The sequence below is a fragment of the Brienomyrus brachyistius genome, chromosome 13, assembly GCF_023856365.1.
Source record: "Brienomyrus brachyistius isolate T26 chromosome 13, BBRACH_0.4, whole genome shotgun sequence".
NCBI lineage: Eukaryota > Metazoa > Chordata > Actinopteri > Osteoglossiformes > Mormyridae > Brienomyrus > Brienomyrus brachyistius.
The window spans coordinates 5,143,000-5,287,178 of NC_064545.1; the positions used below are offsets into that span (position 1 = coordinate 5,143,000).

At 44.7% G+C, this 144,179-nt stretch overlaps 2 protein-coding genes across 8 annotated transcripts; both read right to left on the bottom strand.

The window, feature by feature from the left end:
- Nucleotides 1–8,943: 8,943 nt before the first annotated feature.
- LOC125705919 (potassium/sodium hyperpolarization-activated cyclic nucleotide-gated channel 3-like) lies at nucleotides 8,944–52,180 on the bottom strand. The gene is made up of 8 exons (XM_048972269.1): nucleotides 51,193–52,180; nucleotides 38,786–39,209; nucleotides 30,322–30,483; nucleotides 28,492–28,710; nucleotides 18,039–18,185; nucleotides 17,062–17,302; nucleotides 12,038–12,202; nucleotides 8,944–10,522 (listed from the first exon to the last, which is right to left on the bottom strand). The coding sequence occupies exons 1-8, from the start codon at nucleotides 51,840–51,842 to the stop codon at nucleotides 9,006–9,008; spliced, it is 3,525 nt and encodes a 1,174-aa protein (XP_048828226.1). The 5' UTR covers nucleotides 51,843–52,180; the 3' UTR covers nucleotides 8,944–9,005.
- Nucleotides 52,181–56,591: 4,411 nt separating this feature from the next.
- Nucleotides 56,592–88,870, bottom strand: nptnb (neuroplastin b). Of its 7 annotated transcripts, none has more exons than XM_048972289.1 (9): nucleotides 88,830–88,870; nucleotides 87,473–87,553; nucleotides 71,195–71,542; nucleotides 66,839–67,013; nucleotides 66,168–66,262; nucleotides 63,246–63,379; nucleotides 62,407–62,680; nucleotides 57,724–57,804; nucleotides 56,592–57,627 (listed from the first exon to the last, which is right to left on the bottom strand). In XM_048972289.1, the coding sequence occupies exons 2-9, from the start codon at nucleotides 87,477–87,479 to the stop codon at nucleotides 57,602–57,604; spliced, it is 1,140 nt and encodes a 379-aa protein (XP_048828246.1). In that variant the 5' UTR covers nucleotides 87,480–87,553; nucleotides 88,830–88,870; the 3' UTR covers nucleotides 56,592–57,601. The 7 variants fall into 7 exon arrangements, 6 of the variants coding, with proteins under 6 accessions (XP_048828246.1, XP_048828243.1, XP_048828241.1 ...); XM_048972286.1 differs by having other exon boundaries at nucleotides 87,505–87,553; nucleotides 88,830–88,864; XM_048972284.1 differs by lacking the exon at nucleotides 88,830–88,870 and adding an exon at nucleotides 88,596–88,788 and having other exon boundaries at nucleotides 87,505–87,553.
- Nucleotides 88,871–144,179: the final 55,309 nt, after the last annotated feature.

Below are 144,179 nucleotides of genomic sequence, written 5' to 3' on the forward strand. Positions count from 1 at the left end.
TCCTCTTGCCCTATGGCACCCTGGGGTAGCAATTGGAAGACAGATTCTTCTTCAACATTTCAACGGCAGTAAATGACAATTTTTTTGAAAAATCAAATCAACCTGTATTTGATTGGATGACTCAATTTTCTGTGCATTTTCATTAAAATCAAAGAAGTACAAAAAAGTGCTTAAACTGAATTGGTAGCACATTCAGACTAGGGCTCCTTCAAGGGTACCGAGTTCAGGCGTGTTGAAAAGTCTCTTCTCTAAATGTGCCTCATTCTCCAGTTCTATTCACATGTGGTTTCAGGATGAGAAAACATTTAGAATAATAAAAAAAAGCCTTATTATGCTTGGAGGATCCTGAGTTATAAGTACAGATACAACTGCCAATTAGGCAAATTTTTGGTCAACTCGTGTCTGTGAGTAGCTGAGTGATCGGTTTGCTGATTGGTCTGAAGGTAATTACCCTGTTTGCACACTGATTGACTACATGTATCCTTTGAAAAGCCAGGAGATGGGCCCTCTTGTAATGAGACCTGCTACTGGTATGAGAAGCTGGCTTCAGTGGAGAGAGCTTCTTTCTGCTGCAATGAGTGATTACTGTAGGATAACCAGGGTCTCTAGCCCTGATTGCTCATTGTTCATTAGGCTTTATGTCTCTCTCCATCTCTTATTTCCCTGGGCAGCTTATTTCCTTCTGTAAATTGGACTTTATATGCTTTATTATAAGCTTTTTTACATTGAGTAATCATATTGTCTGAGCTTATTTGTATTTAATTTATTTACCGCTTAATTTAGCATCTGATAGACAGATATCGAGATGAAGAACTAAAGATACTGTATGTGGCTACAAAATTTATTTGAATAAATTATTACTATTATTCACAAAGAAATTATTTTGGAAGATGACTTTGACGTTACTTTGTGCTCTTCGGAGCTCTGTGGCCATGCCCCGAACACGAAACTGTGCGCCGGGAGCTTCATGGAATGGGTCTCTGTAGTTAAGCAGCTGCATGCAAGCCTCACATCATAAAGTTATCTGCCTGACTGCATTAAGCCAACTGTAAAGCTTGGTGGAGGAGGGATAATAGTATGCAATTGTTTTTCAGGGGATGGGCTGGGTCCCTTAGTTCCAGTGAAGTGAACTAAGCCGTATTTTGGACCATGCTATGCTTCCAGCTTTGTGGGAACAGTTTGGGGAAGGCCCTTTTCTGTCATGGCATGACTGTGCCCCAGTGCACAAAGCCAGGTCCATAAAGACATGGTTGGGTGAGTTTGGTGTGGAAGAACTTGATTGACCTACACAGAGCCCTGACCTCAACCCCATCAAACACCTTTAGGATGAACCTAAATGGAGATTGTGAGCCAGGCCTTCACGTCCAACATCAGCGCCTGACCTCACAAATGCTCTTCTGGATTAATGGGCAAAAATTCCCACAGACACACTCCACAATCCTGTGGAAAGGCTTCCCAGAAGAGTGGCAGCAGTTATAGCTGCAAAGGGGGGGACCAACTCCATATTAATGCCTATGGATTTACAATGGTGACATAAAAATTCCTGTAGGTGCAATGGTCAGGTCTCCCAATACTTTTGTCCATATGGTATATCAGCATTGGCATCTTCAGAAAGGCTGTTAACCCTGACTACTCCAGGGGGCGCTGGACACTGTCTGAACCTGCGCTTTTACGCCAATGACTGCTCTTATCGGTATATAGATGTGTCTCTGTGTCTCTCAAAGGGAGCATGATGGGGTGTGTAAAAGAGACCCAATTTCCCAATGGTGATGAACAAAGTACCTCCATTCTATTCTTAATGACAATGTTAACGACAAGCCATCATTTCCGTAATGATCCGTACGGCAGAGCCACTGCTGCTGTGACTGTGATGAATTGCAGTGAGATCCTTGTCGGTTCTGTCACACTAGTTACTGTGCTGCCGCATTGACACGCTACTTTAGTGCTTCTTGGGGAGAAAAATCCTTGTATTCATCCAGCCAGGCTACATGCTTCTACAGTACCTACTGGGTGCGTAGAGGCTTAGCCAAAAGACTGGGGCCCTAAGTCTGAATGCTGGAGGAAGGAGCATTTTGCTGCGTTACATTAGTCATTGTTAACAGCATTGCTGTTTCTACTGCAACAATCAGTGAAATATAACAGATGAAAAAACCCTCCTGTCCTTGAACTGAAGGAAGAAGAGATCAGTCGTGGAGTTGTGAACACATTGAAGTAAAATTAAATTGTATGGTTTATAGGGGTGGTAGGGGTGGTAGAGATTTACCATTATTATCTGTATGCTTTATGCTTGTCCAAAAATGGTAGCACTTTACTTAAAGCAGTCACATATAATGCATTATTGATACCTTCATAATGCATTACAACGCATTCATAACGTTATAAAAACAGCTATAACTATTTATAAAAAGGCATAACACATTATAGTCATGTTTACTGTGCATTGTGAATGCTTTACTATAGATACTTTTATAACACATTATAAAGGTCAGCATAGGCATTAATGATGCTTTGTACTGCATTATGAAAGTATTTACAATGAATTATGCTTCATAGAGTATTCATAATACATAATAAGCATATTGTAGTATGCCCCTTTATAAATGTAGTAATGTGTATAATGCTTTATGAATGCATTATTGTGTATTATGAAGGTGTCCATAACGCATTATTGTTACTGAAAAAATCCCTAGAATGGATGTGTGGGGTAGAGCGGAGTGCTCTTCGCTATCTTTAAAAAATCTGTTGTTTTGATTATTTATGTCAAGTTCACTAATGGACTGAAGGAGGCAACTTCCTTCGGGTGTTCATGGGAAAAAAAACGAGAAGTATCTCAAACCACACTGTGCCAAGACCAGCAACCCGAAGCAGAGATTAGCACAGCCTGCCACTTAACATTTTGGAACACCCTGATGAATTCCTGATTGCTAAGGGAGACTCTCCAGTCAAAGAGAATTGCGTAAAATCAGTGATTCTAGCCCCTTCTTTCTCTTGGCACCATCCAGCTTCAGCGCCGATCTGTTTACTTTCACCATCAGTTGTTAAGCAGCTTGATGCCTCTAGAGAAATCCTCATGCTTCAGAGCTGATTTCAACACAGACTGGCAAAAGATCTTCACCAAGACAATAACAGACAGGATCAAGTAAAAAAAAAACAGCTATTGGCCTTCCATTTGTAAGCTAAAGTAGCATATTGTACGAATGCTATAGCTTCTTTGAGCTGAAATAGTGCTTTCTGGTCAATTATGAGTTTTATCCTAATTTCCAGGCTATTGACACAAATGCTGGTTTCTCTTCCCTCCGTAATTCCCCTCCTTTTGTTACAGGTCTGCCTCTGCACATTCCTTTCCTGAGCCTGTCTCACAAAGAGCAAGTTCTGTATAATTAGAATAGAAATGCTCTGACAAAGGGCTTCGTCTTCAATGAGTCCACACACCGGGAAGGGGAAGGTTACCTCAAGGGGGTTTTGTAATGAAGCAGATGGCTGAATGCTCACAGGTGCAGTTTCTGACAGTTCTTCCTGCAACGCGCTGTCCATAAATGCAGAAGAACCTTAGTGGCCCTTCTCCCTCCCCTCCTCTCTCTCCTGCTCTCCATCGCACTCTCCCTCCATCTCATCTCTCTCGGTACCCTCCCTCCCTGTCTCTCGGTAGTCATCTATACCGTTCGTTGCTGACAATCTTTAAGGCACAAATAATGCGGTAACAATCCAACAGCCAATGTTCATTATACTTTATTTCATACCTTTATGATATTGACCAGTGCATGTGCTTATCAACAACCCAACTTTTGCTCATCTTTATTCTCTCGCATATATATATCATCATAAATATTTGTTTTTAATAACACTTCATCACGGTGGCCAACAAACAGCCAATCATGATACACCTTTGATGTCCCCTTATTGCTTTTTCCCAGAGTTCCAAGTTTAACACAGGAAGAAAGAAAAAAATTAATTATATATATATATATATATATATATATATATATATATATATATATATATATATATATATATATATATATAGATAGATAGATAGATAGATAGATAGATAGATAGATAGATAGATAGATAGATAGATATTCATGAATCAATAGCAAATCGGTCAAAAAAACTCCTTCATAAACAAGTCTGTTCAGTCGCTCTGATTACAAAACCTTCTATTAGAAATAGGTATTTTACATAATGTCCAGTATGTCTGAAATGTCATATGATTAACATTAAGAGTTGTTTTCTTTTAAAAAAATAAATATAAAATGACAATAGTGATTCCTGTAAATACACACATTTGGTACATTTGGTGAGAATTGCTTATCATATTTATAACGATAAGTTTCTAAAACAAATACTGGAAGAATGAGTACAGACAGTTCTGAGGTGACATGGGTGTAAAATTTCAGAATATGAAATGCACACTTTTCAGTGTTTTTTTTTGTGGGGGGGGGTTGTTTACGGAAGTTTGCAAAATCTCCACAGTCGGCAAATCCTTTTGGGTGACATAGAAAGCCACATTTCAATGGCAGACCCAAGCGAATCCTTAATTAAAAGGGTCTGAATCCAGATCTATGTCCACTTCAAATGAATGAAGTTAAATTCAATTATTTTAAAGTAGCACTTCTGGCCGTCCCAGGCCCTGTGGTTACAGATACGATATCCCAACATCGTTCACATATGCACATGAGTGGAAATCCTGCCAAAATTCACTTAAAATGTGCTTGTGTGGTATTGTGAAATAAATCAGGAGGTGTGAATGGATAACTTATATCCATGTTTTCCCCTTATTTTGTGGTTGAGTTCCAATGATGGCCTGCATGATTTTTGATCAATGCTGCATCCCTTCTGTTGATCCCTTATAACAGTAACCTACTGGCCAATAACACAGATTCAATGGTAAATACTGCAGAAAGCGTAGATTCCTAAACTGCCCGAAAGTGGAATTCATTACAGAAAATTGATGGGTTGGGTTTTACAGGCAGACAGCTGCTGCACTTGATGTTCAGTATACATCATGATGTATCATACCTAAATCTAACGGTGGGCCAAATCACCATGGCTGGCTGGCAAGCAGATTTGAGGTAGTGAGCAAAACAGCCGAAAGCTACTTGAGCATAGCTGGAGTAAATTGTACATTTTCAAAGTCTGCTACCAAATAGAAATTAATTCAAATTCTAACACGCATTACCCCGGCATCTAACACCTGTGTGAACTCTACCGTTCTGAGGTTCTGTCATTCTGCCCGAGTGCCCAGCTGGCGAGTTCATTCCGCTAGAATATATGAAATACTTGATAATTCACCACTAATGTCTGTTGGCAAAACTAATATTTTACATCTATGACCATCGATCGTATAAATGACAGGAAGGCGTCCTGTCTGGCATGAGACTTCAGGACCACACCTGTTTGCTATTTCAAATGGCCTTGTCATTGCCTCAAATTGGCAAATCAATAATCTATCCTTAGGGAAACTTCAGTCGGAGCCTCCAAATAATCACCGAGCAGGAGAGAGGAGCCCAACTTGTCTCAGGTGCGCTCAAGTCATGCCACTTCTAGTCTCCTGCTTCGACGGCAACCCTCCAACCTGGGCGACTGCATTGCTCCTTTGATATGTCGCTCTCTCGCTACATGGTGATTTGAATCTCACTGTCACGCGATACATTCTGCTCAGCCAGGTCTGCGATTAAATAAGGCGGCTGTTCTCATTTCTCATGTTCTTTTGGAGAACAGATTTCTATCAAGAATGCATCAGGTGGCATTTTTTTTTTCGCCGGCTCTGCTACCCGAGAGACAGTCGCAGAAAAATAGAAAACATTTCCAGCACAGACGTAAACAGCAGTGTTCCTAATCGTGACATAGCAACAACATTGCCTTGTCTGAAGTCTGAATGGCAATGTCTGTAATACTATATCCATGGAAACCATACAGGCCATTCTAAAAGCCAGAGCTTCTGAAGAGGACGAGGGTCAACTGAAACGTGGCTGGTTTCCTTGAATTATACGCAAGTCAAATCTAATGGGTACAGGGCGCTCTGCATGCCATTCCTCGTGATGGGGGGTGAGGAATGACAACCCTTGCTCCGGGCCGCCTCTGATTTATTGATTAACGTGTCAGTCAGAAAACAGAAATCGTAAATCATGGCTCGGCTTCTTAAGACTATTTTAGGTGGACATTATTCACCTGCGGTCACGCGAGAGTTGAAAAGGCAGAAAGAGGTCCTGTCTGTTCACCTGAAAACACCACTGCAGTGCGATGCCATGACTAATTGATCTTTGCAAAACAGCACCATAGCAACGGCCGAACATTCTCATAAAGGTCTTCTTTCCAAAGTTTTGGCATTTCCTTTGCTAAGATTACATATGGACAGATGGCGCTCTACCTGCTATTTACTAAGAAAGCGTGTTAACTCTCCCTGTATGAGAATGCTTTCACTTTTAAAATTAAGAACGAGAGGTGTCTACAAACAAGTCTGCCCCAGTGTTTGTATGTTTGGAAAAATGCCATCTACTTACCAGCCTGACATAAAACAATTTAAAAATTAAGACATTTTAAAATGTTTTTAATAAGAATGCGTACCTGTTGTGTAAAATTTGCCATTGTTAAAATGTTTCAACATTGTTTTAAGATTTACTTAAAATATTTAATCTACTCTTTGCTTAATATATTTTAATAATCAATGTTTAAGTAATGTAATACCTATTTTATTAAGTTCAGTGAAGGACAATACCATCCATGCTGTGTATAAAGTTCTATAATGTTTGTATATCTGAATGCATCTGTAATTTCCCCGTTAATGTTTTTGCCTGGGAATGGTTTCCATAACTGCACTTTTTCCATCAAGGTCTGCACACTTCCGCTCAATCCTGAGGGGTTAGAGGGCTCTCTCCACATTCCGTTTGAACCACATCATCCGGTGAAACGATATTCACCACGATCCGATATGACATTTTGCTAACTGAGTGCCCCTTTCAGCCCCATAGCAGCTTTCTCATATAATGCTTGAAACTGGTCTGATAACTTTTGAGTGTTGGTTCCAGACAGTTATAGTGTTTCCACCAGGATTTACACCCTCCCTATTATGCTAAACCTCAATCCTGTCTTCTTATTGCTACTGAATCCCATTGTTTCCTTAATCCCTGACACAGAACTTGATGATGATTGGCGCCTGCATCCTTTGTTGTAATATTACGACCATCGATTCTGTCACTGGAATGGAGGGTGAAAAAAAAACTTAGCTTGACAGCATCCAGTAAATGATATCTGCTATATTTGAAGAGTAAATGTCCTAAATAGTGCTGTCAAAGTCAATAATCATAATTCCTAATTGTCATCAATTGTTCCTTTGGTGTTCAGTCTATCCACAGAAATCGGGGGGCGGGGCTCATACTAAATCTGGAAATGAATGTGCAGCTTGGCGAAATGTTAAAGGAAATGTTTAATCAAACACATACATGTGTAAATCCAGCTTTGGCTTTTTGGAACAGTGAACCACCACCTAGATGCCTGACTGTTAGATCATGCTGGAAGATCAAAGCTGGGGTGGTCAGCTGTCCACCATCATCCAGAGGCCGTTTGGATGACCCCACCAACTAAGAACCAGAGCTCTTCCTTGGCATGGGTCCCTCCAACTACCACTGAACTCAAACCACGGGCTCAGACAGTTTCTTCTCTAAGGGGCAAATGTGCATCTTAATTGCCGGTGCTGGTGACTCCTTTCTTTACCCGCTGAGGGTGTAGAAGGACACGGGGACATTAATGTATGCACACAAAATCAAAACATTTCTGTTTTTGATCAATCAAGGCATCCCTTGAGTTGGCCTGGAAGCTGAGAGATGGATACACACACAGGGGGGCAGATTATCTTATCTGCAGGCGCTTGGCTGACATCAGCATGGACACTCCGGTGTTGCCGATTTAACTAACCATTTCACTTTTCCCAAGGCGGGGTGAGACCCTGATGTTTGCCGGGGCCCTAGGCTATAGCCTAGGATGGCTGATGCATTAATCTGGCCCTGCACACACACACACACACAGACACACACACACATGTGTATATCGGGTATATCTATCCTTATGGGGCCTGCTCATTCATTTCTATGGGAAAAATGCTAAAGAACTATGATGACCTTAACTCCCACCCTGCCCTAACCATAACCATAAGTAACCAAGCAAAATACAATTTTTTTAGTTTTTTCATAGCAGTCACTGATTTTTATAAAATAGAGTTTTCCCTTATGGGGACCAGGAATAAAACGGATATTTATCACATTACAGGGACATAGTGTCCCCATAAGGATAGGTATATATGCTCATACACACACACACACACACACACACACACACACACAGAATATACTGATACAAGCAGCCAAACCATCGCTGTGTGACCCTGGAAGACGAAGGGAAAAAAATCTGATCTAGAAGATACTCAATTTGGCTTACGTCCCCCAAAAGTTTCGGCAATCAGAACGACAGAATTCAAGTTTTCAACACGAGCAAATAGCAAATAAGTGAACCGCAAATCACCGGAGAATCACAACTGTCGTAGCATGTGATCCTGTGTGACATGGTGAAGCACATAAGCTCATAAAGGTCGTACCTCTGTAACCAAAAAACAGTTCTTCTTACTGCCGTAGGACAAAGTGCATAGGCTCCTGCACGGAATACTGTCCCGTTGCCGTGGTTAGCCACCTGGCACAGCCCCTGTCAGTTCATTTGGCATAGGTAAAAACAAACGAAATCATGGCCCTTGTCTGAATGTATAGTATCTCACACCCTCCTAGAACATTTTAAATATCAGGCGACATATATATTTCAGGGTAAAAAAAAAAACAGGAAATGGCAAAGCAAAAAGAAAAAAAAAGTAATCTAAGTACTAAGTCACCCAGTTAATCTTTGAATTCACAGTTATTTTAGGAAACTCAAAACACAGTGCAGAGTATGGAAGGGAGGAATAAACATCGCTCAGAGATTATTTTTCTAGTCTAGGGTCCACAGGAGGGTGTGATCCAACCTCACAAATTGGAGGGCAGTTTGGAGCGGATGGGCTCGAGTTCGGATGTGTGTCCCCGTCGTGGCGGCAGGGCGGGGGATGTCCCTGGGGAATGAGTCTGAGGTATAGGTCCGGGGGACGTCTGTCTGACGAGCGGCACGTTCCCCGAGATGGAGCTGCAGGGCCTGCTGGACAGCACTGGGGAGGAAAAGGGAGTAAAGCAAGGGTCTGACTCCTGGGAGGGCAGCCTGGGGGAGCGGTTCGCGGCCCGGCCCACCTCCTGGGGCAGGGAAGGGTGTGAGGTCGATACCATTTTTGCTTCTGGGGAGAAGAAGCTCAGCAGCGACTCCGACTCCGGTTCCGTGCCGGCTCGGGGCAAACTGGACAGCGGTGGTGGGCAGGAGATTTGTGGCAGGAGAAGAGAGCTATGGGACCCAGTGGCACTTGAGGGGTCGCTGTAGTGAAACGTCCTTCCGGTCACAGGGCTTTGGACTGTGGGGCTGGGGGCCAGCGGGGTGTAGCAGGGGGAGGCATTGCCGGAGCCATACTGGGCTAGGGAGGCTAGCGCCGATCGCTCCTGGTGAAGTTGGGGAAGGCAGCCGGACTGCAGGCCAGCCAGGCTCTCCTGCACCAGTGACAGTGGCGACCCCCCAGGGGGCAGCGTGTGCTGACTCCGGCAGGATGACAGAGAGTCGGAGGAAGGGGTGTGGAACAGATTCAGGCTGCTAGAAGTCCTACCTGTGAGGTGCTGCTGGGATCCTGCCTGTGTGGGTGTAGAGGCGGGGGCCTGCGTCTGGCACATGCTGGGGCTGGCGGAGCTGGAGGCCAGGGGGCTGATGTGGGGTGTGAGGGCCGCGGCGGTGGCCCCTGGAGTCCCCCCCGCTTCCCCCTTGTGGGGGAGGCTCACAGTGGGTGGCGTGCTACAGGAGGCCTTCAGCTTTTGCCGTGGCTGTGTGTGCAGCTGCAAGCTACTGGAGGACAGGGAGTCGGAGGTAGGGAGGGAGCCGAAGTGGAACGAGGCCAGGCCACTGGGGCACGGGTGCGGACTGCTGCTGGGGGCCTGCTGGCTGGGACCGGCTCGCACCGGTGTGGAGGTCATGTGATGGGCCCGGAAGGCGGCCAGCAGAGGGCTGTCCACACCGGGGTGTGGCTTGGAGGGGGTGTCACAGGGGGAGTCTCCTGGGGAGGCTGCTGACACCGGGAAGTGGAACTTCTTGAGGCGGCCAGGGGGGTCCTTGAGCGAGCCCAGCAAAGGGTTGCGGAGGAGAGCACCGGGCAAGTGGGGGTGGTGCGTCAGAGCTATGGCGACGGAGGTGGTGGCGGCTGCTGCCTGAAGGGGCGCCTGGATGAGCGGCGCCCATATGACGGGGGTGGGTGAGGGCGGGACGGGGGGCGGGGCAGCCTGCAGCAGGTGGGCAGTGTGGGCCATGTCCCGGTCGTGCTGCACGATCTGCTGAATGATCTCGTTCTCCTGGTAGTTCAGAACTCCTGAGCTGAGGTCATGCTGCACTTTGTGTTGCAAGATGGAGTTTTTCTTCCCTAAAAAGACAACATCGACATATAATCGAGCCTCAGCCTTAAAATCCACAGCAAACATCCCTTCCGATTGATTAATTCTCAGTGGTGGAACAATAAAACCCCAAATACCAGTCGGACAAGAGGACAGGAATGGTCTACTGATTGACTGCTTTGTCTGGTACAGTATCTGATAAACCAGACACCTTTGGTCTAAAACCGCATAAGTTCAACTGCAGAGAACAGTGTTTATATCAATTGTATTATAATTGTACAGCATGTGCATGTCTCCATTCGGAAAAGTATGAACCGGCCTTCAGTTAAATCACTAGGCTCCCCCACTTCTAAGGCCATAAGCCAAGCAATCACCAGCACACAATGTACAGTGGGCAGGGCTGCAAACAGATGATTATGGCCAATTAAGCAGAACATATCCATGTGCTGAGGACCCACAGCGAGGCCCTGGGTTAATTCACCACTGCCGATCAGTGCCACGCGGCACTGAAACCAGCATTAACTACTAACGCGGTTCAAGAGGAATGATAAAGCAGGACAGGAGAGTTTGGAGGGGTGGAACTATTGGTTTTTTGTGACTTGCTCCCTGGGAACAGAGGGGGGGACGGTGAAGTGGGACACAGGCAGCACCTCAGGGGACAACAGGGACAGACTCGAGTTCGGACTGGAAATGGACCCTCCCCACCCATGCGTGTTAGGGTTTTGTTTTAGGCATGCTTGGGGGCGGACTGGGGAGCTATGTGAGATTATACAGGATACGTAAGTGTACCCACAGCTGCGGAGTCACTGAAAGCTGGAACACGACAGAACTGGCAGGGAGGGTTAAGCTCTGTAGTGTATAATAATACGTTCGGCTGTAAAATTGACATATTTAGCTGACAGAGTGCAATTATCCTTTTATACTGCTGGATATTTATTTAGGCAGTGCACAGCCTCACTGAGAGCAGGAAAGCCTTGCAATGTTCCATTTGAAAGTGGCAGACTTTAATCGCTGTGCTGCCGGTCGGCCCTACAGAGGCCGTCTCTTCCTTAGCAGGACCCTCGCAATCCCCCAGCCTCACACTAATGCTCATGCCTGCATGAAAGGCGCTGTCCTCTTTCACAGAGAATGAGACATGAGAAGACTCTCTCTCCCTCCCTCCAGGCCCAAAATGGGCCTCCACTGGTACCCTCAGGGGGTGACAGATGTTTGGAGCTTCCTGTGGGCGGAGCCACACATCTGGCCTGGAATCTCTCGCCTGACAGCCAGCTCCGGTGAGCAGTTGCTCCGCCGATTGATGCGCAGATGCATTACCTACCTCTTCCGGTCCCTATTAGCACGCGCCTCCCAATAACGCATTTACATATTTCCACTCACTGTCAGACGGACGTACCTCCCAGTATGATTAGTACCCCCAGGACGTGCTCTGATTCCTCCTGAAGATGCCCTTTGTTTACGCAATCGAAGGAGAGATGCAATCTCTGTGGCAGAAGCGGGTTTCCCGTGCGAGCCGCCGGACTGGCCAGCCTAGCAGCCAGACTCACCAATGCGGTCGAGGCGGTCCAACGCCACGGTCTCGAAGGCACGCCGCATCATGGGGTACTCCTCCAGAACTTCGTTGAAGTTGTCAACGGAGAGCGAGTAGAGCCGGCAATAGGTGTCCGCCCGCACGCTGGCCGTCCTCCTGCCCCGGGTCAGCAGGCAGATCTCTGCGGGGGAACATGACATCACCGCCACTCGCATCAGCTCTTAACCAGCATAAGTGTTACACCCTAACAGCTGATCTCAATATATTGATGTTCCAGGCACTTGATGTTTCCCTAACAGACTGAAATCTAATGTTAATAAAATACCAGGTACAACCACATGCAGCTTTCTCTGAACAATATTTGATATCTTTCAGTTGATATTGCAGCTTCAGCCCTCAGGACGGCAAAGAAAACAGCATGGGGCTAGCTGAGCTTCTCCGTTACCATGATAACTGATCTCCATCCAGGGGCTATGAAGTAACGCAGTTCATGAGACCCAGCTGACCCTTGTTAGAGGAATTGCCTTGTAAGGCTTTTATACGGAAGCTTTGGGGGAATGAATAAATAAATGAATGAATGAATGAATGAATATGTACATAATGCGTATATGAAGGGGCAGCATGGTGGTGCAATGGTTAGCACTGTTCCCTCACTTCTGGGACCCGGGTTCGAGTCTCCGCCTGGGTCACATGTGTGTGGAGTTTGCATGTTCTCCCCATGTCGTCGTGTGGTTTCCTCCGGGTACTCCGGTTTCCCCCCACAGTCCAAAGACATGCTGAGGCTAATCGGAGTTGCTAAATTGCCCATAGAGGTGCATGTGTGAGTGAATGGTGTGTGCCCTGCGATGGGCTGGCCCCTCATCCTAGGTTGTTCCCTGCCTCGTGCCCATTGCTTCCGGGATAGGCTCCGGACCCCCCGCGACCCAGTAGGACAAGCGGTTTGGAAAATGGATGGATGGATGTGTATATGAATGAACATTCGTTCAGACAGATAGACCGACACACAGACAGGCCGACAGATAGACAGTGCCCATCCAGGCATTGAAAACTAGGATGTCATGCTCTTGGTGACGTGCTGTATGAAGGCCTTGGATGTGCACTTGCTGCTACTGATCCCCAAATTAGCGCAGCTGCTGTGCGCAGTACATTTTAGGTGAGGAAAAGTAACCGTGAAAGAGGACAGAAACGGTACATTGCAGGTCTTTTCTGAATAAGGCTGTCTGCTGAGAGAAACGAGAGTGGGGATCAGGCTGAGGTTGTAAGAAAGGACAGGCTGTGGAGCCTGACAGACCCTACAGAATGCTGAATTTTACAGTGATGAATCTTCCCTGCCTGCCTTTTGTTTGCTGAATGATATGAAACATTCTCTTCATTAATCATTTTTTTAAATCCTTACAGTCTGTTATTCAGTTTCCCAAAGCCCTTGAACACGCTGGTCTGCATTCAGCCGCATGGCAGGCGGGCCGGCTCTTCCTGTGTTACGCCATCAGATTCAGAGCGTTTGTTTACAGAATGACATTACATGTGTGACATCCTAAAAATGGCATTTAGCGATTTAACAGCGTCCCGAAAATACCTGGATTTAGTCCGTCGCTACACCTGCTGCATCGCTAAGTAGCTTTAAAAAGAGTGGGATTTGAATGCGACGTGAGGACCATTCTGATTTTTTTTCTCCCTTGCATTTCCCCAGAAGCCCCCGCTACAATGCAGCCATGGAGGAAGGCACATGCGGCCCAGTGACTGTCGGCATACCGACAGAAGGGGAGATTCTAAGCTCAGCCCAGAAGCCAGTCAATGAGCTGGAATTCAAGATTTCAAATTATGAAATTCTGTGCGTCTCTTCCTTTCAAAATACATTAGTTCCGTGTCCATGGCGGCTCTGCATTTGGTTTTTCATGACAACAAAACCACATTATACGTATAACGAACAAAGCGTGGATAAAAAAAGATTTGGGGCTTTCCTAAAAACATTTGCCGCTTAAAGCCTCACTAGCCAGATGCTGGTGCTACACTATGGAGAGTGTGAGACGGGGAATGAGGGGAAATGCAGCCCAGGAATGGGGCTTCACAGGCATGTGTGAGGTGACGTGAGGAGCTCCTGCATCTCTTGGAACAGAGGTCTATGCAGAGCCATCTTATTTTGTCTTCCCCTTTATCTGGATCCACCGGTGCACCCCCCCCCCCTCCATTTCCTTACAGACTACACTATTCTAGTGCAGGGAGGGCCCAAGCCACTCAAGCGGTCAGTCCGAGGTAGGGGGGAGAGGTGCTCAGATGCTCTTACCGGCTTCAACAAATCCCTGTCTGCGGGTTAGCTGGGAATTTAGGACACGTGAGCCCTTTAGGGGGCGCTATGTGACACAAACTAAAGGTGAAACATCACCACCCGCATCCATATTAAATCCCAGGTACTCAGGCGGCGCGGCTGACCAGATTTTGTACCTGACGTACTGAAATTATACTGATATCACAATGAAATGAGACTCAAATGTTCATTTTAAGAACAGCCTTTGTGAGGATGTGTTTCCCTTAATCCAAGCTCAGTGGATACATGTCCGCAGCCTAATCGCAGCCTGTCATCACTGCTTATGCCTTTATATCTTTGGCTCAATGCTGGGAACTGGGAGGTGAGAGAAGGAGAAAGACTGACGTGAGATGAACACAGCTACCAACTCAAAGATCATGGGTTCCAATCCCAGGTTGCACACATAAACTGTAACACTCACCTGCACTGTAGGTTGCTTTGGATAAAACGATCAGGTAAGTATAATGTAATGTTGGTAGCAGCATAATCAGAGCTTAAGCTGGAAGAGGGACTCTGACCATTGACAGCTAGATACTGGATGTCATAAAATTCCCTGGTGCCTCAAGGTCTTTACTGCTTTCTGACAGTTTATCGTCAGTTGTTGCTTCACTCACAGTGTATTAATTTCCCTTGTAGTAGAATTTTGTCTATTAAAGCATCTTCTATTAAATGGGCGTCACATGTACGTCTGAAACCAGGGCAAAATGCATTAAAATCTCACAATGACCTCTGTCCGAATCCTCATATTTCTTCTGCCGGTAGCTAATCTGCATTAAAATGATGCATAAAAGGTCAGATTTGTAGGTCTGTAATGACTCATCTAAAGGAATCCTGCACGAAATCACAAACTGACGTCACAATCTGCGCCCACATGGTCGTCTCACACGTCTGATGCCCACTGGCGTTTTGCTAGCGTCACTCATGAAGCAAACGAGCGCATGTTCAACTTCAGGTGCTTCACCAGCCGCGTGGGGCGTGACTGAACATAGAATTCTGGGCTTTATGACCCCCCACCCTGCTACACTGTGCTCTGGGTGCAACAAAAAAAGGTGAGACGAATGCAGCATAAAAGATGGCAAGTGTTTTATGAGATACGGAGTTAAAAAAAAAAAAAACATGGATCAACTCACATTTCCTCAGTAAATATACTGCTGTGTATGTGTTTAAAAAAATAGGTGATGCTCAGTGGAGTTGAAACTATGTTTTCAGTCTGGGGTTCAGTATCTGTCACTTCTAACTGGCAGCCCTGCTGGCTGGACCCCAGGCGCCACCTACAGGTCCGGCAGGTCACTGCACTCTGCCGTCACAGTGCCAGGTGATCTGCGGTAAGTGAAGAAATCGCTGGCGTTGCCAGGGAGTGTCTGAAAAGGGCAAACCCTGTATCAGAGGGGGAGAGCAGGCTGAGAGCTGCACAGAAGTCAAATGGATTGGGGGGACGCTGGGGAGCAAATAGACATTTAATAATGGAACGAGATCAGCCTAATGAGGAGCTGAGGCTCCAAGAGACTCAAACATGTGGAATAAATGGATATTATAGGATTTGGGCTGGTAGTGCCTGGTGCAGTTGTTTTTGAAAGAGGCTGCCCTTGGGTCGCCTTCTTCCCTGTCATACTTTACCTATACGAGCAGCGAGCAGCATATGAGCCATGGCCAAAACGGGATCATACTGAGCGCCAGGGGGATTACCCCCCTCTCGCAGCACATGTTGACAGCTTTCTGGGCCTTACTGCACTTGCGGCTCTGAGCTGGGCCGGGACTCAGGCCGCCCACATGCCCTGCTTTCCGGCAGCAGAGATGCAGAGCCCCTCGCCGGCAGGCTGAGCAGCGGAGCGCGAAGACGCTCTCATGAGGCGAATTAACCACCTAATCGGCCACACTTTCCTTTAAAATTCCTTTTAAATGACACCCTCGACATTTCTTTGCTGGGTGGGTGCAGCTTCTCCATATGGCCAGCAAACATTTGATTCGGCGTGACGTTCACTTCACAAACCGCCAAGTCTTCCCGGAAAATACCACAGACCCAGTACTGGCGGAGTCTGACAGTTACAGAAAGCGACGTGAAGGCTTCTAAAGTGAAATTCCCCGTGTCCTTCTGAAGAGATTCCCTTCAGCATTGCAGTAAGACCAGCAATGGTAACTTAGCAACATGAAACCAGAGCCTTTTCTTTACATACATCTCTTTGTACAACAGCATCTGCTAAACAAATAAATACAAATGTAAATGCCTTGGATGCTTAAAACATAAATCCACAATTATTACAGTAAGCTATTATGTTGGGCATGAGGAATCACATTTTGTGAATGGGATTCTTGCTTTCCGAGCCCAGTGACACAATCTGCTAAGAGACCTAAATCACATCCAGCATCCAATCTTGTCCCACGGGCAAGAGACACAAAAAAAAATTGTAGCACTGTCCTGTTCTGTTGAGTAGCATTGATTAATTTCGGCGACTCAGTGTGCAAGATAGTTTGCTTTCCCCCATTCTGGCCTGTGGGTGCTTCTTGAAAGCAGGTGCTCCAATCGTGTCACAAAGGAGCCATGTAATTAAACTCGGGCAGGCACCTCTTAAATACATTGCTGTGGTGTTTAATTGCTTGAGTGGTATTTTAAACGGCACGCTGTCCATTTTGCACTAAAACCGCATTTCCGGTGCCTGCTGGTCAGCCAAGGTTAGCACTACCAAAGCGTGCGGGTTTAAATTACCGCTTATTATTATTTATGCTGGCACCCTTACCGCCAAAGTAGGAGCCGTCCGAGAGCTTGGTCTCCTTGTTGCCCTTGGTGAGCACGCTCACCACCCCGTGCTGGATGAAGTACATCTTCTTGCCGATGGTGCCTTCGCGGATGATGTAGTCGCCAGGCTGGAAGACCTCGAAGCGCAGCTTGGTCAGCATGGAGGTCACGAAGTTGGGATCCGCGTTGGCGAACAGCGGCATGGAGGCTACCAGCTTCCGGCAATTAAAGTTGATGATCTCCTGCACACGGAAAATTATATTTTAAAAAATGGTGACCGCCTATGATGGGGTGTCCCTGGAGTATATGTACCCACTTACAGCTTCAAGGGACAAACACTGAGGCTAGAAATACACTCAGTTTTTGCACACCACAGGTTTTTACTGGTTTTCCATTTTTCATAAACTGCAGATTATTTATTCTTGTTAAGCATTGGAAAGTTCAGTGAACAACCATAAAAGTCAAATAAAACAAGTTTGCTTTCTAACATGGAAAGAACCCAGTTAATGAGCTGGAATTCAAGATTTCAAATTATGAAATTCTGTCCATCTCTTCTTTTCAAAATACATTAGTTCCGTGTCTGTATGTAACAGTGCATGTCTGAACTCCTGTTAACTGGTTGTGTGGCGATGACATATTCAAATTCTAGGCTGTCCTTTAACTTTAAATGTACTAGTTTCCGGTTTCATCCAATGAAACATAGTACAGTAGAATTTAATGCTCCTTGTAGAAAGAATGCCTCGCATTTTCTCTGCTGTTGTATCTGAGGAGGTTACTCTGATCAATCAAAGACATGACATTCTCTTCCTGATAAAGGTACTCAAATGGTGAACATACTGTAAATTCATTTGTTAGCAAAGAATATTGAGTGTATTTTTAGTGAATGTTAAGTGAGTAACATGCCAATGTAGAAAATCTCATTGTGTGCGAAACCTTTTGACTGGCAGTGTACATAAGTGATGATTGGTTTATGATCACCTCTCTGAGGGGTTCGTTGAGCTCTCCAAGGATGCTTTCCTCGTCGAACATCTTGCCTTGGTAGCGGTGTTCGTAGTAATCATGGATCCTCTGTCGCATATCCGCTGGGAGCTTGTGGAAGGACATGTACTGCTCCACTTGTTTGTACTGGAGGACAGACAGGAGAACAGACGAACCCGAGTGATGTTAGAAGGTTGGGGGAGAGCAGGAGCATCATCACAGGAACCTCGGGCTGCACTATACATATTTTTACCCTTTATTTTTTTTACTCTGTGAACGTTTTACTGCTGAGAAACACGCAAAGCGAGAAGCAGCAACCTGATGTCTCCCAGAATCAAACGACTACAATGACATTGAACCGACTGAGATGAGTATCTTGCCAAAAGGTACAACCACACAGCCCCTCATGGACCTAAGATATTAGACCTATAGTTACATATAAGGCTTCATATTCATTCCAGGTTCCATCTGCAACCTCAGACAAAAAATGCTGTCCAGGGTCTTTACATTTCGGGATCATACAGGGATGAAAACTACAGTGAATCACAGAAACAAAGGTATATCTGCAATGACACACAGCAACAGATCCATTCCTGTATAAACCTTGCATTATGCAAAATCGCACAATATAACAGACATGGTGGGGGCAGCCTGCTCTTAACCTAACCACCTAACCAAAGCATTAATCGGGTTCATGTTCAAAGTGCTTTATAAGCTCAAACATCTCTTAGAATGTTAAAACTTTTGTTTTTCTCTTACCTCAAATGCTATAGCTTTCACCTGTTATTTTTTTTTACTGAAATTTCACCTGTAAACTCCCAAGATACTTTCTTGTAAATTTAATTATTCATTTGTTCACCAGTGGAGTACATTTTGAAGGGCTTCGTATGGGTATGTATGTCTCCTTCTCAGAGAATGCAATATGTATCTAGATACAAAAAGATGCAACAATTTAATATGATTCAATTCAGCTATAACTGGATGTTTTATTTCAATGTATTGAATTGTACCACAGTGACCTACTTGTATTTTTTTTTCACAAACCATCTTAGGCTCTATTGTAACTGAAGTTGATTGTAAGTTTGTTATCCACCCATTTTCTGTTCCCGTTTGTCCTATGCAGGGTCGCGGGGGTCCGGAGCCTCTCCTGGAAGCTACAAGTGCAGGGCGGGGAACAACCCAGGATGGGGTGCCAACCTGTCACAGATCATAAGATCTAAACATGAAAAAATGTCAGAGTAATATTCAGTAATAGTGACGCAATGTGTGTACCGGCTTGTGACAGCTGGATTGAGTTGGATTGGGTGACTGAATCGTTTTAGCCACAATGTAGAGACTTGGATTGGGTTTTCAATTCAAAACAGTTTCTCGGCACACTCCTAAAAATTAGCATTTCATTCGAAAAAAAAACCTGTGGTCTAGCTGAGCTAAATGAGCATCACGCATACTCCTCCACAGTCCGACACGTTGAGGCGTGTTACCGCGGGATGCAAAACAGTAAACACGGTGGGGAGGAAATGCCATATAAGCCAGACAGAGTCATATCATGCAGACAACTCACCTGTTTACAAACTCTGTTTAGGAAATACACATGATAGTAGAAGTGTCATTAGATATGGCCTGTCCTGAGCCCACAGTGTTATGCGGAGTCTTCAGATAAATGAAGTGCTTGGGGTTTAATGCATGCTGCACTCTGTCTGAGGAAAAGGCAAACAGGAGAGAAGCACATCCCCTTGGGGCTGTAGAGGAGACACCACCGGTATGGAGACGAGGTGCTCATTAGCAGGACACACTTCATAGGAGACAAGGAGAACATCACGCAGGAGTGACGAGCGGTGACTCGGCTAGCAAAGAAGGGCTTCCACTAATCGGCGACAACCAGGAATGTTGCAGAAACGTTAACGAGGGTCACTGAGTGCGAAATGTACGAGGGGGATTCCAAAGATGAAAAAGTGTGATGCGATCTTGAGATTATGGTGGTCAGGACCCATATGTATCTTCCACATTTCAAATCAAGCCTGCAGGTTAAATAAAGAGTGAAAGAAAAGGCAGAATGTGGTGATCTTGGGCAGCGGTGCTTGTAACTAATGATTCCGACATGGAGTGTAATTCCATGGAGGACACGCAGACCGCAGAAAAATAAAGAAACATCCTGAGTAAATACCTCTGCCAGGTCAATCCAGTGGGTGACCCACTTCTGGTGGGCTAGCCGGCTTCACCTTGATTTTTTTGCTTTTACCCTGGCAGACTGCCAGCAGCATCACAAAAAGGACGAGTGGCATGTGGAAGAGAGGACTAGAGACGCAATCTACCAGCCAGTGAAAATGTTTCACTTTTACCGATGAGCAAACTGTGCTCTGGCTGTTAAATCGCATGCGGCATGATGTTCAGGGCACTTGGAATCCCCAACAAGAAATGCCGCAGTTGCAGGCCCAACCATAAATGTCAGCCGCTGTATGTTTTATAGCGCTACCCATCTGATGCTGCCACTGTAAATCGACAAATCTCTCCAGGTCACTGGTCTTATTACTCCAGGGGCCGCTGTGACTTTTAATACCGCTAGTGATGTCCCATCTCCTGCATCTCCCAAAGAGGTCCTAATGAAAAGCATCATGAACATTACATCTACTCCAATGTCCTTCCTCAGAGGCAGGAGTAAGATGCAAAGTAAAGTAAGATGATTAAACACAACCGCTAGTTCTGTAAGGAGCACCCCAGTCCCTCTGACTCCCTCACAGAAAAAGTGACCTCCTTCCATAAAAGGGGGTTAGGGGAGAGGACCGGGTGGACCCCCCCAAAAGGTGACAGGGAAAGGAAGAAGGTATCAGGTACAGTAGTTGCATGTTTGACCTCCAACAACCATGCTCCCCCTCAGGCAAAAAAAATACGCACATAATTACATAGAGTGGTGCAGTGGTTAGCACTGTTGTCTCACACCTCTGGGACCAGGGTTTAAGTCTCTGCCATGGTTCCACGTGTGCAGGGTTTTGTTGTGAGGTTTCGCCCCCACATTCCAAAAATATGCTACAGTGAATTGACATTACCAAATTGCCCAAAGGTGTGTGTCTGCCCTGTGATTGGTTGGCATCGCATCCTGGGTCGTTCCCTTGCTTTGTGATAGGCTCTGGACCCCTCGCCACCTATCATAGGACAGGTGGTTATGGAAAATAGATGAACGGACATGAAGACGAAAAACTGCACATATGAACTCTACCCCTCACATGCTGAAATTACTGAATGGTAAGCATACAGGTGCCAGACATGCACACCGATATACATAGCAGCAGAGCAGTGGAGCTTGTAGGTTGCTGAGCCTGCAACCTGAAAGCCTGAGGTTCAAATGTGGTGATGTGAATTTTGCTGTGTGGCTCCTTGGTTTAAATCCAATATCTGGCAGAGTGACGTCACTGTTGGACCATGAGCGAGAGCCTTAACCCCGAATGCTCTGGGGACTGGATGACCAGGCTCTCGCCATCATACATCACTAGCCCCCTAGACCGGGGGCCCTCACTGCAGTGTGTCGTTCACCCTGGCGTAACTGCCCTCCCCTCCCCCAACATTCTCCCCCCTCCCTGCTGAGTCTCATGCCTCTCCTTATCACCTCAGCGGTGATACTGGTGTACTACAGTGAGGCGGTGGTGGGGGGGGGGGGGGTACAGTGCGGTGCGGCAATACACCGTGTGCCACTAAATGAAGAGCTTGAGGTCCAGATGCAGGAAAAAGAATTTACAGTATAGCCCCATGCAAGTCAGAAGAAAGCAAGCCCTTACTTTCATAAATTACACTGCCTGCATGCGCTACTGCTAATCTATAAAGATGCATTGCAATACAAGAAAAAACCATGAATTTGTTAAACCAAAGAGTTAAACAAAGAACAAGAAGAACAAAAAAAAATCTATATTCACCCCCTGGGCTTCTGTGACGGGCCTTAGGCTAAGCCTTTGAATCTCTTATCAAGAAGTCTACTTAAACATTCTTCCTGCACTGATCTGAGGGATCATTTGGACATCTCATAATCAACCAAAATACTTTCCCAGAGCCACCGGTGTTTTCCCGGCTACTGGAGCTATCTGGCAGTAATGTCCGGAGCCAATGTTTTGATCAAAGGGGTCTTCAAAAAGTCCGGGGTTTAGCAAAGCAGCCTCGCCACTCCTCTGACACCTAGAGTCTAAATCCGCTTAGATCCACATGGCCAGTCAGCGATCTGTACTGTCTTCCATGTTCATTAGGATTCCCACATATCGTGCTGTTAATCTTAGTCTTGGCTTTTTTAATGATTAATGTTATTCAAGGTTCTCCTGTATGGAAAAGCTGTTGGAAGATGAATGGAAGGATGATTCATGTTTCAGGTTTTGAAATAAATATTTTTTTGAGTTTACCTGATACAAACAAAATGTACTATGTGCTAAATCTGAAGAATGTATTTATTTTGCACCATTGATCCGGCTTACCGTCTCTCTAGTTTTTTGCTTATGAGAGGAGTTCATGTTGACAGTATTTTATTGGTGTCATTTGCTGGTTTGTCCTCCGTTACAATGGACAGCATTTCCTTCTGAGCTTCTCAGGAATGTTATACCAGTGCTTCAGAGTTTTGTGGCTGATGTCTGTATGTATCAGACATTCATTCTGTACTGGGATCATAAACACACTCACAGGACGTGCAGGTACGAAATGCTTGCCTAGAACTGCTAAAATATATTCACATATAGTATTATGCAGATGATATATATATATATATATATATATATATATATATATTTAGTTACAATATCTGGACTTTATGATGAGTAAAAGTTCACTTTCAGTAAATTATTCAATAATTTACATGACATATTCAGGCTTTGTGTTAATGATAACTGTAGGCTAAGGTAATTATTCCTAGCATGTTTAAGGTAGGCTAGGCCAGGCTATGATGTTTGTTAGGTTAGGTGTACAGTATCAAAATGCATTTTCACCTTACGATATTTTCGCCTTACGTTTATAGGAACGTAACTCCATCGTAGAAGAAGCTGGCTGAGTGTGTGTGAGTTTATGTGTGTGTGCGTCTATTTGTTTATTTATTTATACTCATGGCAATCTGAGCACTTTCCTGCAATATTCAACCCAACACTGCACTCCTATCCAGTGAGAGAGGTCCCACATCTGAACTGCAAACAGCCTTCAGTCATTGTCAGTCTAGCACTCTCCTCCTTCTCCACCCATTGTGAGCAGGTCTCTTTCCCCCAGAATACATTCATCTTGCATCCCTCCCCCCCCCCACCCTCAGTCCTGACATAGGAGATGAAGTCATGGCAACCCTCCATTGTGTTTGTGTGTCCATCCAGTCCATTAATAAGTGTCTCCTGTTGAGGTCAGAGGGCGAGAACATCATCTCCTTCACAGCAATAGCTGAAGCCTGGTTCCCGTTCACTTTTACCAGAGCAAAGTTGAAAGTTGTTTTTTTTTTCCTTCTGCCACATCATTTAAGAACAATCTGCACATCGACGGATTCAATTTTCAGGGTGTTAAACATGGCGAACAGCAATATACCTACGGATAAAGAGATGAACGGATACTAGGCCTGCGAATCCACTGGGCAAACGTAAGCCAGTGTGTGATCGCCAGCTCCTCTCTGGAGTGCCTGTTGTAGAGATTCAAGTGATTTCTTGCCTAGCCAATAATGGTGACAAACTGTATTCTAATACGGTGCGACCGAGAGCCCTCTGCCCCAGGGAAGCGAGAGAGAGTGCTTTCGGATAAAAAAAAAATCTGACAGAGAGAAAGGTGGTAGTATTAACCACCAGAAGTTAATATTTCTATCCATTTTTGGCTGTACTTGACAAGGTCATACTTAATTTCGGGATTCCAGGTGGCCTAAGGCCACAATAAATGCAGAAGAATTAGTGCATTTGACTTATTGACTGGCAACCCTTGTAGGTAATACCGACACTGCAGAAATGAAGCAGAGGGCAGCCCCTAGATTAACAGCATCGTTCAGCCCACTAAAAACAGACCTGATCAGTAACTACAGTGTCCTCTCTGTTAAAGACCCTGCATTGGATGAGCCATTAAAATATGGATGGATGGATGGTCAGACAGTCTGAAGAATGTATTTTTTTGCACCGTTGATTCTACTTACTGTCTCTCAAGATTTTGCTTATGAGAGGAGTTAATGTTCACAGTACTGTATGTTGTTGGTGCTGTTTGCTGGTTTGTTCTCCGTTATGATGGTTAGCATCTTCTTTTGAGCAACTCAGGAATGCTAAACCAATGCTTCTGAGTTCTGCTGTCCATCTGTACGTATCTCACATTCATCCTGTACTGGGATCATAAACACACTCACAGGACATACAGGTCTTTACGAAACTCTTGCCCAGAACTGCTAAAATATAATCCCATGTAGTATGTACTCAAATGTAGGTAAATAGTTATATTTTTTATTTCTTCTCATCATAACCTAAGCATTTTCCTGCAACGTTCACCCCAACACTGCACTCCCATCCAGTGGGAGTAGTCCCACTTGTGAACTGTGAACAGCTTTCTGTTAAAAGACTGAATTGCTGACTTTTTTTCTTTAATTGTGGAATAGTGCTGAAAACTGAGAGTGAAGAGGCCTCGGGATATCTCCCACATACAATCAGCTTCGGGGCCTCAATTAATTATACCCCTCGGACCTGTGCTTAATTGGAGGGTGTTAATTAAAAGACGGATTAGAAGATAAAAACTCAGGCAGGAGAGAGAGTGCGCTCTGTGCCAGATCTACTAGCTGCCAGTACCATGAGGGCCTCAGCCATCCACAGGCTTCCGACTGCCACCACAGGTCCGTGTGAGTAGCTTCTGACACTATACCCACCTCCCCCAGAGACGCTGCCATCTACAGGCTTGGAGGTCACTTCTGGAATCGTTGGCATGGTTAAGAGGATGGGGAGGTCAGTGACTTCAGAAATCTGGACTGACCTTCCTTCAACAGCTTTCAGGTGGTGAGCTAATTCTATTGGACTACACCAGAATGAATGAAGGCGCCATCATCTGATCCAGACTGGACACTGTGGAAGTGTTTGGGAGAGGTGCATCAAATCGACAGGAACAGAAGAGCCTATGAGGTCTGTCCACATGCGAAGGCAAAACTAGTGGGATTTAAAAAATAAAAAGAAGAAAAGTTTGGACGAAAAAGTAGGTTTCGATGGCTGCCCCTCCTGCGGCCGCTTGGAACGCGTCTTCCCCGGTGTATCTGAAGGACGATTTTGAGGGGCGTGCGTGCCACAAGCCGCGGCGTGCCGAGCGTCTGCCAGGAAACTGAAAGGCGTTTGAAAACGTCACACCTTTATATAAAGTAGCCAGTGCCTGCTGGGGAGACCAGTCTCTCACACGAACAGGCTCTCTGTCCTTATGTAGACCTGGAGCAGCCAAAGGGGCCTTTGGGAGGCAGGGGGTGATCCACAAATGTGAACGGCCAATTTGAGAAACAGATGGCTTTGCCGTCTCTTTTTCAGCATTTGTTCGAATGAATTAATAATAATCAATTAGCATTATATAAAGCACATTCACGTCTGCATATTTTATGGGGCATGCATATTTTAAAATCTATTTAAAATGTATACATATTTCATGATTTTAACAACATTACGGCACCCTTTGATTGGCGGGTAGGTGGGTGATAGTTTGGCAGGTAATGATGTGTACATATGCAGGGACACGCCAAAAATCCACATCCTTAAATATTAATGGCACCTTCCGCAGGTTCCGGAGGTGTCGAGTCCAGGAGCGCACTGCGTGTTTACACTGCGATGTGGCCGCAGCCCGATGTCAGCCTACGGGAAGGCCGCAAGCCACCCAACTCTCCAGGAAGGTCCCGTCAATGTGTTTGGTTAGACATGTAGCTCACTAACTGCAATCTTTTCACGCCGTTTTTAGTTTTCATTAGAACGGCATCTCTAGAAAACAGCTCTTCGAAGGTCCTTAACACCCTAGGCCCACTAACCAGTCATTAGTCACGCGTCGGTTTCATATTTGCCGCTCGGTCGTTCCTGCGTCACGCTCCCGTCTTGCTTGTTGCCATTTGAGGATGCTAACGTCTCGGCCCCTTGCATGTGAAACCTCGCAGCATTACAGACACAGTGCATTAGAGGCGGATTAAAAAGTAGTTTTAGTTCCACTTCAAAGTGCGCTTTGAGACTGCTGACACATACAAAGCAGGGCCGTTTCCTCCTAATTAGTCTCTGCGGCCTTTTTCCATGACATGGTGGGGAAGGGTGCAGAAAAACGCAAGGGCTGCCACGGAGTCGCGACGACGGACGCGTCTGAACTAGCCGGGGGCAAGGAAGCCTGGAAAAAACACCACGTTTCTGAAGAAAAACCTCTTCCCTGTTCTTCTCGTCTCCTAAGTCTAATCATCTGGAGTGCCCGAGAAGCAGGAACCTGGGCACAATAATTTGCACCCTTCAGCAGACGCGGAAACGACATGTAAGGCGGGCGTGTTTATCTTCAATAAGTGGGCAAAGCAAATTGATTTTTTTCATTTTATTGGCAACAGATACAGTTGTCTAAATTAATAAATGATATGGAGGCGAGTGCCATTGTTCCCTTTGATCACTGATAGGCAGAACCAGCAGGAAAATCTAGCTTTTAATGGTTTTGGTGGGAAGAGCTCCTCCCAAATGAAATCATGGAGAGACCGGCCCACAGTGAGATGTGGCTCTACTGGATATACATGGTATAAAAGTGACCTAATAAATCTCATATTTAGTAATTAGTATTATCCATCCCATCATGTACAGTTTTATTTTAATCATTAACGTAAAGATTCATCACATGAAGTATCCCTCCCAGCTATCTTCTAACCAGCCCGCCGTTGTCAAGCCCTGACTGATTAATTATTCTTCCATGACAGGCTCATGCTCGCCGTCTCTATCTTAGGAAGGCTGCCATCTGCTGGCAGAAGAGAACTGCTTAGCGTAATTTTTAATAGCTTATCGCTTAGCTCAAGAGTAGGATTAAATAGCTGCATGTCCACTCAAGCATTTAAGGCCAAAGTTCCACCCTAAGAGAGACAATGCATGTGTCCACTGGTCCGTATTGCCATGCAGAGATGGCAGATTTTCATGGGCCTCCTATGCCGCTCCGATGGGGGGCACACAGCAGCGGGCACTGCCAAGGTCTGTGCCCCCCCTTGGGGGAGCAGTGCCACAGCACTGCCATGCAGCAGGCTGGCAGCACAGCTTACCATCAGCGCCACTGAGACTGCCAGGGACAGGCCAACCCAGAGTGGGGGAGGGGCTGGCAGAATCCCCAGCAACGCATCTGGGGCAAGCCTGTGGCACGAGGTGACTGTCAGCCATAACCCAGCCTGACTTCCGCCACTTACGGAGTGCATCTGCACTCCTGCTGAACATCGAACAATCGCTAAAAACAATTAATGAGCAAGAGGGGCCCCTTGCGTGCAACACCAGACCATATTATCCCCTCGCGTGATGATCAAAGAGGGTGGTCCAGTGGTACTGCAAATTGTGAGAGGAATTGACAATTTCAGTGTTGTCTTCCACGAGTAGGGGGGGGGGTTTGGGTCTCTTCATCGTCAATGTTAGCAAGGGGCCGCTTCCCCCAGTATTCTGGGGCAAGAGTCTCCCAGAGGACACTGGGTTTGGGTCCCAGTATGGCAGGGGTTCATGTCTCCTTGCAGGAGGACCAGAGAGGGTGATCCCCTACAGAGACCAGTCCCTCGTTTCAGGTGATATTCTTTTCTTTTTCTTTCTTTCTTTCTTTCTTTCTTTCTTTCTTTCTTTCTTTCTTTCTTCGTGCTTATTGTTATGCTTAATTCCTTTCTTTTAAATATCTGTAAAGCACGTTGTAAACCCTGTGGTTAAAATAATGCTATATAAATAATAACTGATTGTCTGACTGATTGGTTGATATTGCATTGATCCCCTGGTCCGATCCGCCCATTTCTGGCCATTCACCTCTGCAGCCACGCTAACGCAGAGCCAACAGCTTGCGCCCACCAAATTGCTTCCAGATATGGTTTTGAAGAAGGAGAAGAAGCCTCAGCAGTAACAGCTTGTTATCTGTCAGTGTCGCAGGGGCCTCAAGGCCCCGTTTGCCTGAGAGCATCTCAAGTACCTTGAGATACTTTATGCCGCCAAAGCTCAGGATATGGGCAATTCTGTAGTATTAGAGAGTGCTCTTCATAGGGTCCTAGCATTCCTGCTCCACGAGCACATGGTCATTTTCACACTCATGTCAGAAAAACACACTTGACCCTCACTATCTCTTATATATTTATGTCGTAATAACGATGTAAATGCACTAAACTGCTTAAAGTGTATTCACCACCCCCCAGGAGGCTCATGGAAAGCACTGCACTGTTGGCTGAGGATGGCAGGATGCTACACAGCACTGTCCTCATTACCGAGGCCTCCTCACCAAACACACACACACACGCACAAACACAGAGACAAACGCACACACCCCGACTCACCTTCTCCTGGTATTGACGGCGGGAGGAGTCCAGAGACTGGATGAGCGCCGTGGCGTGTCCCACAAACATGGCGTAGCAGGTGGCGCCCACGATCATGCTGAGGATGGTGAGCCAGACGTCCGTCATGCCCACGGGGGGGTACATGCCGTAGCCGATGCACAGCATGTGGCTCATGGCCTTGAAGAGCGCGTAGGAGTATTGCTGGCCCCAGGTGTCGTTCTGTGACATGGGGGAGGGGTAAGAGAAGGCACGTGCATGCGGTAGAGACATTGGCACCAAAGGGGGGGGGGAGATAAGGTGGCCCATCAAGTGGTAGTTAAAGAGACAGGATTGGGGGAGGTGTAAATTATCAAGCCTTAGTGGCCCTCCGGACGAGCATGTGTATCTGTGAGCGAAACTGCCCCTTCGTTAGACTATGTACAATATGACAGCTGAGTTCCCTCTAAATGAATCATCACAGTGGCTTCGGATATCTCTGCGACGAGGGGTCAGCTGCGTTACTGTGAGAATGCTCATTGGCCGCCTTCCCTCCGATTCTCCCTGTGAGGCTGAATCGATATCGAATCGCTTTCAAGCTACGATTCTACTGCAGGAATAACCAGTTATTAGCGCCTGCGATCGTTTCCAGCAAAAACAATATCTTGACCCGACGAGGTAATGATACGTTTAAGAGCGGGCGACCTTAGCTACGTGAGCGTACCGGGTAGCGATTACTATCTGAGCTCCGGCGAGTGGGAAAATGGGTAGTTTGTGGAGCGATTTATCAGATGAGGGCCAATTTGTGCATAAGACAGGCCGTCTCTGTAATAGCCTCCACTCCAGGCAGTTGCTAACCCGATTACCATTTGTACCCATTACAGAGACCCAAATGAGCTGTCAGCCTTTTGCACAGCCCTTTTTGTGGGCCCACGCTGCCATTTTTTATCCTTTCTTTTTTTGTTTATTTTTTCATCCTTGGCGCCGTTAAAGGTTGTCATTTGAATTGGACGTGATCATGTTTGTCATCTTGGGCTCTGGGCCTTCAAAGATGGGCAGACGCGTCCTCTTTGATGTGTCAGGATCCCAGTGGGCCTGCCGGTAAGTCCTCATAATAAATGAGGTCTCTGAAGAACCGGCGGTAATTTGTAACGTGCCAGGTTACTGTACGCCGCAGGCAGCTCGCAGGTCCAGCGGTCAGTTATATAACAGACCTGAGATGTCTCTCAGATGGGCAGCATCGTTCCTATGAAACACATCCCGCTATTCACTCCAAGAACTGGACAGAACAGCATTCAGGCAGATATCTGTCTAAGGTGCGAGGTGCCGAACCCACTTACCATCAATACTGCATAAAAGCCTCACTTTGCAGACTTCCCCATGAGACAACCACCCTGCCATATATATTCGGGGCAGGGCCATTGGGCACCTGAACGTCTCCACTCGGTTTATTAATTAAAACCCTAAAGGTCATTCTTTTGCATATGTAAACACCACGTCATTATGCCGAAAGACAGCTGAAGCTCAGCTTTTGTCTCTCACTAAACCACATTGACTACATCACACCATGTTGCATAACCTATGAACCTAAATGAGTACCATGTCGTACTACAACAAGTCATATTTGCCTGACAGACATTCGAGGTCGCCCAAAAACATGCATGGGCCCCTGAAATATTAGACCCCCCCCCCAAAGAAAAGCTTCCATTTATTCACACACTCATGGCTCCCCGTAGTGTCTGGGCCCCTGAAAGTCTTCACCTTTCTCCCCCCTTATGGGCAGCCCTGCCTGGAATGCATTTACATTTAGCACCGCAGCTAGGCCTGGGGAGGGCGAGGGACTCGAGTACTCACCACCATCTTGTTCTTGGAGACCCAGCAGTCGGGGGGGAAGTCCTGCAGCATGGGCACCAGGAACTGCAGGCAGCCGTCCCAGTGGCACAGCAGCAGCATCATGCCGATGAGGTTGACAATGCGCACCATGGCGCTGGCCAGGTCATAGGTCATATGGAAGATCTGCAGGGGAGCAAAAAGGAAACGCGTTCATACGTTGGTACCTGAGGTCATCTGCTCACATGTCCGAAAACATGACATTTCACACATTACATACTTTAACCTCGTGAAATCACAAGACATAATTAGATACATATATGATAGACCCTACAAGCTGCCTGAAATGTAGGTTTGCGTTGTAAAAGGGTGCTTAAGCACCCAGCTGAACCATTCATTTTCCCAGTAGGGCTAATTTAGCCGGCTCTCAGGGCTGGGGTTCTAAGTGGATGAAATGGTACTTTAAAGCTGGCATATGCATTGGGCTACCACGACTAGAACCCCTGCATTAAAGGGATTTCGATTGGGAATAATTATTTGGCTTTAAGAGTGGAGATAACATTAAGGCAATCTAATAACCTAATGAGAATTCCTAAAATAATAAGCACTGCCCCTTTTCCTGCGCGTCAAGGGGACGGAGGCAGTGTTTGCTTGACCTATGATAAGTGCACTCCTGGGAATCTCCTGGATGCTGGCGACTTGGCGGATTTTAATGGCCTCTGTAATTTAAAGCCGCATAATACCGCTGGGGTCTGCGGCTTGCCCTGTGCCTTCCTTAATTAATACATGCAGCATTTACCACGTCCGGGCTGAAAACGTGGCGACGGGGCCGCGGTAAAAGGCCCACAGGGAGACGCAGGGGCACCGGCCAGTATGCAGCCGGCAAAATGCAGGTATGGCTCTGTCAGGACTGTCCCTCAATAACATAAACATTTATGGAACAGGTTATGGCACCCGGGTAAACAGCACTTTCCATTGGGATCAGGCTTCTTTCGATGGGGATGCAGGGCTCACTCACGAATGGAAAGTTAGCCCTCAGATGAGATTAGGAGAAGTGGCGAGCTTCCCGGGAAGGTTTAGCTGAAATCCCAAACCGTACGCCCCTTCAGGCTCCTTTTCAAAGCCCTCGCTCCTCGGCACACTTCTGCAGCCCAAGGAGACCCTCCTTCCTTGGCTGGGCTCTCCCTCATCTGCCAAGGCATCTGCCTCCTGCTGCAGCTCTCCCCGTGAATCACGATCCCCGACCACAGTAAAGGGAATTACAAATACCTTATGAACAAGTAATATCTTCTGGATTTCATTTGTGTCACTGTATATTTCGGATTGAATTATCACCCGGCAATAACAGAATCACAATTAGCCAATTTTATTTGAAGGAAATACAATACAGTATGCTGCTACTACAACAGAGAAGCAAGTTTTCATTCCACTTACATTTCCTCAGTTTATAAGGTTTTAATTTATCTCATCGACAGGGATGTTACCAGGAGAATGATAGAGGTAGAGATAGTTCAATTTCGCTTCTCGCAGGATGGAAACATACTGGTCTTTTCTGTGACTTTAAATTAATTCAGAGAAATGTTATATTTCTTGAATACCAATGACTATTTGCCTAGATAATGGTCAATTGCTTAGCAACAACTGACAACAGACAAAACCGATAGCACTGAAAATAACATTGCGAGCAAGGCCTCTCAGAACTTAATTTCATCTCCTGAAATTAGATCGGAGTGCACGTAGGAAGGTCTAGGTCAGAGTTTCTAACAGATGCAGAAAATAATTAAATAAACGCCACTCCGTTTAATCACGACTGGCTCGTCAATCAAGCAAGGAGCAATCCAAAGATTACACATTTCTGCTCCATGCTTTCCTGTTTCGGTCTCTCTTTCTATCTTATTAACATCATTAGCAACATAACACGTGGGAAAGGATGTCCTACTTTAGGCAAATCTACTCAGGTGATAAAATCATTTACACGACGAAAGATTTAAGATGCAACAAATAAAACCAAAATTCTAAAAAGCAGCAGCACATACTGAATGGATAATATTATTATAGAATTACAGTAAAACTTCGGATTATGAGTAACTTGGTTTGCAAGTGTTTAGCAAGATGAGCAAATTTTTTTAAAAATAAATTTTAACTTGATAAATGAGCAAGGTCTTGCAATACGAGTATTATGTATACGGTTTGTCTGCCTAAAGTCACATAATCACAACTGAGCCAATGGTTCTTCTCTCTCTCTCCCGCTGCAGGAGAGAGGGTAATCGTCTCCCATGCTCGGTCTCAGTCGATGTGCCTCACTCATACGGTCAAAATTTGGTAGAAAAGCACCACCCAAATAAGGGTGTAGCAGTGCGAGCAATGAATCTGTTTAACAACAATGCAATGGCCACATTTCTGCGGAATCAAAAAGGAAGCAAAAGCGGCTGTCATTGGATAGGTTCCTTGTTAAAGTTACACAAAAAGAAAAAGATTCCAGTGAGCCAACAGATAGCAGTGATTCTGTTAGTTATAGTGAAAGTCGTCCTACAAAATAACCCTCCTCTTCTCCTCTCTCTCGTCTCCCTCACACCATCCACGATTCTTTTCAAAGGTAAAGTGCAGGTTAATTTATTTTATGTATTTTTACTTCATATTTTGTATTAATCATTTTTATATGAATATTTTTAGGTTGTGGATCGAATCATCTGAGTTTCCTTTATTTCTAATCGGAAAATTCACTTTGACATACGACTGCTTTGGATTACAAGCACGTTCCTGGAACGAATTATGCTCGCAATCCGAGGTTTTACTGCATAAGATTAGTCAAATGCATTTCAGAATCCAGACAGCTTGAAAAAGCACTGACGGTTAACAAGCCCTGGTTAATACCTCTAACCCTCTGACTCATGAGCTCGTTTTCCATCACACACCTGCACCCACCTGTACAGGGTCTAGATGGGTCTGGATGGATCTCTGCCGCTCACTGATACCATCATAACCCTGGCAGAATCTGTAGCCAAGTAAACAGAGCTGTTTTACTGATGAGGCGCTGAGGTGCACTCCACTAACCAGGAGCCGTGACGACGGGCTGCCCGGTAACTGCCAGAGTGCATTTCCTTACCAGCGATGACCTAGGAGATCTGTCATGGTCATTTTTTCCTTGCTGCATTTCTACAGACATTTACCGGCAGATACAGAACTAGTACTGCCACCGTGAATATAATTTATTCACAGTGAGTAATGAATGAATTTTCTCACCATTCCTTTAACAGACGAAACCTGCAAACTTAGGCGGTTAGGTGTAAGTGACACGCCTGTGGTCTCTCTCCATCACCGTTCTCATCTGCACGCCCTTCATGATGTCATCACACCTGACAAGGACGGAACCGTCGCTCTCCTGCAGTCCTCGTTCAGCGGAGAGAATCGAGACCCCTGAACGACTCCCCTCTCAGTTCTTGCCTCACCATGCAAAGACACGTCATGACCTTGACCAGGTGAGTGCCTTAGGAACGTGAAAGGGGACTGGCACTATCGGGGTGGTCATGAACTAGAACAGAGATGACTTTGCTAATTCTGGCCGCACCTGCAGGGAGAGCGAGAGAGAGGGAGGTTTTCCTCGGAGCACGGAGACTATCCCGTCTGACTCTCTCTGTTTCCGAGAGGTCTCAAAGGCATTTGGGGAACATTTCTGAGAACATTTTCCTTTGACCTGTGCTTCACACAGCACATCTGGCTGCTGGAAATGCTCAGTGCTGCAAAGTGAAGTCCATCAGCAGGACGGCGATCGGCCTGATAAACGACAGGCCCACAGGCGCGATGGGACATGCAAACTTAAGGTCACCACTGCAGCTCCCTGGAATCACGCGCTCTGCTGTCAACTGCACTTGACTTGCTGAGCAGGAAAGTCACACGGTTGGATGCTTGGTGACTCTTTGACTGCGGCTTCAAACTTAAACTCTCCTCCTGTACCGGATGGTAAAACACCAGTTGAAAAATGCCCCCCCATTGAAGTTACCTGCCTCAGGCCTTCTCCAGCAGGCCTGTGGTATCAAGCGCCTTGCAAAGCCGTTTTTAGCAAGTGAGACCGCGACCTTCCATTAGCAGCCCTTGGCAGACGGTGAATCCCATGGATTATTCGGTACATGGATCAAAACTACCAATGGTGGGTTGTGCGACTTCTTATGTTTCTAATAGTGTTGACAAATGTTTTTAAAGCCCCTTTGCCTGTTCTACTTCCGCTAGAAAACCCATCGGATCACTCCTAAACCGAAACACGTGGAAATTGAATGTGCATGTGGCAGTTATTAATGAGCAGGAAAAACTGAGGATATAAGTCTGCATTCAGACGGGGAACTGACCCGGGGCCTAGCCAAAATCAGTAGCCCTGCAGTGTCTAATATAGCAGAGTAGGTTATAAAATGCAATGCCTGCTTTTGTCTGTCATGACGATGCAGAAACATTAGCAGTCAACAGGTGGCAGTGAACTTTAATGCATTTCAATGAGCCTGTTTTTTTGTTTAAATTTTTTTTTTTTTTTTAAGGTACACCAAGGATGCTTCCAGAAGACGGCCAGGGCATGCAAATGTGCGTGTGTGGTGGTGGATTACACATTTTCATTTAAAAGTCTTCCAAGATACCCAGCAGTGGATATTAATATCGCACGAGTGAATTTGCACCCGTGAGGAGCTGTCAGCGACGGTGGCATGCTTTATTGTGCGTTCAATAATACCCTAGCGTGCCTTTTCTCTGTCCTTACCCTTATCTCCGAGAGCGCAGTCCTTGGCCCAAGAGTGCTCCTGTGGAGCTGGGCCCGATTAGCTGATTTGCATTATTTATTTATTTACCCACGGCAATTCGCCTGGGCGGAAATGAAAGGGGCCCCTCCGCGGGAACATGGCCCCCGCTGCCGTGGCCTTATCGTCCCTCCCCGAGGCCCCAGCCCCCTGCCGGATTGGCCACCCGCCGGCCCCATACTCTTCCGCGAGGACCCTGGGGCCATAATTCTGGCTGACTGCAGATGCCCGCATTAACGGGGCACGGCACAGTTGGACACAATAACCACAGGAAGGAGATATTTCACAAAGACTCCCGACAGAGACGTCACTGTCTCACCTTCCATCCATATTCAGATGTACAATATATCCATTAACATACTGGCAGCAGCTGATGCTCATTACAAATCAAAACGTCTGCTTGGGCCAATGTGTCAGTCTCGGTCAATATTGCCAGCTGATTTAGTCAATTTTCAAAGTTAGCAGAACAGTTGTTTTTCCTATCTGCAGCTGGGCTGGCATTTTTTAATAAATCATTAATTTAGTTTAAAATTGCAAGCAAAACACTCTGTAGTGTCGCAGTTGACCAGCAGGTGTTAAGCAGGTTTTTATTTATGACCTGTAGTGTTTTCAATATAGTAAGAGGCCCTGATTTGCGTTCGTCAGACTGTCAGATAGCAGGCAGTTCAGAAGGCTTACAGAAAAATAGACTTAAAGGTCAGGTAGTTTAAAATGTTGTTCATCTCTCTATCTCATGTTGTTGTTTGGTTTGTTTCTTTGATAATAAACTCAGAAGATAGGAAAAAGACACAAATATCCAGAAAATATTGCTTACTGGTATCAGTAATACTACACAAAAACATATGAATTGTTGGCATCAGCCAAATTTTCTGCATCAGTGCACGACTTCTGGTAGTAAGGGGCTGTTATAATACATGGGGAGGGTGTAGGAGCTGGTTGGGGAAAAAGTTAGGGGAAATGTCAGGGTATCGAGCACACAGCAAGTTTGCTGTTTTATACTGTGTCCACTCCTGCGAGAGAGGGGGGGGGGCGTAATCATAAACACTACGCAGGTCACCCGCCCGCCTCGTCCTGGGGGTGCCGATAAAGTCACCCCTTCCATGCTCCAGTCCTCCTGTCCCGTGGGTCAGTCTGCCTTCCAGAAGAACCAGGTTCTTCATAGGTAGGTTCTGTCCCAGAACATGCACCCAGACCCCGATGCCACTGGCAGATGTAGGCCTTCCCGCGACCTTTTCCCTGTGTGTCTCTCCTTGCACTCACTTTGAAAAGCTGTCCTGTCCTTTCTAGGTAAATGTGTCTCCACTCCTCCCATTCCTGTGTCACATGGTTCTGCTTATGATGACCTTCATGTGTCCTCTTGACTTTGGGTGATCAGATAACATAATGACTGACAATACAGTTTTTCTCAGTTCAATCACAGAACTTTTCCAGCAGGATGCTTTCATGCTCAGATTCAACTGCCATTAAAATTATATATAGATAGATAGATAGATAGATAGATAGATAGATAGATAGATAGATAGATAGTTTCATGTAAATTTTGAAAAAAATTCTTATACTTACTTTAACCCTTTTATACACAAAAATGAATGATTACTGTACTGTTATTTTATGTCACGTATTCGAAACACAAGAGACTGAGAGATAAACAGGCGGAAAGACTACTACAGCGTGCAACTCCGCAGGCATGTTAAGGACATTTTTTGCATTGCACAATGCTTTTCTTTTTTTTCTTATTTTTAGTTAGTTTAGAGTATTTCTGGGATAATAATGTTATTACTCATTATCACAAACTTTCTTTGTTCTACTGTTACTTTAGAAATGTGCCTATTCCATGGCCATACCAGTTACTTGAATGCTGAGAGCTTTTGCTATATACACAGGCACACGAGTGCATGCATACACACACAAACACACGCGCACAAACCTGCACATGTAGGGTATACCTATCCTCATTCACTTCTATGGGAAAAATGCTAACGCTAACTATGACAACCTTAACCACTACCCTGCCCTAACCATAACCATAAGTAATGGTTATAAGTAATGGGAAACCGGTCCCCATAAGGGAAAAAATTGGATATTTATCACGTTATGGGGACATTGTGTCCCCATAAGGATAGGTATACCCGCTCGCACTCACAAACACACACACACACATGCGCACATATACATACATGCATATGAATGAATTCGAATAGCTCATAGAAACATTTCTGCTGGTGAAGTTACTCTCAACGAGCAGTCAATAATGCATGAGGTAAATGCATGGTACTTGTCTGTGCATGACACAAGACGGACAGACAAGACAGACAGAATCTTTAGTCTGAATATCAGCAAAACTGTCACCACATCAGCCAAGTGACAGAGAGGCCAAGACGGAGAGTCTAGCGACGCGTTAGAGCGATTTCACCCGCTACTCTAAGTGCAGCGTCAGTTTCTGTCTCGGCTCTGCCATATGCCCATTGCTGACAGCTGGCTCTGCCTCGCAATCAGACGAAGTCACATTCTCTCGGAGAGTGTCACTGGCTCCCTCCTGGTAGGCTGGCTGAGTCACCACCATTCACAGCGAGGCGCACTGCAGGAAGCGGCTGGCTCGCAGTGAAACAAAGGTGACACAAATTTTGGGTGCGTCAGCAAAAGGATCCTCTCCCCTTCTGATGCGAGCCTTCCTCGTGGGGGAGCGAATGAGCACTGTCTGCCTGCAGGTATGTGGCCTCCCCAATGCGTTTTAGGATGTATTTTCTCATTATGATCTGCGCCCCGCACAATACTCTCAGGAACGGAGATAATTTGCCACGTATAGGCTTAACGATGATGGGAAGAGTTCACTGGTCAACCAAGGACACCAGCTGAACCCAGTCGGGGTGATTCCAAGCTGTTGTCCTTGCAGTTTACAGAAGACGTGTTAATCTCAAGCCACCAGTGATCCTAAAACTACTTTGGGGAAGGTGACGCTTCTCGTGCTGGTGCATACTGGGAAATATGTACATTTTGTACTGTATTACAAAATACAGCATTGATAGCATGCTTATTTACACTTATGTAGATGCATAAGTGATTTCCTACTTTCAGTATGATGTGCAAATCATTTCCTGTCTGAGGGAAATTTGATAATTTTTATGCTCATTGTCATCAGACACTTTGCAGGTGTTTAACAGTCTTAAATGATTTAGACCAGTAACGAGGGGCACACGTTTGCAGTATAATAGCTTAAGTATATTAATACAGTACCTATTCCTTCTGGATCAGGGGGAGCCCACCCTTCTGTAAATGACCTACCCTTCTGCCCCATGTCCCATAGGAATGTGAGTGACTCTCGTGGGATTTTTCCTCCATCCCTCTGTTAGCCTCGTACAGTACAGCATCCCCGACAGCTCTCATAATTAAGCTCAGGACTCGCTGGACTCCGCAGGGTTATATAGCTATGGCCTCCTCCTAAAAAATTGCATAAAGGCCTGTTTATATTCTCAACTGCCCAGTAAAACGAAGCATTAAATCACCTCAGGCTGCCTGTCCCCCAACGGACAGGCAAAGATCAGTCAAAACACTGAGGATACAAGGGGAAAAAAAATCTGCTGTAAGATCTTCAGCGTCGCTGGCAATCCTTTATTATTTACTTTGAAGCTGAGAAACACAGTGGTGACCAAGAGAGGGCATCCACAGAGAATGTAAATTGTTCGATCTTGGTATATGAGCGAGAGTCTTACCTCCTCCCACTGGTGAATGTAGCGAATGAGCCTGGAGAGACGCAGCAAACGCAGCAGACTCAGGATCTTAGTGAAACGGACAATCCTCAGCGCGCGGGCCGTCTTATAGAAGTCCGAGTCAATACGTGTCTCCACAATGAGGAAGATGTAGTCCACAGGGATGGAGGAGATGAAGTCTACCACGAACCAGCTCCGCAGGTACTTCACTTTGATCTGCTGTGGGTCCAGAATGATCTCGGTGTTGTCCTCCTTCACAATGCCTGTGCGGAAGTTGAGCACCAGGTCAACGAGGAAGAAGGTGTCCGACACGACGTTGAAGACGATCCAGGGCGGGGTGTGCTCGTCCTTGAAGAAGGTGATGCCCACAGGTATAATGATGAGGTTTCCCACCATTAGCAGCAGCATGGTCAGATCCCAGTAGAACCTGCAAGGGGACCATCAATCAGGGTTGAGGGTGAACATGTGGGAACCAAAAGCTAACCTAGAACTTCAGCAGAAAACTAGGTAAATAAGCTATACAAACACACTGCATTCTGTAAATATTTACAATGCGACATTGTTACATAATCTTCTTTTGACATCATCAATGTCATTATTATTTTTATTATTCACCTTTCCTCAATGCCCCAGATCTCTGTGGAATTTACATGTCCTCTCAGTGTTTGTATTCCTTCCAAGTGATCTGATTTCCTTCCACAGACCAGCGTGACACGGTTAGCCAAAGTGGTGTCTCTTAATGTGTGACTGTGTTTGCCCTAGAATGAACCGTCATCCCGTCCAGGGCATGTCCCATCTTGAATGCTGTGTTTTTTGGGAGAGGCCCAAGGCACACAACACTATCCTGGATAAGAGGCTGTGCAACTTCAGCTTCATCATGTTTATATACATGCATTTTTAGTCATGCTCAAGCACAGTGTGTGATCCGAGTTTAACCAGCCCTGCTTGGCCTATCACCGATTTGTAAAACTGGAAAACATACTGATGGAACTGAAACCAGGACCCTCTGGATATTCTAGCCTGCAACTTACTGACAAGAAGCTCAACAACTTAGGATATTTTATTCTCTTATCTGACGATTGTGTCCAGGCATCTGGACATAAGTTGGACACACTGCACACTGACAAACGCACAGTTTTAACTGCAAATAATAATAATAATAATTACATTTATACAGCACCTTTCACAACCTCAAGGTCGCTTTACAGGAGGGAGAAAAAAAAATCAATAATCAGGAAGACACTGGAGAAATGTTCAACCACAGATAGTGAACAGTGACACAGCAAAAATGCATTATACAGAGACAAACTCTGAAACAGATCAAGGGGCACGGAAACTGATGGATGGTGAAGGAAAGTTTATTAGTACATAATTAGCACAAAATAATCCTTTCTTGGAAGACTTAAACAATACAATGACCAATGGATTACAGGTGAGCAGAGGGTCGTGTCTCGCAACATCGCTTCTCCCCAGAAAAATCCAAGCCCTCCCACTGTCTCAGAGTGTTAATATCACACATCTCTGCTACATGTACATATATTTTGTCTTGGTTTAAAATCCTTATATGGTACTATACGACATGCTAAAAATAATGATGCACAACTCAAAGCCTACACAAGCCCCAGGGAATTAAGCGGTTAAAACATTTATAGACAGACAGTTAGTTGATGTCTTCTGTCACGTTTGAGGACCAGTGATGTCCTGGCATGGCTGCATCTCAGCGGCGTTGCCGTGGCATTTAACTGGGTCGCCGTTACTCGGATGGAGGTACGCTGGGGTGAGAGCACGGCCAGCAGCCATTCTGATCCTCGCGGAGAGATAACAAGCATGCAGAGGAGAGCTGTCCATTCTCCTTAAATGGTATGATGGAGTAGCTGCCGTCAGGGTCTCTGTGAGGGCCACACTAATAGGGATCCCCACCATCAGGGTCTCTGTGAGGGCCACACCGACAGGGAACCCTGCGCTCATCTTTCTCTCTCAAAAAGAGAGAAAAGCAGAATGTAAATATGTGTGAAAAAGAGAGAGCGGGTCATATGCGTATGTGCGTGTGTGTGTTTTTGAAAAAGTGAATGTGCATGTGTGTGTGTGAAATAGAAGGAAGGGCAGCATATATATATATATATATATGTGTGTGTGTGTGTGTGTGTGTGTGTGTTTGTATGTGTTTCCCAAAGAATGAATATGTATGCATGTGTGAAAATGTGAGTGGGTTGTATGTACGTGCTTGTGTGTGTACATACACACACGGATATGTTGGCTTCTTCCACGAACAGCTGTAGCGGCTACCAGCTCATCTTATCATAGCAGGATCCTTTTGCTGCATTTGTTGTACACAGGAAGGAAGACGTGGGAGAAGACGGCTCTACAAATACACATCAGGAGAAGCGCGGGTCTGGCGATCAGAGGCGCCTAGAGCCGTCTGGGTGAGCCCTTCGCTGATAGGAAGCGACAGGACAGCCCTGTTTTAACGTGCCGGCAGGTGGTGGTCCCCGCGTGATGCCTTCCCTCAGGCGGCAGCAATCCCCACACCGGCAAAGGTTTGCTTTAATAATTGCAGTCCTGATTTGATTTTCCCTGCTTTGCACACATCGCCATATCTGCTGCACCATTTCCCCAAACGATGCAGGAATTGTTTTATAACCTAGCGATATTTTTTTTCTCTTCACAAATGCTATCAACAGGTCTCGCCACTAGTAATTCTGTGCTTGATATGCATAAATACACATCCAGCTCTATTAGGCATTTTCTCCACACCACAAAGAGCATGGTGTACCAGACAGCCCACTGGTAGTGAATGGCGGCACATACCCTAGTGTGTACCCTGTTGTCGGCACACCTGGGCTGGGTAATCCCCCTCAAACTACCTGGCATGTCCTGACATGCACATTTCAGTTTGCTGACCAACCCCATTCACACGTCCTGGCAAATTAAGATGTCCCAGACATGCAAGGCAATTTGTGCATGCGTATAGATGCATGCAAACACAAATTCTATAGCAGGGCTCCTTTTGTGTCATTAAAACGTATTATAGTTTGTTCAAGGTCCCAGATATGCAAGGCAACGAAGACATGCCCCATTTCCCCAGAAAATTACAAAAAAAGATATCCATCCATCCATCCATCCATCCAGCCATCCATCCTGCAGCTGCTTATATTGCTCAGTGTCGAAACTGGGCCTGGAGTCTATCCCAGGGAACATAGAGCAGATGGCTCAGGTAAACCTTGGATGAGATGCCAGCATCAAAATACATTAAAATTTTATCAAAATATAACAACTTTATTTTAAAAATAAGTGAGGCAGTGAATAAAAAAAAATACAGATTTCATGCAACTGTACCAGAAGCTATACGCGATCGGAACAAAAAGCAGGCTGCCACGTGCTGGCAGTAACACAGAGTCCTGATGGGAAATGGTAGTCCTCCACAAAACACTGCTTATGCTCTCAGTGTGATTTGGAAGCAGATAAAAAAACTGATTAATTAGTCTTTTACCGGTCATATTACGAGGAACATGGGGGTGTTCTGTTAAAAAACCTGAAGTGATGTGCAATTTTAGTATTTGCATGGAGGAAAAAAATACAAATAAGTATAACAGTCCAACTTGTTTACAGTTATTGTGAATCGATGCCTTAATTACTGGGAACAGCAGAAAAAAGGTATCAGGCTAGCAGCGACTGCATCACATTCAATTCAATGTATGCCAGGATTTGGATTAGCGGAAATGACAGCAGACGAAGGCGCTCATATTTATTTGTGCTAGATTTCAGTAAATATGAGTCATAACAACAGCAAAGTAGACGGCCTAGCAAACAGACTCCGGGCTGTTGCCACTTAAAAAGAGGTAAGTGGGAAAACCATGCAGCAATTCCCATGATTATTCATATCCATGCAAGCAAGAGGTCCTGGCAGTACTGCTATATTTAGGAAAGAGACCCTGTTTTATCTTTCCAGAACACCATCATAGACTGAAGGCTAAATAAGCACGGCAGATTTCAGTCTCACTCTTTGTAAATGCGAACACAACTTAGATTAAGGAATCGAATGCCGTAAATCACACAGCAGAATGTAGAGAAGGAAAATAATGAATGTAATGATACTTAAGTACACGAAAGTTACTATTAGGATACGCGTCTTGAGAATACCCATCCTTCCATCCATTTTCCAAACCGCTTATCCTACTGGGTCGCGGGGGGTCCGGAGCCTATCCCGGAAGCAATGGGCACGAGGCAGGGAACAACCCAGGATGGGGGGGCCAGCCCATTGAAGGTCTTGAGATTACCTCTCCAACAAAATACATCATCAATCTCTGCTTGAGATTAACCACTGACATGTCCAGGCTGAGCCTTTTCTCCCACAGTCCACGGAGAAACATGTTTGCTCTACTTGACCAGAGTTAAGGCCATGATTCCCGTGGAAGAAAACAATTGATTCAGCCAGCTGTTTACCTGCGCAGTGTGTGCTGTTGTTAGGTAAGCGCACAATAGACCATTGAGCTAATGATGTCAGCGCACAATGGCACAGCATGGGGAAGCTTCTGGCCCAGTCGAACCTGCATCAGCTTAAGACAAAAACAAAAGCAGTTCATGCCCACCAAATTTACTGCCTTTACTCTGTTGTGAATGGTAGCTCGAAGTCAGGCTGATGCTCCGTCTGCTTTCGCTCTCAGCCAATCCAATTTTCCACCTTGGGGCTGTAAGCAGCCTTGCCTTCATCACAACTGTGAATGGTGACAATGCAAAACATTTACCAGTGCAATCAGTAGTGCACTGATGCTCGGTGACCATCAGACAATTTAACCCTTTGATGGTGAGACAGTATTCAAGGTGTTTAGGATGTTTTTTAACAATATGTGGCAATTGGGAAGAACAGTTTACCTGTCTATACATGAACTTCCTTGAAACTCAGCAGAGATATAGCAGTAAATGGACTACACCAGCTCCACTGTCTCATCAATTATGCATAATTTCATTCAGTGAAAAAAAAAAGCTAACGCACAGCTAACGACCAGTTCATTTCCTAAGTATGTGCCCATTATTTCAAAATAACTGCTTGTGTTAAAAAGGTTACTGCCCTATCTCAGCTTGGCAGGGACAGTGACGGCACTTAGGAATGCAAGACACCAGACAAGGACAGCTCTGGTTGTAATCGGCTCTCCGCCATCCCACACCACTCATCATATGCACCCCTGCTGCTCCCCCCCCCACCCCCCGCATGTTCTGGGAGCATCTCCGTCCCGATTGGCCTGTTCATCATTATCAGACTCCTTTCTGATTTCTCTGACATGCAGATTTAGACCGCTTATCGGCTAACCGCCACACGAGGGACATATACAACTGTCTGCCAGGAACTCCCCCTACCCAAGACCCCCAACCCACGATGATACTGGGTTCTATCAGGCAGTGGCACTTCTAGACCATTTCAACTGGGAGGGCCAGACTGGGGCCAGTTGTTCTGTTAGGGGGGGCAGAAGCATTTGACCTTAATGTCCTCCAAGTATCACTCACACTACATTTCTAGCATTAAGATTGAAAAGACAATTTTGAAAACCAATGTTATTTACGCAAAGCTTTCATACAATCACTTGCATCCACAAGCGTAATTATTTTTTTCTGTCGTTAGCTCTGCTTTTCACCAACTGAAGCGACTCGAACGGCTGGCACACACACATTAAGAGTCTGTCAAAAAAGTGTGTTTCGCCTGTGCCCAGGGCACAAAATTTTAGGACACATATATACATGTGAATAATAATAATAGTAATAATAATACATTTATTTCAGACTGAAATAGGAAATGTATTCTGGCAGGCACCCTTTGTGTACACACCTCCCCTACCCTCTGCTCTGTCCAGCTATCCCACCAGCCTCCTTGAACGCTGATCTGGACCTCAAAATGGCTGGGATGGAGTGAAGAGAGAGATAAGTGACAGAACATAAGCAACAGGAAGTGGTGTATTGGGGGGGGGGTCCCTGCTAACTGGATAAATGGCTTAATCCACACCCTACCTTTCACAGAGAACCACGTTGTTTAAAGCCTGAAAATCTTCAGACATTTTATGTTTGGCCCTATGACCCCTTCCAACCCAAGGAACACTCACAGAAGTGAAGCACATATCTCACATTAATGCGACTTAAAAGCAAGCTGTTTATGTCAAACCTATGTGGTTTTTTATTTTCAACAAAAAAGGCACATGAATGTGCGGCACTTATTTAACTGGCATTTATGTTCATTTAATACCTATGCAATTTTTTAAACACTGTTTCCTTAAAGTTTGTTTGAATAAATTGTCTGCTGCGTTAATAATAAAATGATTCACTGCTCAGCGTGGAAAAAAACATGAATTTACAGAAATGGAAACAAAACACCCGATTTTCATAGGGGGTAAGTACTGCAGCCCTATAATAGCCTGAGAATGAAAGAATAATAAAATGGGGACTTTCCTATTGCAATCTATTTTTGAAGACTGTGTGTCTCTGTATCCTGCAATTAGTCAGAGGTTCCCAGACAGCCGGCATGGGGGGAGCCAGCCGAAGACATCGATCTGAGCTCGTGCTTCCCGCCAGTCACGGCGGCTACACGGGCACGCGCCGCGCTTCCTGGGGGCGAGAGGGGAGCCCCGTGCAGCCGCTCGCGACCTGGTATTCCCCGAGATTGCGGAGCATCGGAAAACGAGCGTAACGGCGTAACCTCGTTCGCCGAGTCTTTGCATTTTGCTTATTTATGCGCTTGGATTTTCACTGAAGATGCGCAACTAATTACTGAACATCCCCTCATTAGGCTTTTCTCACTTGTTTTGACGTGAGTAAACGAGCAGGCTTTTATCATTGTCAGAAAAGATAGGCTTGGCAGAAGCTAAGCTGGCAGAAGTTTTTGTAAAGATGAATCTGGAACAATTTTCCCAACCGATAACGCTTTTGACACACCCATACCGAGAAGAAGACCAGTTTCCTCTTTTACATCAGATTCGGCTGATCTCCCAGTATCCAGCTGAGACACGAGATGAAAGGAAACCAGAGTAGGGTGGGCCTAGAAACCAACACTGTCATATGATTGGCTACTGCCCTTGCCATTCGGAGCCTTTAGCCAAAGGAGATTGGCTCATTTGAACAGCTGTTCCACTCTGCGAAAAGGAGGTGGGGCCGTATGAGCTACTGAGGAGAGGAACGGAGAAAGGGACCTACGCTGAGGCAGATCGCGACTGGAAGCTTCGGCTCCGCTAATTACCGCTGCTGCCTTCGTTGATTAGAAATCAAACTGAAGATTAAAAAAGTACTGAAGTGTGACATGAGATTAATTAAGATTTTTTTTTACTTCTTCTTTTGTTAACTTCAGGACAGATTTTTTTTCCTGTTGTACAAAGTTTGCATCATGCCCTGGACTTACATAGACACCTGCACCACTGAGACTATAGACTGACATTACGAAAGGAAATCCAAAGCATTGATAAAGCAGTTTAAATTTGCTTGCTCCTCCATCACCACATCACTGTATTCCTGTCCAATGCAAACTGAAGAACCTGGAATATTAAGTAAACTGCCTTTTTACCCATATCTAAATTGTGCCAAAATATATATCTATTAGTCTGCAGTGTGTGGCAGAATAATCACAAGGTGGGGAAGAGGAAAGAACAAATGGGAGAGATGGATTGCTTTCAGAATCATAACATTCAAGAGTAACTTCATCTGTTGCTAAGATTTTGCAGCTTGCCTACAGGACACAACTAGGACACTAGAAAAGGCAATGGAAGACGATGAGGAAAACTCACACTGGTATTTGCCTACACGCAGCTGAAGATGCTCTTCCCGGAATTAAATCTAAATGTCATACCAGTTGGCGCAAACTTATGCCCAGGAAGCCAGAGCACCCAGAAGGCCATCACATCGTATTAGTACTACTGGCTATTCCAGCGATGCTACTCCACCCAGTGGGGAAGACATGCACCATAAGTAATTAAATACAGGAGAGGAGGGTATGATAATGCACAGGAGCCCACCCTGGCTGTGCTTTATGTGCGTCCTGCTTCCTGGTCTGTTGCTCCCACACATGACAGCCAGAGACCATGTGGCACATTGAGTCGCTCGCTGTCAGTCACCCCCCACTCCTGACCCATCCCCCCTCCATTAAATAAATTGCATCGTAGTAATCTCTTCTGATGTGTGCTTCTAATATTCTCAGATGAGCACGCCAGGCTTTTCTGATTACCCCACTTTTGAGTCCCACTGGCACGTTTGCTTAATCCCGTGCATTACCTGCACTAAATGAAAAAATGTCCACAATGGAGGGAAACACATTTAAAAGGACACAGACAGATAAAAGAAAAACATCTTACTTGGGTCAACCAGTAGGGAGATGTGGCAGCCTCAGGGCTGTCAATATAAATGTTGCAATTCAGCTTCTAATATTGAATTGATGTAAAACATTGTACATTTGTACGTTTCTTGAAACAATGTGCTCATGTTTTGCAGGGATGACTTTCTAAGTGCTTTGCAGGTCTGTTTTTGGTTATTAACTATTATAATAATAACTTCTGTCAGCTCACCGTGTTAACATTTTGGTTTAATTAAATTGTCCCAAGGAGTCTGCCTATTTGTTGCATCCTGAGATCCAGCTTACGCATCTGAAGACTCACCGGAGTCTTCAACCTGAAGGACCTCACTGCAGAATAAGGTCTTTCCAGATGCCTGACACGCAGCTGTCCACTGAGGACAGTCACATTCTGACAACGGGGTATTAATTTTTTAGACGGGGCACAAAGCTGTTTCTGCTCAGGCTGTTTGTGTGCGGAGCCGTCAAGCTGAAACAATATGTTTACTAGCCAGATATGTTTATATTATTATTATTTTTTTACAGCGCTGGCCCTCTTTAGGAAGATGAAAAGTTTCCGGTGAATTGTGTATTTAAATATGCAATTATCCTCAATGGCCCCGCAGCCACTCGTGGTGAGAGCGTCAGCCACATAATCGGGCACTAATGTAAATGTAACACTTTCATCTTTTTCTCATTTTCTCTCAATCGAGGGGTGAGGAGCTGTTAAATGGAGGATGGTACCGGAAGAGCCAAACTGACACTGAACAGCAGGTCAGTTAAAGGGAGTATTAGCGAATCCGGGAGTGCAAGGGTCCAGCGAGGGGTGGGCCAGGCATTAACCTTCTTTATGTTTATAGGGACCTTCTCACACTGGAGTCAAAGGTTATCTCAGCTTTTATGGGAAGCTTATAACGGAATCCCACTGGAGGACATTTATTTTTAATTTTGCAGAAAATAAGCTGTAATACTTCTATATCTGGGATTGCAGCAATAGGTTGGATTATGATGTCATTTTAAATGCCACCTTTTCCCTTCAGAAGACCACCCCTGGCCCCTCTCTGTTCCAATTATTAAACGACGAGTGACAGAAGCCAGCATAATGCTGAACATGCAGTCGCCATCTTGCTGTGAAGCTCACTGCTTGCTTGTTCGTTCCCTGGAGGGGTCCCGACCGCTGGGGTGAGGTGGGGTGGGGTGTTCAAGCCAAGTTATCACTGTAAGTGCAGCATTCAAGTCCCTTTTCTCCTACACTAAATTAATGAACCATTAATTCCCCCCATATTGGAGTTTTTAGCTGTTTAAATTCCTGGAAAAAACCTCCATGATAAATGATGATAGATTCCACCAAGCCTGTGAACATGAATCAATATCCATGCAGCTTCACTGTTCTGTATATTTAAAGCCACAATTTATCTTTGTTTTCGGGGGGTTTTTTATATTTGAACTTTTTAACATCCTTAATATTTTTTATTGCCTTTCATATTTTAATTAGATTCGGTTTAACTTCATATGGTGATAACAGTGGTGGACTCTGTAAAAAAAATGCATTATGAATTGCTGCCAATTAATCAATATCACAATTCAAATTTGCCTCAGCAGCATACTTTACAGTTTTTTAAAAACTCATAGGTACAAAAGAATTGACAGCCACAATAGTATCTATATATCAATAAGGAAGAAGAATTTCTGCATGGCTGCCTGGTAGATATGAGACAGGAACTGTGTGAACAGTGATGCATTCTGGCTGTAATGCCAGTGAGGACACCGGCACCTTCTGTAATGTCTCTTCAATCTCACAATCTCTTCAGATCATTCGTCCAACACATTCCACAAAACCTTCTTTTCACTTTCAAAGTATTTCAGTATCATGACACCGACTCCATGTGAGCCTGTCTTTTATGAGCAAGTCTATCGGAATAATGGACGGCAAGCAGCCAGGGAAGGTGGTCCCACCTCGGATACAGTCTCACAGAAGCCTAGTGAAGTTTGTCAACACGGGGTGGTCTGGCGACGCAGTGCAGGTGTCTGCTCACGCTGCTTAACTTGCAGGACACTTCTGGGGCCAGGATGTCACAGATGTCCTCTTTTGTTAGATACTTTACTTTAAAAACATAGCCGCATATCGCTGACAGATTCTCTGTTGTATCGTGGGCGGTGAGGGATTAGGCTTAAGGATCAACTAATGAAATGTCAGAGAATTAAGGGAAACCTATGGAACAGCCATGAGCAGGCGGGCGAGAGCAGTCACTGTAGGAGAGCAGGAGAAAGAGAATCAAATCTGAGTGCATGCAGAACGATCTCCATCGTTCACCTTTCCCCTGGAATGTGACACTTCCTGTCTTAGAGCCCAGCTCTGCGGTGCCCTGATGTGGGCATATCTGGGATCACACCCTCAGTCCAACACCACGGATGCACCACGGGTGGCACCCACGATTTTCGCCTTTGTGACGTCAACGGCAACCTGAGATTTAATCTCTTCAGCGTGACAGGAGGGTAAGGATGGCAGGACCGTCCGGTGGGATAGCGGGAAATGGCAATGGGCATTAGCAGGGGCGACCAAGCCTGGAGTCTTATCATCCAGGGAAGGTCGGCAGCAGATCACTGCTCAATGAAAACACTCCCTCCGTTTCCCTGGATGGACAAAGCAGGATGCAAATGTCCAAATCAATCCAGTCACCTACTAAACAAGGAGCAACTGCATACTGCACAAATAGGATTGAGTCATCGACAATCCCTCTGAGTTTTCTGGACCAACAAATAAACAAGTCGTACCATTTTCCAAAGACCCCCACCCCCGCGACCCCATCCTTTCTGCTGCTATCATGGATCAGGCTCCACTTCCACACCAGATAATGAGACCATTTGCGCAGTTGCATAAAACAACAGGGTTGAACACATTAACATTTCACAACACACCAATGAAGATGTTCCGGTATTTTGTAACGCTCTGAGGAAAAGAAAAGCAAGAGATCTGTAAGACACAAGATATTCCAGAACTTAAACATTCATTAGATGCCAAAGTTATGTGGACAATTAACTAAATCTTGACTCTTGGCTAAAGGCTGAGACAACAGTATGTGACCTTAGATTTTCAAATCGCGGAGGGAACATGTGTATTTAAGTGCTTGCTCAGGGGTAGACGATAAGACAGTAATGCTTTGGTTACTGAAAGCAGAAAGAGCTTCATGGCCCTGACACGCAGACATCAACCTCACAGTCCCCGGGCATTGGGTCACATGCACCAGGCGGAGGATTTCCCACAATGCCGTGCAACCTGAAATTCACCCTCAGTGCTTTCATGCATTTTCTTTGTCTCACATTAGTTATGTAAAATCAATGTCACTCTCAAGGGCAGGGGCGTAATTAATAACACGGAGCGTGTTTTGCACGTAAAATGCAACGTTTGGAGCAGATTTAAGTTGCTAGCTGTGAGAGCTCGTGCTAAACCAAGGACAAGGCAAAAGACATGCAAAGTACAAGATGAGTCAACGTTCACAGTTAAGGTTGTTTCCAGAATTTAAAAGTTGTTCCACTGATGATTAAGAATATAAAGATTTTTTTTAATCCTCCAGCAGTTCTTTCACAGTATGTCTTATTAATTGATGGCTTCTCACATTTACAGATATTCAGCTTGCCATGTTAAGCTTCAAAATAAGGACAACCCTTAACCAACAATGAAGAAGAAAAGGGAAATGTCAAAATTAAATTTTTCACAGCACTGGAGCCTGCACTCACTGTTACTGTATGTGGTGCTTTAAACGGATGTCCACTTCAGACTGACTGAAAACGTGACGAGACAACCATATAGAGACGAAGACCGCTAAGTTTGCCCATACCGGCACGTAACACCTTGACATATCTGATCTGTTTAGTACTTAAAACTTCCAGGCCAGCTCCTAAAGCGTTTAAGCGTGCATATTTTTTACCACTATGATGTACTTATTAAATTTATTATTCCTTGTTATTCCATATATTATGGAAATACTCAAGTGGTGATTATATAGACTAATCTGCGTAATCAGTATTTGAGATTTGTATGCTTGTTTGCCATAATGCCATTTCAGTGAATGAAATGTTTGTCGTTAAAGATCAACGAATGCCGAGTTACCTGAAGTCACTGTAAGGGTGAATTATCCAAAATCCGGCGGATTTAACCCGCTCCTGCTCCCTCTCCACTGCCTTTTCACTGCCAAACATCCTTAAGGAAAACTTGTTGACTCCTGGTTGCAGCATTGCCCCAAACTGCCTGTGCATGAATCCCGCCTGGTACAGTCTTTCATCGTCCGGCATGATCTGATCGATGCCGTCCAACTTTACGAAGCCCGATGGCTCATCTTGAGGCGCCTGTTGGGCACCGGCGCCGCCTTGAGCCCCGTCTGCTTCGGGGCTGCTCTCCTCACTGGGGCTCGCGTCGCCTTCCGTGATGAGGCGCCTTTGCTCGGCCGAGTCCGAGTCGTGGACGTGCCGGCTGGTGATAGAGGAGAGACTACCCCTGAACCTCCGACAGTCCCCGTTCGAGCTGGTCTTCACCGGTTTTCCCATGTCCGTCTCCATGATCACTAGGTCTCCGCTTTTGGTTTCTCCAATGTTTTTGCAGCTTCCCGTGGAGGACGGCGAGGGCAAGGGCTTCATCCTGATACCTTTCCTTTGAGTGTCCTTGTCGCCGTCTTCTCCCTCGCCAATGATCGAGGCTTTCTGTCCAATGTGTTGTGGCAAACTGTAGAGCCTTTTGCGCATGGAAGAATGTAGCCTGTCCATTATTAAATTAAAAGATTCGGAAGATCAATTTCTTTAAAATTCGGAAAGCGGCTCCTTGTTGTTGTTTCAATAATTATTATTATTGCCACGGTGCCACGAACCATCCAACTCCCTATCCGTGGCTGCGAGCGCACTGTCTGGAGCTAATCACGAACCGTGCAAACCTTATACTGATGCACATGACATGGGTGGCTGTGCTGCGTTTGCAGGAACTGGAACGCATCCAATATTACCTGACATTTAAAAATATGCTCCCCCTTGCAGCCTTCATAGCCCGTCCTTCGTCGTCCGCGCACTCCTGTTGCAAGGCACTGAAAAAAGCTCAGAAATCCAGAGAGCCCGAGATCAAAGTAGCGCAGACGTAAAGTGCCGAGCCCGGCGTGTCAGGTGGGAGACGTGCGAGAGGATGCGATATGCAGGCAGTGGGAGGTGCAGGGACACGCGTGCCTTTCATTAGTGCTTTAGTAACGGGGCATGCTCTCTTCACCCCAGACTGTGCCTGCTGTCAGTAATAAACAATTAAATTAAATCGTGGTACCCCCTCATCTCCTACCAGCATCCAAGGGTTGTTGACACCACATCGCCCCTTTGGCTTCTAAAATCTTCAATATATATATATATATATATATATATATATATATATATATATATATATATATATATATAAAAACTAATCCTATGGGCTACCGTAAAAGAGAACTGTAGATAAACGGAACCCCAGAAGGCTGGATATAAATTACAGTTGCGCACAAACGACGTCGTTGTCTAGCCTTTTTCTGTTCACACAAATGAGGCTGATATCCACCGAAAATATATGTTATAAGTGACCGCACTCTTACACTGGCTCAGCGCCCACTTTAAATGCTTCTGCTTAAATAAATCGATTTTAATAGGATATTACTGCAACGTTACTATGTGGGCAGCCAGATTTTGCATCTTTTTTTGATCGTGCAGCATAATAACAGCATTTAAGTTTAATTATTACTAGTTTAAATGGGGAATGGGTGTCGAGTCCAACACGTTTGAATGTCCTATACTGTACATGGTGAAGCGGGTGTATGCGCACGCACTTGTTTGGACTTCACAAGTCATTATTAATAAAATAATGCTGATTTTGATTTGCGATTGTCTCTGTTTTAATTGCCATATTTGGAATTTGGGTAAAAAAATAATACTGGGTTATCACAAAAACAGTACATTTGTTTTGAAAGTTGTAATTTCAAGGGGCGTGCGCAACCGAGTGGCTACCTACTCACAATGGAGTATATTTAAAATATGTGTAAAACGGTACTTAGTATGAGTTTTTGACTATTATAGTTGCATTCTAATTTCGATATGCATGTATCAAGGTAGGCTACAAGCAGCCTACATAAACATGTCGTAGTGCCAAATTGTTACATCCAGCAAAAGCTATATGAGCAAGTCCAAAAACAGTCAGTCAAGGTAAACGGCCAGTTTTGACACAGCAAGAATTACTAGGCTATACCGTCTTCAAAATACTCGGGTACGGAAAACTGTAACAACAATGCCTTAATTAATAACTTTAAGTAGCTCAAGATTAGAACGTATTAATTTAACGCGCGGCATAAAGAACTGATTATTAGTTAACTTTAGGTTATTCTATTAAATACTTTACTTTGTGGTTTCTGGTCTCTTTTTCTTGAACGACAGTAGTGATAGTATAGTAGTATGGTCTGTTCATAGATGTAACGTATTGTGAGCTATTGTGGACACTACTGTGGAACCGTAATTATTGTATTACAAAGTGCTTTTTATATTTTGAATCTCTGAATCATTGAAGTGGGCGATGACCCGCCATAAAAATCTAAATGCAACTGTATTGATTTCGAATCCTCCTTGAAAAAAGGGTTTTCTTCCCTGAAAATGTTTGTGCTTATCAAAGGGACAGCCTCGGGTTTAATGTTTATGCAGGTGATTGTCCTTCAGAAGCGCTACAGTAACATCATAAGTTGTGTGAATGCATCTAGAAATATCTGGATTTTAAAGAATGTATAGGAAGCGTATGTTTGAGACGTGTGTGTGTGTGTGTGTCTGTGTGTTTGAATTCAGTTTGAAGTCAATAGTCACCCGATGAAGACGCAAATATTATCTGAAAGAAAGACTTTCATTCATAGATCTCAACAGCTTTCATCCGTTATAAGCTTGCACTAGCACTCTTTAAAAAAAAACCTTAAACCTTTAGTTAAAAGCTTAACTTTGCATAATGCATTTCCATCCTAGCTTCTTTCTCAGTTCATGAATGAACGGATACCCGAAGGCTGAACAGAAATCACATTAATGCTCAGTTTCAGTATATGGAGACGCACTCCGGGTAATACTCCATATCTCACCCAGACCTCCACCCATGCACCTCTCGGAGTTCCCTCAGAACATCACGGCAGCTAAGTGACACGCTGAAGAGACAGTCACACGGCCGTGGTCAAAGACTATGCTTTGCTTCAGGGACACATTGATATTTAGGTCAGAGAATAAAGGGGTTTAAAAGAGAGGGTTAGCGCTCGGTGATAAATTGCAGCATCTAATCTGAATGCTTACAAATATCTTTCAACGTAGAGAGCCTGTAGGGAAAACATGCGAGTCCCTTCTGGGAATTCTGCTTGCTGGTGGCTCATTCCGACGCTGGCGGGAGAGGAGACGCGGAGTGGATTTATGGGAGCAGAAAAATAAAAGGTTCAACCAAAATAGTGGTCATTTATATAGGTCACAGTAGAATATGCCTGTACGTCTGCTTCTCGTATATACCCATCTGCCTGATAATCGACAGGCAAACGATTCAAACAGCTATGCGTGCAGTGCGGAATAAACCATCAACCTGAAACTGAACACTTCACTACATACGTGGTCATGATGATGCAATGCGGTGGTTACTCAGTCCTTTGCAAGGATTCAAATTACATTTATTTCCAAACAATAAAAACATATGTAGGTTTAAAATGTTTATGCTATAAAGAGGATTATAAAGAATTATTGCAATAACTTTTAACGTTTTATATATTTATTAATTTAATTTAATTGCTGACACAGTGGAGCCCCCTCGTGGCCTTTTTGCGTCACATACTTCGTTGATAGAAGGAAGAGAAATAAGTGCTAATAATAATAATAATAATAATAATAATAATAATAATAATAATGTCTGGGGTTTCTGAAACCTATGCGCCAGAGCTGCACGATCTAGGTGACAAGGTGACCCTGACTGACAGCACAGGAGTCTGCAGAAATTCCTTGACATGTGTAATGAATATATATATATACAGCTACAAATTCAGGGCTATCTGACAAAATGATGTCTTGGCCCCCCCATCCAATTTTTGATATAATTTCCAGTGTTCCAGGGCCCGTGCAAAGTTCTGGTCAGAATCTGCCAGGGTATCGATGCCCCTACTACTCCCCTGTATACGTTATTGTCATAAACAGCATTATGGGCACATGCCCCTGTTGAGTGTTTTAAAGGGTTTGGGCAGGATAAGGGGCGGCACAGTAGTGCAGTGGTTAGCACTGTCGCCTCACACCTCTGGGACAAGCGTGTGAGTCTTTGCCATGGCTCCATGTGTGTGGAGTTTGTGTGTTCTCACCGTGGGGGTTCCCCAGGGTACTCTAGCTCCCCCAGACCACCTGCGCCCCTAATAGGACAAGTGGTTTCAGAAAATGGATGAATGGGCAGCACAAGTTCCACTAGATGGCAGCATTTGCAAATTGCAAAGACAGATCTCAATGGGGGACACCACCAACATCCTCCATTCTTCAGTATGAAAGACAGAACGGAGCGGATAAGTGGCTTTTCAGGTCTACTAACCTTGTGTATAATCAATAAGACATCCTTTGCTTAGCAAAATCGGGGTGTGTCGAATGTTCCTCCATCTTCGAGAATCAGTTCTTTTGCCTTTACTTCACACCTAAGTTTGGCAACACCCTATAGACGCCACATTCTATATTTTTCTTCTCTGTTAGTAAACACTGAACAGGTGCCTCTCAATCTGCCTAAGACGTTTTTTTGTTGCTGCGACATTAATTAACTTTTGTCTGATTAATTAGTCAGCTAATATTATTACTGTAGTTTAAAATACAAAACGTATCTCATGCTAACTATGGATGCTATTGCCACTTAGTCTGATCTGTTTGCACGCCATCGTTACTTTCCAGATGTGTCCTACTTAGCGACTTCTGATTAACACTGTCACTGCGCTACAGATGCATAAGATTACTAGCATCTGCCAGTTCAGTAGGACTTGGATGGCACCACACATCTATGGCGATGCTCTGGCACAGATACAAAGGTCTTGCGTAGAACAAGGCAGCCATCATGCCCCAGGAGTGCAGTGGGATCTTCTTGCAATTTACTAACTGCATTCCAGTCTGCCTTCAGATTGTACCTGCAGGTCAAGTCCAGTTGGCTTATTTTTCTGTCCAAACAATAACTGGATTTTGGTGGGTTCTGGGACACAGAAAAACCAAGTGGGTCTTCACAGCCTCTCTTTGGGTATGAACAAACGACCACCATTACAGATTGCTGGGGTCATTTTCTTTACCTAATCTTCTGGACACTCTCTGTCTTTGTTGGGGTGTTGCCTCGTGGGGTTTTCAGCCAAGCATTTCTAAAAGCATTTAAATCAGTCCAGCAATGTAAGTGGTGGGTTCAAGAGGACTGGGAGAGTGGGAGGGGTGCAAATCAACTTTGTGGCCCCACATGCATCTTTGGGCCCCAGGGAATGCAGCAACACTTTGCGAGGGTCAGTTTTTCACTCTTTTATTCATAAAAATGACAGTCGTGAACCGCTACCTCTGCACACTGGCTACTATAGTGGAAGTCCTTCTGCGGTTAAGCGACACGCACACAAACTGTTGAAACGTCATGCAGAGAAGGTGTGTGAGTTAGTGCATTACATACCAGATTCAGTAAACATCATCCCACACAGTTACATTAAAGCTTCAAAACACACTGCTATTGCTTACCTTCAGATTGTGAATATATATGTATTTATGTAAATATGTATAGATGTGTCTATATATGTATATATACATATATTTTGTATGTATATATAAGCAAATATTGCATAGAATAATAGCCATGCTGTACATAAATATTTTAAAATAGAATGAGTGTTTTTTATATAAAAACAAATTTTACACACTTTCTACTGTAATTATTAACACTTAAGTGCAGCATATACAAGACATGAAGCCATGTGAGTTACTAAAGAAAATGGGCAATGTTTAAATCCCAGGTTTCCTCCGGCTGCCTATACGTTTGAGCATTTAAATTTTTGTGTTCACTGGTCCTCGATGAAATACTGCTTGGCAAGGTGGCGCCCCCCCCACCTGTGACGTACGGCCTTGCGGGCCGAATGCTGCTGTATGGAGCCATATCTAAGTCAAGGGAGAAACTGTACAAAACTCTCAGTGACTCATTGTGTCAAAGATTTACATGAAATACAAAGGTAGTCCATTGATTTGTAAACCATCAAAAAGTATAGTACTATACTATTACTGTAGAGTACTACAAGCGTAATGAAATCTGCATACCATGCATAAAAAAGGAAAAATAATTATAATGCCCAAGTACAAATAAAATAAAAAATAAAATCATACACAATGGAAAAATATATACATAAATATATGTACATCTATTGTAATATCTTCACAAGGGATGCTTTGTCTGTCTCCCCCTAATGTTCAGCTCTCATCGGACTCCAAATGAAACCAGGTTCGTTTGATTGACAAGCCAAGGGCTCCTTCCATCTTCACCTTGTGAAATTCACGCCATTGTCTGTGAATAAGAAATTAGGGGAGGGGGGTGTTGCTGTCAGACTTCCGTAATGTGTAGCCTCATGACCCCGCCTGGAGGGGGCGCTGGAGTACTCACTGTAGACAGGCTCCCCCCACTCAGTTGGTGTTCCTTTGGCGCAGATTCTTCTCTTTGTGATTGTTGGTGGAGTTTGTTTTCCTAACAGAGAAAGCAGGGGGGGGGGCATTACTCTCACAGTCCGGAAACAGCTGCAACACAACCAAAGCCTTCAGAGTAAGTACCGGCAGATAAAAGCTTAAAATTGGTCCACGTTTGATTTAATACCTCAAAATGTTTTATTCTGATACCAAATAGAATACACAAAAAAATTCTTTAATGATTTTTTAAATCAAGGTGCCCCCTGACCTGATATATGGGGACCTCATTTTCATTTCCACTGCAGAAACTGCTCTTGATTGTGGTGTGTTGCTTCCGATCTCTGTCAAGCTTTATTGTCGTACCTAGTTTAGTGGGGGTTTCTGTAGACTTCTATGAGCAAACTGTGGTCAAAATGGACCAATAGAGTTAAGGAGCACATGCTGGTGCAGCACGTTGCACCCACCACACAACAAACCACCTCAGGGGTGAGAACCCGAGTGCAGCCATGCGGCGGGCGATACCTCAGCACCACACTGGTCCTAAAAGACCAGTGTGAGTTTCTTCCAATGGCTGGAGCGCCAATCCTGCCACCAACCCCCAAATTTTCCCTGTAAGTCAGAGGACTGGCTTGTCGGGCTGGATGTAGATTAATGTCATACCCAGGATGAAGCAATTGCAGGTTAAGGGCCTTGCTCAAGGACCCAGCGGAGTAGAATCACTCCTGGCATTCGCATGATTCAAACCAGCAACCTTCTAATTGGCAGCACAGATCCATAGCCTCAGAGTCACTACTAGATCAATAGCTTAGCTGAAAAATTGCTGCATTTCAACAGGTATTTTCAGTGTGGCTTCTGAAAGAAATTTCAAAGAAATAATGACAAGGCATAGGCTGGCAAAGAGAGTAAGAAAAATCTTCTGTCAAAAAATATTTAAATGTCTCATTTATGGACAGAAAAACAATAATAATAAAAAAAAAACAATAAGTTGAATCTGAAGCTTTTGGAGCCAGTTTTTACACTTTGCTCTAGTTCATGCATTTACCTGCCGGTAGCTACTCAGAGCCAGTGAGGGCAGCTCTCCGATTAGGCCCGACGGATGGCGCCTGCTTGCTACAATCACACACCGAGGCACATGGCCGAGCTCTCAAACACGCCTCCGCAGTAACTGGGGCGATCAGCCCTACAGCACAGCCACCGATAAGCGGAGCACGGGGTCCGGCGGCCGCTTTGGGGCACGCGGAGTGATTCACCGCCCACTTACATTGGTCCGGCTGCCTCATCGTCTTCAGGAGGGGCGAGATGAATGAAAACAGGAGAGAAGAAGTCAGGCAGGTTGACAGCTTGAGTCACCTCATTCTGGTTAAAAGGAACACTTCAGAAATTGGTGTTAAAGGCTCGCAGAAACCCTGCTTAGCTACACCCACCCATCTGATTACATGGTACTACACCATAAACAACCAGGCCCCCACCAGAACATACTAGCTAGTGGTAAAAAATTTTCACAGTACAAAAAAAAAACAGCTGGACTAACGTATCATGAATAAACCATTTACGAGTCGGCCGTACTTCCGAATGACAATTATGTTACGAAGTGGCTAGAATTCCGGAGAATTCCTGGACATTCTGCGCGATCCCAAGTATCTGCATGCTACGACTGTGTGGTACACGTCATCCTCCATCCCGATCCCATTAGTAGGACTGCTTAAGCAGCCTTAATCTATCCCCCAAATCACGACCGAAGCCGTGCGCACACACAGAGGCCTAACTCATGTTTGCCGTAGCGATTAACGGTCCACATGCAGAGCCAAAACCAGGACACATTTCAGACTATACGAAGGGAGCAAGCACCTCATTAAAAACAGAAAATGTGAATTTCCCTCCCCGCTGCCTTCTGATATTCCGAGCGGGTTGCTGGCCTATACCGTGCCACTGGATTTATATTGCATTCTTACAGTCTAAAAGTGTGTCCCCAAATCACATCACTTCCCTTACGCTTAGGAACGTGATTTAATTTAAAGCCTAGCAGGACCCATTCGCTCGTTTCCTCAGCGCTTCTCAGGTAAACGGAAGGTGAGCCTAATTAGCAAAAAAAGAAAAATGAAGGGATCTGTAACAGGCTGACAGCTAAAACTCCAAGCCCTGGAGCCACCAACTCATAGTGTGCTTGTGTAACAATCCCCAGGATTCGCATGTCAATCAGGGAAAAGAAAAAGGAATATACGAAAACTGGGGAAGCAGTTCCGAAGGAAATTAATTCAGGGCAAGGAAATGCAAACAAACAAGTTGGAAATTAGAAATGAGAGGCTTACATCCAAACCCAGCTATGAATGGGGAATGGAAAGGCGTACATTCAGACAGGTTTGTATAGCAATAAAAGGCATTAACTGGGTAAGCACTGAGATCATGGCCTGAATGAGCTGTATAGGAAGGCAGGTATGGCAAGGGTAACAGACTGAAGGCATGCAGGAGCTTACACTTACCACCCATTTTAAAGGTTATGAGGCGATTGGAAAAGGGGAAAAAAACGTCTTAGTAACCCTCCAACACAACCTTGACCCAAAAGTTTAGCTTCATCCTTGTGTATGAATCTGCAGCACATCTAACCGAGTCAGGGGCCGGTTCTTCTACATCACAAGACAGCATGTTTGGAAAAAAAAATGGACCACAGGGACAGTATGCAGCCATTAAAAGGTCACAGATGTGTTCCAGATAACCATAAAAAACAAACTCATTAGGGTTAACTCAGCAGGGTCAATAGCCGGAAGTCTTTCTGGAACACTGCTGCCTTTATTTGTGTTCAAGTCATTGAGGAACTTTAATCGTGGCCCGGAGTACATGGACGTTTTTGGCGGATCTACAGTGAGACAAATCCGGTAAACCGCACTGCCCCGCCTTTAGCGTTCACGGTGATTTACCACAACCTTCAGTGACGTTTCGGAGATTGCGAGACAAACCGCCGAAGCTGAAGAGTCGATGCCGAGTCCACGCAGTGATGCCGCGGCCCCTCGCACTGAAGAGGTACGGGCCGTGAACGTGACCGATCAGTTTGGGGGGGGGGGTGTCACTTCAAAGGCATGAATAATTAAGGTCACAGCTGCCCACACTTTGGCTCAGAAATAGCAGAGCCATCGACCTCGTGATGGAAGCTCCCAAGCAACGTCTCTCACAGTAAATTATGGACGGACGTTCACATCAGTAATGGGACTGAGCACATATATAGAAAATACGTCTAAGTAAAGGATCTCCTGATCTTCACCAGTTAGAAGAAAAAGCACTGACTGGCTATTTTATTTCTATTTTTTCATTATTTTTCTTAATTTAGATTCTATGTTGTTTGTGAACGTACAGTAGCAGTCAAAAGTCTGGACACGTTTGCTTTTAATGCATTTGACTCTGTTTTAGCTGTTATCTATAGTTATTTATAGTAAAAGGCCATAAAGCAATGGAGTAATGCATTTCAAATACTGATATGAACAAGAGAAGTGTTCAACATCTCAAAATTTTCTCAAATTTTAGATTCTTCAAACGATCCTCCTTTTGCTTTGATGACAGCCTTGCAGACTCATCATTCTTTCAACCAGCATCCAGATGTAGCCACCTGGAATGCTTCTCCAACAGTCCTAGTGGACTTTCCATAAGGTCTGGGCACAAGTTGGCTATTTGCTCTTACTCTTTGATCCAACTCATCCCAAACCAGCTCTATAGTGTATTGGTTGGGGGTTTGTGGGGGCCAGGTAATCTATTATGGTACTCCATGTCTTTCCTTGTTCAAGATAATGCCGAATCTATACTGTGTTACATTTACTTAAGAGGTCTGACCTGGGAATGAAGTCACACCCAAGTTAACCGCGTTCCAATACAAGTTGGATAGCCATTACGCAACCTGTTTCAAAAAGCAAGATTTCTTGCGCAGCCCGATAATTTGTTAGATTTAAGGTACCCCAGATTAAATCACCTTTATCTTCATTCATTTACATTTAGGTCAGGCTACCTTAAATTCCACAAGTTGTCTGGCTAAGCAAGGTCTCCTGCTTTCTGAAACAGGCCCCAGTTCTAGCCAGGTTCATTGTTAGCCATTGTTAGCAACACCAGTTGATAACAATACGTTGGTATACGTGGTATTTTGCACATACAAACACCATAGCAACAAGTCCACAGATAGCAGCTGGACAGTGCTGTATGTACGACAGATTTAATGAGCCCCACAGAAGACATGACTGCTAATAAACGGTAAATAACAACAGCTTTCATTTCTGTTGATGAAGAGTGCAGCCATATTGAATTCTGAGGTTGGGGTTGCAGAGGTTCCTCAGAGATTCCGACTTGGAATTCCGGTTTCAGGGGGCTTTCCAGTTGAAATTTCCAACTAGACACTTGGAAATTCTGACTTCACAGTTCAAATGGAACGCAACATTACATAACCTTGAGGTGTGCTTAGGGTCATTATCTTGTGCGAAAACAAATGGCTTTCGGTTAGTGTGTCCAGACATTAGACTAGTACTGTATGCACCAAGACAAATTCCTAGTACATGTGGGTGTATCTGGCCAATAAAGTGAATTCTGACTCAAGCCTCTTGCATCAAAGCCCTTGCTGCCTCTTACGTGACTTAATTTGGAGCCTTTCTTTGGGGAGGTGTAATAATGGTGGGGGGAGGGTCCTCACCGTCCATCTCCTCCTCTGGTCTCTTGCGCTTCTCATACACCACGATGATGACGACGAGGATGAAGATCTCCGCCAGGACACCCAGGAAGGGCCAGAGGGGCGCCAAGTGGCTGCGTACCCGCAAGATTGAGACTTGCGTCGTCGTCCCCAAGACATTGGAGGCATTGCACTGGTACTGACCCGCATCGGTTTTGATGTCCAGGTTCACAATGTTAAGTTCTGAATAATTTTCTCTGCTGTTAACATAAAAACGGCCAGAGGAGTTGTCGATGTCCTAGAAGGGAAGAGAAAACTCAACTGACCTTCAAGTGCATTCTGTGTTTTTATACTGCCCCACAAAGGCAAATCACTGTAACTGCATTTTTCATCACATCTGAGTTATTACTGTTCTATCTTGTGACAAAATATCTTAGTCCAACTATGCTTGGTTTTGATGAAAAGAGTGTGAAAAGTACAGTAACTGCAAAGTCCACACTAAAGCCAAAGCAAAATACCTTTTTTCTCAGTTTCAGTGTGAGCGCAGTTACAGTGTTTTGCCTTTGTGGGGCAGTGCAGAGCTTATCAGTAACATTTTCTTTTCTAGGAACTGGTAATGACACAAACAGACCCCACAGTGTTCCCTATGCTTAAACACACACATACTGCACAGATCACAGCATGCCCCCCAGCAGTAACAGAGCTGCCAAGCCCAGGGAGGAAGCCACTCCGGGCTTGCATTTCGGAAGCCGACCCCCAGCTCATCAACCCTCCCGCAGTTATAAGTAGTAATGCGTATCAAGCGGCACGCCAAGTTCCTGCAGGCCTGAAACAGCATGCTCCCCCCTCACGCCGCCGCGCACCACGTAAGCCCCCCTGTCCAGCTTCCGCCAGATCCACGTCGGGTGGGGGTAGCCCACGGACTTGCAGTAGAGCATGGCACTCTGGCCCTCGTTCTGGTTCTCGCTGCGCTTGTGGCCGGTGATGTGAGGAGAAGCTGGACAAAAAAGGAGCAAGGTTACAGAGAAGACACAGAGAGCCCCATCCCCTACCCTCCCCAGCACAGCACAGCACAGCACAGCACAGCACAGCTTGCACAGTGTGGCTGGAATGTCATTTACAGTACCAGTAATAATCTGGACACAGTGCAGTGCTGGAGTGCGGTGACAGATGATCTGGCCCCCACAACCCTCCGACCTAAATCCTATACAGCTGGTTTGGGATGAGTTGGATCAAAGAGTAAGAGCAAATAGCCAACCTGTGCTCAGAATTTACGGAAACTCCTTCAGGACTGTTGGAGAAGCATTCCAGGTGGCTACATCTGGACGCTGGTTGACAGAATGCCAAGTCTGTGATGCTGTCATTGTAGCAAAAGGAGGCTGTTTTGAAGGGTCTCAAATTTGAGAAGTTTGAGATATTGAGCACTTCAGTAATTGATATGTATTATTTCACTGCCTGGAGGCTTTTTACTATAACGTGAATAATATAGCTGAAATAGCGACAAATGCTGTTAAGGCAGGTGTGTCCAGACTTTTGACTGGTATTGTACATTAATTAAACAGAGTAGCAGGGTCACCATGGGGGGAGGGGGGCGTTAAACCCAAGGATGCTAAAAAAGAAAGACTAAGATATATGATGTAAGCAGAGGTCACGAGGCTTTTGCTTTCTGTATTGTTGCCCGACAAATTTAACTGTAGCCACTACCTCCCCCGCCCCCCTGATGGCATTCTGGTAACACCACTGCCCCCCCACATGATTTGGTATGACACCAACACTGCAGAGTACAACTCATCTCATCGTGTTTATGTTTCATTTTCTCTCATTTAGCTAGTGCCTTTCCACACAAATTAAATGTGCAGAACGCAATTCAGATCTCCGGTTTACAGCACACACACAAAAAAAACGCAGTAATCTATGAACTGATCTAATAATCTGCAATTGTCAAAGGAAGATAAGTAAAGCAGTGATAAGTAATCTATCAACAGGTGGTTAAACTGCAGCTTGCCCATAAATATTCACAAAACATTCATTTTAATATTTGAATGCAGATGGATGTCAGTGAGTTAATCTCGTATAAATCTAATGTAATTACTCATAAAACTTGCGGCAATGTCTCCAATTACCGACTGCTTGGAGAAATCTTTGTGGATAATAATTAAATAAAAGCACACGTTTTTAAACACAATGGTCTCAGTTCCCACTGAGCTTGAGCCAAAGGGAAGGGAAAGTGGGTTCGGTCGCCCCCCTGAATTAGCAGAGTGCACGTGTCACTTCCTGATCCTGTGTTACTATGTGGTTATTCCGTCTGACTGATCTGGCAGGGTGGGGAGAGAGCCACGAAGCAGTTAGCCTCTGTTGTGTGTGTGTCTCACTTGCAGCCTCGGTGACGTCACCGCCGTCTAATTATAGCGCCACACGCAGGGAGAATGCAGCTGCTGTGTTTTCCTTTCTCAATGTTATGTCAAGCACGTTTCACACCCAACTGGAGCCGGCAGCTGAAACCGGCCTGAGTCGTGTGTGTGTGTGTCCATTCACCTGGCTTTGCCTTTATGAGTTAAACAGACCTCCATTGGTTAAAATTGCTAGAATTATTTCATAGTATTATTTATTTGTTACGTAATATTTTTACAATTTAATTAAATTTAATTTTAATTCCGTCAAGAGAACGTTCGTCATGTTATGAAACGATGCCGATCGTCGTCATTTGGTTTATTTCCTATCCGGGTTATTTTGCATTCATGTTAGATTGAACGATAGTGTGATTCATGGTACGTGCTCAGCGCAAACCAAAAGGGAAACTGAGATTAACTAGAGGAACGAAAGGGAAACGTTTGACTTTGGGTCAGAATTGAGGCATGACGCTGTATTTAACACATCACGCATCACAGCCCATTTTGTCACAGGTATGAGATTCAATCTGAAAAAAAAAAACCCTGAGAAAACGCCAGAGAATGCAGCTCGATGCTGCAGGAGGCTCCTGCTCAGTGCAGATTACTATCACAGACGGGCGGGTCCTGCCGTTTGGGACCGGATTTGGTGGCATAATCCTGAGCCATCAAACAAGCTGCCATCTGCTGTTTCTGAGTAGGGCAGTGGAGGGAAGGGGGGGGCGGGTGGCACAATGCCACCGTGGTGAGAAGCAGGGAGATGGACGTGCCAAGGACACTGCGGCACGGGGACCGCCGGGGTGGGGAGCGGGGGGGACTCAGGCCTTTAGCACCTCCCATCCGTTCCACTTGGGGGCTAGGTATCCACCACCCCCCCCCCCCGCCCGCCCCGTGCACGTGTGGGCTGGGAAACCCACCAGGACCTGCCATTTCTCGCGCCCCCCCCCATCTGCTAGCACGTGGCGCGCCCTACGCTGGATTTCACACTCACACGATGCCTGTCACGGGGTCGCATGAGATCACGGCGGGCGGAGCATAAAGAGCCGGCGAGTCCGGCGGTCTTCGGGTGCGCCGGCAGTCGCGGAGACGGCCGCGCCACGGCGAGAACATGGCGGCTTTTGAAGGATGCTGGGAGGCTCTCCATGGCAACCAAATGCTTGTCCTTGGGGGAGCGCGGACTAGAGCAGGAGCCCAGCCGTTTTTACTGGTGTAAACCGCTACGCGATTGGCGCTACAGAGGGCAACACGGATTTTGGATGATCCTTAGCTGGCATCTGCAACATTAATAACTTTGGGAAAACTCCAAACTACACACTGAGGGGCTCAGAGCAATTCAGCAGTGTTTAGCTCTCTGGTCGACATCAAGGTTTGGGGTCACAGGAGGGACACGCAACTTACCTTTCACCTCGATGGTAGCATTCGCAGGAGGGGCCATGTCGAAGGTGTACACACACATATACTCCCCAGCATCTTCAGCTCTGGGCTTCTGAATTCTACACAGACAAGACAAGACTATGGTTTTCATTAAAAAAAAAAAACAAGCCATCCTCTCCCTTACCCTTTTAATGAGTCACACTTGCACAAATGGACTCTCAAGAGCAGATATTGCGACGAGGCGGCCTGAACCGTTTTCAGAATTGAACCATTTGTTATTGGGAACGGTGACAGCCAGCGCTACTGGTGAAGCGGGGGCCTGCAGGCCTTTTTGACACCGATACGTTAACCGTTGAGTGGGCCGCCGTGAGCTAGGTGGCTAATTAGCTGCCGGCTTTTGCGGTCTCCCTTCATTGTTTGTGTCACTGAACCAGAGTTTATTGACAAAAAGTGCAGCGCAGTATTTTTTCAGCCTGGAGGAAAACCTTCAAAAAGTCATTGCCTAGCTGACAATTTCATCCGGAATTTTCCCCAGTTTAGAGAGCTGTGTATTTTTACCAGATCAGCAAAGTACCTTCCTAGAAGGATCTGCAGTAGGGCTAGAACCACCAACACTCAAATAGCCAGTCCTTCACCATCATACTGATCTACGTCCAGAACACCAGTTGCACCTTGCGATGGACCTCCTGCCGTACCTGTACTCTGTGTTTTTTAGGTCTCTGCGGGTTCCCGGGATCTCTTCTCCATTCTTCATCCAGAAACTCTGTCGGTGTGTGTTATGGGAGTTGGTGAGATTGCACTGCAGCGTGGATGGGGGCGGGTGGGACCCCGGGAGGAGTGCGACGTCATCCGAGGAGTTGATCCGGGGCTCTGAAACAGAAAGGCGCTCCGTTGTTGACAGAAACCCACAACTGGCGTTCGCCCTCTGCTCTGCCATGAAGCTCATCACGCATCATGGAGCCCAAGCGGACGAGGCACACGACCCATTTAAAAAGAAGCGGGAAAGTGCGGGAACATCATGAACAAACAGGCGACTGCGGGATGTTTTCATTGTGTGATTCCCTCCAGGGAAACCTCTGTTTATAACTCAGCAACTGAAATACAAATAGTTAGTTCTACTCAGAGTTAAATTCATATGAAAGAAAAATAATTCCAGAACAGCCGATATACAACACAACAATAGGGGAAAGAGCCTTTGACCAGTAAGTCAACTAAACCCCAAAGATTTGGCCAGATGTATACTTATTAATCACATTAACTAATTTAAATTGAGGCATTTTATTAAATATCATAATATAGTTCTATTCTCATGTAACACACTCTAGTGTGAAATAAAAGAAAGATACAAAGTGTATTAAATCATCTTGAAAAATATGACAGGTGCAGGACAACCAAAAATGAAACTGCATCGCACCAAAATCTGCCCATGGGACGATCAGTAAGACTGAAGTATTGAGACACAAGACACTTTGAAGGTTGCATTGTATGTAGCTGCTGTCTCTCTGTTCATGCCTGTCTATCTCTCTGGCTGTGTCTGTGTGTCTGTCCGTCTCTCTGTTCTGTGTCTCAGTGTCTGTCTGATCTGTGTTTCCCTCTCTATGACTGTGTGTCTGATCTGTCTCTGTCTGTGTGTCTGTCTGGCCTGTCTGTCTTTCGCATACATGCTGGTCCTGGTTTTATCATTATTCTTTTATAAAGGGAAACAAGTTAGGTGTGAGGTTCAGTCTGTTCTTCAGGTTGCCACTGAACCGCTAATGTGACAGTGAGAGAATAATGGCGTAGCAAGATTAGATTGCATCACATTACTAGCCAGGGAGCGCCTTCGCTAACTGCAAACACCAACAGTTCTCTAAATGAAATCTGTGACGCACATTTACGAGACAATGTTAAGCGAACAATCATCAACAGAGACACACAGAAAAGTGGCCACTCCCACATTTTTCTTGATGTACAGAAAACAGGACTGATTTGTATATGCAACCATTTCCAGTTTGTGTTTAGCAGCCACTTGCGTGGAAAGTGCTGTAGAAAATGACAAAAAAGCTGAGCAGCAGACATAAGACATAAGAAAGGAGGATGATCTCCAGTTCATTTGAACGAAAGGACCTGCGGGATAAAATGGACAGTGAAACCGAACTGACATAGACACAGACCCTTTGTCAGTCACAGTGTTTTACTTGCTCTGGAATCTGACTTTTAAAACTGAAAAAATATACATTTTGCCAGCTGATCACGCTTCCTTCGCCCTGTTCATTACATGATTAAACGGACACTGTTGAATGTCAGACTTTATGGCTACTGTTAGTAATTGTGTTTTCATAGCACTGCACTGTTAGTGTCAATATCACCTGTTTGGGATTGCTGAGCTGCGGAGACAGTTAACTATGAAACATCTGTGTACCGGGTAGGAAATCAAATCTGTTTCAATTCCTAACAGGAACAAGTGACTGACCCCCTGCTTGCAGAACGACAGTGAGACGCCCAATTCCTTGATTGTTATTATTATATCAATCTGTGTAGTAACACAGCTCCCACATAAAGCTGTGCATTAGCAAAGCTTGGCCCCATCATAATTACTGTGAAAATAATATGGTTAACAAGTCATTGCACTCATGAGAAATCTGGGCACAAAGGTCCAGCAGCCAGTCACTACAGGAGATGGAAGCCCCTCCCTCTCATAAGATGCTTCACTTAAATCTGTCTGTGTGTTGGGGAGGAGCTGGAGGAGATGGGGTCAGTCGCGGTCAGTGTAGCTGGAGCTCAAAGCTTGTGACTTTAATCACATTTACTGGCAACCGGCCAACTTTCTCACAAACAGGACTCTAAATGTAATGTGCCGACTTCCTGGGAGATCGTGCAATCTGCACAAAACACCGACACACACTCACATGCAGACACACATACACACATAGGTCCAAATAGGTCCATCAGATGGCCGCCTTTCCCGGTATTTGCTCATGCTTAACTTGGCACACCACAAGGGCACAGTCGTACCCTACATCCCAAAACCCAATGTGGGTTTGCTCAAGGTCCAGCTGTGAAAGTATAATGTAATGAACTTTGTAACGGGGGGTAAAAGGCACACATATTCCCTTGGAAGGAAAGGAAAGAGGACACCTGTGTAATGGAGAGATGCAGATGCAGTAAAGTTAAACAGCAGGATGCATATCGAGCCCCAGTCACCCTCCCCGCCGCTAATCATGCCTCCGTGTTTCACTCCAGTCTGGGATGCAGCTGGACTATAGGTGTCACCCGGCTGCAGACTCACACTCCTCATGTGACCCCGTGGGACTCGTCACCAGCTGCTATCTGACCCTAAGACACGTCCAGGCATGGCACATGCAGCACACAGAGTTCGGCCGCTGGTACGAAGCACAGGTCCAACGCAGGATTCAGCACCGAACCACAGTTCACAACACAGCTAGGAAGCTAACACAGAACGGCCTGCAGCTGCCAGCGTTTCCCAGAAGAGGAAACCTACATGTTGTCATTTAATACCGTATTAACATGTACAGCGGTTATATACATGTGATTCGGTATAACATGTATATAAGGAAAAAACACTTATTCAGTAATGACAGAATATGGACACTAAATCATGTTTGTTTATTACTTTATGCCCAAAGGAAAAAAAAAATTGCTGCACACACTTGCTTAGGTTTGAACATTTTATTTAGCAATTCTCTCAGGGGTGTGTGATGGAAAGAAAGGACAAAAAGACCAGTGTTTATCATTATTTTTTTTGCTTGTTTGTTCGTTGTTGAATTCGTCTCACATCTCTACTTCGTTTAATTTCTTGGCAAAACACTAGCATGAGCCATGAGGAATTACCGTTTGTGGTACACAACAGCAATAATGTCATGTTCACCGGCTCCATGTTGGAAACGGAACATACATAAATTAGGCTTAGATTTAAGGTTTTCTTTTTTGCCGAGTATTTTATTTGCCTGTTTATTTGGCAGATGGAGACTTACATTAAGCACCGACACACAAGCCCCAAGTGAGGATAAAATTTTGTCTGGCTTCTGCTATCACTTGCGTCGTGACACCACAGCATTCCAAAAAAACAAACAAAAGAATAGTGTTAAGCTAGGTGAACATTCGTGCAGGCATTTCAGTTGATTGCCAGGATGCGAATGCAATACAACAGCAAAATGAGACAATATAATGTCATTACTGATTTACGTACCGGCACAAAGTGAAGAAGGCACAAGGTCAATCTAAGGCGAGCTCTATCAGAGACTGTCAGGGCATAAGACGCTTTGCACCAGTCTACGAATGAGAAGACATGGACTATTCTGGAAAATACTTCAGAGTCTTTTGTTTTTCCTTGTGTCTTCTTCCCTTTTTCCATTCAGTCCCTTCCACGGCATAAGGCAGAACGCTAACGCGCCGTGCAACCGACAGACAGGCAGAGCACGGTGAAATAAAACGACTGGGACAGGAAACAGTGACAGACACCGACTGCGAAACGCACCGAACGAGGGCTCTGCAAATAAGGCGATAGAGAAGATATTAGGCTGAGCGAGGCCCATGTGGACACATGGAGGAGGTGAAGACCACGAATCAGCTGGGTGGAGGGGCAGGGGTGGGGGGGGGGGTGGGGGTGATGTACGGGTCAAAAGGGTGTTGTGTGTGGGGAGATACAAGAGTTCTGGGTTTGTGGTCAACCGCAAGAATAGGCTTAGGGCACAGTGAGAGGCAAGGGGAAGCTGGGGTCTGACATTACAGGCAAGGATTCGAACACGCAGGAGTAGCTGAACAAACAGCATCAAAACGGCAGCAGCGGAAACCAGGACATGGAACAGAAAAGTGAGAAAAACACACAAACATCTGTAAAACAAACAAACAAACAAACAAACAAACAAACAAACAAACAAACAAACAAACAAACGTTGAATTAAGCCAAAATTGAAAAAATGAAATTGAATGAAATAAAACATTCTACTGGTTTGTGTGTATGGGTCGGCAGGTCGGAGGTGTGGGAGTGTGGGGGTGGGGTTAGTCTGGCACCATCTAGGTATTACAGGGCGCAGGGTGGAGTCACTCACTCTGCAGCACCGTCACGGTGGCCTGCGCCCGGATCCAGGTGAGGGCGGGATTCTGGCGCATGTCGTTGCGCCGCGGGTCGTTGCTGGCCCGGCACTCGTAGGTCCCCGAGTCCTCCAGCGTGAGACGCGTGACGCCCAGCACACTCACGCCGTTGGCGCCGTACGCCGTGTCGATGGAGACGCGCCGCTTGCGCGCCCCGTCCCACAGCTGCTTGAAGGAGTCGGCGCGGTTGGTCTCGGCGTACCACCACTGGATCTCCGGGGTGGGGCTGCCGACCACGTCGCAGTACAGCTCAAAGGTGTCCCCCGTGAGCTTGGTCTCTGACATGGGCGACTTCACAAACCCGGCTGGAGAGGAAGAGTGTGTCAGGGGTGGGGTGGGAAGGGGGGGGGGGTGGAGGGGATGGAGAGGCAAGAGAATGTCGTGTAAATTATAAAGGGAGCAGTCGAAACTGAAAAGAAAGAGAAAAAAAATAAAAGAATTCAAAGCGAGTATCACAAAAAAGTGGGGCGCAAATCGCACGTGGGTGGAAAAGAAACAGAATAAAAAGACAGTAATAATGAGAAGGGAGTGTGTGCGGATGAAATGCATGTTAATGCCCCTACTGACCTCCGTGGTAAAACCCAACGGAAATCGAGGCCCTGTCTGAGCGCTGTCGGGCTCTGAGGTCACGTGTGTGCGCATGTCGGGGCGTGATTACATTGCTGTTGCAAACCAGATCTATCCCGTTTGTCCGGATTTTTGACTGGGGTGATTGGTATGCAAATAATGCCTTTGGGTGTGTCCAAAACAGTGCATTTGTTTCCTGGAGGCAAAATGTAAATAAGCAAAGTAACAACACTTTTGAGGAAATTAGTAGGTATGTTCACTGTGTATTCGTGTAGGATTCTCTAAAGATCCATCCATCCATCCATTTTCCAAACCGCTTATCTTACTGGGTCACGGGGGGTCTGGAGCCTATCCTGGAAGCAACAGGCACAAGGCAGGGAACAAGCCAGGATGGGGGGGGCAACCCATCGCAGGGCACACTCACACACCAGTCACTCACACATGTGCATCTACAGGCAACTTAGCAACTCTAATTAGCCTCAGCATGTTTTTGGACTCTGGGGGGAAACCGGAGTACCCGGAGGAAACCCCACGACGACATGGGGAGAACATGCAAACTCCACACACATGTAACCCAGGCGGAGACTTGAACCCAGGTCCCAGAGATGTGAGGCAACAGTGCTAACCACTGCACCACCATGCCGCCCCCAATTCCGATCCAAATCCAAATCAGGAAATGGAACTGGAATTGGGGTTGGAAAACAAACTATGGGGAACAGAATTGGAACTGATTTTGAATTTCAGAGACATTTAAATTCCAACTCGTGTTTCACTTCCTGACTTGGATTGGAATTGATGAATGCATTCCAGAATGGCCCCAACCCTGTCAGTTATACAAGTTGACTGAAATATATATTTTTTCTTTTTTTATATGTTTTTATATGTTTAACTCTCTCTGGGGTCAAGCTATCTCATCAGTAAACATCTGGTCATGCAATATGCATGGTAGCAACTGAAATATGTCCGAGTTTTCATGTATACATACAGTACACACTACAATAATAGTCGAGTAGTAAGGTTCTAACAAAATTCAGTACATACAGTGTATAGTGTAGTGTTTGCGATTTCGGACACATCCGTTAAGATTGAAGTCAGAGCTTCTACAAACTTGATGACCAAAATATGGATATAAAGGTGTCATTCCTTGTACATTCTTTGTTTCTTCCAACCGCAAGTACAGGGTTGCAGTTTATGGCAGTAAAATTCAAAGAAGTCAGTGTAAGACAGAGAGGGGTGGGACAGGCAGCTGGCAAACACACGCATCCAGTTCACCCCTTTCCTGTATGACAGCTGCAGGTCTTCCACCACCAAAAGTGCTCTGATTTATGTTTAACCCGTGTTGACTTTGAAACCGAAGGGCCCATCCCAAGGCCCCATCCCATCCTCCCACCCCCACGGCACATGCCCAGTGGTGCCAAGCCTTAAGAGTCCCAATTCACACCCAGAAGATACTGCTGAAGATGCTGATGAGCTTGAGAATAATAAATGATTCCACTCTATCCACTAAAACATGTAGCGGTCAAAAATGCACCTTTAAAGCGCATTCAGAAGGGATTTCTGTCTACAGGGAGTATAGATGGCAGGCAACAGACCATCAACACTCATTCAACAATCAAAAGGATTCAATGGTTATGACTCAAGCCAAAACACCAGAGTATGTAATGAATAAACAATAATTTCCCTGGAAATGATCAACAGACGTTAAAAGGGTTTCCATACTGGAGAAACACAGGAACCAGTATATCACAGGTACGATGGCGAGATCGTTCATGCAAATTTCAAGAAAAATTTGTCTTCCTCTCCATAAACTATACTGTATGTTACCTAACCCTGAATGCAGTGTATAGTATTTTCCTGTCTTCATATCAGTCTGAATTAGAAGAATTTGTGATGTATCAGCAGCTTTCTGCCCAGTAAACAGCAAAAATGGAAGCAGGTGCTTCTTTCTTCAAAATCTTTGTGCCAGAAGAAATTCTGTTTGTTCTACCCAATGTCTACCAAACAATACCAGGTCTTTCAGCTGTTTGTAGTGATGGAGGTTGGTTATCTTTAAGACTGATACCATCTTTAAAGCATGTGTTCCCATGAGATCCAGGGGGAGCTTCAGGAAGTACCAGTCTGGGGGACTGAGCAGCTGGCCGAGCTCACATCTAAACGTCTTCCAAAAACTCTAGATATTTTAATCCATTTTATATGACCCAATTACTATGGTAAAGCAATATGGTAGTACAACGCATATTGTATTCAGATGTCAATGTAAAAAAAAACATTTTTAAAAACAACTGCATCACTTTACTCTATAAATGTGATGCTGTGTATCATTCTGTTTTTACCATAATACATATAGGCTTCCTGGAAGCCCGGTGTGTTGATTTTCTAGTTTGTTGCAATTCCTTCATTTGTTTAATTAAGGTTCTGCAGGAAGAACCAGTTCGGCCATGACCAACATGCCTGATCGTGCCTGAGAACCAATCAACTGAATATAAATACACCTTGTTTGACATAAAAGCGGAAGGGTAAAGAGAAACTAAAGCGTACTTGAACGATAAACTTTGCAGCAGTACATTACAGTTCATCTCAAACTACATCTTTTGTAGTATCAAGAATGCCTGACCGTCAATGGCTTTCCAAGCTAAAAGAAGTGATTGGAAAAAGTCCACTGGCTGCAAACGTAGCCATAGGTTTCATCCTCATGGGGCTGGAGAAGATGACAGAATTGGAATTTCAGTGTCCGTGCAATCCTTATAGGAATGCATGGTTTTCCTCGGCATTCTTTATCATTCCAGCAGTGATGTCTGCTATTATGATGATGATCATAAATGAATTCAGATGTACACCTGGATGGAGTTGTGGGAGTTGTATCGAATGGTTTGCCAAGTTGATTTCCTACGTTACGCCAGCGGTGGTGTGGCTGACCCTGCTGTTCTTTGATGGCAAATACTTCACCTGTGCAGCTACAAGCTGGGAAGGAGAATATGTCAACGTGGACAGTGGTGGCTCTCTGAAATGGTGTCAACCTTTGCAAGTGAATGAAACTGAAATGGAGCAACTGAGGCTTCTGTTTAAAGATTCCATGTTTTGGTCTCAGGTAGGAACTCTGCAATAAATAAATAAAATAAAAAGATAAAATTGCCGAATTTTGAATCATATACTACTGTTGTCCATTGCTGGATAATCACTGAGTATAAGTATGTCTCTTAGATAGACATTGTTCAACTAATTTGTCAATTAAATAAACAATCATGCAGCATATTACTTTGCACTGACTTCTGAATACTTGTCTCATATGTTTTTAGGTCTGGGGGCTTATAATGCTCCTTGTCCTCTGTTTGGGACTTCTATTATTCCAGTGTTGCCAATGCAAAATCAGAGAGGGAATCCTCAATCCCGACCAACCTATGAGAATATTGGTTACCTCGGAAGACTAAAGTCCTAGTCAACAATGAGCCTCAGAGATGTCATCATCATGTAATAAATGCACGGTGTTTTTATTAAATATATACTTCCATTGTTCATTACTCTTTCTTCATTCAATTAAGAACAATAAAAACTAAAATTATGGCTGTAGACTGATGTTGTTATAGTTTTAATTTTTTTATTTAAAATTTTCGTTTTATTTCGAGTTTCATACGTTTTAAAGATATATTTCTATTCAATTTTTATATATTTTAGTTTCAGTTTAACGTCGCAGAGCTATTTTATGTCTTTAGAGAATCCTTCATGAATACACAGTCCGAACATGTACTAATGTCCTAAAAAGGGACAAAACATGTTATAGGTATGGGTTACAAGTAACATTTTAGTACAAGACCAGTACAAAAAGTTACCTACAGTATATAGTTACCAAGAACGGCTCCCTTGAAACCTGCCATTTTATTGGCAGAAAATGATTTCCCCTCACTACCTGTTCCTCTGCCCCCCCCCACCCCCAATGGGGTCTAAATTGGAAAAACAATGTCTAATATTAATGGAACTGACAGACTTATTCATGTTTTGTCTTATTTGCATGGTCCCATTTGAATGGTGTGATGGGTATAATGATCCTAGCTACAGTAACTGTGTTAGCAACTTATGTCACGCCCACATGGGCGGACACCCCCAGCTGCAGCTCGTTGCAAGTGACAGGGCTAGAGATAAGATCGACTAGTACTCACCACTCCAATGCGAAGTATTGCGCTGATGACTAGAAGCCTTACTAAGCACTCATTTGTCCATCGTCTTACCCTGTTTCCCAGCCCTGCCTGTTTGCCTCGTGTTCTCTCCTTATCTCTCTCCCGTTCCAGACCCATTCCCGTACCTGACCCGACTATCCTGCCTGTCCCGGCTCGTCTTGTTCCTGATACCCTGTGTGTTCTTGTCTCGTCCCTCCTCGTAGGATTGACTCCCCTGCTAACGAACCCCTTGCCTGTTTTTCGACCCTGCCTCTTGCCTATCCCTTCTGGTGCCTCTGTTTGGTTTTTCAGAGTAAAGCGCTTAGCAGCTTGCATATTGGGATCCTGGTCTTTCTGCCCCGTTTACCGTGACAACTTACATAGTTGGATCCATGCAACTCAATGAGGCCAATTACATAAGTTGCTAACCGGGGATTTTGGGAAACTTATCCTGGTTTAATTGTAGCTGTGATTCTGTGCAACATCACGACTGAAGCTTTCGCGTTGCTTAGAACGAGGAAGTTGTACTTTTGGTCTCTATTAAAAATTTTTAATTAAGCCCTAATTATATATATATATATAAAAAGTACTGTATCATTCTCTACCTAATTCTGAAACTATAGCGGTATACCACCCAGTCCTAGCGGTCCGTTTCGTATTCTCTAGCTGAATACTGCACCACGTGGCACAGAGCACTTCCATTATGAAAACCGCAACACATTAAGAAAAGCCAATAAGGTAAGAAGAAGAAGCCAAGGAAGGCAAGACAAGACTTCATTGATCCCATACTGGGGAAGTTTACTTGTTATAACAGCTTGAAGAAATATTGGAGACATTCTGTAGCCACATATTGGATCTATAGATTCGCTTCGCTTTAACGGTCAAAAGCCAGTCTTCTGTGGCACAATAACCCATGTAGGATCACACATGCACATATCACAAAGCTTAAATTCCAGGTGGCCTGAGACAAGGCCTACCCTGGTACGAAAAGGCACACATCGGCCTAGGCCCCAAAGGGGGGGGTTCGTGACCCCACACACATAGATAACAAGGGAGGCCAGCACTCCAACTTTTATTGCTCAAAGTTTTAACGACCTACAGATAGCAGAGTGGATCCCCAGGGACAGGGGCCCCTCGACTTGGCCCACAACCCCATCACCCGACATCCTGCCTTGCATACCACTCTCCCAACACCCCACAGAAAGTTTCCTTTAAGTTTGGTTTTTGTATACCCTGTATAGTATGTTGCTTACGTCTCAATATGCAAGTCATGTTTGTGTGTGTGTCCTTAGACAGTCTTAGGTTTCTGTGCCACCCTCATAACCATGTTCACAGCGTGTCTATTATTTTACCCCTCACACCTAAACACTTGTATAAATTTGAATAAATAAATAGGTATAACTACCACTGCATATATGTTATACCAGAATAATCTTGGAAATTGAATAGTCTAACCAGGGATCTTAGGGTGCCCTAACTTTCAAAGATTCTTTTCCTTTGTCTGACAAACCTTCCCCCCCCCCCTTTTTGCTTTGCCACATTCCTCGGCAACCATTATCTGATCTTTGTATTTCACCATACCTATCCAAGGGTAAGATGTGCTGATGACAAGAGAATGTCATATAATGTCTGTATAAAGGGTATACATCTGTTGAGGTGTAACCTATACTGTATACCATATATACCACACACTGGTGTGAGTAATAGAACATAACATAATAGCATAATATAAGTAATCATTAATTAATCATCACAGATGGCATTTGGTGTGAACCGCTAGGCTGGTATGGCATGTTTGGTATCAAACCGACGGGAAATCACTCCAGTTTCCAAATCTGGTCAATGGTTACCACAAAAGTGGACATATCAAAAGTTACACCAGCCTAATGAAAATCACAATTACCAGAGAAGTCAGTCTGGTCATAAATCCCAAAAGGACTGATACCGACCCCCTTCCGAAAGCCCGCCAAATGGATGGTCAGCCATTGGTCCAGGACTCGAATTCCTGGTCACTCCTAATCATGAACCTTATACTATAAAACCTGGCACCTCAGAACAAAGCAGGAGAGAAAAGGAGGGAGAAAGGTGTAGAACATCAGCGGAGTGGAGGAGAGCGGAGCAGAGGAAACAAAGACCATCAGCCCAGGAGAAAAAGGAGAAACAAGCAGCGTTCTTGAAGCCCGTCGGTGAAGACCCAAAGAACTGCAACTCAGCCCAAGCTTCACCAGAAGAAAGAACCGGAGGGACTCCACTCCAACAACCGCTGCAAACACCGCGCCTCTCTGAGTGCCATCACCCATCAGCTCATCAGCCACTGCAACCAACTGCCAAGACCCCCCCTTTTCCTGCAGACAAGTAAACCAACTTCCTTTCATTTCTAATAACCTAAACTGTCCTATTCACCTGCTATATTACTTTAGGGTCGTATTTCCACAAACTGCTTGCTTTGCAGAACAGTTTTTCCCTTTTTAGGTTAATCATTTTAAATCTGGTCATTGCATTTTCATGATTACATCGTTTGTGTCTATTCCGTTATTCCATGTTTATTGTTTGTTAGGTGTAATGTCTGTCTTATGTTAGTTGTAGGAATAAATGCATGTCTTTTACACAACTTCAGCCTCCGTCATTGAGTGCTCACAATAGCCCCTGCCTCTGTGCGATCTGGCTACTACGCTATGAAACCTCAAAACTCGCCTGAAATATCGCTAGACTCTCTCTCATCGGCCGTGAGGGGAGCTTCGCTACCGATCGTTTACATTACCTGGTGACGCAGCTCGCTGGACGAGCCTACTAACCCAGGTTATTAAGCGATACTGGTTATTAATGAATCCCATTTAAGTCTCACATTAACAGACTCACGGGGATTCGCAATTGAGTTTGGAGGAGCCGACCATTCGGCATAACAATTGGTTAATAATCAGCATTAAATAATAATTAATTAAAAGTTAATTAATTTCAAAACATATTGGTGGAGATATTAAAATTTACCTGAGCTAATAATTCCTACACCCAGAACAAAGTTAGTCACAGTACGGAAACCTGGAAGTAATGATAATCATAAACGTTTCTAAAAATAATGATTAAATATTTGGAGTTAGATTGGAGTTAGAAGTTTCATCTAACAAAGTAAGTAACTTTGCAGGAGCAATCAAAGGACCTACAGGCAACCAAAACCTACAGCTGTCCAATCGGATTCCAAGACTGGGCCAGTGGGCAGCTCCCAACGTGGAGACACCCTATAAGGTCTCTAGGTTGAGCTCTCATCTGATTGGACCAAGGTTTCCACAGCAATATGTGGAAAAAAGCATATGAATTCAAATGTAATTTGGTAGGAAACCCACAAGTTCTTTCCCAGAACATCATATCCTTGACAGTTAATCCAGCTATCTTAATTTTTTTTATTCACAATTAATACATCTGTCCATCAAACCATCCATCTACCAAGTGCTCATCCTGGTCAAAGTCATAGGGAGGATTAAAATACTTAACGGCAAAAAATAAAATGTTAATATGAGAAGCCACACAGGGAGATACACCCCTTCTCACCAATTTGTTATAGAGGGAGACTGCAAAACTTTAATACTAAGAAGAACAGAACAGACAGCTGAGAGGAACGAAATGATAATGGCCATCAAAACAGAAACAATAGTCATAAAGCCTAACATTGCAGAAGCTCTCCGTAGCGACTGGAAGGAGATTTATAGAGGCTGCAGCGCCGTGTGTCCCTTGGGGGAATGTGGTCACATGCAGAGAGCAGATTGGCTGTTGCCATAGAAGCGCGCTACGGCAACAGGCCCAATCAGACACCACGTATCACACCAGCCCAATGTGTTAACAGCACAAGTGAGATGTATAGAAACAAGAGCGATGTCAGCGATGACAAGTGTAGCAGCAGTATTACTACCACTGATAATGATATTCAGCATCATCGCTGTCATCATCAATACCAGTAAAACTGAAAGGAGGAGCCAAAGGAAGCAGAGAAAAGATATGCTGAGCTGCTAAGATACAGGAGCATAGTAGGCATCACACTGATTAAGCTACTTCAACGATCCACAGACATCTGCAGCCCTGGTGAGGAGGCTCTATGTTCCCCACCTCAGCCTCCTCAGAGAAAAGCTCCTCTTCTCTTTCATACGTAAACCTTAACTCACCTAGTTTTATGTCACCGCTATCATTGCTGTACCAGCTCCCGCCCTGCCGGGGTTCCTTAATTAGCCCCAAGTCAAATCACAGCACAGATCCTGTTCATAATAATGCCGCAGGATCTGGAAGCTGCTCTACAGGCTTGACATCATCATATCGAAGGACCCTTTGGCTGGTTAAGGAGCCCATTGGACCCCCAGACCTCTGCCAGGATGGACCTCACCAGAGAGATCTGGACGGGTTTCCTTCCTTCCATTTCCCTAGATTGGTGCTCAACTTTACAGACACATACACACTCACACACATGTAGGGTATACCTATCCTTATGGGGCCCGCTCATTCACTTCTATGGGAAAAATGCTAACGCTAACTATGACAACCTTAACCCCCACTCTGCCCTAACCATAACCATAAGTAACCAAGCAAAATACAAAATAGTTTTTGCATTTTTAGTTTTTTCATAACAGTGATTTTTATAAAATAGAGTCTTCCCTTATGGGGACCGGTTTCCGGATATTTATCACGTTATGGGGACATTGTGTCCCCATAAGGATAGGTATACCCGCTCACACACACATATGTGTGTGTGTGTCTGTTTGTACACTTATATAAACATATATATAAAATCATCATATGCTGTTGTTCATTCGTGGTGAAACCGCATTGTTGCAAAATTACGAAAATAGACAGGTATGCTACTGCTTGTTGGAAAATCGGGTGAGAATCACAGCTTAGTTTTTAGCATAGCGGCCCCTCTTACTTTCCAAAAAAAGCACTGATGCATCGTGCAGTACAGCTCTGCCTGGCATGCGGCCACTGTGCATACGCCCTGGGTCCTTCGTATACATCACACGCAGTTTGTGAATTTATCTCCGAACTACACAGCCGCTTGTTCAGCCACGGCTGCCGGCTTTTCACACGCTTTACCAGCTAAAATCACTCTTTAATAATTAGTACTTGCCAGCTCTGGGCTAGAAATACTCAAAGTGCTCTTCTGTCTTTCTAAATATTATTCCGAGTAACGTTATGCATTTTATTTTTGTATAGAAAACCAATATGGGACCAAGCTTTAGGAAGTATTTCGGGACTCGGAACAAAATGCACCCAAGGGACATGCTTACAGTAGGCACTGGCAGGTAAAACCTGAAAATTGGCCCAAGCCAAAATGTTCTATTTTGGTACCAAATAGAAAGATAGAAAGATTTCAAGTCATTATTATTAACAGTTTTTGGGGTACTCCCTGACCTGCGAGAGGGTCTCACGCTCATTTACACAGCATTGATTGTGGGATTTCACCATGAATCTCCTTGAAGCTTTATTTTAGTGTCTAGTTCAATGGGTGTGTTTCTGCAAGCTTCTATGATAGTACTGAGGGTGAATTTGACCAATATTCATTTTTCAAAGTCAAGGCTAGTTTAGTATTTTCAAATCTTGGTGATAAAATTCACCAGGTGGGGAAGCGGGGATGCCAACCGTATTGCCCTAATATTGCCCAAGATTTTAACAACTTTAAAACTGTTCAGAAACACTTACCCAATTAACTACACTGCTTGTATTTGTGTTTTTTGCAATACATCTGCCCTCTGCTGGTATGGTGGAAGATCATTGCTGTACGTGGGTGCCGGCCATATTTAATATGTACACATGTACATAACCATGCGGGGACCTTAACAGCACGTGGAAAACTGAAATATAAAGTAGACTTAACAAACCAACGTTACTATTGCTAGATGGTGATGTCATCATACATAATTTACACAGCAAAGTGCAAAAATGCATTTACTCAATGGCAACATTCATTATCGACTATTTTCATTATCGATTATTATCGATGTTATCGATTAGTTGTCGCAGTCCTACTTACAACTATAGTCAAACAACAATTCGTAGCACAAGACAATGAGGAATTGACCATTTTAAAAATACTGAACCAGCTTATAGAAAACAAATAAACAAATAACATAAACAAATTCACATTTATTGTCTGCAGTTAGGACAACATCTGCGTTTCTGAACACAGCCTGTAGCCCATCTCCTGCGCTCCCACCAAAACGCCCACGTGAATCTAAAGACATAACCATTCGCTGAAATCCAGGCAGGCACATCCACCGAATCAGCCAGCAGGAATGACGATAAATATGGAAACAGAGTGTTTCAGCACGGAGGCGCATGCACAGCAAGCTTAACGGGGGGAGGGGGGTTGCTGTGGAAAAAGGAGCAAGCTGGGGTGAGGCACCCTTATTTGGTAATGTGTGACCCCTTCTCGAGTACGCATGCTGCTGCTGAGGTAAGCCACTCCCTCCGAATCCTACCCACCCCCCCCACAATCCGGGCTGACGTCACTCAGCACAGAGCCTCCACAGGCCGGCTGCTTCGGCGAACACCGTCGGGTGCGATGCTGAGCGGGCGTGTGCTAGGCAAGGTGTGCACGTGTGCGAGGCAGGATGGCCGCCTCGCCTCACTGCCTCTGGAGGTCATGAGCCGCGGGCACCCTAGGGAGGCCCCTCCCACATGGAGCACGGCAGGGACGACTCGGCACCCCTGTAGGGGCAACTCTGAGTCAGCTCACTGACATCACACAGACTGGGCTAACCATAATGCTGTTATACCACCATTAAACATCTAAACGAAGAGTGAGCTGTCTAAGCTGGGAGCCCACAACTCTATAGACCAGTGTTTCCCAATCCGGTCCTTGGGGACTCACAGCCAGTCCATGTTTTTGCTCCTTCTGAGCTCCCAACCTGGGAGGGAGCAAAAACGTGGGCTGTCCTTTTACAGGATTACATATTCAAGGGCCCCTGACTCCACCAGGGCATCCATGCCCCTACTGCACCCCTGCTTCAGAGGTGCAGGGGGGCAACGGAAACATTTGGTAAAGCCAGCAAGATGCTTTATCGATACTCTCATCCGAACCTTGTAACACACGTTATTAACCACCAATTAATAAGCACATGGCTGGAGTCTGTTATATCTTTATCTCAACAAAACAAAGTGTCATTCAACGTATCGTAATAATTCAACATCTCATACCATCCCGGGAGAGGAAAACATTGCAGGGGAAACCCCGCCATCCTTAGTTCTTAGTTATTTATGACATCACGTATTAGCAGGAGGGCATCCCTCGCTCTGCTCGTTTTTTTTTGCTTGCTATTCTGTGGTTTAAAAAAGGTTGAAGACCTGTGGCCTAAACCACTGTCACGCCGTTTCATAACATCCTCTCTGAACAAAACTCTCTGAAAAAGTTAACTTCATTGATTTAACAGAATAATAAATGTATCACATCCCAAAGCCCAGTGCACACATAATGGATATTAGGGGTCCACAGGAGGATAAGCTCAGCCGCTAAAGAGTCAGCATTCAGAAGAGCACGCAGGACCAGGGATCTCTGATTGAAAGTGCTGCCTGCCAACTTACAAATGAAGGGGCACCCTTACTTAATGAGATCTGAATCTCGGCAAAGGAGACTCAACCCAGATGCTTTAATCCCACTCAGCTAGAGAAGCTCCCGTCTCATTAACCCCTTCAGGAGTCACTGCTTCCTCTAACCTTCCTCTGTGTGTCTCCACCTCATAAAAATGCCGCCACCTCCAGCTGCACGCAGGACTCGTAAGTACAGTCAGTACCAGACTCATTTAATCATAGTTCACTGCACCCAGAAGATGTTTTGACATTTTAAAATACCAAAGTAATGAACGTAACAAAGTCACTGGATAATATTCCACTGTTGGTAGAATTACCCAGCTTGTGCACCCACAACTAATCAGAACAGGGCAAATGCAACCCGGGTAATCACAGACCCACACCTGTGACTCAGTCCATGGTAGTCGCTAAGGTGGCTATTGCAAAATCGGATAGACAGCCGCTACGGAAGAAAGCCTTCTAGCAGCACGTATTAAATTTACGATATTCATGTCTTTTTTTTATGTAACTTGTGTCCCCTCGGGAAAAATGCACGATAAAGGTCAGAGAAAAATAAACACACGTTTTAAAATAATAATAAAGCGCAGTAAAACGGTGAAATGGCTCAGTTTGTTGTGCGGAATGAGGGATTACATTTCAGCAGGCCGACTTCCATCGGGACACGGTGCTGCTCAGCGGCGCCCTGCACCAGGAGTTAATGGATTCACTTTGAGAAAAGGACACCGAACCCGCGATTACACGCGTTGGTCTCGGCTCTATAAATAGCCGCTCGCTGCAGAGCAAACTGGCACTATTTACAGTGCAGCAGGTATGTGCTCCGGAATCTGCCCACCTACGCTTATCTTCGAGGACGACTAATTTTAACACATCTGTGCTCACATCGTCATGCAAATCTCACTGCCTGCTTTCACCCATCAACACATTTGTAATATTGCATTATATATAAACACATATGCCATTTCGATGCTGTAAATCACAACTGACAAGAAACAAAAACTTAAGTCGTATTTTCATTTATATATCTCTGCCGTACGATATTACAGGGCATTTAAATCACAGTTTCACTATTCAAGGCTCCTTGGAATAAATCGCAATGACAGAGTCTGGAAACGGTAATGACTGTTGGCTTTTAATCTTTGGGAGAAATTATTTGCCAGACACCAGTGGCACTGAATCCACACATCGCAAAAAAGGAGAGGAACCCCGATTGCGCATCTCTGTGCCTCAAACAAGCGCTGTGATGCAGCAAGTCGCAAAAACACAGCCCAGGAGTGTGTATTTGACACCGCTGATCATTTGCAAAGCAAGGGGAAATTATTTTTGGTGCAGCAGATTGGAGAATGTGCAGGCAATTTGTATACCAATTAATTATTCATCCTAAGGATGGAGCAGCGAACAGGCACGAGAGATGCCACATCCAATAAAAAGCAAGTATAGTAAATCGGCTTTTGATAGGAGTCCTACGGCTGACACTCTGGATACGCCAGCCAAAGAGCACCAACAACCTAAAGTGTTTTATTTATGTGCACTTGGGGGAGGAAACGTGCAGTAGTAAACTGCAAGAAGATGAACGGTGTAAGAGGGTAACACTCGGTAACAGCAGGTTACAATGGTATGTTCTACATTTCATTCATTAAGAGTGATCTGTACATTCTGAATGTGAAACAGAAACCAGACACCTTAGATCACGGGTATTAAGACGCAACAGTGCATGGGGCTGCAGTCAGGCCGCTAATCTGCCGGCCAGTATACATATATAGCAAAACATCATTTGGCAGGGTTTAGAAAACACTAACCCATATCACATGTCAAAATAGACCTTCCATGTTTTAGGGCAATTCACCTTGGACAATTGAGCATCACTTCTGAACTATGGCACACGTAAGTGCATAAAGTACCATCACTACGAATAAAACATTTTTCTATAAAATTGTCGCCGCGTCCCTTTTCCCACTTCTAACATTGTAAAAAGATCTATCGTACGCATGTATATATGCATTATATGCATACACTGAATTATGTGTGATTTAAATATATATTTAATAATTGTATATTCTCAATGTTATATTAAAACATATTCTTAGGCTTCTGCCCAAATGGATACATAACGAGCATGCAATATTGCCAAAATACAGAAATTTCAACGAACCAAAGCGCTCTTTAACAACGGTGACCTTTATTTTTGTCATGAGTGGCAATAAAAACCAGATCGGTCGGCGTCGGGAATCAGCTGTCACGGGCACTACCTTGTCAAGATGCCCAAGTCTGGTATAAAGCCGTGCAAAAACTACGCGATCCTTACCGCTCTGCGTCGAGGCTGACTTCATTAACACCATAAATTGAAGGACCGCAAGCATCACCGAGGAGGACATCGTTCCTGAGGCTTCGGTGGGTCGAAAAACCAGGTACCCAGATCGCGGATGTGGGAGGAGAAATATCGAGCGGGGGAAATTCAACGAAGGAGAAGAGCAAGAGGTGGATATGAACCCAAGGACCAAGTAATCTATATTGTTCCCCCAGAATCGTGTCCCTTGTCAATTAGAAGAGGACAATGATAGGACCTGGAACAGCGATCTATATGGTATTAAAAATATATATATATTATTCAGAGAACAGCTAGATAGCGTGTGGATGGGTTTCTTAGAGATGCCAACGTAGGAGGAAAGCCGAAGGAGTCTACTTTATCGGATTGCGGTGGGGAGATCCCGCGAGATCGTATTATTGTCCTCCTCATGTCTCCCAGAGCAATGCGATGTCTCCGGCTCCAGGAGCAGGGCGGCTCGGCTGCTGCTCCTCGCAGTCGGTGAATAAGGCTGCGTGCCTGCTTGCGTCACACGACATACCTGGAGGACATCGCCGAGATACGGGGACCCCCCGCTTCCACTCACGTGGCAACGTCCAGAATATGACACGTTGTTTATTATACGCAGGCTTACGATAAGACTATAAATCATAAACTATTTGCAAGTCAAAAAACCAAATTGGGTTAATTATTTAATCCCATGGCTTTAAGATTTGCGGTTGTTTAAAACGTCTGTCTTATCATCTATGTTTTAATGCAAGTAGTGCTTAAGTGCATCTTTAATCAAGGAAATACGAAATTATATCGTTAGTTGTTCGTTCAGTGTATCCATTAACGATGAAATGAAACGTTCCCATCGAATAACAGAACATGAAAACCGCTGATAGGGTATGACTGAGGTTTTAAAAGTATAATCCTTTTCAGATTCCTGTGCTGTTGCATTGTCACAGAGTGCTATCCCTTGAATCATTGAACTGAAAAGACTCTCTAACTGAAAAGTATCGATTAGGCAAGTCATTTTAAAATACTACTGTTATTGTTACGGTGTCTTAGCAGGTAGCACTGTTGTCTCACATGTCCAGGGTTGAGTGTTTTGAATCTCGCACTCACTCTGTGTGTGAATATTCGTCGTGTGTTGTGCAGGTCTCCAAAGAGTACTTTGGTTGCTCTGTGACAGACAGGCATCCCATCCAGGGCAGCCTATGTGGGACCCTCACAACCTCGGTCAGGATAAGTGGTTAGACGATGGATGAATTAACTATTATCTTGTTACTGGATTTGTTTTTAAAAAAAAACAACTGGTTGAATGTTGTTGGAGGGATAGGAGACAAGTCTGTTTTCTATAGAAAAGATTATAAAAAGCATTTATGGTAATGACTGAAATATAAAAGTTCCACATAGGCCCAATCACCTGACTCTCCCTCCTACATCAATGAGAGAAAATTGTATGTATTTCTCTAAACATCTTATGTTGTAAGTCTAACACTGTGTTTTTTCAGTAAATATTACAAATAAACTCCACTCCAGTGGATGTACAAATTAATTTTCTATTCCTGTAGAAGGGTCCATTCAAACTATCACAACACACATTCCACCTTGTAACCCAGCAAAATTGGTAAACAAGGAAGTTTAAGGTAATGAGACATCACCTTGCATTTCGACTTGTCAGATGTGCCCTTACCGGCTGCCTCCCACAGTCCTTCTCCAGCACGCATCATTTTCAGTCGTGTCTAAAAGTGATCAAAGACAACTGACATTCCATACGGAATAAATAACCTGACAGCAGTTATCTGGGTTTATCCACACGATGAAGGAGACTTCAGCACCCTGACGGCGCGTACAGGAATAACAGTTTCTGCCCTGTTTTTTCTAGCTATCATGTCTTATTTTCTAATTTTAAATTGTTGCCTGAAAACAATATTGGCACCAACAGTTTTCGGCAAGGACACCCAACAACCAAGGGCGGCAGAAATTTTTGTGGGCATAGCTGGCTACTTTTGGAGATGTCGTGACAAAAAAACAAGCAACAATTAGGGCATAACGCAGACAGAGCAGTGAGGACTAAACTCAAGATATGTGATGCATGCAGCAGTTAATGCGAATTCAAGTAGTAGTTGTCTGAGATGAAATACAGACAATAGACTTCTACACATACAGCACTTAACATACATCACATGCAATGTGCAATTATAATATGCAAACAGATTGTCAGGGGTGTGTGCTGATGCAAATGTAAACATGTACATCTTAATGCGTTGTTTGACTACAAGTCATTAGGCCACCAATCGTGTTGCTGGCTGGGTATGATTAAAGATAAATCCGTGATTTTGCCAAGCAAAGTCTCCTTTTCATGCGATCTGAGGGCAGTTCAGGAAATCAGGCTTTGACTGGGATAGACTCTCAAGTCTTCAGGATCTGAGACTGACCTTGAGATGTAATCACTAGAATTTTAGTGCCTACAGGAAATCATCGACTAAAAACACGCCCCTTCTCCCCACCAGATGCTGATGCTACAATCCTAGATAAGCTTAACCACACCCTCCACCGTTCAAAACGCAGGAGAACGATGTGAGAACCGTCTTCGAAAGAGGCAATTTTTAGATAAATAACTGGACATCCTGTACCCTGTCCTTTAGCACCTCCAGAATATATTCTCTACCCCCTAATCTTCTGATGCTGCACCAATGAATTCACCTCTCAGCAGAGCTTAGGTATGGTCTACAGGTCACGCCAGCAACATAATCACAAATGACAAAATAACCTGTTACCCACAACAGTTGGTTCGGTCATATGGTCCAGAATAACAGGCTCCAAAACCACGGAAAGAGACGTGTGGAGACCGACCCCGACGCGGAGGGAAAACACAAAACACCGGGACCGGCGTAAATGATCGAACACAGGTTAGATGGTAACATGCAACAAATCAGCAACTCAAAAAATCCATCAGAAACTACCGAAATAGACAGGAAAAATAAAAAACGCACAAAAAAAACTTGCATAACGAACCGTTATCTTGAGATTCGGAAGATGATTTTCCTGAAAAATCAAATAAGACCGAACAGCGACATCTAGCGGCCGGGTATCGATATAGCTGCTGGAGCGTTCTGCTCGCGGACACTTCCTGGTGCCCCTAGATTCCGTTCCCACCTAGAACGCCTGTTGGCAGAGGAGGGTTCCACATAGCCTTCAGACCGCGGTGTACAAATATCGTTTGAACCGACAACGGGGTGTGCTATGTGACTGCCGAGGCACTGTTACGCGATTGGTAAAGTGGACCAGTCAGAGCATGATTCAAATGCAGATGGCTTTAGTAGTGTCCAGTCTTTACTAAGGCCAATAAACAACATTAAGAAAGTACTGGTTAATGTGATTAGCTCTTATTGTAGTGCTACTACTACATGATTTTGAATGATAGGCTACAAACCTTTGAAATTCTTAGACATATACATACTGGGTTACCAACTTTGGTCAGCTGGCCGGAGTGAGATTTTCAGTTTGAGACAAGTCTGCACACGCATTTGCATGTAAGAGTTTTATTACCTTGTAAATACTCTGTAGGGTTTGCAAACTACCCCAGTGCTGTTGATGTAACTAATTTTAAGTTTATAATGGAATCATATATATATGCCGTAAGATTTCTTGTGTGAGCATGAGAGTCTTAAAGTGTGAGTGCCATTAATTAAATGGATTAAGTAAAGATCTATCTATCTATCTATCTATCTATCTATCTATCTATCTATCTATCTATCTATCTATCTATCTATGTCTATATATCTATAGACATACACAAGCACACACCTACAGGAAAGCAGTACAGTACATATATGCCACGTTCAATCTTACCCTGGCATAGATCGATCAATCGGTCAGTCAATCAGCCCCAGAAATCTACTAATTATACAGCTAACCCATCGTATACATGCATTTTCAGGCAAGCTGTTGTACGATGGCTAGATCACTCACGTGGCCATTCACACCAAGCCATAGAGTCTGCAATTTTTGTCTTTGATGGGATGAATATTGATATGAGATATCATGTGTCCTGTATATATTACCAGTATTTATGGGAATGGGAATTGATTGGCCAGAACATAATGTGATTTTGCGCCATTTTCCCTCTTAATCTTGATACAACACTGACTGATTGGACTATTGCCTATTTTCCCATGGGAAATTAAGCATTGTACCAAATGTTTATAAACACAAAACAAGTATAGTCTCCATAGGCACAACACTCTTGCACTTTCTGTTGACTCATCATCATATTACCATTAAATCTAATAAAACAAGCGCATTACAAAATGGCCCCTCTGTTAATATGTCTCACTGTTTCAAATCTGCACCAGAGGATGTGATTCACAAGCTATTAAATTTTAAGTACATGCCTGCAAATATCAAAACGTTGTTACATCAGACCGCGTTTCTATAGCTGAAGGTCTTAATTCTGTTTTTCTAGCTGACGTAGCCTTCCGTGTAGATATTACATCATAGCTTTTAACCCACTGCTGCCATGTTGTACTTAACAAGCACTCCGATGTCTTTCTAACCAACCACTTATCATGCTTGGGGTCACCTGCCCCAGGTAGCAGGGGGGTTCCTGCATGGGATTCTGATCCATCACAAGGAACATATAGGCAAACATGCTTAAGGACAATATAGACATGGCAATTAGCCTGACTGCATGTCTTTAGACTGCAGCAAGAGACCCAGCATCAGTGCTACCCAACAAGCCAGCATGCTGCCCGGTTGTAAAACAAATGAAAAGCTTTTGAGGCATTTTAAATATGCTGTTATATATATGAGTCAACTGGATGTAATAAATGTAGTAATAAACATAGGACAGTGATATGCATCAAGAAATCATCAGTGTTTGCTTATGCGTTATTGGCATGTCTGTAGATACAGTATTCTGTTCATCAACAAAGTTAGTTTTCAGGAGACTGTATTGACATTATAAGGCGTATTAAATAGATACTATCAGTGAGGAGCACAGAAGAGAGATTTGGGATGTGCTTCCCCTACCTGTCTCATTCTTAAACGTTACACAACAGTAGCTACAGGATCTAGTTATAACTGTTAACATTTAGATAACAAAATTAGGTAAAACACAAGTTCTAAATATGTAATATGTTCTAAAGATGGATGGATGGATGGATGGATGGAAGGATGGATGGAAGGATGGATGGAAGGATGGATAGACAACTTTGAAAATTAATATTTAATAGGGCAACCAGTCTCATAATGAAGTCTGATGGAATCAGTTGTTGGGAAAATTAAACACAGACAGACGTGCAGGCAATAAGTATATATTCAGTGTAAATGTAAACGCTCCCTTGGTACAGAATTATATAAGGTTTTTCTTTTGAAATACTTTTATAGCAGCAGCATATATTTATTAAGATAGGAAGCTGGATATTTTAAGTGTGGGACTATGTCTACATGATGGTTACGTGTGGGAGAGGACATTATCACATAAGTGACTGTGTGCACCATTCCAAGCCAAAATTCTTATAAGTGTGAACTTACATGGCCAATAAACCCCATTCTGATTTCAAAAATGAGCATAAACATATCTTACCTGAGATCTAGTCATCTTGAAAAAGCTGCTGCAGTCTGCCCTTTATTTTGATAAACAAGATATATGGTCTTTTTTAATCATCACATAATGTACATTTTGTGTGGTAGTTAGAAAGTCAAAATGTTGGCTTATGGTGCTGAAAATTAATCTGTTTCTCACAGCAGTGTTTTATTTTAGGGGAAATGCTACTGGAGCAGTTAGTGGCGGCAGAGTTTTTGTGCTCCTGCAGTCCATGTTGGAATGTACTGGTTTCATATCTTTTCCATTGCAGCTTTCTATCTAATGCTAGACGAGAAGACTTGCAACTTCGCCAAACATTATAAAGCCTTAATCCAGCGTTTGTGTGGATGTGCCTGCTTTTCTTTGATAGAAAATGCTTTGCATGTGGAACTACAGACTGGGAAGCACTATTCAGTACTGTGCAAAAGCCTTAGGCAGTCAAAAGAAACGTTTAAAGCTATTTAAGTGTGTATTTGCTCGGAACAAAAACACAGTTTAACATACGTAAATTAAAAGTAACAATAAAATCTAGCAGGATTTTTTTTTCTGTTCTCTCTGATATGTTGGGTAGATGAACATCGCTGCAATTCCCAAACCTCTTCTCAGGGGCACCTCAGCCCTTCTATTTATTTGTTAAATTTCTCCACCAGCTCACTTAATGAATTGATTTAATTAGTTTTAAAAAATAAATTCACTGAGGTACTGATTAGTCATATGAGGTGTGTTAGTGGCCAAAAAATACACAGGTGTTTTGGATGGTTGCTGTAAACACTGGAGTGACCTTAGGAGAAATCCTGAAATAACAGGGTATCACACAGTTTTACAGACATAGTATCATAGTTTTAGATCATTTAAACATCATTTTCTTTGATTGCCAAAGACTTTTACACAGTACTGCATGTCTTCATGGATGAAGGTACTCCACAGAAATATTATAAACTACTAAAAATTTATGACATGGAAAAGAAATAACTGATGCACTAGTCTCAAGATTATCTGACTGTGTGGTGAACAAGATCCTCTCCCTGAATGTCAACAAGGCAAAGGAGATCATCGCTGACTTTAGACACACCAGAGGCCTTCACTCCCCTCTATTCATCGATGGATCTCCTGTTAAGACAGTCTTCAGGCTTCAGTGCATACATATCACTGACTCCAACTCATGGTCTGTAAACACCAGCTACATCCTCAGGAATACTCAGTGAAGGCTGCTCTTCCTGAGGAGGCTAAAGAGCTTTGAGTTGGGAACCTAAACTCTAGTCACCGTCTACTGCTCCACAATTTCAGGCATCATGGCTGGATCCATCATGGTGTGGTAGGTATTCTAACTTCTCTGGACCTCAAACATCTAAAAGGACTGTCCAGATGGCTTTGAAGATAATCTGCGCAGATCTTTCACACGCCAATCAATCCACCTCTCCTGCTTCCAGAAGTGACATGGTTCCATGATCAGGGATGCCATCCACCCACCCAATCCACATTCCTTCGTCAGAAAGTACAAATCCAGACCAAGGTGTGTTTCAACCAACCAGTTGAGTACCCTTTGACTGTGATTCTTTATACGTAACTGCTACTGTAGGTTGAAACAAAATCTTGGTCTGGATTTGTATTTTATGAACCTGGACTTTCCACCACTGCACTTCCGACCTTTGGAAAGCACCAGTATGGTTTCAGTGTTACACCACCTGGTATCAGAGATAGTTTCCTTCCCCAAAGCATCAGGCTGATTATCCCCTGACCTGCATTTATGCTGTGGTCCCATTGCACATATTTATTACCTATTTGTTTACTCATTCTTATATTGCACTGCTGTTTGTCCCACACTGTCTTGTATTGCACTGCTGTTTGTCCCGCACTGTCTTGTATTGCACTGCTGTTTGTCCCGCACTGTCTTGTATTGCACTGCTGTTTGTCCCGCACTGTCTTGTATTGCACTGCTGTTTGTCCTGCACTGTCTTGTATTGCACTGCTGTTTGTTCCATCTCCCGATGCCCTACCCTGCAATTGTAACATGCAAATTTCACTGTATTCCTTTGAACGCGTCACAATAAATCTTGAAACTATGTGGGACTCGTAATTTATGCATGGCTTATTGGATGCGTCAGTGCATCAGGCTTGATCTGAAGGTCCCTCATTTCCCCACCGCTAAAATAAAACAGACCCTCCCCCTCTGAATGAGCTTGGCAATAATGAAACAACTGTTAAAAAGTTTTGCAGAAATGACAGAAAACAATGACTGCTAGAAATTGGGCTGTAACTCTTACATAGCGGTGAGAGCACCCACTAGTGGACACTTCATATTTAAGATGGAGGTCATTGTATATACACCACAGGCAAAAGTATTGGGACACTTGGCCATTACACATACAGGAATTTTAATGACATGCCATTGTAAATACATAGGCACCAATATTGGTCCCATCCCCCTTGCAACTATAACAGGTTCCACTCTTCTGGGAAGGCTTTCCACAATATTTTGGAATGTGTTTGAGGGAATCTTTACCCATTCATCCAATAGAGCATTTGTGAGGTCAGGCACTGATTTTGGACATAAAGTCCTGGCCTGAGGTTCTTCCACACCAAACACACCCAACCATGTCTTTATGGACCTTGCGTTGCGCACTGGGGCACAGTCATGCTGGAACAGAAGAGGACCTTCCCCAAACTGTTCCCACAAAGTTAGAAGCATAGAATTTTCCAAAATGTCTTGGTGTGCTAAAACTCACAAAAGATGGAAAGTTATGAAAAGATGGATGACTCTTAATTCATGCCACATGAATTTTAAGTTTATGTGTGTCACTTTTATGTGCTTGAAATGAAGAACACATGAATGAAACGTAGGCCTATGTCTTTATTTATCCTGGTGGTCGTAAGTGATCACAAAGAAAAATGGTTATTTGCACTGATGTCCCCGGGAACTCTGCCATCTCTGCGGTCTGCAAGTGTGGAAGATAAAAGTACTTCTCGAACGAGCATTTTCCTTTACTCAGACAGTTGCTGAAGTTATTGAAAAGAATTTAATTTCAGACTTCGTAAGGTAAAGTTTCTTTTAATGAGCGGAAGAGCAGAAATAAGAGGTATGTCCTCATCCCAAACAAAGAAATTCACAAGCTTACATACTTCGCTCCAGCTTCCCAAAATGGCATATCAGTGGTGATGGATTACCCCAACCCGTAATCATTACCTGACTTACTCTCTCAAACATACACTACAGACCAGAAGTTTCGGGCTACCCTCCATGTTTGTAAAATAGACGATATACTGCTTTTCAAACTTTTATTACAAGAAAATATTAGAAATACAGTGGAAACTGTTTATAGTGATCACATCTGCCTGAGTGATATTAGCTGTACGTGGCTGAGCATTATGACTGATTTTTTTCATTTTTGATTCTTCTTTATGTCTCCGGTACAATACCATCTAATTGACATTGGTATAAGTTTATTACATGAATATAATGTAATAAAATGGACAGCGTCGCAATTTGCTTAATTTTGACAATTGCAAAATACAGTACAGCTGTTCTTACGCTTTTCAAAGTACGCTTTTCAAAGTACAGTACTGTACAAATAAAATGACTGAACTTTATAATTAGAATACACTATGATACAGTACAGTACTGTACATAAATATTCAGTTCAATTCCATTTTATTTATGCAGCACATTTTTACCATGTTACACTGAGTCGGCGGTTATTGTCGTTTCGCTGCTGCACCTCGATGACTCGTTCTTGGCAGTTAATCATAGGCTTTGATGAATCTCTCTTTAAAATAAGATGCTTTATGAACGTTCTGTATGGTCTCCTTTCACCCATCACTTTGGCGATTATTCTTTCACTTGATGCTGAAAAGGCTTTTGATCGGCTGAAATGGGACTTTCTCTCCTACACTCTTAAATAATTTGGATTTGGTTCTAGATTTGTATCATGGATTGAGGTGCTGTACCGGTAGCCGTTGTGAGAACCAATAACATTTCACCTCTTTTTCCGCTACAATGTGGGACAAGGCAGGGATGTCTGTTATCTACACTGCTTTGTGCAGTAGCGATCGAATCACTCGCTATTGCAGTGAGAATGACTGATTGTATTAAAGGTATTTATCTTTGGAACATTTACTGTCACTCTATGCGGATGATAGGCCTGTGTCATTGTATATATCTGACCCATCATCAAATATTCTGCCTCTACTTCAAATACTCACTGAATTTGTTAACATATCTGGTTATAAAGTTAACCATCAAAAAAGTGACCTGATGCACATCACATCTTTGTGCTTCTGTCTCTTCAACCCATTTTAAAATTACCCAGAGAAAACTGAAATATCTAGGGATCTGGATTACGTCTAAATTTAAAGACCTTTATAAGGCAAATTATTTGCCATTGTTCTCTCATCCTAAATTAGATTTTCAACGGTGGCACTTGATTTCAGTATCTCTTGGTAGAAGCATCAATATCATTAAAGTGACTGTTTTACTAACATTTCTGTATTTCAGTGCCTTCCCATTCCTCTTACTAGATCCTTTAAAGGACCTAGACTGTCGAAACAGCTGGGACAAAGGCTAAGTTTTACAGGGACCTTGGAAATCCGTAGGTATGGCTCCCAAATTTCTTATACTGCTATGGTTGATCAATATAAGACTGGATTAGAGGTGACACTAATGTCCCTAATTGGGTAAATATAGACAGAGAATCTATTACATATACTCCTTTTATTTTGATATTATATGCCAAGATACACTCTATAAAGTTTTGAAATCAACTAGGATATCACTTCTATGGGGTAAGATAGCTGTCAAATAAAATGTGTGTTTACATGTAAACATGCATGCATATTTGACTACCATTGTGTAGAAATGAACATTTTGGCAGATCATATACAAAACATGTATATGACATGGTAACCCTGGCCGTACACCAGTGAGGGGCTTGGTGGAGAAGTAGACCTCGCCTCACAGGACCCTGCCGCATCCCTCCCCTGACGACCCCCACCTGGGGGCCCCCGGACCAGGGTTGAGCAGGGCTGATGAGGGAGCGACAGCCGCAGCTGAGCAGGTAGCGGTTTCTCTCAGGCCGAGCTCGGGTACAGCAGTGGCGGCTTAACCTGCTTCGAAGGATCTTAATAAAGCTTCCCAGTTAGGCCCAGAAGGGTGAAATATTCGTGAACTGGCCGATGGTGTGGATTCACCCTTACAGCTGCTGTGATGCAGCTGCTAGATTCCTCAGATGTTGAACGGTTTCAGTGTGACACAGTGTGGTCTTTTTTGAGTGTGATACCACATGGTGGCATAAAGGGCCAACTATATGAGGCAACCCTGCACTGGAAGGATACAACAGTATATGAAGCAGTGTATCAAACAGAACGCAGCCTGTTAGGATCAATGACATTTTTTTGTGGTATACGAGCCTTTTTCGAGGACTGATAGAGCATAAACAGAAAAGAGTTGTGGGATACATCAAACGGAAGACTGCCTCAATTACCTTACATGGGTTCTGGAACCAGAATGAAGGGACATATTTACTATAATGTGGTCACAGTGTAAGGTCAGCACTGCTGGATAGGAAGAGAAGAGGACCTCATCCCTGCCAGCTCGACCATATAACAATGGCAGAGCCAAGCAGCATGTTGAGAGTAGAAGCTTGGACCTCATTATAGCTGGCATGTCCAAGGCCTCTACATGTGCTGCATGACAGGGTGGTCTTTACCCTCTCTGAGAACAAGAGGGAAGGAATTCAAGAGCTAAAGCCATTTAAATAGAATTCAAAACACATGCAAACGCTGCTGACAGTGAATATGGCGAGGAAGGGGAGCATGGCAAGTCAGACGCTAAACTACTCCGAGTGCAAAACGAATGCAGTCAGGTTTGGAGTAAGGACTGGCTTTGGGGAAATGAGAAGAGTGAAGAGAATCCAAAACTCAGGTTTTAGAAGTTCGTTAGATGCTAGCAGAGGAGTGGCAGCCTGTTGTACTAGATGACGCAGGATTTATTTCTACAGTTTACCGGAGAATCACAATTGTTGTCTGTCTTTGAGCTGGCAGGACCATGAATTAGATGATGCCTGGGGTTGAGGTATACTGTACTTTAAGGGGATGTCTGTTAAGGTTTTTCCATAAGAAGCTCCCGCAGATCCCATAAGAGGTGGAAAGTTCAAGTCCAGAAAGTAGAAATCCAGACCAAGATTTTGTTTCAACCAACCAGTTGAGTACCTTGTGACTGTGACACTTTATACTCAACTGGTTGGTTGAAACAAAATCTTGGTCTGGATTTGTACTCTCTGGACCTGGACATTCCACTTCTGCATCCCATGCTGCTCTTATGATGAGATTTGTGCATCTAACAGCAGAGCTAGCAAGGTTTAACTTTTATCCTGATAGTCAAAGGAGAGCTGTGCCAAGATAAGCATGAAATCACACAAATCTCATCATCTTATTCCTCGCTTTCACACAAGAAGGCTTGAATACACTCCAACGGTTTCTAAATTCCAATACAAGTAAAAAGCACACAAAATATGGACCGCTAATCCTTCCAACTCACTCTTTCCAAGCTACATTTATTAAAACAATATTTTTTTCATCAGTGCTTTGATGCCTTCAGCGAGTTCAGGTCCAAAGACTACAGTTTCCAATGCTATTTCCGCCATACTGGCTCCCTACGGTTTACAAGCCTAGTCAAGACAGAGGGTGTTCAAAGTTTTTAATACCATTTTCCAAAACACAGGACCAGATGTGAATAGTACAACAAAGAAATCAACATATTTTGTACAAAAGAAACATATAATGGCAATCACTGATTAAACAAGAGCAGCAAGCTGAGCTGCCCACTAGATGGCGGCAGATAGCAATAATCATGTACAGCAGGACATATAAACAAGAAAAGACAAACCACAAGTATGCTACTCTGTGTCCTATGGCTGTATTTACTGCTCTATCTTGTGCCCAGATTTGTCCTCTTTCTCTGGCATTTTGTCCTTCTAATCCCTCGTATCGTCTATCCCAGAACCCTCTCCTCATCGCTCATACTCGCCACAACAGCACCCATTCTGCCTCGACCTCTGGCATGACTGACAGGTGTTGGGATGGGGTCGTCATGGTGTCCAGACAGATGGGCACCAATGCTGGCATACTTGCACATGGAATGGAAGAAGCCCTCAGTATCAGGGCAAACTTCCTGTCTGAACGTCTTGCACATTTAGAGGAACCACTGTTATTGTCACCTAGCTGGATCAATTAGAGTTGTGCAGAACATAACACTGTAGGCTGACTTCATCTTACTGCAAACACAACAAACAATTAGCATCTGTTATGTGGCTCCTGTTCCATACTGCTTACTCTTGTACCTGGGAATTCACTGGAAGCGTATGTGTGCAATGTGCTATTTGCCTCACTTGTACATCACTTTGGGAAAAAGTGTCTACTAAATGTGCTAAAGATAAATGTAAGTTTTGTGAAGGTAACACATAGTAAATGTTCCAAGCAATAGAATGCTAAATATTTCATTATGCAAGAACACCAATAAAAGCTGCTGCAGTGATACGATTTTTGTTACGCAAGAATTTACCGTGACAGCCGGGCTTCTCATGACCCTCACATGACACTGAGATGTGGCCTTAGGGACCTGGAAGTGACACAAATGACCCAAAGCAATGTAACCATAGCAACACAACAGCTATTGACCTGTATTATGAATATAATACACATGAAGGACATTAAGCCAATAACAAAACAGAAGACAAAGTTGCAGGCACAGTAGCCCACTGGCAAAAAGAATGGAATAATTTTCTGAATAATGTTGGAGCCCCATTCATTATGCATCGAGTAAGAATACGCTCCCCTTCTTAAAGACAGGCTTTAATTCTGCAGCCTCAGATCTCCACTGTTAGCAGTTCATGCCCACCTCTGAGTTCTGTGTGCGCCATTTGCATGTTCTCCACATGTTGGGTGGGTTTCCCAGTAAGTACTCCAGTTTCTCTCCACTGTACAGTTAGGCTAACTGTCATCTCTAAATTGCATTTAGTGCATACATGTATGTAGGTCTATGCACATGTGTGCCCTGCAATGGACTGACAGCCCTTCCCGGATGTACCTTGTGCCCCGTGTCACCTGTGCCCCCCCCCATAATAACAATGACAGGATAAGCAGTTGGAAAATGGGTGAATGGAGTAATAGGGGAAGCAAAGTGCACTGATGTGCTGAACATGGATTCAATTCAAAATTACGGAATTTCTTTTCTAGCTGCAGTTCAATTAAAAAATTTTTTTAACGAAAAATCAACATCAGTTTGGTTTTAAAGTGATCAGGAATCAGGCCAAAGAGTCACAAGACGAGGGAGTTTCGCAGAAAACACCCCATTTAAAGGCAAAAGCCATCATTTATGAAAAGCCGCACCGAGCTTACAGTGGATGTCGACGGGAGTAGCCAGCTGGCTTTTCAAAAGCAATCACTACATCAAAATAACTACATTGGGTAAATTTGCTGTTAAAACGATTAATCTTTGCCATCCCAGCTGAGCACACATTTATAAAATACAAATAAAAGGATTATTGCATTTCCTCTGTTGGCATTTCCATTTAAAGGCAACAAAAATGACAGGACACTTGCTTGGGTTTCCACCCCACAAGCAAATAAAAAATAACAACAAAGAAACAGTCTGGCCAAAATTTTCACACGTGAGCGTCCAAATAAAGTTGTTTGTGATAGCACCACAGAACTAGAAAACCTCACGGTGAATTTAAAAAAAAAGAACGTAAGATGTGATCATTGTTAGCTGGGCTGGCTCTTAATCGCTGACATAACCCCTGAGGATCGTGTGTCACATTTAACCGCATTTCTGCTTCTAAAGCTTGGAATGAAACATTCTTCATATATAGTACTGGCAGCATTTGGGACTCCGCTACAACATTACACTCATACCCTGTAAACTGTAAAAAAGAGAAAAAAAATGCAAAAACACAAAGCGATTGCATTGTAATTTTCTTCATTGCTGTAAGAAAAGTGGGAAAATCTAATTTACTCGTTATATATAAATCAAAGTCAGCACAACCCTCAATTGGATGGGCAGAATGGAAAATGAGCGAATGAATCAATGAAGTGAATCGAAGCATTCCGTCAGTTATGGGGAGGAGGTCTGGTTTGACCTAATCTTTGCTTTTGAACTAGTTCATCGCCCTATTTTGAGGAGGAGCTGGGTTTAAGGCTGAGGCCTTTCCTGGAAAATCCTGCATGAATTAGCCATGTATGGCTGTGCTCTATGGCGCGTTCAGCTCTTTGCGTACGGTTTTGAATACATTATGCAGCTTCGCTCATAAATGTTACATTAAGTGCTATAGCTCGGTAGAACACGAAGGAATTACAATCGGGCCAAACTTTATAACAAATGCATCCTGTAGCAAATGGTTAGATGTAAAGCTGTGTACAGCTACATAGTATTCATAATCAAAATGAATATGGTTTAAATTTACATAATGAGACATGTATTGATGTATCACATTTTTCATTACTATTCCAAAACTCGGAAACAGTATTATGTTATAATAACATAATATTGCCTATGTAAAAAAAAATTATTAATTAAAAATGGTCGTCCTGGCATACCGTTAACAATGGAGCATTAATTTGCAGAATGTTAAAATAGGCCACCTGCGATACAGTATGTTGGCTTTTATAATCCACAGGGATTCACAGCTCCTTGGGGAGACAAAATTACTCATTGGACTTTATTTATTTGCTACAATTGATCCTTAAATGTGGTTTTCTAAGTTAATGTACAATCGCAAAGGGTGAAGCATGTTTCTAAAGCTAAGCAGTCAAGGTAAGAATATCTCAGGAATTTTTGGCCTAAAATGTCTTTTGGCTCATTGATATCAATATACAGTGAAGTCTATGGACGAAGCAAACCTTTAGAACAAAATTCAGTCTGACATTCTCAACATCCTCTTAAAATCATTAAATAAAAATGGCTTGGTTTGAATGGTTTGAATTTCTGGTTTATGGGAAGATGCAGTTTCAAAGTTTTGCTAAATTCAGTGGCAGAACATTATAGTTCTTACTAGTACATTTAATTTATGCACCTCAGCAGAAAGAATATTGAATGTTGGAAACGACAAAGTGCATCAGACCTTCCAATATTATGCAGGTCCCCTGCCAGGTAATTCTACTTTGTTTGAACAGGTCACATGGAGTTAACTGCTGCTTGTCTGTGGTTTAAATAATTATAAGACTCACAAGCAGCTGTGTATATCATAGAAAAGAAAATGCCTGGCTGTCGAATCTGTAAATTTGGCTTCAGTTTCAGTTTAAAAATGCTAGTTCTTGCTGATACAATTTGGAGTTCAGTACTGTGGCTAGCATTCTGGTACTGAAGTATTCTTTGTGTTTGATGTGTGTGTCACAGTGGGAGAAGCCTCTTTGCCTGCTATGAGAAGCTCGCTGGTTTGAGCCTGGCCCAGGCAGAGCAGTCATATCTGTGGGCCCTTGAGCGAGGCCCTTAATGCACTGCTACGGGTGGCTGCCCTTTGCTGCTGAGCTTGTTCTCACCTGTGTCATGGAGAGAAAGACAGGGTACGTGAAAAGAGAATTTCCCCATGGGGATCAATAAAGTACAGACACTCCTCACTTACTGTCCAAGTGCCGTTCCTATGAGTAGGTCATTAGGCTAATTGGTCGGTAAGCGAGGAGCTACTCCTTGCTAATATTTCAAGCATACTGTAGTGGGTTTGTGTCAACCATCTTTAGATATTATTTTAATGTCACATTTGCACCATTTATAACATGTTCAGAGTATATATAAATGTATATTCAGTACAGTAGTGTACTGCATACCGACTGGCCGGAGAGCTAGTCAGTAAACAGACAGCTCGTTAAGTGAGGAGTTTCCGTACCATCATTATGGCAGGCTTCATGATCAATTTAACAGCATATATTGGTTTAAGCACCTGTAAATGTTTTATTTTTTTCAGAGTGAGCAGCACAATGAAGAAGAGAATCCTGCCTAGTTCAGACATGCCGTTTCCTCACGAACAGAAAGGCGTCGTGCGCGACAAAGCTGTGCACACATCGCACACGAAATCAAGGCAGATTCACACTAGCATGAGGCCGCTGCCAAACCCACAGAGGCTGTCCTGAGGAAAATCTGAGGTAATTACATGCCACTATGAGTTATGTCACGCGAAAGCAATGTGTTGTGGCTTGAAAAATGCATTCGTAGTTTATTGGGGAAGGAGAGAAAACAAAATACGAAATCACTATTTGTAAATCAAAAAAGTATATCGCAGAAATGCTGTATGTGATCACAGGGATGGATTAGTAGTCCCCAAAAAACCTGAGAGCAGTTCATGCGGTGTGAAGTCAGCTGACGGCGTTCAGAGTCTCCAGCTATGGCACACAGAGCATAAGCAACAAATGCGTTCAATCAGAAAGCAACAAGGAACATTTATCCTACCCATCAGACAAGCATTAACACCAAAGGTTAGCTCTGAGGCCACCCCAGCGGATAGGAGATCGATTTTTGTAACACTTTACTGAAAGCAGTCATCATAATGCATTACAGATACCTTCATAATACATTATAAGAGTCAGTATGACCCAATATAACACATTATAATGTTATTTATAGTGCATTATAGATTAGAGCGTCATAAAGCAGTCATAATGCATAATAAACATGGCTATAATGTGTTATGTCTTTTTATAAATAGTTATAGCTATGATTATAATGCTTTATGAATGCATTATAAAGCTATCAATAATGCATTATACACGGGTGCTTTAAGCAAAGTGTTACCTGTATGTTCAGAGCAGTAGGAAGGTAATCTCCATTTTGTTAATTTTACAATTATTTTCATTCTTTGTTCACCTGAGTAAACCGTTTTCATCTGGAATCTCAAAGGCTGCTGTTACAGTTTTTCTCAGTTACTTTCATGCAATTTCCTCATCGGAGACACCATTCTCAGCACTCTCAATGCAGTTCTCAGAACAGTAACACAGTCTCCCACACAGATTAGCATTTCTCATCCGACTTTGACGATTCATCAAAACAGTTCGTACATTCATCACTGAGAGTTCATCATTTAGGAGTCTGCCTCTTCTTCCACTGTTTGGTTTAGTTTTTTATTCTGTAGGACAAATTCAAGGAGACACTAGACTTCAAACTCTAAAACACATTTACATGGTCACATAACTCTGTGCTGCACTCTGGCATTTAGTGTACAGTCATCTGACCTACAGTACTATGCTGTTTATTGTAGTGCACGCTGATGACTTACCGGTTCTCATTGCGGAAGGTTCTGATGATTGAGGCCACAGTTGATCTTCTGAGATTTGGTTGAAGCATTCAAGCTGTCTCAGTTATTGTCATACCCTGATTTATGACCAGGTCTACATCCATTGCTCTGATCTCATTTGATACTCTATGCTGTTGCTGCCGCTGTCTTGGTCTGTTACCTTCTCCTCAACCGTGGACACCCATACCTCTCACACCGGGCCTACGACCACCTCTCTGATGAGGCACAAGTCCTCCTCTAACACAAGGCCCATGACCACCTCTCAGATGTGGTGCTTGTCCCCTGCCAGTCCCATATTCACCATGCCTCCCTCGACCGGCTTCACCACTTGCCTGCTCCATGTTCTAGTACTTTAATGTCACTCTGGATTCCACTTATTTACACTCATACCACAAGGTGAAAGTGATCATTAGTAACGAATTAGTGTCAATTGATATCGTTATGATGATACTTTTCTGATGTTAACCTGGGATATTGTTCCTCAGTTCTCGCTGTGCTTTAAGTGGAATGTAAGAGGTACTTATCATTTAGAGTAGTTGTATCCTTTACTAGTTAAATCACTGTAATAAAATGAGCAGACAGTCATCATATATGCAATGTATGAATTTTATTTTGAAATGGAAATACTTTGATGCTCAGCTGTGTTAATTTTAACTGGTGATTTGAGTTCAACAAACAAGTGATCTTTGTTTTAAGTGTATTGTGTCCACGCAAATGAAAAATGTGTTGAGTTCTGGAAAATGTGCATTTCGGTCATCCGTTGTGTGTTTTGTGAGTAGAGTTTTGGAAAATAACATCAATGTTCTGTAACTAGTGAAAAAGTGATTGGAAAAAATTGTAGATTTTAGTAAGAATTTAATTTAAAAATTAAAACAGTTGCTGAATAAGTCACTGGTGAAAGTGTTTTATTCATTTGTCACAGTGATGACGCGATTCACTGATGTCTGATGCTCTGACACACGTGCATGAGGTTTTGATTGTTTTAGTAGCTTCTGCACAGGTGATTTAGTGTTAGGAAAAATGCATGAACTGTTCTGAGAACTGCATTAAGGGTGGTGAGAATGGTGCTTCTGATGAGGAAATCGCATGAAAGCGACTGAGAAAAACAGTAAAGCTTTGAAGGACGTGATCTCCCAACATGGCAGAGTCAGTGTCCGGAAGCATATTCGGCTTTGAATGAAGCTTTTGAGGATTATTTGATGGAAGCATGGGCAAGAGGCAATGTTTCATGAAGGAAATACATTTTATATATTTTTAATCTGGGGTTGTATTGTTTTTGTGGAAAAGCTTCATGACATAACAGTGTACAGTAAGGCGTGGCAATAAATGAATTCAGCTCAGTTCGATGTATTGTTATGTAATGGCCCATATAATCAGCCACAGGCACATATGTACGGTACATTAATGCATCGTATATAGAGAATTATACAAAAACAGGGGATGACAGACAGATAGATAGATAGATAGATAGATAGATAGATAGATAGATAGATAGATAGATAGATAGATAGATAGATAGATAGATAGATAGATAGATAGATAGATAGATAGATAGATAGATAGATAGATAGATAGATAGATAACAGAGTAGAGGAAGCAAATACTGCCAAATGCCGGAAACCTCTGGCGGTCCAAGGTCAACTAAGTCAGTCCTTATAATAAGACTATACAATAAGCCTTAACAGCTGAGCTGGACAACCAATCAGCGTGACTGAGAGCCTTAAACAAAGAATAACGACGTATGAAACATATCTGAAGTGAAATGGTTGACAGGTGAATTTTTACTCGTAAGTAAAGTGCCACCATCTAGGACGAAAGCGTATCTTTGTTTCTTTGAACGCTGAGGTGGACCCTATGTGGGTTTCACTGTCAGCCAGCCTCATGCTTCCTCCTAGCAGATCTCTCACCGCAGTCATCCTCACGCCACAAAAAAACACACACTCACCGAGTCCTGCTCCATTACTGGGCTCCTTCCATTTAATTAGCACTTAAGAATGTAAATCTCTAAGTGCTCTCAGCTCGGCGAGTTTGAAAGCGATAGGGCCCTCACAATTTCATTACCGCAAGCTTAATAATAGAAGTAATAAAATTAATTTGCCATATGGAAGACACCACTGTTAACACCTCCCTGTTTCTACGAAGACTGACAAGCACACAGAAGCTCAGTGGGGGTGTAGGGGGGGTTCAGGCCAAGCCAGGGGAGAAAGAAGCCCCACCCAAAAGGTAGAATAATCTTTGTGTAACTGGGCATTATTCCAGTGTCACATTTAATTTGTGTTTCACGCGGAAACATGGCAACCGTCTCGCTACACAGACCCGCAATATAAACGTTAAGCGGGTTTTCCATTATGACAGTTACCTCGCATGAATGAAGGAAGAAAAGATGACGAGCGATCCACAGGTTACTTCCTGTCATATACAATTACTTTCTAAGCATGAAGTTTTGCAGAAGAAAACATATTTATACATTTTGCCCTCATCGATCTTACGTTTGCCTACTAAAATCCATCCATTTTCCAAACTGCTTATCCTACTGGGTTGCGGGGGGTCCGGAGCCTATCCCGGAAGCAATGGGCACGAGGCAGGGAACAACCCAGGGGGGCCAGCCCATCGCAGGGCACACTCACACACCAGTCACTCACACATGCACACCTATGGGCAATTTAGCAACTCCAATTAGCCTCAGCATGTTTTTGGACCATGGGGGGGAAACTGGAGTACCTGGAGGAAACTCCATGATGACATGGGGAGAACATGCAAACTCCACACACATGTGACCCAGGCGAGACTTGAACCCGGGTTCCAGAGGTGTGAGGCAACAGTTTTAACCACTGCACCACCATGCCGCCCCCCCCTACTAAAATTCTCAGTTTAAAATTCTGAGTTAGTGTAAAGCAGCTTTCAGTGCAGTCATATCATGGTGCTTAGCAATAAACTCAGAAGGACAAGGGAACAGTACAAATGAGAACATAACAGAATAGCATCCTTATTGTCACATATTACCACTAAGGCCAGTGGTACAGAACACTATAGCAAGTGACAATAGAACACAGAATAAGATAACAGGGTACAGTGCACTTATAATACACATATAATACACAACAAGACTACAGAGAGACACAATTCAGAATAAATGCTAACATAGGATACACAGCATACATCAAAAGTCAAACAGTGAATACTGAAAAAAAGTCCAGAATAGTCACTCTATAAATGAAAACAGGCAAAAACAAAAACAATGACTGCTGTTGAAATATACTACTAGAGCACATCTGTTTGGTACCCCGCCCAGATGTTGTGACCAGTTTACCAGCACATTAAAGTCAATGAGTGTCTGCAGGTGTCATAAATCCAGTGTAAATGATTTGATTTCATTTTTTCCTCCGTTTTCATTAAATATTCAGCATGTGAAATGCTATTTGTATTAAGCCATCAGTCAGATACGAATATCTCGCGGTTCTTCACCCAAAACAATATTTCCTGGTTAAAAACACCATATTTTTCAGATTCCAGCCACGGAGATCTTCATGACTGTAACAGTGACATTAGTATTTGCTCTTCCGTGCTGATCCTTCTGCAGGGGACTGCAGACCATTCATAGCACAGCTTTCAGGAATGTAGCCAATTAGCCCCATCTTCCACGGCACTCGAAATATGTCCGTTACAGGACGTGCAGTTCCTGAGCACTCGGCAGTCTGCGAGGGATTATGTCAGACGAACGGTGCCTCTGACTCGTCTGCATACACCATTTCTCATGCTAATTTACCTCGCAATTAATATCCGTCAGGGTCCCATAGTTATATGAGAGACCTCAGAGGTTTTAGCTTGTGAGACACCAACGAGCATTTCAGAGCTTAAAAAACACAACAACACCACAGCAACTATACTTTTAGATGAGAAAAACATGGCGTCCTAGTCAAGATGGCTGCCACATAAGAGCAGAAGACCTACAAGTTTTCTGGAAGGATTGTGGCATCAGCCGACCACCATGTCAAGGGTAAATAGGCCTGTCGTGGGGTCCTGTCAGTGCTGAGGATACGTGGCAGTGCAATAAGGTCAGCGACACTATTTTCCCTGTCGATAATTAATCGCTATCTGTATTGTGGGCCCACTCTGCCACGCTGAGTCGTGACTGGATAATTACCTCACATTTAATTTGGCTTTGAAATGTGTTTTTGAAACTGAGGACTCTTTAGAGATGGGGCCAGGCACAAAAAAGCAGGAAAAAAGCGAAAAAAAGAAGGACAACATTGCTGGTTAGGCCACCCATACTGCCAGCTGGAGAGGGAATATTTTTTTAAGGAAGTAGTTTACATTGAGGGCTTATGTTCCTGCAATTATGAAAACAGCCCGTGTGCCAAAGCAGAAGGCCATCTGTGCAGTTAAACTGCAATATCTGAAGCGTCTCAACTTAGTATTTTTATGTAAATTACTAGATAATTAAAAAGCAGACCAGGGGGTCTAAAATTCCTCAGAGGCCATATTTAAATAATAAAGTTTTATATATTTATGGATTTATGGATATCAACATCTAGGAAATACTACTATTATGAACTTTTAATTTTATCAGCTGTGCCATTGAAAGCAGAATATATTAAAAGTAGAGGATTTGGCATTAATATTTTCAAACTTAACATGTAAGCATTCTGAAAATATTCAATTTGTAAGAAATTTTTAGGACTTTTGATAAGTTTCTCACAGAATTTGCTTTATCTTTAAGCGTACAGGGGCTGCACAATGAAACCGAAACACTGGCAAAAAAAAGTGTTCGAGGTTTCACGTCTATATATGCATGGTGTGGTGGCCAACCTTCACTGATTGCACATTCCATTAGTAAGAACAGAGTGTGAAGGTTGAATTAGCAGAGCAATAGCACAGCTGTACATAAAACAATGCAATCCACACAACGTAATGGGAGACATAACAGAGTTTAAAAGAGGGCAAATTGATGCGCGTCTCGCTGGCTCGAGTCTTTGTGGTGCATCGAGAGCCGCAGTATCCTGGGTAATGTCGGCATACCATCATGAAGGACGGACCACATCCAACAGGAGTAACTGTGGACACAAGAGGAAGCTGTTTGAAGGGGATGTCCAGGAAGTAACCTGGATTTTATCCAAAAAAGCATAAAACTACAGCTGTCCAACTTGCTGCAGAATTAAAAGCATTCTTGATTTTCCTATTTCCACCAAAACTGTTAGTTAGAAACTCCGCAGGGTCAATATTCATGCCCAGGCTGCTATAGCCAACCCTTTTGGCATCCATGCCAATACCAAACATCAGTTTCAATGGTACTGGCAGCCCAAAGAGACTTACCACCCGGACGTTTGCATACCCAGAGTGCAGCATGGGGGTGGCTGCAATACTATGGCCCAGTACTTGGTCTAGATGGGCGCATCACTGCCAAGGACTACCAAACCAATCTGCGGGACCAGACTCACCCAGTGGATCAAACATTGTACCCTGAAGGTGGTGCTGTGTATTGGGATGATAACACACCAATACGCACAGCAAGACTGATGACTGAGTGGCTTCATGTACATGAAAGTGAACTTGAACATCTCCCATGGCCTGCAAAGTCACCAGATCTGGATATTGTTGAGCTACTCTTGGGGTGCTTTGGGGGAGTGAGTCAGGAAACATCAGGTTTGAGTCAGTGAGTCAGCTTTCCTCCACCAGCATCACGTAGCGACCTGGCCACTGTGCAGGACTTGTATCTGTTATTCCTAAGACAAACTGATACTGTATTGGCTGCAAAAGGAGGCCCTACACCATACAAATACATAATTGTGGTCTAAAACCATTTTCATTGTCCAACCCCTCTATAAAGCTTCTGTATCCTTTCATAACAGCCTCACTACTCTAAATATTGTAAATATTCTAGCTCTATAACTGAGATAGTAATAATCAAGAATGTGTGATCTCTCCCTCTCATTCTAGGAGTCCAGCATTACGGTAAACAGGGGGGGTCAAAAGAACCCCAATTACCTGTATGCTGCAATCGTGTTGCCACGGTGATGCTGGAGGAGCTCTTACGGAGGCGCTTCCCTATTGATTCCCTTCCTGGGGTCACCTGGGTTAAACTGCTGTGAACTAGATGGACACTCTTTGGTACAAATCCAATATATTACGTGTGGAGAGTCGGCTCCTTCGTGCAACCTGTGGAAGGCCGGCTCTTTGGGCTAATGCCTCAGCAGAAGTTCTACTCGTTGTATTATGAATTCTGTAGTTCAGAGGCCATTCTTCTCATAAACCAATGGAGTAATTAAAACATGACTGATAATGGTAAAAAAAACACACACTCTCATGACCTGCTCGTACTATCCTCCTGTGTGCCACACCCCTTATCAACCTCGTGTGTCCCATGTTGAAGTGTGTCCAGTGTTGTTCCTCGTTTTCACAATAAAAACCTGTTGGATGCCTGTTTCCCCGCTCCCTGCTTGTGCAACTGGACGTCAGATCTCTGCGAAAACGCACAGCGGTTGACTGAGGAGTAACACATCAGTTTACTGCAAGAGGTGGTCTACTGGCTTAACCAGCCCAAGGTCCAGGAGGACTCCACAGCGTTGGACTTAGCCAGCCAGAGTGGGACCCTCCTCCGCCCGCACCTGATGGTCCGGCCGAATTTCTGGCACCGCCCGTGCCCGACTTCCCAGCCAGGTCCCCACCTGTTGGTGTCCCAAAAGAGGAGGGGACACCTACGCAGGCATTGGGTCCTGCCCGCCCTGCCCCCTGGCTCACCCTCAGTCCCCGTCACTGTGGCTCCTGGGGCACCTGTGGCCACTCCAGCTTCCTCCCAGGGGTCGCCTGCAGTTCCCCAAGCTCCTGCTCGGTGGTCGCCTGCAGGTCCCCCTTCGCTGGCTCGTCTGCTGCCCTCGGTCCCTCCTCCGATGCCTCATTGGTCATCTGCGGGTCCCCCCACTGCCGCTTGTCGGTGGACAGCGCCTTCACCTGCTTTGACTTCGCCATTGCCCGCGGTTTCTTCCCCTCCCTCCTTACTCCCACCGTGGTCCCCTCTGGCTGCCTCCTCGACTCCTCCGCTTGTCCCTCGGCCTGTCTCCTCGCCCTCTTTCTGGCCCCCTCCTGCTCCTACCTCCCTGTCACCTGGGGTCCCTCTGGCTCCGGCCTTCTGGTCGCCTGCACCCCCCCGCGGGCTGCCGCGTATCGCCCGCTGTGGCTCCCCCCGGCCCCAGTGATGTTCTTGCTCTTGTTTTCCAGGTCCCGTGTCCCCGGTCTCATCTCGTCCGTCGCTTCCCCTGAGGCGCCCCCGGAGTGCGAGCCTTTGGGGGTGGGGGTTCTGGCATGACCTGCTCGTATGATCCTCCTGTGTGCCACACCCCCACATCAACCTCATGTGAATTCCGGATTGTTTTCGGCTGTTCTGCGTTTCTGTCCCAGAGCTTTGTGTATTTAGTCCGTGGGCTAGTCCGCTTCCCCAGATCCGTTATTGAAGTGTGTCCCATGTTGTTGCTTGTTTCCACAATAAAACCCCATTTTTAAATTCCCATTTCCTGTACCTGATTCCCCACTCCTTGCTCTTGCAACTGGACATCACATACACAATTCGGTACTTTGTTTAATTCCTTTAATAGTGCATGGTTCTGTCATTCATTCCTTGTCACTGCACTTCATGGACTACCTGAATTTGAAATAATATATGTAGGTATATCTAAACTGAAATATTTAGTATCAATCCATCCATCCATCCATCTTCCAGTGCTTATCCTGTACAAGGCTACAGGAAGTATATTACACAAGTCAGGGGATACACTGGAGGTGAGCCATCTTATGGGTTACATATAATCACACAATAGTAAGAAATGCAGAAGAAAATATAATAAAATGCAGAAGATAACAATTACGTGACCGGTACAGTGTTCTTCCGCGGGTCGGGGTGCAATCGGCGCGGACATTTCTCAGCAGAGCTGTCCTCCTGCCATATCCTCCACTGGTCTCACATCGAAGGTCGTTTCTGGCCCATTTCCTGTGCGTGATTCACCCAGCAGCACTGCCTCTCATCAATAGATAGTTGGCAAGAAAAATGCCCCCCCCCACACACTCTGCACAGAACAGTCAGAAACCCCCCCACAGATAGATAGCTGCATGCCATCCCAACACCGCCTTGCGGTGCAGCCTCGGCCTTTGGGGGTGAGGGGTGGTGGGGGGGGTTCTCACCTGGAGCGACTGAATCCAACGACGGCGGTGGCGGTGGTTTCCGTCCGCCCCCGTGCCAGACCCACACCATGCTGTGCTCAACTTTGCGAGAGCCGAGATAATGATCTAGTTAATTAGACCAGAAACTGACTGAACTGCGACTGTAACTTAATCACTGGGAGCCTGATTAGATACAGTAAATTCCGCAGCTCCTGTGAGCGGCTGGTCCTCCTTTTTAGAGCACTTGTAAATTAAGATCTAGTTTAGGATTCAGGTCATGTGCGGAGCACATTTAGGGGCTGAGAATTGCCCAACAGCACAAAAGAGAAATGCGAAAAGGAAAAAAAAAACACACTCAGTAAATAATGCGATGGGGAACCTTGCAGCTAACATCACGGACAGCACTGCAGTCAGACATTCAACTCAATATATATAGTGAACCCACTGCCCAACCTTCCGCAATCAGGCAGCTGACAGAAAGCTGATCCCTCAGCACTGCATTCCACTGCCTGCTTTTTGCCTTTTAAAAAAGTATTTTCCCTTTTTTCCAATAAATACATAAAAGGCCAGATGAAGCATAATGTCACCACTGAGGTATATTGCACAATGGCAACTTCACAAACAGACATATTTTCAGTCCTGACCATCCTCGATGGCTCCCGGCCGTTGTGAAATTACGATTATTTTGACAACCGGGTGATAACGAGTAACCACAGCTCAGCTTCCTTCAGATAGCGGTTGGTCGTTTAGGATGCTGCTCTGCACGAAGAGCACAAGCGCACAGCTAATGAGTCATTTACAGAACGTGGGCTGTGCGTCCTCATTAATAGGTGTGTTTTCACACTGAGTCCCGGCGCTTGTGTGCCTGCTGATGAAATATTTATATCCACCAATTATGAATATTTTTGCTTTTTTGCCATATGCGCTAAGCAGGGAAAATGTGCAGGGGTTGTTATCAATTTCTCAGTCTTATTAGATAATTGGAACTGTGTTACCGGGGGGTTTTGGCGAACAAATTATGGGCAGACGGTAGTAGAATGTGTGCTCTGATTTCTCCTAAGGGGTTTCTCCCACTGGGCTTGTGGCTACAGGTAATATTAGTGATATTTTTACACCCTGTTTGTTTGGGCACACGGGAGAAAGATCAATCTCCACCAGCCTGTTACAGAGTAGTTAGAATGGACATAAATGCTTAAATGAACAAAGCTTTCGTGCTGCGGAGCTGTTGATACCTGTGCCACATCACCAGGACTGTGCCTCGCATGTGAGACACAAGTGGAAAGAAATAAGTAATCCTTTGTCAGGAGAGGTTTCTCCATGCTATGAACATATTAAAGTCAATGGCTTTTCAGAGGTGTGATGATTAAGCAATAAGTCTGGCTCCTGCATATCAGCTCTCAGACCTGGTGAGCGAGTCAGTCTCTCGGTGGAGAGTCCAGACTTTTCCAAGTTAGGCTGCTAAATGCACCCGGAGACTCTTTGCCTGCCCATGTGCAGTAACAAAAACCGTAAAAGTATCTTTAACAGGGAGCTATAGAGGGTCACCAGTGGAAGCCATTTCTGCCGTGTCGTGTTTAGGTAACATTTTAAAGTGGTTCAGGTGAGAGTTAGGGCGAGGCCAGTGAAAATAAAACACCCAACATGGAAAAGAGGAGGTCCACAAAGCCGAGGGACTTAAACGAGGGCTCCTCAGCCATTATGTTGTTATGTCTAATCCCTGCTTTTAGCATTGCCAGTCTACTGATGCAGGTGGTAAGGTGTATCCCCATGATATCACAACAAAGGGCAGTTCTGGAAAACCTCTTCATTTTATCCAGGGACATAAGTAAATTCAAGCATAAACATACGTGGTGTGGAAGATGGCTGGCCGGCAGCATATATCACATGTGGTGTTTCAGACACAGCTTTGCCTCTGGCTCTTATAAAAGCCTCTTATCTGGCAGGACCTGATCTCCCAGATATTTGTGCCAGTTTTATTTATCCTCTATGTTGTATATGTATATATATTATGTATAATATGTACTATGTTTTATATGTGTTGTAATGTTCATATATGTTGTACAGATGCCACGTACTTGTATATATTATTCAGGCAATCAAGACTAGTGTCCAGTATAACATGTACAGAACATTCATTTATATATACTCAGCACCAGTCAAATGTTTGGACACACCTACCCATAAGATTTATTTGTGCTATTCTCTACATTTTAGAATAATTATAAAGACATCAAAATGATAAAATAAGCTATATATGCAATTATGCGCTGACCAAAAAAACACAAAATAATAATGTAGGGGGTAGCTCTGTGAGTTGGGATTCAGAAGGTTGTTGGTTCAAATCCCGTGGTCAGCAGAGTGATCCACCATTAGGCCCTTTAACCCCAATTGCTACTGGGACTGACTGACCCTACTGTCTCCTCTACGCCAGTTTCATGAGATCCCCTCCTGGGATGCTTTTCCAGCTCTCCTGAAGGAGGTCCCATATTTAGGCTGAGCATGCGATATTCTATCCTTCTTTGCAGGCAGCTTGACATGTCCAGACTTTTGATGGGTACTGCATATAGTAATTTCTATCCAACCATCCATCCATCCATCCATCTTCCAGTCATTCATTCAGTACAGGGTACTGGTGATCACGGGGGATATCACAGGAAGACTGGAGAGACCCTGAATGGGATCGCATGGCACACACATGCACACACAAAAACAGCCTCACATTGGCCAATATAGGGACATAAGTTCCCCTAAGTTGAGTTTCAAGGCAGAGAGGCTGTTTGATGAGACTGTCTCTTCCTCTCCTGGTACTTTTCCCTTAAGTTTTTGGTGTGAGAGGGGAGGCCTTCCCTGGGACAGATACGTGTGAGATGGTCACATTCGGACAGTGACATGGGCGCGGACAGCCAGCCCTGGACATCCCCAGCTTCACACACCTGCCCTGGAGGACAGCTCATCCGGAACTCCTTCTGCAGGTTATGTCAAGCTCAGGGCTGATTATCACTGAGGCTGGGTGAAGGAAATTCACCATGGACTGACTAACTAACAGCCATCCATCAGGGTTGTCCAGGAAAAGCGTGAGAGCGTGAGAGACCTTCATGAAACAGCAGCCCATAATGATAAACTGAATGGCTGTAATCCAACAACAATTTTGGAACAAGGATATGGCGGGTGAGATAACTAAAGCAGGAAACGTGTGCCAATCCTAGGATGACAATATCATCATAATTTAGGAGTGAGTGGAAAATGGGGAACGTTGGTGATTGTGTACTGTAATGATGGGCTAGAGGATGGGATGTGGACAGGGAGCAAGTGAGCAGACAACACTGAGCACATGTGTAATGGTGAGCAGACTGAAGTGAGAGTGTGTGTAATGGTGAGCAGACTGTAGTGAGAGTGTATGTAACGGTGAGCAGACTGTAGTGAGAGTGTGTGTAACGGTGAGCAGACTGTAGTGAGAGTGTGTGTAATGGTGAGCAGACTGTAGTGAGAGTGTGTGTAATGGTCAGCAGACTGTAGTGAGAGTGTATGTAACGGTGAGCAGACTGTAGTGAGAGTGTGTGTAATGGTGAGCAGACTGCACTGAGAGTGTGTGTAATGGTCAGCAGACATTAGTGCTTCCATGTGGAACTGTGATCCAGCTGCACTGTCAATATGTTATGGTGGACAAACATTGTGTTTAATGGTGAGCAGATTGCAATAAGTCCATTTGTAAAGGTGAGCAGACTATGATGAGTTCATATGTAACAGGTAGAAGACTTAAGTGAGTTTTTAATGTCATAAATACCCTCATGCATTATGCTACGCCTAGTAAAATGGATGTTTGCAACTCTGCAGATACAAATAAATTGATAATTGATACTTTATTGATCCCCGCGGGGAAATTGTCTTTACACCTCCCTCAGCTTGCTCCATGTAGAGTAACCTGTCCGCGAAGGGCTGCCACCCACAATGGCGCCCAGGGAGCTGGGGGTTAAGGGCCTTGCTTTCAGGCACACAGGCTTAGCCCACTGCACCACACGCTGTCCCCAAATGTAGCATCTTTCGACTCTTCTTTTCAAGTTTAAACTTGAACAAACAAGGGTGTGCCAACTGTCATTAACCACCCTGACAGGACATACTTCACATCACAGGTTACATGTCGCACGTTAGCAACTAAATTTCCAAATTGAAAAAGACTCCTCATAACTGCACAATATGTTACAGTCTGGTTACACCGTAGTCATTGGGTATTTTGGTGCACTACAGGGCCTTCATCCAAATGAAGTTTTCCATACTAAGCAGCTCACTTCATGTTTCATTTTGCCCCCTAGAGGGAGCCATTCGTGTCCCTGAATTATAAGAAATGTTTCAGCATCTTTGTGGATACCTTGTAGTGCATGAAAATGCATGATAAACAATGTCTTTTGTGCGTGACACAGAGAGGAACTCGCTGTATCATCAGCACCGCGTGTGCTGTGCAAATGAAATCAGGCAGAACCAAAGTTTGCGATGACGGCAGGGCCAGCTTCACCCCAACTGGCGTGAGTCACTGCTGCCTTCATGAGGAGCCATAGTCACCAAATGACCACATCAATCCCACAGCAGTGCAGGAAACATGGGATGCCTGTTGCTGACATCATATGACCTGCAGGGGGTGCTGTTCGGCAGTGTCACGTCCTTAGGAATGTCCGTAATATGCCACTAGTTTGCTTCCAACTTAATGACTGTACAGAGATAACACGAGCTTTGATTAAGTAAGGGGATCTGAATCTGGAATAAAGACAAGAAAATGAAGACCACAAGCTAGCTATGTTAGCAACACCTTTACTGTTAGCTCAAAAGGTGAATGTTCATTAAAATGAATACGGACTTCCTCTACTTACGAACTTTCAACTTACGGACTTTCAGACATTCAAACGAAGAGGACTGTAAGTCCAAATTGTGTTCATTGGGCTCCCGTTTCCTGTCCGCAAACATAATTTTTTTTTTCTGCTTGCGACCTCTGGCCGCTACTCCAGCCACGCAATAGCATAGCGTGCGTACTCCCAGCACCCTAGTTCTTTGTACTTGCATATGCCCTTAAAATGATGTTGAATAATGACTTACGAACATTTCAAGTTACGAACGGCCGTAAGTACAGCAGCGTCTATATATTTGCATATCCACTCCTTTAGTTAATGGTTTCCAAACAGACTCTGGAGGTTAGTGCACGTGTGTTTATAAGAGCAACCGTTTATACCTGTGTGAACCAGCTAAAAGTAACAAAATTACTGATAAATGAGGCAAAGCAGAGGAGAACCTCAACATGCATTGTTCTCCAGCAAAAACACTGCACTCTCCGTTTCCCATTAATAATGTCCATTTTCCCCAGGCGCAGTAGCGAGGCAGACCAGAGAGCTCCATGGTGCTTTGTCTTCAGAATACACATCTCCAGAGTTCTCCAGACCAAGGGCAGAGCTTCATGAACTGCTCCGAGAGCTCGCCCGCGCTTTCCTTTGTATTTCCCTGGTAGTTTAAGCAGCAGGAAAGGAAAGTGACATCAGACATCACAGCAATGTCAAAGTCTAAATGGAAAATCCCCATGAATGCTGTGAAGTGGGACCAAGTCATTTTTGTTTTTGTTTTTTTTTTTTTAAGCTGGAACAAAATATTTAATGTTAATAGCTTGGGTTGAAGACTTCTTTGAACTGAACCACACTGAGGACTGAGTTAGCGCATGCCACAAAATGCATGGGGAAAAGTCATGTTTAATTTACAAAGAGCTTTGAAACACCACAATAAATGTTATATTTTAATTGCTGACATTCCCCGGACTCTGATTCTTTCTGAGAAATCTGCAAACCGCCGAAATTAAACATCAGTTCCAGTTGAGAAGAATGTAGCATTAAACCACAGGACCCTTGGTTTTAACTACAGCCCAGGCAACAGAATATGAGTGGATGCTGCCTCTCAGTCATTCTAATACATGTCTGGGTGTATTAGGGGAGAACAATCCTTCATGCACACTGCATCATAGCAGCGAAGAGGCCCCAAGAGCCCCTGCAGGGGTGATTGCATATAGATGGGATGTTGGGAATGTTGGGTAATCATGCAGGACAGAACTATGGGTCAGAACCACAGGCCTTACTCTAACAGGACTCACCGCCTGCAGGTTTCACCAGGAGCCACTTTTCTGGTGTCAGAAAGTGAACAAAGGACACGTACAGGGTTGTACACTAATATCTCACAAGTCGTGCTCTGGGCAGGATGGCGAACAGGGCCATACGACATGTGGTACGATACCATTTGGTTTCGAGTAAGAAAAAATACAGACATTGGGTCATAGAGGAGCTACGTCCCATCTTACGTCTACGGTGACAAGAGAAACTCCCCAGAGAATCGTAAGGAAGGAATAACAGGTTAATCTCAGCCAGCACAGATTAGAGGCTCCAGTTTTTGATCCGGCCTCTTTATGACCCATTACTCCAGCTCAGCACTTGTAAAACTTGCATGGAAGAATTGAATTTAATCACGTAACTTTTTTGTATTTCATTATGAGTTTTTTTAATTACTATTACAGAACCACACAGACATTTTAACAGTAAAAACATGGCTTTTTTAAAAAAATAAATAAAAATGTGCTCCACTAGATGGGGCTAGAGAGAGGTGCCCGAAATCACATTATGATCGTGAGTTAATCAGAACTCGGACTGTCAAGAGTTGTTTAAGAGTGAGTATCCAATGTAAAGTGTAATTTACTGTTACTTTTGATTAATTTAATTGTTACTGTTACCGAGTAGACTCTATGACTTTCCTTGTGTATTTTTTTCCTGAATATTAAATAAATATCTAAACAATCGGCAATCAACAAATCAGAAGAATATAAGTCGCCATAGAGCTTAACCAATAGCCTAAGAGGGAAAACTTTAACAATGATTCATCTGGTATGTAGCATTTGCATTGTAAAAGTCTGCTGTGACAACCTTGACTTCAGTTAATATGTTGCTTGGGGTAGAAAATAGTATTTCAACATATGGTCTTAATTTTCTAAAGCCGGAGTTTGAATTCATGATAGGAGATGCGGCTGTGACCCCCAGTAAACATGCAGAAGCCTTTGCCTCTCTCTCGAGAAACAGGAAATACAACACATTCAAAAACAGTGCAGGTGACAGAAGTTTATTTAGAAGAGACAAAGACTGTCTTTTTTTTCCACAGTCTGTTATTTGTCTAACTTCGAAAATATCCCATCTGCTTTAACAATAAGCCAAATCTTTTTTGTCCCCATATAAAGTCAGATGCATTTCGGTGAAATGAATCGGTGATATTTAGGAATCCAAGAGCAGGGAATGTGGGGGGTGGGGGGGACGTGCAGGTTAACACCAGCTGAGAATTGGGGAAGTGTTAGTTTGACAGGGGATAAGAGTGGGGGCTTTTAAGGGTAAGGCCAGCCTTGGAGTGATGCAAGAGGCTGGATGGGGGGGGGGGGGGGGGGGGGGACAGACAGAGAGGGGTGAATATCACACTGCGCCATTTCTTACCAGGAATAGTCTCCAGTCATTCAAGCACCATCCCAGCTCAGCGTTTGCCATGGGCTCGACAGCTCCGCTTCTGACCCAACCTCCTCCGTCGTTCCAAGCAGACGTCGAGAAGCTGACTGTGACCCAAAGCAGCTGAAACGACGAAGAGGAAGCGGAATGAGAGCCTTCCTCCAGACAGCACACGGGAAACATCGCAACCTCCAGTACACATTAGCGACACATGGTGTTTCCAAAGCCAGCCTCATCAATCGTTGCTGACACGTCTCCTTTCCTCAGACTACTCTTATTCGGGATATTTGCAATTATAATTCCGCAGCTCATTTGAATATCAAATTAATTAGCGAGCACACTAGAGCAAATGCTTTTTTTATAAGTCCTTGTTAAAAGTTAAAAGTTCTCATCTACGGCCGGCTGCCGTGTTAATTTACAGTGATATCTAATCCCATGTTGCCACACATAAAAGGCATTACTATACATATTTTAATGGGGAGGAGGTTGTTTCCAAGCAATTTTCTGCTAGAGTACATTTTTAATTTATTCACATTCGATTTATTGCTCTCTGCATACTCACTCAGAAAAACAAATCAGCACTACGTACAGTGCTCTTAAAAGTCACTGCTATATGTGCTCAGAGACTTTCAATTAACTCCACGCCTGCCTTTCCAAGCAACACTCCCGGTCTTCCCGAAAGCGGGACAGGGTGCGCTGTTTAATAGGCTATGGCCTGCCTTTTCTGGTGGGTGGGGGGAGGCTTTTACACTGCACTGCACTGCTGCTTTCCCAAAGACATCTTTCTAATCAGAGTCTGGGGGGGGGGGTGATGGGCTGGATACCAAATGAAAAATGTCGCAAGCCTTGAGCGATCAGACCAAAGTATTGCAATGTTGTGGACTGCGGACGCTGGCACAGTGGTTGCTGGAATGCCATTTATTGGAGTGCAGCCCCCCCGCGCTTTGTCCACTGTACCCAAACTCTCTGTTTTCCTGCACCCTTGAGCCCCTCTTATTTTTGACATGTTGTGGCAATCACCGGACACCGGTCTGACTGCCCTTCTTATCACCTGAGTCTGCTGTACACTTCAAAAACCTATCGACCCCATGACACATTAAAAAAGAGGCAGGATAGGGGTGGATGTGTGTGCGGGGGTGATTTGGTCTCAGGTGGCTTTTACACATGAAAAGGATTTTTGTTAATTAGTGTCACATGAGGCCGGAACGAAAGGCCCGGGGGGGGGGGGGGGTGTCTCACCGTGCGCTGAGCTCAGCAGGTCGTGAGCTTTCATGGAGGTCGCCTAACACTCATCCGACGTTGATTCTGAGCACTTCATTTTGTTGCTGGGGTGGGGGTGGGGGGGGGGTACTGACATACCATCCAGGGGGAGCTGAACTAGGAGCTGATGGGCGACCAATCGCGTTGGCCGGATGGGAAAGAGGGAGGAACCGTGGGGGAGAGTGCAGGCCGCAGGTTAATTGCGAGACAGAAGCGACTTCCGTGGTTATGAGGAAGGTCTGCAGGCTTGGGGGGGCTGGGGGGGGGGCGGGGGGGGGCGGGGGGGGTTCAGGAGCATGGGTGCTGGGTCAGAAGAGAAGTGGAGAGGACTGATGTGGAAGGGGGGGGGGACGACCACAGACAGCAGAGCAGCTTAGGCCTTCACTGAAAAGTATTCCAGCGCAACCTGGGGGAAATGTATTGATTTAATAGACAGGGAATGAAAGCCCCTTTTGTCCATGTCTTAATAACTACAGAGAACTTAATTAATTCTCCACTCTTTTGAGACCAATAACAACAACAATAGGCACCGAAAGACTTGTGCTAAAGCTGAAGCCTGTTTGGCACCTCTGGCTAACGTGTGATCAGATTCATATGTCCAATCCTGCATGTCAGCACAGCTGCCCCCCCCCATGGCCCTGGGCCATCATTACGGTCCCCAGGCACGCGGGGCTAACGGCCTGCACGTCAGACTAGCCGGATTGGGGCCAAAAAACCCGAAGACCGTGGTCCGGAATGTCGGGGCTGAGGTTAGGCCAAAGCCGAATCAGGATGCTGGTGAGAAGCAGGGAAAAAAACAGAGAAAGCAGACAACAGTTTGAGGAAGGCCATGCTGGAAACACACAAACCCCACCAGCCTTTGATTTTCAATTAATGCTGGACACACGACTTTGATGCAAGCCTCCAGATATTTATCGAGTTAACAGGCCGTCCTTGGTAAACACGCATTCTCACTTTAGACCCTTCGAGGAGCATCCCGCTGAAAAAAAAAATCACATTTGATATGCTGTTTCTTCCCCTAAAACCGCTGCTATCCTCTCTTTCATGTCTCAGATTAAACCTGTACTCTTGAACCAGAGCACGTCTCGCCAGTACAGTATCAAAGCCAATTGGAGACGATCTGTTTGCCGCAGTAAGAATAGTTTGGAAACATGACTCTTTTTGGAGTCCATGTTCTGATAAATTACAGTAATCACTGGTATGTGTTCTGTCTAGTGGTGTAACATTACACCAGCTTGGGTAAGTGAATCAATTCCAAAGTAACTCACACAATTTGGCTATTTAAAAATATTGTATTCCTTTCCTGCACTGAAGTATTGGGTAAGTGAATCCATTAAAGTCTTTACTTATATATGGAAAAATAAAGTGGAGTTTTAATGGACTGAAGTGTCCAATTCAACACCCTGGATTCTCAACTTTGGCAGCAATGTCTGCAGTTGTCCACTAGAGGTCACTAAGTGGGGCAATTTGTGTCTCTTATGCTTGCGGTGAATCTGACCACATTTTAAGTGAGGGGATGGTATTCTGATACATTTTGTTCTGGCATGAGCTTTTAAGTACTTTTTTTAGAGTTTGAGAGACCAAGTAGACAGTTAAAATTGCTCAACAGCAAGCCTCAGGCCCAGCAAGCTTATTAAGCTAAATTTACATCAGTTTCTCGTCCAGCACAGACAAAATATTTCGTGTTTTGTGAGAGAATCGCTGTTGATATTTTATGGGATTTATATAAATCTTTTTTTTCATAAACAAAAGCTATTGCAGTGGGATTGGCAACTCCACCTAAGGAAGCATTAGCAGAAAACCCGAAGTCCTTGAGAGAACACACTCCCCATCTTCTCTTTGAAAGCCCCTTATTGCCTGACAACAAAGGTACAATTTTACATCTCGTTAAAAGACTCAGGCTAATTGCTCAAAGCATAATTCTGCCAGCTTTTGAAAGTTTCTAATGATTTTCTTTGGGAATTTGCTGCGGTGAAATGAAAAATAAACAACACGATTATCTGAGAAAGACTTCAAATTGCAATAGTGCATATTTGTTCTGTGTCTCTTCCACACGACTAGGATCATGCCTGAAATGTCCTTGACTTTAAGGGGGGGGTCGAGAAAAATAAAACAAAAACACAAGGTACACCTGCAGCGGCAAATGCACTGGCAGAATGCGCCGCACCTTGGAAGCAGAGGCTGAGTCATGTGGTCATTACAGCAAAGCTGCAGCTTCGCAATAAATGCAAGCGTATTTCCTCCCTGATGACCAAGGGCCATCCAGAGGCAGGAAACAGGTCCCCATGTTATTAGCTGTAATCACATGGCAAGCAGCATCTTGGGCTGCGAGGCTGAGGTGATGGATCTGTAGAGAACCTCTACCGCAATAATACCGATGAGCAGAAATAGGCCGTCGGTCGCAATTTTTGCAGCTCGATTTTTGCAGGCTCTGTGCTTGAACTGCAAACTCTCATCCACGAGACCACAAGCTCGGGAAGAAATCATTCTGCACTGTCGCTATCTTTCAGTATTTTTAAAAATGCACCTGCACATTGCATGATGTTAAGGCGATAATGAGAAGCATGAATATTTCAGCTGCAGATCGGTGGAAGGTATAGATGAATCATAAATCATACTAGCTTTCATGGCTGACATTATCAGAACAGCGTAACCCAATAATCAAAATTCAATAAGAACCAGACAAAATGAGTTATGGCTAATCAATGTGGCAATTATTCTAATGGACTATGTGTTTTTGAGCAGATATCCTCCATTGAAATGAAAACTTCCCAGCAGGATTTGTGAATTTAACTCAAGTAAGAAGCCATGGATTGAGGTAACGTGGGCAGGCAGTGAGGTCCATGGGGGTCTGCCGGATATGTTCTCCTCCTGCCTTTGAAAAAGTGGGCCTTGCAAGAGGAGGATTCCCATAAGGGCAGGCCGCTACATATGAGCAGATGCTGACGTTTGATTATATCCTTTGGTGAACCAGCAGATTCCAGCTAAATTACTGATGAAGCAGTACAACACTGGCAAAGACTCTATAAAGGGAAACAAAACACACATTCGACATTAGTGAACGGACACAGAACCGTACCACGGATATCTCTAGTTTATTTTATAGTTTATTATTGTTATTATCAATTTCCCATAGCCGCTTGTCCTGTGTAGGATTACAGGGGGGCCCACAGTCAGCTACGGGTGTAAGGCAGGGACGAACCCAGGACAGGAAATATTATTATTATAATTATTATTATTATTTATTGTTGTAGTTCTTGTTGTTTTGTTGTTAATAAGAATCATTGAAAATTAGACTTTATATCACAACCTGTTATTTTAAACGAATTTGAAATGTAAAACCGTGACCATCAGACAGGTCCACAAACTTCCACATGCTTGAAAGTTGGACATGGTTGGATTCCTCTGAGTTTCAGGTCTTATTTCCATGATCTATGAGTCTCACAATAGCTAGAGTACCAATCAAGGGCATCTGGAATGCCTACGTGGTGAAATAACTGGTCTGTGTTCAATGCATAGTTCGTCAGTGTGATTCTTGAAACTGCATATGAGCTATTACATGTAATTACTATAGACAACAGTTAGGCCTGTAGGCTCACCGCATGTGGTTTAACTTGTGTTTACAGATTGCGTAATTTTTGCAATTTGCACGAACTGCATTTAAGTGCCTCACCGGATTAATACACGCTCATCACAACGAGTGAAGGATTTTTTTCTGCTTCCATAAATTCGTGATATTTTGTGCACTGGCTGTGATGAATCTGGCCAACCAGCTGCTGCCGTGCACCATCACAAGCTAGAGCTGGGTGTCACAAATTAAACGGACGCCAAAGCACTCCGCCGGTGGGCACGACGCTATCACAGTGAAACAGAATCAGGAACCTGCTGCACTGACCCGTTTGCACGAGAGCCAAGATCGGTGTATTGAATTGTAACTTCTGGTTAGAGGGCATTGTGGTGCACACTCAGCTGGGCTTAAGGGGGAGCCAATCATCGGCAGCCTCGCAGCTGGGGGTGGGGGGATCGACGGCAAGCGCAGATGCACGGCTGTGATTGTCTGCGGGCTACGGCCTCTGTGATAAACTCGAGGCTGCAGTCCAGATCTATCAGCTCAGGGCTTAAAAGGTTTTTATGTACAGTTGTAAATTTCGAAAGTGATCAGAAGTTAAAGGAGCATGTGGCAGAAAGCCAGGGTCATGGGATTCATCTGCGTCTGAGCAGGAGGATCAAATATTAGCCCAGACAAAACAAAGCGCAACGGCGGCGGCGTGTCGCAAGGGCCTACGGCCTGTTCACGATAAATCAATTTACGTAAAGTAGGGAAAGATGCAATCGTTGGAGAGCGACAGCACCGGCTGCCCCTGACGGAGCTCCAGCCTCGATAAACAAAAGTGACAAATGGCATTTGTCCGAGAGCAGGCGAGAGGATAATTCTGCGAGAAATTCAGCACGGGGATCAAAGTTCAAAGGGAGAAACAAACGGAGCAGGGGAGCCAAATTAAAGGAGGATGTTTTTGCCACCATTTCCAGAGGTAGCTTCTGGGAGCTCTGCTCTCGCTGACTGTGGTGCTGCCCGCAATTGGTGGAAATTTACAGCATCACTAAAGGTTACTGAAGGGCCTCGCTAGGGCTGTCTTTGGGCGCCTGTACCCACCCCCCGAAATGTGCTTTAGTTTCTCCCTCAAATAAATGCATACTAATGAAATAATGTGTTCTCATTAATTTTCATTGAAATCAGACCCCCGCCCCGTAAAGGCTTAGTCCCCCTTTTCATAAATCTTTCGAGACGTCCCTGCAAAGACCAAATTCATCTGCCATGTTGGTGATTGTCATTAGACCACTGCACTAGCAGCTGAAATCACCTGACTACAGCTGAGTGGACGGTGTTCGCTATTACATCCATAACATAAGAAAATAATCATAATGACAGGAACAGCCTGATGACACAGCATTAACTTGAGAAGAGTTACATTAGTTAATGACTGCAAACAATGACTAAGAAATGTCACTGTGAATTTTGTACGTTTGTACGTTAATGCACTTAAAAAATTCCAAAGGTTCTATTCTGAGAGATATGGGCAGAATAGAAAGTATTACCTTTGGGGAAATTTCATTTTGGGACATTTCTTCTTCGCCTGGGTAGGTCTGGCTTTAGCATCGCATTCCATCTTCCCGCACAATTCCATAACTGACCACTCGATTGCCTTGGTTTGTTCCGGTAGCTTAATTCAACTTTTTCAATAAGGAGATTTAAAGGCACTTTCATCTTAAAAGTCACTGGAAAGTGAGTATAATATACCTGTGTGGAAGGATTTCTCGCTCCGCAGCTGCTGTACAAACTAGGCCAATTTGTGCATCGCGGAAGAAAATAAATGCCCCAATACACGACTCGTGGTGTGGTTCACTTTCCTTTGAAGTAATTACAATTGAGAAGGTTTCCGTGCCGACATTTTCTCCCAGAGGGATACACACCGAAGACTATGTAGAAAAAAATTCTGTATTTTACATTCAAATTTCCGTGCCTGAAATCCTTGCAGCCGGAGGCGGACCCCATCGCCGTCATCCCAGCCTTTTCAACGGGGACAATTGAGCGGTGGATGCCGGCACGAATGGCTGAATGCTTTATTCCCGGCGTGAAAATGTCGGGTGGAGAAGCGGGAGTCCGAGCAGGTTGGTTGGGCAGCGATGGACAGCAGAGACTTGAGCCCGCTAACAATTTTTCATTCTATGAACATTAATTGAATATTAAGGTATGTAAATGTTTAAAGTGGCCCATTTTCCCAATATACCCAAAACATTAGCATACTGCTACAACTACTGCTACTGGTAAGACTAATAACACAAAAAACACATAGGATATGGTAGGGCAATGGGGAACAGTGTTGCCTTCCATCCATCCATCCATTTTCCAAACCGCTTATCCTACTGGGTCGCGGGGGGTTCGGAGCCTATCCCGGAAGCAATGGGCACGAGGCAAGGAACAACCCAGGATGGGGGGCCAGCCCATCGCAGGGCACACTCACACACCATTCACTCACACATGCACACCTACGGACAATTTAGCAACTCCAATTAGCCTCAGCATGTTTTTGGACTGAGGGGGGAAACCAGAGTACCCGGAGGAAACTCCACGATGACATGGGGAGAACATGCAAACTCCGCACACATGTGACCCAGGCGGATATTCGAACCTGGGTCCCAGAGGTGCGAGTGAACAGTGCTAACCACAGTGTTGCCTTACATCCCAAAAGTCATGGGTTCGAAACTAGTTGGTGTGTTTACAGTATACACATATAACACTTCTATCAGGTAGTATTTTTCAGCATTAATTTCATTAATTATATTATCATACTGATATTGACAGAACCTTTGTTAAAATACAGTAAAACCTCAGACTGCGAGCATAATTCGTTCCAGGAACGTGCTTGTAATCCAAAGCACTCGTATATCAAAGCGAATTTTCCGATTAGAAATAAAGGATACTCAGATGATTCGATCCACAACCTAAAAATATTCATATAAAAATGATTAATACAAAATATGAAGTAAAAATACATAAAAGAAATCAACCTGCACTTTACCTTTGAAAAGAATCGTGGATGGTGTGAGGGAGACGAGAGAGAGGAGAAGAGGAGGGTTATTTTGTAGGACGACTTTAATATAACTAACGGAATCCCTGCTATCTGTTGGCTCACTGGAATCTTTTTCTTTTTGTGTAACTTTGACAAGGAACCTATCCAATGACAGCTGCTTTTGCCTCCTTTTTGATTCCGCAGAAATGTGGGCAATGTATTGTCGTTAAACAGATGCATTGCTCGCACTGCTACACCCTAATTCAAGTGGTGCTTTTCTACTAAATTTTGACTATATGAGTGAGGGACACTGTCTGAGACCGAGCATGGGAGACGATTACCCACAATCCCGCAGCGGGAGAGAGAACTGTCGGCTCAGTTGTGATCACGTGACGCTCGGCAGACAAAGCGTATACATAATACTCAACAAGTAATATACATAATACACAAGACCTCGCTCGTTTATCAAGTTAAAATTTATTTTTAAAAATTTGCTCGTCTTGCAAAACATTCGCAAACCAAGTTACTCGCAATCCGAGATTTGACTGCATAACAATTGGAAATACCATCCCATTAATGTTACAGTAAGAATGCTCTCTGCTGACTTTGAGAGGACCTTCACATAACATTGACTAAAGTTCTGGAAACGTTCCCTGTTAGCTGAGGAGATGCGGCACAGTGTATGCGATCACCCTCGATCGTTAGTCGCAGGAACCCCTCGAAGACCCCCAGGGACCACACGGGTGTCTCCTGACCTGACCTGTGCTTTAAAAAGTCAGACTCTTGTGGATTCCACTCTGCATGTCAGCAATCCAATGAGCTTCCTTGCATCAATATCTTAGGGATCCTGTTTCGAGGTTTGGAAGCTGACACCTTTGAAATGCTAACGAACTAATTATGCTGTTGATAGCCTTTTGTTCATCAGTTAACATACTTTCTGCTGTACCTGTGTGCGCTGACCTGTGGGTCACTTTGACTAAAGCATCAAGTCAATAAAGAAATAAACATGTTTATGGATGGATGTCCTGCGCCTTGGGTTGAAGGGCTCTCTAACAGAGACGTGTGTCATCCCAGTCCGGCCTTTAAACCGAAACCCGCTGCTTGTTTAACCCCTCACTGGTTTGGCATCGGGGGGCATGGTAGTGTAGCACCCCAGCTCTATGTATGTGGAGTTTGCATGCTCATCCTGTGTCTCCCATATCCATATAGTCTGTAGGTATGAATGCTGCGTGAGTGCAATGGGTATTCCCTGCCTTGCACCAGTTGCTTCTGAGATAGGCTCTGTACCTCTGCAACCCTACACAGGACAAATGGGCATAAAAACAGATGGATGGATGGTTCTGCTTATCAAGGGAAAACGTTTATTAGACATTCAAGAAGGGCAGGGTGAAATGTACGAATGGGCATGTGCTCGCTCTGGTGTTGCAGTTGTTCTGTTTTGCGATCAGCAGGGTTTGCAAATTTATGTGAAGAGTGGAGGGGAAGTGGTGTTTACAGGACCGATGCACACCCAGGGAAACATTTCTGTTGGCCTACAAGCACCCAGGCATTTCAGCATGGTATTTTCACACATAAACATAATCATAAAAACAAACATGCACCATAAACACTGTGCCGAAGGGCAGAAATTGATTTCAAGTGATTTTAGTACTTAGAATAGCATAAACATGAGAAAGCAAACTTATTATCTGTAGAAGTATATGGCCAAAGTACTCTGCTGAAATCATGCTGTTCAGCACGCCTGCCAAATGTAATGGCGTTCATCTGAAGTTTCATATATAATTATCTTTTTTTAATACATAAAAGCTGGCTAATGTTCACATCTGCAGAACAGATTTCTGGAAATGTTGGGCCTTCAAACACGGATGGCAGGACTACTGGCCTAAAATGGGTTATCGCTTTAGCGTCGGAGCTTCAGTGTTGTGGATAGACCTCCGCTAGAGATGTTTTCCTCAGGGACCCACAGGGTCTATGTTTTTGCTCCATCTGAGCTCCCGCTAGGTCTATATATTTATGACATTTTGTGAGCGAGAGAGCATCCACATTTTCAACTCACCAAATGTATTAACCCTAGTAGGAGTGGCTGACAGAGAAGGGGTTAGAGGGTTTCACTTTCAAAGAATCACCTCTCAAACACTTTTTAGACAGCAAAGACAAACGCATCGTATTCAAAGCAGATGTTTAAAAAACACAGCTGCATTTGTTAATGCTTCCTCTGAAAAAATGTGGCAGTTATCCACCAAGTCAAACCTCAGCGTAATAACAGCATTGTGCTGGCTATTTGCTTTCGTGGATTCAGGAACAAGAAAAACAACAATACACGCACTTTTTTTGGAAGGGCTGTGTGACCGAATTATACAAAGAAGTACGCATGTTCTGGGGGTTGTGGTAGTTTCAGTTTGTTGTAGTTTTGCTGGTGCCAAGGCTGAAAATCTGGAAATTAAGCCCACCTGTGGCGAGTAATTCGGACGATGGGCGAGTACAAAAAAAAGTAACACTAGCCCAGCTGGCTAGTAGCAAAAAATCTTAAGTTCCGCCCCTGGTTGAAACCATGTATAAGCTTCAAGGACTATGTAGAAGAGTACTCAGCAATCCTTGTTGCTGTCAACATGTTAAATTACAAAGGTAAAGAAGGGTGTAGATGCTCAGGTCTGCGGGCAGCATAGCCGTCCGCCACACTGTCCGGAGTTAACCCGGCCATGTGTTTGTGCCTCTCGCATCAAAGAAGCGGGAGTAACCTTGCAAAAAGTTCCTCCTAAACAGGCAGCTAATTTAGCCGCTGAAGTGCCGTGCCCGACCTCAGACGCCGCGAGGCTAATGAGACAGATGCCGTCCTTCAAGGAGCACTGGGCAGTCCTGGAAAACCGCCATGCATGTCCTGGGTGTCTGGAGCCCGGACAGGCCTCTGCGGGCTGAGGTGTCACACTCCCAGGAGACGAGAGCGGCCCCTGACACACATGAGGTGGGAGGGGGCGGCCAGACCGCGGGTTAGCGGGCCCTGGGCACGTGCTCGTTCCCGGGGTGACTTGTCATCCGGCTCACGAGACGACAAAAGCCGCAAATGCGAGTGGATGGGGGGGGGGGGGGGGTCCATGTAATGAATGGGAGTGCAAGGGAGGTCACAGCATCTCTTAGCCATTAGCTGCTACTCACCAGGAATGATGCTAATCATTACATGGGTGCTGCTTTGCAGAGACCAGCACTGTCCTGGGAACAAAGCCTGCCCCCTGGAGGGGAGTAGCCGCTGCCGCTCACTCTCGCAGTGACCTTCACAGCTTCGGGCAGCCCGACGAGACCGCAGACAGACCAAGAATTAATTGCAACAATTAGCATTTTAAGATTATAATGACCGCCGATCGATGCACTATGCAAATAGGGGCATCGACGTGGTGCGGAAAGCGTGCTAATTGTGTTTTCCAAACAAACAGGGGCCCGAATGTCTGTTCCATAATGGAAGAGGAGGCACGGATGGGGCTTAGATCCCTGACAGCCTCAGATGCTGGGGAAGGAGTTTGCTCAGGCCGGCACCCTTCAAGGAGATTAAAAAAGTTATGGAGTGAAGGCCTTGAAGTATCCGAATATGAACAAGGCGAAGGTCCGCAGGCTTTGAAGTTTGCGACTTGGCGGGGAGGGGGTTTGGAGGTGTTGAGAATGGAGTGTGTGTGTGTGGGGAGGGGGGGGGGGGGGTCGGTTGATGTTGACAGAGCTCCTCTAATGGGCAATGTCTTCCCACCACAACAGTAACCTCGCACGTGTTGAGTGCGACGCATCGTGCCGCATGTGCATGTTTCTCGCTGCCTGCTCAGCTGCGATGCGGCGGCAGCAGACGACCATGTGGAGGGGCGCATAGTCGCCTGCGCTGGTAGTCAGCGTAATGAATTAGTTTTAGCTTTATTACCGGCGCCCAGATTTTCCATTCTGGTTATTAAACCACGTTAGAAATTCACTTCCATTTAAGAGAAGACCCTCTAATCCTGTTTGCGTGGCACGGTATATAATAGTAAATATAATTTAAGCAGAATTGGAGGCAAGGGTGCAATCACTGAAAGTGAGACTGATGTGATGCTATTATGTTTATTATCGGGGTGATGTCACCGCACCCATCACCCTGGCGGTGGATCTGTCCAATGGCGCACGGGGAAGACGCTCTGGGCGTCCCCAAAGCCCCAATAAATCATCTCCCGTTCTCGAATTCAGGGGCATGGCTTTTAAATCCCTGTCACCTCACCCTTCTTCATGTCCCATTTACAAACTGTCCACCCTATTCGCCACAGATCCGACAAGAGCCCCCTATAGGGGGCATACCAGAGCAAGGCACTTATACTAATTGCATGTTATTAATTAGGTGGCCTGGGTGGGAGCGCGGCAGTGATGGGGCGCTGATGAGATGGGGCTGGTATTAATGCCGGGATGCTTTTATGCTAATTACATTTCAGCTTTTCTGCACTAACTGCTCCTCGCTATGAACTATCAGTATTACAGAACACAACTGCATAGCGATAAATATTTGATTAAACCCCCTATTAGCTAAGACAGTACGGCTTGAGATTACAGGTGAGACCATAAAACGGGGGATATGACACATCATTAGCCGTTTGATGCAGCGCTAATTGCTGCTAATTCCCTGTCTGGCCTTAAATCCCCTGCTTAAATCCCCCGCTTATTTCATTTAACTGATCGACGTGTGCGATCCAGAACACGCCCCGAGATCCCAGAATGCAGGCATTGCAGTCTCTCACACAAATAAAAAGTCTGTCATCAGTAGAGCCTTCAGTAACAGGGCAGCATCCCTACTGACCCACCGTGCGCTTCTCTTCTGAACCCAGGTCAGGTATCAGCATCCCTACTGACCCGCAGTGCCCCTTTCTCCTGTACCCGGGTCAGCTATCAGCATCCCTACTGACCCACCGTGCGCTTCTCTTCTGAACCCGGGTCAGCTATCAGCATCCCTACTGACCCGCAGTGCCCCTCTCTCCTGTACCCGGGTCAGCTATCAGCATCCCTACTGACCCGCCGTGCCCCTCTCTCCTGTACCCGGGTCAGCTATCAGCATCCCTACTGACCCGCCGTGCCCCTCTCTCCTGTACCCGGGTCAGCTATCAGCATCCCTACTGACCCGCCGTGCCCCTCTCTCCTGTACCCGGGTCAGCTATCAGCATCCCTACTGACCCGCAGTGCCCCTCTCTCCTGTACCCGGGTCAGCTATCAGCATCCCTACTGACCCGCCGTGCCCCTCTCTCCTGTACCCGGGTCAGCTATCAGCATCCCTACTGACCCGCCGTGCCCCTCTCTCCTGTACCCGGGTCAGCTATCAGCATCCCTACTGACCCGCCGTGCCCCTCTCTCCTGTACCCAGGTTAGACATCAACCATATACATGCCAAAGATACAGTAGCCCACCCGCAGAGTTCCTGGCCAGTAGGGGCAGCCGGCAGATGACCTACAGACGCGGGACAGAGGGCTACACAAACGCATACAGACACTGCGTTTGCGGTTTGTTAGCATGCACGGCTTGCTAGTTGACCAGCTGACCTTTTGTCTCCTGTATCACACTATGGAGTTTAGTTTGTCTCTTTCATACTCTTCTGGCTTTTGTCCATTATTCATTTACACTATTGTTACCCTAAGCTTTGGTATGTCAGAAAGTGGCATTATTTGATTCTTTGTTAAGTGCTTTGGGGAGCCCATGTGGTCTAGGGCACTACGTGACAATGAATTGAGCTGAATTGAATCCATCATGATAAAAATGAACCTCTTTGCTACAGGCTTTGCTTATCAAACCATCCAGAGACAATGTATACCACATAATAATGTATAAGGTCAAGGTTTAACCTGTTTTCTGTGGTGCAAGTGTCTTAACACAATAACAGTCCAGCGTAGGGTCAAGTCAATTGTGGGCAGTTAATGGAAGCCATTTTAAGAAGATTTTACCCGAGAATGGAATGTAATACAGTGTTTTCAGGCAGCCCTGTATAACCTCAAGGACAACAAACACTAGGCTGACCCTGAAACCAGTTATTAGAGTCTTTATACCTCATATGGTCAGGACCAATTATTGCAATTAAACATTTCTTGGGACTCTGTCTTCAGAAGAGCTCGAGTTCATCCTGAGGAGAAAAACTGCTTTTTCTGAGGAGCCTCCAACCCCCGACTCTAAAGATGTCACTTAACCTCTAGATCAGTTTAAAATTGAACAGAAGAAGCATCCAGTCAGGTCTCCATACATCTCACAAGACGCAGGGTACAGAGTGACCTCAGCAATGGGGGAACACAAAATCCCAGAATGCACTGGTGGTTGAAATAAAAAAGTGGATCTCTAAGATGGGAAATGAGCTCAACTCTACTGGCAATCAAACTGCGATTTCAAAGGACACAGTGTTTCAGACGCTGTTGTCTTAGCATAGCGAGTAAAGCAAAGAACCTCAGTTTAAAAGCTCCAAGCTGTGAACATACACATTAGAGGTACGTTTAGGGGACGTGGGTTACAGCTACCGACATGTGTCACGATCAGACAGAGGGTTCTGAGGTCACGACAAAGCGGATGCACCTGGTTGCCAATGTCCAGCCTGGAACGGAGCACGTCTGCCATACAGCGCAGCGGGAGGCCCGGCAGGTGACCTGATTCAAACTTTTGTCAAAGTAAGACACAGCCCAGTAAACAGCAGCGAGAAACAGGCATCTGTGTTGTCCGTCTTGGTCTCCCACCCCCTGCTGGTTATTCAGGGGATCTGAAATTAGAAGGAGCCCGGACACTAAAGGCGGCAGCTGGACGTCAGAGAAGGGAGCGAAATAGGGGCGCGTCAGACACTCAGGTGACAAAAGAGGGCCAAGGGGTCTGGACCTTGTACTGAATTATTTGAAGTATTGAATTATTGAGGTACTGTACGTACCGGCACGGGAAAAAGCATTTGGTAAAACTAATGCGAACAGAATAGGAGCGGTGTGCAAAAGCAAGACGGAGACCTCAAAACCGTGGCATTTCCTTTCAGTTATCACTGCTTATCCAGCATTGTGGCACTCTGCAGTTAAGACTCTGTGTCTGTAATCAGAAGGTTGCTGGTTCAAGACCCTTAACCCCAATTTTTCCAGGCACTGGTTGACCCTGCTGTATGACCCTCACTTGTATGTCGCTTTAAGGGGAAAAGTATCTGCTAAATTAATGTGAAACGACGTACAGTTTGTAATTGTTAATGCATCCATCTTCCATCTTCCCATTGCAAGACAGAGTATGAAGCCTGTCCCAGTGAGCTCAGGAAAATGCCCCCTACGGGCTGTCAGGGTAAACACCCCCACTCACATACTATGGCCTTTGTGGAAACAGCCGTTAGCTAACAGCATGTTCTTGGATTGCAGGTTCCCAGGAGGCCTAGGCAACGCAGAAGGGACTTATTTGCATTTATTTTGCAGATGCTTACACCCAAAGAGATGTACAGCTGAGAAAGCAGGGTCACATGGTCTTGGAAGCAATCAGGGGCCCAATGATGAAATCACCTTGCAGAACCTGGGACTTGAACTAATGACCTTCCGACCACAGGCACGACCTCCGCACACACATAGAACCAGGGATGAAAAGGAAACCACGACCTTCAGCGATGAGAGGCTGCATCGCTAACCAGCCCTGTACATACATTCACATTTCAGCGAAGCAATTCAGGTTAATTAATTATTACATCAGGGGCCCCCCTATGGGACATGAACCAAAAAACCTGGATATAAGGTCTTTAACTATTACACCAACCATGTTATGCTGGGAAGCCAGGGGCAAAATCAGCGTTATGTCTGCACAATTCATGAGATAACAAGACGCAAGCTCAGAATGGTTAACATTTAATTCTGCACGGCTGCACCCGCAGCCTGCTTGTTCATTTCGTGCAGCACAGTGCTGAAGGGGACGCTGCTTTGCCTGAGAATAAGAGACTGCCTCTGAATCCTCTTACATGCAGCCTGATTGCTTTTTGACTCGGGCTTTAAATGAATTGTGCAGAGCGGCGATAAAAAGCTTATTGTCAGGTATAAAAGCCGCAAGCAGAGGAGAGAGGGGACACACAGCTAGCCCGCACCACGCTGCCGCATACCACGCGTGCATTCGCTCCTTCACTGCCAGGCCGGATTACAGTTTAATTTCACCGTGTTTCGCTGAGTGCGGAAGAGTCGTCTGTGGTGCTGGCAAGGGGGGACAAGGGGCGACCCCAAGATTCATTTTAGATCTCATTTACCAGGGTACGCAAACTCTTCCCAAGCCTCGTAAGCAGGAAGCGCGCGTGTGCTTGCGTGACGTGCCAGCCAGCCTCCCGGTTGTCAATCAGGGATCAGAGAAGATGAGGGTGGGAAAGGAGAGGGCACTACCCACCGCAGACGCATTCAGGCCGACACCGTTTGTGAAAGCGAAGACCTCATGGGGGCTGGAGGGACCCTCTGGGATCGCTGTCCCACCGCCAGGTAACATAGATGCCCGACGCGATGTTTCGGATGAGCCCCGCTGACTGCAACTCTCCGGTGCCACTAACGCTTCCGGAAGGATCCGTGGCGCCGGCTGACATTTTCAAAGATTCCGCTGCAATAAGTGAAGCCGGTTAATTAGTCTATAAATAACCAAGCAATTTCTCTAAAGAGAAACTGGGGGGGGGAGAGAAATCTGTAAAAAAAAAAAAATTAAGTGGAAGCGTACCAAATACCACAGCAGTGTCCAAAGTAGTTTTCGTGGGGGGGCTGGTTTTTAATGAATTACGCAGTGCTGGGCAGCATGGAGGGGGCCAGGGTGCCGCGGTGAGTCAGAGACGGCAGGAGTCGCCGGGCTTCTCCGCAGCCCGCGTTGGGTAATTAGCCGGTAGGGCCCGGCGCGCTTCCGTGCGTGTGGGAAATAATGATGCCGCATCGAGGAGCGCGCCAAAAAAGTAAATAAAATAATAATGAGAAATAAAGAGGGAGAGGAGTGAAGCTTTGGTCCCGACAGCCTGAGGCACGTCAGACATTCGTTAATGACATAGTCAGGGCTATAAGCACCATTCTTAATATAGAAGCCACTCCCCCCCCCCCAACCCCAGGAGCAGATCCGAGGGAACAGCGGATGACACAGCTCAGGGACGACTCAGGGCCTGACCTCCTTCTGCCCCAACCTCTCCCCCCCCAAAAGCACTCCCACTCAAACTTTATTTAATGATTAAAGTTTCTGCAGCAAAAAAAAAATGTTAAATGCCAGCATCCCCCGTGAGCCTGGGAGGGGCAGAGGGAGGAAAGCTTTCATAAAACATGGCCGCCGAGCGGATTCATCGCACGGGAGGCTCCGCCGGCTAATTCATTCCTCCTTTGGCTGGCTTCCAGAGCCAGCCGGCCTCCCCACTAATTCTCGGCTAATTTACATCCCAGGTACCCAGAGACCTTTTTTTTTCCGAAGCAGGATGCGTTCGCGTAACTGTAATGGATTCACACAGGGTTACAGCACGGAGTCATCGATTGGCCAGGCGCACGGGACCCGGCGCTGGCCGCCTGACACAGGCGGCGAATGAAATGTGACCCCCGGCAAGCAGGGCCGAGCCACTCAGGCCCGGCGTAATCCATTAGCGCGGAGCTTCCTCCCGTCCCATTTAATTAATGAAGTGATCTGAAAGAAGTACCACTTTCCCAGGCCCCAGAGCTTGGGAGGGAGGCGGTGAAATACAGCCTATAATATACACAACACTGAGATATGAATGTCGATGGTGCCAGTGTATTTTTGTTACGGCGAATTATCTGGATAATTTAAAATAATAAACTTTCAGCACCCAGTTATTTCACTTGGCAAACTGTATGCATCCCAGTATTTTAAAAATCGATCCGCTGAACCCCCCCGTATTCTGTGCAATACGGTGACAGAGAGAATCCACAGAGAACAGTTTTTGTTTTCCTTCGTTCTTTATGTGAGTATTCTGTTTCAGAGTATTAGGGAACAGAAAGGGAAGTAGAGGAGAAGAAAAGAGGACGTGGAGCCTTGAGCAGAGTTTGATTAAAAGAAAGAGGCAGAGGTTGTGCGGCTGAAAGGCTTTTCCTGCGAAGGAGCCCGGTAACAATCCACGTGTCCATGAAGGTAACCTCCTCTTTATGCGACGCGATCGTGTGCCACAATAACAGGCCTCCGCTTTCTGATGGTTACATGCTCCTTACAATGAAAAACCTCTGTCTTCTACATCCCAGATCCCCCACCCCCCCCCCGCCATCCCCATACATCCAGCAGCAAAGCAGAGGGAGTGTGGCTGGGAGGGGCACTGGATCAAATAGTCACAATGCCCTTTTTCTTCAAAAAAAAAAATAAAATCCCAGAAGGCATTGCAATAATTTACTTTTTCAAACACACGTCTCCTGTCATCAGCCTGTAATTGAATCAATATATTTCCTGATCAGCCCAGAGATTGAATAAGGTCACAGGAAGCCATGTGTGGACATTAAAAATCATTATTCTACTAAAATCAGGCCAGAGATGCCATGGACCATTCAAGGTTCAAAATGAAATTCTATTAGAGTCTATTACACTTTTACAATTATAGAGGCGTTCCAATATTGGAACGGGAAATGAAGTCATGGTAAAAAAAAAAGAAAAAGCCCAGGGGTGTGTTATACACCAATGAAAGTAATATTTTACTGTTTTGAATCCTTATTAAACTGAAAAAGAGAAACTGACAGAAGTGTCCAAATGTCTGTATCTTCCACTCTGATTGGTCAAGCTGTTTCTGTGAGATCCCCCACTCAGACGGTCACATTACGGGTGAAGCATTATGGGTCGTTAACGAACATGGCTGCCATCTGGATACGTTGGTATGCTTCTGTGGTGTTTCGCATCACGCGACGTGGAAATTCGAAGGCTTCACTGTGATGGCCGTCCAATTGAAAATAAGATACATCCATCCATCCATCCATTTTCCAAACCGCTTATCCTACTGGGTCGCGGGGGGTCAGGAGCCTATCCCGGAAGCAATGTGCACGAGGTGTGAACAACCTAGGAAGGGGGACCAGCCCATCGCAGGGCACACTCACACACCATTCACTCTCACACGCACACCTACGGGCAATTTAGCAACTCCAATTAGCCTCAGCATGTTTTTGAACTGTGGGGGGAAACCGGAGTAACCGGAGGAAACCCCACGACGACATGGGGAGAACATGCAAACTCCACACACATGTGACCCAGGCGGAGCCTCGAACCTGGGTCCCAGAGGTGTGAGACAACAGTGCTAACCACTGCACCACCATGCCGCCCCGAAATAAGATACATGAAATTAAAATGTAAAACTGATTGAACTAAAGAGCTTAGACACTGGAATTGCATCGTTTAAAACTATCACAGTCTGAATTAGATAAAATTCAGTTTTTAATTAGTAGAGTTATTAAAATAAGTAACACTTATCAGCAACTGCGATGCGGCTCTGTGCATCACAAGTGAACAGAGGGTTCGGAAAAGACAGAAGCGTTTTTCCCCCATTTCACAGTTATGTCACGAGAGCACGTATATGAAAGAAAAGTCATATCGCTCATCAGTTTTTCTACTTCATTATTACAGATTATTTTCTCTAGCCCCATATTGTTAGGATATAATGATCAGATCAAACTGCCATTCTCAAATTCTCAAAGTTTACTTAATAGAACCGCTGAAGACACAAAGTTTGTTAGCTTTGAGTAACTGGAAGCTTAAATAGTTTTAATAATTTAGGATAGTTGCCCTGTAAACTGACGCTTTTTCCAGCACAACTTCCAGGTGAGCAAAGTTAATGTACTTCCACAATGCTAACGAAAGACATCAGACAGTTCATCCATGTGTCGCATTAATGCTAAGTGTATTCTCTCGCTCCCTAGCCTAGAGTCGTTTTTCGGACTCGTACATGATTTTGGACAAAAGTTAAATTAAAGAAATGTAATGTAAATAATGCCGGCAGCTCCGGCCTTCGAGACCTAAGAGCGTCGTGGTACCAGGCCGCCTGCTCGGTGCCTCATTAGGGCCTTCAGAGGAGACAATGGCAGTGCGCAAATTAGGGCCTGCGTGTCCGGAGGGGGCGTGGAAAGAAGCAGGGAGCCGGCTGTGTGGGGATACCAGGGCTGTGCTGCGATCATGAAGAGAGCGGGCCAACACTATCAGCTACCGCAACACCTACCTCCGAAACAGTACCCAAACGGCACAGGCCACGGGGTGGTGTGTGGGTCAGCAGGTTAGGTTTCTGTGCTTGTGATCGGAAGGTCGCTGGTTTGAGCCGTAGCAGGAAAGTTATGTCTCTCTTGAACCCTTGAGCAAGGTCCATAACGCCTGAGAAATGCTTCTACGGCAGCTATATATGGCTTTCCTCTGTGCATGCTTCAATAGGACAGGGGTGTGTGAAAAAAAGCATTTCAATGTACTCGTGCAAATAAAGCATGGTTTTCATTTTAGTGAGGTTATAGAGAACCGAGCTTTGCCTGTGGCAATAGCCAAGGGGCAGTAATCCTTTTACTGGGCTGTATTTCCAAGATGCTATTTCTGTTATGTGTCTCTCCAGTATGGCCCCAAGACTGGGAGTGGGACAAGTCACAGGAGGTAGGTAGGGCCCAGAGCACTGCGGCAGTTTCCAGAGAGGTGCTCAGTGCTCGTGGAACCCGAGTGAGAAGCCGTCCTTCACATCACCGGTTTGCTTCCTGGCTCCTTCCCAAGTGAGCACCACGTGTCGGTCTGGTTTGTGACTGACGTTAAATGATACCATGAAAAAAACAGGGAAAATGGCACAGCTACCTGTGGTGCATATTGTTCCCCATCTCCCAGTCTGTTTTACAAAATGCATTGGATGGTGGACACTGATTGGAAGATATAGCTTGGCTTCTACAGAAAGCGGGGGTTTGTGGAGGCCTTACTATGTCACTTCCTCCTCTGCAGCCTACACTGCCGCCCACCTGTCAGGACTGGGCCCATTTTAGCTTGTGCTAGTTAGCCTAGCCTCACCCTACCACAACTCCCCCGATCCAGGCTGCTACTCCTTCGGCAGCAACATCTCCTGGCGGTCCACTAGAGTCCCAGTGGTGACGGATTCCCACCCGTTCACACAGCAGTTAAGCAGCAGGAGTGGCAAAACAGAGAAAGGAATCCTCAGGCCAGCGGAGTCAGCTATAACCGGTGGCTACTGAACTTACCGGGCTTCTCCAACACCTAATTAAATAACATTCAGCACAAATAGCAGAGCAGCACCAAGAACAAATTGCCACACAAAACAAATCAAGGCCCGAACCCTGAAAGCACTGAGCTCTACAGGACACTCGGAGAACCTGAGAGTCACTGTGAGAACCAGTGGCAGCAAGACGACAGGTAGGACGCATAGAGCAGGCATCGAGCTCACACACCCAAACAGTTCAGTGCATTAGCGCAGCAGCAGAAGGCGACCGCCCGGAACAGTGTGACACAAGACAGAACGTAAAGCCGGCTCAGACGGCAGCAAACGGATCTGACGATGCTGTTAATTAAGCCCGCACCGATGTCTTTGATTCACCATTTGATAATAATGCTAATCCTTTTAACCTTCACGGCGGGACGCATATCGCCGGAACATCAGATGCCTTTTGAAAATTATATCGGAAACGGGCGAGAAATCATTCCATTTCTTTGTTCAATTTAATTACAATGGATTTTTATTTTCGAGACAAAATGTGTCCTTTCAGGTGTAAATTGTTCTCTGAGATGTTCTATCATTAGGTATTGTATTCTCAGGAGAGGCGATTCTTTAAATAGCAATATAATCAGCATAGGAGCTCATTATGTGAGCCTGTGTTTATAATGATGTCTCCAGAAATCTATCCATCCTTCCACATAGTAATTAATCTTCTCCCGGAAGCGCTGGGGTTCAACAGCTTTTCCCTCGCTCATGCCAAGTCCTTATCACCGGCTGCGTGCGGAATCTCGCCGTGCTCCTGGCCTTGTCGTTACAAACCTCACATACCCGAGGCTTTTTGGAAGCTATCTTCTCCATTAAAGGGAAAAGACTTGAATTCAGAAAAACAGAAGCCTTGAGAGACAACAAATCATTAGGCGATGCCCCTGTTTTCCTCTGATACTTGCAAGGGCTTAGGGAGCGTGGGGACGAAAATGGTAGATATATTTCACGCCGGCCATTGTTTCTGGGTCCAGCCTGTCCATATCGACAGTAAGGACCCAATGTAATCTGGTGCTGGCAAAGTGTCGATTTTCCTTCCACTAATTTTTTTTTTCCACAGTGATTATCAACAAAAGAAAGTGACACCAACCTAAACTGGACAGGCAAAGTCAAGGACAGTTCCGGTGGTAGCGAGGCCCACGCAGCATTAATGTAAGACAGAGCGAGCGACCGAGAGGGGCCTGCGTGAAGCCCCCGACGGAGCCCCGTGACATTCATCCGACGTGACCCCTGCCTTCTGCACTTCCGAGTCGACTTCATTAAACGCCTCTGCTTGACCGCCCCCCACCATACAAGCGAGCCCCCTCCCCACATTGCAGCACTCAAAAGAGAGTTTGACCCCAACTTTTTTTTTTTTTTGGGGGGGGGGGGATCTGAAAATAATGGAAAGCAAATCCTTTAGGTGGATGGAGATGGGGGGGGGGGCATTTGCCGAAAGGGGGTACGCTGACGGCCACACGTAAGTGACAGAGTTCCAGAGGGGGCGGACCCCATAAACCCGCAGACATGTATATTAATGGTCAGCACCGCCGAAGCAAATATGAATATTCATCTTCATTTATATTTCAAAGCGCCGGTGCTCCTGCGGGGACCTGGGGTTGGATTCGACCAATTTCCATGCCCATTAAGGAAGTGACAGCTCTCACTCGCGGGCCCTGACAGAGGTCTGCCCGGCGCGCAGGAGGTCCTGCGAGGAGGGAACCTGTGCCGTCCCCAGCTGTCCACAAACACTCATTAACACAGGCAAATATCCAATGGAATCTCTGGGAGAATTTTTAATCACACAAAGGCCCTGCTAATTAGGCAGCTGATGGGGCATGGAGAGCACAAGGACGAATTCTTTAAACAAAGGACTGGAAACTTTGGGCGCTTTAATTACTTGGGCAAAGAGTTCATTCCAGAACTGGGGAGCACATTATTCCACTAATGAGACCAAGTGGCAGCACATATTAGCGAGAAATAATGTGGAAAGTTCAATTATACTCTGCTTTTAGAGCCTTTTCAGCGCGGCCGGCTTGTCCTCGCACGCACGGACATGCGTAAAGCACGGATTTGTCAGCAGGGCAGGCACGTGCTCCCCGGCGCCGGGGCTCGAGGCTCCTGACGCGCGGATCGGCCGCCTCGATCCCCCCAATTGCCCGCAGCAGAGGATTGCCGTCTTCGAAAGCGAGTATCGGCACGGACAGATGTTGGGTTTCCAGAGTGCAGGAGTACCAGGCGTGATTTTGTGGTTTAGCCTGCTCTGAGCTGAGGTCGTACGTCGGGCGGAGAGACTCATTACCGCTGGAAAGTGCGGCGAAACACCCCCGATCGCAGCACCCTCGTTACTGGCAGGCGGAAGCATTTTCTTTTCTCAAACATTCAGATAAAAATCCAATGAATAAACGTAATGCATCAGGAACTCAGGCTGCTTACTCACACCGATACGAGAAATACTGCAATGCTACATCGCATTACATTCTATGAAATGTTACGTTACGTTACATACGAATTATATGAATAGCGGCAGCCGAAACAAATAACACCAAACTGAAGATGACATTCCCGGACCACGTCTCACATTTTTTCAGCAGTGCTTACAGTTAAATTCCCTCAAATATCTGCCAGAACATACTTCAGCGGGAACAACTGTCACACGCATTAGTGAACAGAACTAAAGTGACACCACGAGGCCCGGTGCCCGGATAACGCAATTAGCGTCTTGGACTTCGGAATCTGCTCAGGTGAGACACGGCTTCTGTATAAATTACAAACAATTAGCAAAACCAAGAATTAATCCGCTTTAAGGATAATTTATGCAGCGTTCACCCACGTACAAGATGGTTTCTGTGCTGGGACTCCTCACAGGAGACACATCCCTATAAATTAGAGAGTGCATCCAGCAGGTTTCCCAGCGATGAAACATGCCAGGTGACCATTGTGTCCCCCGTAGCCAATCAAGGTAGCACAGAAGGAGGAAGGAACTCAAAATGTTACCCCAGATATCACCATCCCAACTGCATTTGGTCTCCTTGTGGTAAAATCACTCATTTCAACAAACAACGTTAACGAAACATAGTCTCAGAGGTCGGAAATCTGAAGTCAGTAGAGTTTTCCACCACCGAACGGACACCAAGGTTGCATGGCGCGGTACAACGTTGCTGGTCGTTTGTGATGTGTTAGGGGCAACATCTTGAACCCGCAGTCTGAGGAGGAAGTCATGTACTCCTCCCATCAGAGGAGACTTGCAAAATGCACTGATACTAAAACATTTCAGGCATATCCAAGGAAGCCTCACAGTCCTGCAGCGCTAGTGACCAAAGCCCCTGCTTACAGTGCATTAACGAATGACTCACGCGTCATCTGCTGTCTCTAACATGTACTCGACGTGAATTAGCTAGCATTAGCAGAGCCATATTACAGTGACATAGAAGCGAGGGCGCTCTAGATCACTGCGTTACCTTGTTACCATGGCACACTGAAGCTTCTTCTCAATATCAAAGCTCAGCCGCATCCTGTCAATTTCCTGCAATTACATGACCGTCGGGCATCATTTTACTTCATTTGAACGTTTCATGTATTTACTTAGGCACACAGACATCAATAAATGGACTCTGCCAGAGGATACAAAACAGTGGACCTTGCGGGAATCCATACACTATGCTGGTCCAACAGCATATTCCCTTTCACCCCTTGATGTTAATCGGGCACAATTGACCAAAGTGATACAGTTTGTCTCTTTAGCACATGCTGATTTCCAGTGTGACAGCGGGGTAGGAGGTACCCCGGAGCAATTGGGGTTAAGGGCTGTACAGTATGGGTATAAGGAAAACAATCATACCACGTTTCAAAACTGATAACACCACCTCTTGACCCTGCGGGGGTGTATTATAAGGAGACA

Bases quoted from the DNA above. Each gene is read 5' to 3' on its own strand.
- LOC125705919 (XM_048972269.1), bottom strand. From the start codon at position 51,842: ATGGACAGGCTACATTCTTCCATGCGCAAAAGGCTCTACAGTTTGCCA. The intron at 28,711-30,321 runs GTGAGTACTCGA...CCCATGTCACAG, and splicing joins TCTCCAAGAACAAGATGGTG to AACGACACCTGGGGCCAGCA. The intron at 18,186-28,491 runs GTGAGTCGGGGT...TCTGTCCTCCAG, and splicing joins GCCGTCAATACCAGGAGAAG to TACAAACAAGTGGAGCAGTA.
- nptnb (XM_048972283.1), bottom strand. From the start codon at position 85,893: ATGTCCTCCTCGGTGATGCTTGCGGTCCTTCAATTTATGGTGTTAATG. The intron at 62,681-63,245 runs GTGCGCGGCGGC...CTTCCCTTCTAG, and splicing joins TGGACAGGGGGGCTTACGTG to GACATCGACAACTCCTCTGG. The intron at 57,628-57,723 runs GTGAGTACTCCA...TCTTATTCACAG, and splicing joins GTGGGGGGAGCCTGTCTACA to ACAATGGCGTGAATTTCACA.